Below are 144,179 nucleotides of genomic sequence, written 5' to 3'. Positions count from 1 at the left end.
CTGTAAATACAAAATAATAGCTACAGTTTTTTTTATGTGCCAGAGTGAATGTTTGATATCTGGTGGGAGGTAAATTATACATTCATGCAAATGTTTTTGTTTTGACTCAACAATGCCTTGCTGAATGTTCAGACACTCCACAAACATGTTGACAGGCTTCATCAAATGTAGTCAAATTAGCACCTCATTTAGTGTTGGCAGTTTCAGCCAAGCTTGTAGGTGACATTTGTCTAAACAATAGAGGTTGTCATCATTTTTTTTTTTTCTCACCAAATTTCAATACATTTAACAAACACCTGCCTCCCTGATGACTTTTCGGAGTTCAATGACTGTTCCCAAAGTTTCTTAAAGCCTGTCCACCCAAGGAAATTTGATGATGTCGGTGGATTGTGTTTTTTCCGTGATCGTGACGACTCATAACTTCGAAAGCTTATTAAGGTTGATTAGCAGTTTGTTGAGCTCGTGCTTTTGTGTGCATTTCTGTCACGCATAAATCTTGACAAATGGCCTCTCGGCTCGCCGCAAAATGCATGATGTACTACACACACATTTCACAGCTCAGAGCTGGCTGATTAACTTGCTGTGTCTGACTTTGGTAAACTTGAATGTTTCCTTAGCGGCTCATGAGACAGAGTAGAAAAGCATGAGCTGGAGATATTAATCAATGAAATGAAGAACTACAGTGCAACAAGCAAGAAAAATTACATTATTTATGTCATGTCTGACAAAAACTGTTTGTATTCATTCCCCTGAATTGCCTCTATGTTTGCAGAATCAAATCACCAAAACCAATTGGTTATAAATACCGCACTATCCCTATTCCCAATTCATAACAAGCACAACAACAGTGCAAAAGTCAAGGCATGCAGCTGACATTTTCAGTTTGATATCACACCAGTAATTAATTGTCCAATGGGAGAGATTTGATTTGCAGACAAGTTTGGAAATTAAAACTAGATTTACTAGATACACAGAACACACACCAAAGTAATAAACATCAACTGATACAGGCACAAAATAATACATCATCTGATATTAATCCAGCAACTTATCTATCTGACTCTAAACTCTCGCTCAGAAGGCAGAAGGCATCAGCTCAAGTTGCCCTCCATAAGTAAACAACCCAAAGACTTTGGAATGGCAACGGCCTCGTTCGCCATATGCTTCTCAAAAGTTTCCCGTCAGTCGTACCTGGCCCCATAACTCCAAATGCCAACCATAACTCCATCTTGAAATCTACTTCTGCTAATTAAGAGCGGACGACAGTGCCGGAACGGTAAAGGTTCGCGGGACAAGGAGCAAACATAAAGGTGCAGGTTAAGTGACAGGCCAGATGGTCTGAGTTTGGAACCAAAGTCACTTTAGATAGTGGCACTCTTTTCACCTTCCTCAGCCTATACTGTGCTGCAGCTGCTGAATAGGCAAAGAAAGCAACATCTGATCAGGCAAATTCTGGGTTGTGCACTTTTTGAGGTCAGTTTTAGTTGGACTCGATGTGAAAATGATATTGTTGAGTGTTCTGCACATTTCTTCCTGTATGTTAAAGCTAAATTTAACAGTGTCAGAGCAGTGTGTCTTCACTAAGGTGGGCTACATTTGCCGTGGTGGAAGAAGTACTCAAGTTTTAAAGTACCACTGAGGCAAAGTAAAAAATACTCCAGCACAATTTAAGGTCCTTCATTAAAAATTCAACTTGAAGTGAAAAGTACAGAAGTATTATTAGTTGAAGTACTTGTTCTGCAGAAAAGGGGCCCCTGTGAGTATGATACATTATTATATTGTTAAACTGATGCATCAGTGTTAGCTACAATAGTTCTAACTACTTACAACTTAAGGGTGCCTCGGAGGGGTCTCATTATAAGTCTGGGGGTCATGAAAAGATTAATGTGGCTGGAAAGAAGAAAATACAAATGTTCTGCTCCTTAATTTTGTATTTATAGACTTTTAAATTGGATAATCTGACCTTTCGACATTTACTCTAGTAAGACCTTTTCAGATTTATATTAAATCAAGCCCATCCTCATCAGTAAAAACAGCTGTATATGTTGACTGAGCCTTGAGCTCATTATAAGACGTATTTCCGATTACTGTTAGGGGCAACCTCTTGTTGCCGTAATTATTATGATAGGAGCAAAGGAGGAAGTCGGGTGACGTTGTAGGATTACAAGTGACAACGTCAGCATATGGAGGAGGTGGGGTGGATGAGAGGGTCAAACACAGACAGACCATCACCCAGGAGACAGCCGTTTGTGTCCCAACATACTTAAGTCAGTTTTGTAAGATCACGTTAATATTAACCCAAACCATTATCTTTCCCTAAACCAAACGAGGTAGATTTGATACCTAAACTTAACCAAACTGCGAGCGCTAACCACAACTTGTTCTCACTACCAACTCGTCAACCACAGCAGCTTTGATCAGAGGCCTTAAGCTTCAAACTATGAGACTCTACTAACCCTCCTGGTTAGGTTTAGGCACCAAAAGGTTTTGTGTGAAAATAACATTCAGTCATGTCACTTACCTTACCTACTTTACGCAATTAATGTCAATAACTTATATACGCAACATAACTTAAAAACAAATCAGTGACAGTGACACTTGGTTACACAAAGGACATGAACCCCAGTCTCCTGGGACTACCTGACGACCCCCTATATCTGACTTTCCTTGCTTTTTATACAACCACACTACAGGTGTAACTGCAGTGGGAAGCTTAGAAGCGTAGGGCAACTAGCCACTCTGCAGTATTTGACGTGCTGGGAGTGAGAATCACATGACAATGAAGGTCCAGTATACCTAACTTGGTACACTCCAACAGTCATATACAGTATGGCAGGCTATGTCATTATGGGAACGGTCATCTATAGTGATTTGGGGGTCATTGGAGACATGTTGGTCTTATATTACAAGCCTTAATGTTTTGAAATGAAGCCATTTCCCAGCATATCTGTTCAATTTGTTAACATTTATCAAATCTCCCAAGTTTAAGACACAAACATTACGGTAATAACTGGAGCCTAAACCCCCTGCAGGTTTCATCAGCAGTGAAGCCACTGATTATGAATCAGGGTTGCTTAGAGCATAATAACACCATCCTGTCCTCCAGGAATATAGTCTCACCGATTTAATACCATTGTTTCTCCCTTCTGATGTGTTCTGACTGACGGCTGAGAAAGCTGTTATGAGGAGTAACTTTGACAAAAATAATGAAAGGCTTTGCGCTCAGCGTGATGGATTACCCGAACTTAACTTGATTAAGTTTCTGGAAGTTTAGTGTTTGTATAGTGTGTTTTCGTTACTGTTGAGAGACTTCATGGCTGGAAAAAGCAGCGCAGGGAAAATATACAGACACCCACAGGCGATAATGCAGAGTAGGACGGTCTAGACAAGTCGCGAAAACCCATAATCATGTCGGCAAGGTGCTTAAGATGCAGTAATTGGGAGGGCAGGGTCTTTAAAGCGAGCGGTCACAGTGAAAACTCACTGTGCATATCAGTATTGAACACTCTCACCCTCACCCAAACAAGCTAAGTACATTTTATTGGCGAAGAAGTTTTGCTTTAAAGATGAAACCATTCCACTGTGTTCCTGTGCATTGCAAGCACTATCTGCCTCCTGAGTGATGCATCCAACAAAATCCACACACACATACACACTGTCTTGCATATAGGCCACAGCACAGATGGATATTGATGACAGTGCAATACCAATTGGTGTAATTAATGCCCAGGTTATATTGGAAGGACATGGGCAGCGATGTGGGCCATTTATCACCAGTGGGCTTGCTTATTCTCGCCCCATTGAGCCATTGGAGTAGGCTGGCTGAGCAGAATCTTAATTGCAGGCTCAACCCTACACCCCCCACCCATGCCTGAAGACAGGGGGGACAAGACGGGAAAGTCAAATAGTCAGCCAACCCTCTCTCCGCCTCCTTTTCCCTCTCCATCGTCATCGCTTCACCTCTGCACAGCATGTGACGAGGGAGAGGAGGAGAAATGCATGTGTGACGGGGAGACAAGCACACATGCACACACACATATTGGCTGCTGGATAAGCGAGTGAAAACGGAGGGAGGATGGGAGGATGGGGGGAGTCCGTCACGCACGCGGCGGGACTCAGAGTAGATTACAGAACTCCTGAGGAAATATTTCTTAGCCCTCAAACTGTCAGTGGAAGAGGATTGACCACTGCAGAGCCCCCAGAACAAACATTTACACTTCTCCTGCAATACACAGCGTTGCGTAAAGAGACAGAAACGCAGAGCAGATCAAGCCTGCACCATGAAAAAAACCCCCAGAAATGCCAAATGGGAAATCGACAGGGAGCTCGCGCTCTGTATTTACCCCAATTGGTGTGACTGTCAGAGTCATTTTGTGGAAGATGTGCCATTTAAAATGTTTTTCAGCAGGAGATCCACACTGCTTTGAATGCACAGCATCTGCTGCCAACATCACCTGGCTGTTTCTCACAGCATTCTGCAAAAAAAAAAAAAAATTCCCACAGGGTTTTTCCATTAATGTATATAATTTCTCCTTCTTTTTTTAATGCTGGGGTTAAGGTGGAAGGGGCTCGTCAGAGAGGTGCCTAATTGAAAACATAAATGTCAGAGAGGAAGCAAGGCAGAGCGTGGTAGCATGGCAGAGGAGCAGGCGCCCTGGGAATACCAACGAGCGCTCATTATCATCACTGTGCTTTACTGTGTCGGGGCCCGGCGTAGGGGAGAGGAGACGAGGGGGGAAGGAGAGATAAGAGAAAGGAGACAAGGGAGGGAGCTAGACACGACCGCAGAGCAAATGTTGGCGATGTGCATTTGTGCAAACCACAGATAGAGTATGCTGCAACTTTGCATGTCTTTGGGTTCTGTTTTCCATTTGATGTTGTGACAACGCTGTGGTTATGCTCCGGTTGGGTTTAGGCACAAGAGGCCTACCCGTCTCTGTTAGGGTTAGGGCGATCTCGAAACGTGGCCTCTGTCTTGCCCAGCCGTCACACCACCACCATCAAACTCTGCTCACGTGCAATCTGAATGTGTTATGACACATATTGCAGAAATATTGATATACAGTATGTGTGACACATACAAACTTCAACATATCAGTGGTGTGCAGGAACCAAAAATGCCAACGTTTTACTCTGGCAACTGGGAAATGGAAAGATGGAAAACATAGTTGACAGGTGGGTGCAGAGAGATGCATAGAGACAGATGTTCACTCAGGATAAAATGTTGGCAGTTAATGCGTCTGAAAACCACTGATAGATTCACATTTGTACGTGTCACATGCTATGTACCATACTGACATCTCTGCAAAGCATGTCATGTCACAATGTTTACATTAGATTTCATGATCTGACTCTGACTGATCTGATCTCATGTCAGGAGTTGGAGGGGTTAAGGTTCCACTGGCAAGCCAGTGACCCTGGTTCAAGACTGTGTTTCAACATTTGTGAGGGTGAAACCCCTTGATATTTGTAAGGCGATCTCTGGACATTTTCCAGCCGCATTTGTGGCAACGAAAAACAGATATTTTTGACGGGAAGCTGGGACATCTCCAGTTGTGTTTGTGACGACCAAAACAGGCATTTTAGGCCAAAACATGATCTTTTCCGAACTCTAACCGAGTGGTTTTTGTGCTTAAACCTAACGAGAGCCTAAAATAGAAAGTAGAACCTATAGAAATGCAAAGCTGCAACATAAAGAAATATAAAGTTTCAACACATCCTTTGTTTGCAGAAACTTACATTGCCAACATTTAGCCTGGCGCTTGAGTTAGTTCACAAATGGTTGTGGAATGCTTCCAGGAAGTCCTTCCTCTGTGCATCAGCGTGTATCTCTGCAAACACAGAAGCACGAGGATTTTAGCCAAATGCATTTTAAGCCAGAGAGACAAACAAGAACAGACTTAGCGCGTTTCTCCACACCCCTAGGCCCTCCTCCTCTCCATTGTTTTCGCACATCATCGAATCTCTCTGTGTCATTTTATCATTAGTTCATATCTCCAGTGACTAACTGTCCGCTTGGCCGGTGCCGAGTTGAAAAATGCAAATACTTCGACTGCACTCCATTATGAGATGCATTGCAAACAAGACACGACCCCCCCCCCCTTCCCTTTCCAAACCACTTGTGTCAATACAGGGGAGGGGAGAGATGTAATGTAATATGATAGAGTGCCGACCTTTCTCAATGATCAGAGGTGTCAATGGGATGACAAATAAACTCTTAAGTCAGGCGAGAACGCTGACGGTGAGCAATACAGAAGCCCCGGAGTTCGCTGTCTTGCCTCAATCACTCTTACACATGCTGGAAGAAGTTCATTCCAAATGCATACTTGAACTGTGGGTATACGAATCCCGCATTTATTTGAATATGAAGCTTGAGCCAGCAGGCAATTAGCTCAGCTTAGCATAAAGACTGGAAGCAGGGGTAAACAGCTAGCTCGGTGCTGTCCAAAGATGTTTCATATGTACAAAAATATATATTCAGCAAGTTATGGAAGTGACTGGTCCGGCTCAGCAACATTATTTGATGAAACATGTTAATGCTTCCAGTCTTTATGCCAAGCTAAGCTGAGCTAAGCTAATTGCCTGCTGGCTCTAGCTTCATAAGTAAGGGGTCAACATGAGTGTGGTATCAATCTTCTCATCAAACTGTCAGTAAGAGAGTGAATGGGCACACTTTACAAAATGTTAAACTGTCCCTTCAAGCAAAGAATGTGCCATGAATGGCCAAACAATGGGCTTTTGCCTCATTTTACCTCAGGAAGAGCACAGGATAATTTGGTGTAAAATTAACCTTTCGAACATGTTTCTGAAATTGTTTCTCGTCACTCGTTTTCAGTTCTAGTTATGACTGATCATGAATTCACAAGTGAGTTCTATTCATTCTTTAAAAGAAACTACCCTTCTAAGACTTGACTGGAGTACATGGAAATTTTGATGTGAGTGGATTCATGTCATTATGTAAAACTGTCACCTCTTCCATGAAATTTTTCTTCAAGCTCATATTGGTAACATTTTTCAAATATAATACATCTACAGAGCGTGTGTAAATGTGCAGAATAAAAGTATCTCCTTAAAAAAACATTATTATGACTGTGAATTCAATTTTTTGAAAGTTTTGTCGGGTACAAATGGATTGTTTTTCATGTCTGCGTAAGCATTCTGACAGTTGGTTTCAGCTTCTAACAAGGTGTGTGAGCCAATAGTATGACGCCGTTGGTGTCTGTGTTTCATCTGCAATCAACAATCTTGATAGTTGCCAGTTTGTGGGGGAAAAAAACGTAAAAATGTTTGTACTGCCCTAATGTTAACTAGCTATTGTCAGTAACGTAAACATTAGCTAGAATCAGCAATGTAAATATTAGCTAGTGTTAGCAACGTAAACATTAGCTAGAATCAGCAATGTAAATATTAGCTAGTGTTAGTAACGTAAACATTAGCTAGTATTAGCAATGTAAATATTAGCTAGTGTTAGCAACAAAAATGTTAGCTAGCGTTAGCAACGTTAACGTTAGCTGGCATGAATTAGCTACCTCAACTTTTGCTAGTTTGCGTTAGCAGCGTGGGCGAGTGAAACAAACTGTGGGGGCGGATGATTCGAACAACAGCCGTGTTGTGACAATGCAACTGAAGTCTCTGAAATAAAGAATTCAGTTCATTTCCTGTCCATAAATATAAAAGCACTATTAATGCAGAGCTCTTTTATCATAACTAGAATGAATTTCACATATAAAAATAATAAAATCTGGATCAACTGCAGCATGTTGTTCTACCCAAAGCGCATACTGGTGCTCTGAATCAGTCATCTTCATGTTTTCCACACACAACCTGACTGACGGTGTGTAAAAGAAAAAGAAAAAAAGTTCTTACAGCGGAGCAGATGGGTGGATGAGACATCTGCGGTGTGCACTGTGTGTACAATACATCTCTCTCACGTTCTCTCACGTTCTCACTGCCTCACCCCCCCCCCGCGTCTGTCCCCTCAACCCTCGGGCTAAACACACTCCATTGTATTCCTCATGTTGACTCGCGAGAAAAACTGTCACCGGCGCTCCAGTCCCGTGCCATCATCTGGCTCCTCAGAGGGGAGTGGTGGCTATGTGCATGTCTGCGTGGTGTTTGCACGTGTGTCCGTGGGTGGGCTGCCATCCCCTCGTCTCTGTTGAACTGATTGGCATGGCAGCAGCGAGAGCAGACACTAATCTCATGTGCCAGGTTGGAGGCATCACACGGGCTGCTATCACTTCCACGGATAAACAAGTTACCCTCGCAGAAGTAAATGCTGCTGCAGTAAGTCAGTCGACTCAATAAATGACACTGAGGGACTGAGAGTTTTATGCAGGGGCCGTGCACAGAGGTGACAGCGGTCTGACAGACGATGAGGATGTCCAGGGGGTCACAAGTTCAGCAGCGAGTGAAGGAAAGAGTTTCGTCCTGAGCAAAAGCAGCACCGTATCACTGCGAATTACATCTATTTTGGACGTCTCTGCAGCATGGACATTATCCAACCGGTCTCCTAAAAAATGATGGCCATATACTACTAGAGGACTTTACCAAATATGTTTTGGAAGAAAAATAACTGCTGCCTGAAATATGTTCAGTGGCAATGTGTTTTCCGGTCCAGAAAGTATTACATCAGCAGAAATTTTAGAGAAGAGGCAGGAGTGGATGGTACAAAACATAAAACTTGGATCCTGAGTCCTGCAATTGGTTAGATTTAGACAACTAAAGTTGAGAAAGACTACGGTTTTGGTAAAATATTAGGAAAGGAAGCACATGTTTATGACCTGACCATGTGGGGAGGTGGAAGGGATGATAGCGGAGTTACAGGTGAGAGCACTACCAAGCCAGTGACCACTGTTCAAGATTGTGTTTCAACATCTGTAAGCGAGAAACCAAGGGATATTCTCAAGGAGACTTGGGAACAATTTCCAGCCGTGTCTGGCCCTGACCCATGTTCTGGCATGTGGGTTGGTCTTTGACTGTTTAACCACGATCGCAATCCATCCCTGATCTTGAGTACTATAAATCAGCCATTATAAATATTACAATGAAAACAATGTATCGTGTTAAAATGTTACAATCGCTCGTACTGACGAACGTACATAAAATAATCGGCCAAATCCGCAGCTCCTCTCAATCACAGTGAGCTCAGCTCATTGTGTAGCTCTCCCGCCCGCAACTTTACTGTTTTGGTTCACTCTGACCACTCTCATTGGTGTTGTTTTTGGCCGCAGCAGGCAGCTGTTTTAACTGTGAATAGCTCTAAAATCCCTCTGGACCTTCAATACTTTTAAAAAAGCAGAGTGTAAAGAATATACACGGAAGCAGATGAAATAAATAAACTAAGAGCAACAGGCACAGTTATACATTCATGTAAGTCATAAAGTGCATAGTGCTGCTATACTGTATTATGATGTGTGTATATGTGTGTGTGTGTATATATATATATATATATATATATATATATATATATATACACACACACATATACATAATATAATACATAATACATATACATACATACAGGAAATGCCTTCTCTGCTGCTTGTGTGTCGGAGTTAAAGTAACAGACAGCCTCAGGATATGAGCTGTTCCCTGAGGCGCGACTTCCGGCTGGTCACAAACTGCTCAGCACTAAACGCAAGACAGACACAATTAGAGACTATGTGGTGAACATACTGGAGTTTTAGCAGCTAAAATGCCAGACATTTTGCTTGGTTATCGGTGGAGACCAAAAACAGAGCTAAAAGAGAGTGAATATTGGACTCAAAGGATAATTTCAACCAAAAATTCAAATGTACTTCCCATGCACTCCCATGTACTTTTCCATGGGAAATCAGGTGAGGTTTCATTCAAAACATACAAAATGTACAAAATAAAGAAAACCATAAAATCCGCATACAGTTTGTCCAGCATAAAGCAAGTCTCTAAAAGCCCCCCAAATTGTCGAAGTGAGTGTTCTAAGTTTGCTCAACAAAAACACATCATGCAGGGATATAAAGGGAAAAAGTGAATAGATACGGCCTTTGCAGATACGTTTAGTATGAACATCTTGTCGTCTGTTGCAAATTAGTTTTAAATATCTTCTGAGGGTTGGCATAGGAGTTATTCTCCGGCTGAGCAACCCGACCACTTGCACATATTAATGGTACAAAGTATATACACATTAATATGCCTTCCTCAATACTTTTTTGAAAAGTTTTTGTTTGCTCTCTACTTGGCACGAATTATGAATAATGCATGGGGTAATTCTGAAGTGGTTGTGATACTCAGAAAAATGCACAGGCACTTCTGTTGTAATTATAGTGAAACAGTATTTTTTTGGGCCCAACTGTCGAGACGGGGCTGGATTAAACGGATGGATTACACCAGACAGACTGTATACGTCGGGAATTCGCCTTACCATTACAGTTTTATGATGTTTGGTAAACAAACAAAACGGCTTAACTGCGGCATGATTATCATTATGCTCATTATTTTTGGTATATATTTTAGCTTATCTAAATGTATTTACAGGAGAGGTACAGCCCGAACTTCTACATTTCCTTTCATTTGTGTCTTTACTTATTCCGATATAAATATTGACAAACAAAACTTTTTTCCCATCTTCTGATGAGGCGAAACCACTGAATACTTTCCCGCACACTGATGCTAATGTTGTGTATGTTTAAAGTGAATGAGTGAAGACATTAACATTAATATAATGTTTTAGATTAGAGATTTTTATTTATGTATATATTTGAAATATTTTGAATATGTGTTAAACATGAGAGTATATTGTGACTGGGCCCCCTAGTGGCGAGGAGGCCCTAAAAATGCCTGTGCCAGCCCAGACTGTGCTCACAAGGGTAGAATTTGCCCTACACCCAAGGGGGGTTGGAGGTTTGCATCCCATCCCATCACATTTAACATTTTCCTTTTATTTGAACTGCAGGGTTGCCACTCTTGTCTGGAGATCACTTTCATTTTCAGCACTTTCAAGCTGGTATGATCACTGCCATAAACTAATATGTTCCTGTATTCATTAATTTATGACCCCAATTCCTTTTTCTCGTGTGAATTAAATTATCCATTGATGCCTGAACACCAAAAACTGAATAGCTTTTGGAGTTTCGGCCATTTAAGTTGTAACGTTACGTTAATGTCGTGCAGCCTGCAGGTGCTAATGTGTGAGGTGACTTGGGGGATGTGTTTACAGCAGGCAGCCTGTTCAAAATACTCTTGTCCATAAACATAGATTACCATTTGGTACCATAAGGTTACCATCTAAATGTTAATATGATCCTTGACATAACTTTCAGCCCTTTCAGATGACCATGTCATCCATTTTGGGGGGCAGGATTCCCAGGACATTATGCTTCTACGTTCATTTTTCATGTGTTTTCCATGACTGGAAAGAAATTGGTCAACTGTTTTCCAGGTTTTCCAGGTTTGGCAGAACCCTGAATTGCCTTAAAACCTTCAACAATATATTTGAAACCAAGGGGAGGTCTTTATCGACAACACACTGCTGCTGCTGGTTTTCCCCTGCGCGAGGGGAAAACACAGCGTGCACTCGTATCGCCTGGTAATACGGCAGTCACACTCCACATCCTAGAAGGGGCCCGGTGATTTTCTGAGTTGCAAAAATCGACACATGAATTAAACATCTCCCCTCCGCTATTTTCAGTGCTACCACAGCACTTTGGTATTAACAGCCACCAGTTCTTAAAGTCAATGCAGTCTCAGTCAACCAAATCATGCATACGGCGCTCGCCCCATCCTCCCTCCGAATCATTTAGAAAAGCACTCTATAAGACACTTGTTTTTTATACATGAACGCCTTGCAGAGTTATATATTCTTTTTGTTTTTCAGCACTGCTGTGCTTCAAATTCAGTCACACTCACTCCAACTCCGGCGTACTTTTATACTCCTGGCAATCAGCCAGCAGAGGGGGGGTGAGGGGGTTAAAGGTCTTGCTCAAGGGCACGCTGGCAGCGGCTGTCGGAGGAGTTGTAGATCCCCTGGCTACATGGACAGGCATTCGGACGAGATGATGAAGCCTGATGGCATAAATCCTGGACATCCCAGCGGTGACACAGGTGGTTTTATCGCACATTTTATCACACATGCCTCAATAACACAGATAGAAACACTAAATCAAAACAGAAACTGTAGCCAGGAGAACGGGGTGATTAGTAAGGAGGATAGGAGCGTGGGTGCTGACATTAGGGTGACATTGTGCACACAAACATCTGTTTTGTTTTGTCAAGACGGGCTGCTCCCTGGGGTTCCCGCTCCTTAGCGTTATCAAATCCATGCGGATTTATCGCACGTGCGCGTACTCGTATGTGTGTGCTGCATTATCATACATGCAAGAATGAATCTGTATGCTCGTCGAGGACTCTTGTGTGTGTTTGCGCGCTTTTGTGCAATCGGCTAATTAACTGTAGCTAATGCACACCACACACACACACACACACAGGCACAATTTCTCCTTGAGGGACGTGTTTAAGCAAAGGGTCCAGAAACACACCACAGCCTCTCGTGGGACACACACTGTAGCTCCCAACCCCCTCCTTTTGCTCTCCCATCGGGTGCAGCACGAGAGGGAGAGGCAGGAAGTAAACAAGGTGGCCATGGGGACCACACGGTTCACACTCGGATTGCGTGTGTATGAGAAAGCGAGAGGGAGATGGAGACAGGATGCAGAGTCAGATCTAGGGGGAGGAAGATGCTTGTTATTCAAAATCGGACCTAAAATTAGCTACGACGTCATGAGGCCTCATTCAGACGGAATCAGGCGAAAACGGCAGTCCTCCTATTCATTTTGAATGAGGGTAATGTGGGAGGGCTGCAGCAGTGAGGACTGCAGGGGATGCCAAAATGAAAACGCAGTGGCCCCGTGGCAAAGAGTTGAAACAGGATCAACTTTTGGTTCCGTCATTGCTGTGGTGGCTTCTTCCTTCAATCCTGTCCTGCATGTTTTACATGTTTGTCCGCCCCGACGCACCTGATTCAAATGATCAGCTCGTCATCGAGCTCTGCTGAAGTCTGATGAGGACCCACTCATTTGAGTCGGGTGTGTTTTCTATCAGTGTAACGTTACTTTTGACATGGATGTCTAGGAAATCTAGAAGGATACATGTAGTCTAAAGTTAATCCAACAGTAGTGGATCCAGAATGTAATGACTGTAACTGGTTTGTAAGGATTCAACGAGCTCTTGCCTGATCACGCTAGCTAGCATATTAACACTAGTATTTCACACAGTAACTTGACTTTATCACTTGAAATGTGCCATCATCTATTCTGGCTAATGTCTTAACCAATGTCTTATATGTAAAACTGGTATCTGAATAACATCAACGTACCGACAAGATCACCATCCATATAAGCTTCATTCATAACTGGAGACCACTGACTAATGTCGTCAGTCCGGCAGGCAGAAGCAAACACTTAGTCGCTAGGCCTTGCCACTGCAGAAATGTCAAGTGCACAAGTGCTGGTACATTGCTTGGCACCTCTAACACCATCACCATGCCAGTGATTGCACCTGCACAGGAGGAGACTTGCTCTTCACACTTGTTGCAGATGGCGAAAGCCTCTTGTTGCTCCCAAGTCACGGGCAGGAAACGATGATACTTTGGCAGTTGCGTCCTCCCACACGGCTTCACAACAACACCTGGATGTGTCTGAATATAGCCTTGGAGTGAGCTTGAGTTCACAATGCAGAAAATTAGCATGTGCGGCGTCACATTTCCAATGCATAGAAGTCCTGCAACCCCAATGCATCAATCAAGAACAACCAGGCGAGCTGCGATCGTCACATACTAACGTCCTTTGATGTCGCACATGCAAATACTGATATTCTTCTTGTGCTTTCCTTCCCAAGCGCAGCTCCTAACCTAAATACCAACAAAAAAAAGCCACCCTCTTCATAGAGCCATCACATTTATGCTAATAAGTAAATAAAACATGCATGCGTACATGCTTGACTGATTGCATGTCCCCCCTCCCCCCCCACTCAACTTTGCAGTGTCTTAGCACAATCAGATATGTGGGATAATTATGCAAAGGCATGCATGCGAAATGTGCATACAAGGAACCTCGTGTACCATAAAACATCAAAGACAAAGTGCCGTCCTTGTCAGAGTAATGCATGCATAAACAGATATTTTATATACATCACAAAGGGGATGCACTAAGCAAAGTAAGCAGCGAGCAAGAGGCGACTCTCTCTGGAGAATTAGCCGACGGATCTCGGTTTCTTCTCTCGACCCCCATTCGGCGAATTGTACTGGCCCACACGGATAGCCGAATACATTGATCTTGGCAGGGGCTGAAATTAGCTAATTAATTAGTGCATGGGGGGGGCAGGCAGACAGAGCGCTTGATGCAAAAGTCATCCACAAAACAAAGTCCCCCCCTGAAGTCGCTCCCCTGCTCGTGGAGGCTCCAGGTTGAGGCTGTACCTTATGTAAATACACCTCTGATGAATTATTTATGGGAAAGTGTCATGGGCAGTGTTACTTTGGTATGCTAATAAGGTATGTAAATAGACAGCAGAGTGTTGGACCGGTGGCTGGTTTAAGAGATCACCGTGGGATCAATAGTCGAAAGGTTTTGAATGCATTTGTGCATGTACACATGTTCGTGTCAGAGAGTGTATGTGTGAGCACGGAGGCAGCGGTGTGGAAGCAGAAAAAAAAAGTCAGAACTGTTGATGGAAAGGCACACAGACAGAAATGAAATAATGTTTTGACTAAACGTGTTATTAAGAATAATTTGGTTCCCAGCTGAGGCCATTATGAATCATTTCTCCTCAAATGCAGGTATTTCTTAAGAGAAAAGCGTCCTTTCATTGTTAAACTAGTCGCCGTTTTATTTCTGGTTCTTGGAGATGAATGATGTGCCGAGGCTGAGGCGGCTTTTCACACCCACACAGGTGGGTTTTTTTTCCACTTGTTGCCTAATTAGTTCTCCTCTCAGGACAGAGTGGGCGTGTACAAACTGGGCTTGATTGACATCTCTGAGACGCGCCTGTTGGCACCTGTTCGGCTGGAAATAGCTCACCCTGTTATCGGTCATATTAGTCCACAGATTATTGGACTAATCGGACAAATTTGGAAACACCTGGTCTTAAAGTCATCCTGAAAGAAGAACTGTACATCATTTACCTCTAATGTACAGAAACGGACATGATGTTGGGGTTCTCTTCTGAAATGTCTGCCTCCATTCCAATACAATCGACTTGAATGGAATGGTACCCAGCCAGAAGCGAACTGGGGAAGGCCACAGGCCAATGCAACTACATTACAGAGTAGAAATACTCCCTATAAAAACTGCTGACTGTGTGTGTTTCATGAATAACAAGGGCACTGTTTCTGGAAGGGGATGTTGCTGTGAACTGTCATAAAACAAATCCCGTTCACCTCAAAATGGGTGGTGGCAGACACCTAAAGGACAGGAATCTCAAAACCTGGGGCACTTTCTTTTTTTTCAAATCTGGCGCTTCTAAAAAAAAATTAGTTGAGTACGCCCAAATGTCCATTTGTCTTGGAATTGTATCCGCATTTCTATTTTTGAGGCGCTTTTAAGGACTGAACAGCTCAATCTGTCAACGAAACTCATGTAATATAATTGGAAACTCCAAACGCCTACCGAACAGGCCTCATGGTGATGCCGTGTCACATGCTGTATGGGCTTTCGGGACTTTCGGTACCAGCAATCTCTCCATACATCTCATTCTCACAATCCTTATGCCTACTTGGTGATTTTCTTTTGCTCCAACAGTAATGAGTAGTGCAGCAGAGTGGCAGAGCTCGCGGGGCACAGTGGGATGGAAATGGCTTGGTGTCTATCAAAGTGTCAGAATGGAATATAGCTGTGCTGCACTCTGGCCTTGAGCCACAGGGTGAGTCAGGGACTCAACACACACACACACACACACCCATGACACACACCTACACTGTAAGGTCAGTACAATCACTGCTGAGTCAAACCCTTCTATTCATGATCGAGTGTTTTTACAAAGAGTTACTGGGAGATACAGACAGAAAAGACATCAGGCCCAACATGAGAAAGGGTTAATTATTGGGCTTGAGGGGCTCTTAAGACACACAAGAGTGCACTTGCCGTGTGCACGTGTGTGTTCTGGCCCTCACACACAGCTGCTCCGTGCATTATACATCCATCCACATGGGAAATAATGAGATCACTAAGATCGTTCTCTCAGAAAAAAGGAATCCGTTGCATTTTCATGGCTGGTGCCCCGCGCATGTTAACAGCATGAGGCGAGGAGCTAAACCAACTCTCCCTACACACGCTTCCCTCCCTCCCTCCCTCTTTTTTCTTTCCTCCTCTCTCTCTCTCTCTCTTGCTCCGTCTCTCCCTCTGGCTTTGCTTAATGCAAAAATTAGAGCATGTGTAGAAAATGCATGAGAAGCCCACAGACGGGGGAATTGGGGAGAGAAAACTAAACAAAAAGGAAAAAGAGCAGATGTGAATGCCGTCTCACCGGCTTGACAGCAGGGTCAGTCTGGGGGATGAGGTAAATGCACAGCAGTCAAATTCAGCTAATGTCTCCGTGGGCCAAAAAGGAGCTACTGTACACAATGGTAGTGTGTGAATCCTAAACATGAATGCAGCGCCTTGGATGTGGAAAAGGGCAAAGATGAGATATGACTCCCGCTGCCAGAGTGTAAGCAGCGAAACATTACCACCCTGCCTACTTTTGCATGATATCACACCCATGATTCATATGTCAAAGATGATCCTCCTCCTCACCAGGTCTGCCATAAATGAGAAATCCTATGCGGTGGCCTTTTCCCAGACTAACGAGCGGGACCAGTTTTTGATCGATTTTGAAAGTGTGAGAATTGTAAGTGTGTTTTATGAATGCCGTTTGACTGAAGGTCTTTTTCATGTTCTGGTGAGGAGCAAGGGTGGTCCTTCACATGACTGAGCAGAATAACACAAAACTGATCGTATCGAGATGGAAAGACTTCAAGAGAGAAGGTACATTAAAGGGGCACTATGTAGTTTTGGAGAAGGAATTCAAACTGAAATTTTAATATTCACAATATTAATGAGGTAATAATACAAACTCAGAACCATGTATTTTCTCCATAACTGAATAAACAAGCTGTTCTCAGAGGAAAATAAAAACACAGTTTGAAGCTAGAAAGGTGGCATGGTCCGCCACATATAAACAAAGTAAAACAGTATGAAACTGTGTTGTCCTTTAAGGTCAGTTTGTTTATTCAGTTTATTCAGTTTATTCAGTCTTTCTCTTATGATTAAGGAGGAGTATATATTTTTTTGCCACAAAACATTTAACCAGGTTTCCATTGCTTCTTTCGAGAAATCTCATCATACACAAGGCCAAAAAAATGATGTGGGACCCCTCCGGACTGGACTTTGCTCTGCCTAATTAAAAACATTGGCACTGACTAAAGCGTTTTCTAGAATGAATTCAATCTGAATGTAATTATGTCAGCTGAGTGGTGTATGTGTTTGTGTGTGTGTGTGTGTTTGTTTGTTTGTTTGTTTGTGTGTATGTACAATGTGATTCCTGCTGTTTTGTAAAGGTTGTGACAAATGACATAAGTGGTTGAACTGCCAGAACATCAATTAAAAAAGGGAAAAAAAATAGAAAAAAAGAAAAAAAGAAATAAGCTGAATTGCAGCAGAACAGAACAGGCAATGGAGACATTATGCTCTCTTAAAGGTTCATAATTTTGCTCACACATCAGTGTCCTCAGCACTGTATTCCCCCTCTTTCTGAAACGCTCTGTTTTAGCTCCTGTGTCTTTAAGACGCCTCCTTCCTGAATCCAGTCTCGTCTGATTGGTCAGCGCAGACACGCCTGAGCCAGCACCGCTCACCATGTCTCCACCATGTCTGCTCCGTTATGTTTTGCTGTGTGATGTCACAAAGTCACGTAATTAAAGGCTGGACTACTGATGATGCGTTTCAGGAGCAGTGTTGTCTGTGGGAAAGATGAGTTTCCGGAGGCTTTTAGCTTTCAAGACCTTTTAAATGCACAAGAACCTATATAAAACACTGAAGGCAAGGAAGAAAACAAAAAAGCATAGTAGGTCTCCTTGAAAATGATCTTTCAACTTTTTTTTTAATAAGGAAAAGCATTCAGCATGCTTGTTAGGGCTCAAGGATATGCACATAGTGTATATTTTAGTGAGTAAAACACTGAACGTGAACCCTTTGTTAGAAGAACACTCTGCAGGATACCTTTGATGTTTTGTTATTACAATCGTATTTAATGTATTAAAGGTTAAGGAGCGTATATATTACCATGGACTTGCTTTAAATCAGATTACGTGGCACACAGGAAATTGATTGGTTTGAATGAGAGAAGGTCTACATCTGCAGCAACCTACTGTTACTACACATACGACCAAAATGAAGATGTGAAAACATTAAATATACAAAATGAAATGAACAAGTATATTCTTTTCAGGTTTCACTCTCAAGTTCAGACTTAAAAAGATACATCTTCCTTTTTCGGCACGCCTGGTTGTCATATTGACTGTATTCATTATCACATAAATGCTCGAGGTTTTCCAATAAAGAGCCTTAAACTATGAATGTAATCCAATAAATTCCTTGTCAAAGGTGAAGGTACGCTCCTTTTTGTCAGACTTTGCTCCTTTGTGTCACACTTAACTAGAAAATGAGTGCAAATTCACAGTTTATTTCTTTGGGTGTAAATTTGGGGAATCTCGGCTTTTTCTTTTCCACAACCTTCGAGAAAAGAAAAAAAGCAAAAATTTGAAGTGGGAGTGCGATAAAAAAATGCATGAGTCATTTGTCGAGGCTTACTTTTTAGAACATAAAGTGTGGATGTGGGGTGTTAGGGGGCGGGGTGTGTCAGATAGTCAATCAAGTAGTCACCTTTTTCTCAATCTCTTTCCCCCCACAGTCTGCTGCCATCTATTTGTCATCTCTCTGCCTCCTCCAGCTCTGTCTCCCCCTTTTCTTCTCACCCGCTCACTTTCTCTTATGTAAGTAGTTCTCATTAATCATGGCCCCGGCTTCGACTACTAAGGCTTGTATGGATTTTTGTCAAATTGCTTCTGCCACATAAATCTAGCACATATAAATTTGTGTGCATTCAACTCACAACTGATGTGTGATTAATGGGTGTCAGTACATTTGCCTGTTCCAGTGCAGATTTTGGCCTCACGACAAGTAGCTGAGCCTTCTTACCTCGTGCCCGCGTTGGGAGATCACGTGAACGGCTGAAGGTCATTGTGGGAAATCTATCATGTGACAGCAGGGGTCACGGAGAGTCTTGCGGGTAATAACTAGTGACCCGCACACACTGGAAAGATATCACTCACATCTCCTCTCTGCCAGTCTTGCTCCTGTCTGCTCTGTGTCCTAGTTTGCAGGTGAGAACTGTTTGTCATGTTCAAAACCGGAGGGACACGAGCGAAAACATTGAAGGATGGAGCTTGAAAACTGCTGAGACAGCCCATCCTCACCAGAAAAACAGCCATGGAGCTTGTCAGTGCAAGGAGCTTATCATATGACCCAAATTTGGGTTTATTGTCCGGTTTTGACCTCTAGTGGCTGCAGTAATTCTGACAGGAGCAAAGGAGGGAGTTTTATGACGTAGTGTAAAGAGTCAAACACACCCAGACTTTCACCCAGGAGAACCAACGTGAAACCAGAAGTCAACACTAAACTAATGAAGCACATAAAGTAACTTCAATGTGCTTTTTTAACCCAAACCATGATGTTTTCCTAAACTTAACCAAGTAGATTTGGTGCCTAAACCTATCCAAACTGCAACTGTTTCCAAATGTTAAAGGTCCTATCTGTAAGAAAAGTTGAAGTTTGAGTCTCATTTCAAATGTCAAATACTTAGCTTTGGGATTGTCGGAAGGGCCGGCCACCATCTTTAACCAAGTGATGACAAAGGTCTGGTAATGTCTGTCGTTGGTACTCTCCAACAGCCATACTGTGGGCTATGTTGTTTTGGGAAATGTCAGGAAATTGTCATTTTATAGGGTATTATTCCACTGTGCAGAAGCGAAAAATTGCAACGCCGTCCAAAAATGAGTCATAACCTGTATCTGACTTCCTGACATGCTTTTTTTGTGCCATAGAAATGTCTAATTTCAGAAAAAATTACTTTTTAATAGCCACAAAATGGACCTAAAAACCATGCCAACACTGAGGGTTGTGTCAAGAGAGAGCTAGCTAGATAGCCCCAGAGTAGCCTTAGCTAATGCTAAGACTGAGTTTAGTTACTGGTTTTCCCCTAGCTTTAATCTTTAACTGAAAAATATTCATTTTGATGAACTGACACTTGTTCAGTGATTTATTCAATTTACCTAAATAAAGCAACAACTTAATAATTTTATTATGGAGCTTTTAGCTGCTATCTTTTTAATCTAGTAAATTGTCAATTAATGTATTACATATATTGATTTTAAAAATATTAGTAGTAGCTAGGCTACTCAGACAGATAGCGATGACCTTACTTACCCAAAACAGAAACAGTTGATTCTCATGAGTTATTGCCTTTAAATATGAGCAGAACTGAACTTAATTTTTTAATAAAAACATATTTGGTATATGATGATGTTCTGTGAGCATTCAATTGTATTGCAATGGGTATAGATGATTGTGGTACAGGCTAATGGAGCAATGAGGGTATCTAAAAAGACATAAAATGAAAAGCATTATAGCTTTTGTATCTGTTTCACAGTTTCAGAGTTGTCCAGTCTGAAAACTTTAATCCTCTTTTTCTCAACTTTACTGCTTCGTAAGCAATAAAAATAAGTCTCTCCCATAATTGAAATTAAAACAATACAGAGCAACTGCACCAAATTCCCTCAAATGGGAATATTTCATCAGAAAACATTGACTTTAGCCGATTAAGTGTGATCACAGGGTGAGGCAGCGACTGCAGTCCCTGTGAATGTCCATCTCCGCTGTGAGAGCAATGAAATTAACTGTAATGACATCATCCTCCGGGGGGGTGTTGGCCGGCAAAATAAAAGCTGATAGAATTTATGTGATCACAATTAAATCTAAGTTATTGCAGGAGTTTCCTTATGAACTTGTTGAGTTGTTCCATCCACAACACATAAAAAAAACTTAGCACTCAGTCCCTCGGCGCGTTCGTAAAAATAAATATGAAATAGAAATCAATTCAACAAAGCCCTAACTGCTATTCCTCGGATGCCATTTCCCGCGGTTGCGCTAGAAAAATAAAATTCAAAGACAATAAAAAAGTCATAAATTGTGGATATCAAATAGCTTCCTCCGAGGTTTATGGTCGAATTCCCCTCGCTGATGTGATTTTGAGTCGTTATTTTGCACCAGTGAGCATAAACGGGAATGGAATTTATATTGAAATGGCACACCTCATATTCGATGTGGGAGAAGTGATCAATGATTTCATTAATTGGCCTTACATATTTGAGCTTGGGGAATAGTACCTTTAATATGCTCCCTATCTCTCTTGCCCCATAGCACACCGGGACTGTTAGCCTTCCTCTTCCTCCTGTGCTCGCAGTTTTATCAGCCTGTCTGTCCCACACTATCTTCCCTCCATAGGCTGGTTGAACACGACACCTCTGCAGAACGGACCTTTGATTCAGGTGAATGCCCGATTATTATCGAGGCCTCACCTGAACCTCCTTCAGGGCTCGTACTCCCACGGTGAAACCTGTGTGGGAGGTCAGTGCTCGGCCGGAACTTTGTGCATGCAGGGACCTGTTTGCAACTTAGCATGGAGATGGTTGATAGCAGAGCGATGTCAGCTATGATTGCAGGCGATAGCTGCCAGAGGGCGTTTGTTGCTGCCAATGAAAAAGTATCAGGTGCTTGTGAACCTGCTGTGCAGCACTTTGTTGTGATACAATCAGGAAAAACACTTGCGCCTACACAACATGACCATGTTAACCGACCTCACAATTAGCACCAACAAATGCATATTTCTAAGAATAAGCTGTGCATAACCTATATTATTGATCCCTTCCATCCAGTCATATCAGTGCACCTACTCATTTTTCGAGTAGTGGCTCCTCTGGTTCTTTTTTACGGTATTCGTAGTATTCCTTCCCTGTTTTATTCATTACAAAAATTGGTATGCCTCGCCTAAACATTAATTACATTCAAATTCATCCTAATTTGTCTTAATTTCCCCCTCTCTCAACAGAAAAATTAGCACTACCCGCTGATTATTCCATGCCAGGCTATTCAGAATGCTTCAGAGAGGACAAGAAAATGAGTGAGGCCATTTGCATATCAACACGATTCAAACCTAGTATTTCTTAGAAGTGGCATCTTTTGAAAACAAACATGCAGGGAGAAAAAAAAAACGTCACAATTTTGAATTTCCTATTGAAATTGTGGGTAAACAAAAACTTGCCAGCCTCGTGGAAAAACAATGTGTTCTCCCTCCAGCTGATAATGATATGTAACAGCACTGCTGTGTGCCGTGCTCTTACCGTAGCCCCTCCAACATTCGCCCGTGTGGGTTGAGAGGCGTAATTTCTCCAAATTATTGAACTTTGGAGATGTAATTTTATAGTGCATTGTAGTTTTCTATTAAGACTCCATTAGCGGTTTGAGGGTGTTAGAGAGGCTGCGGCGCGCTGTTAATCAGAGCGCAGGGAAAGGAGTGGAATGGATCTCTAATCACCTACACTGTAATCACCTCATACATCACCCAGGCGTACTGGCAAGATAGGACACACACACGCACTCAAAAACATGTGAACATTCACATATGTTTGCAAATGCACATAAACACTTACAATATGTGTACATATTGTATGTACACTCACAGCTGCCATGGATACGCTTAATTCCATTCATGGCATAACATTTATTTTCCTCTTCTCTGAAGGGTATAATCACCATCATTTAAGTTTCACACGTACTTTACATCGTTCAATCCCCCGAACATGTTAGAATCAAACCTTTTTACATTGACTTGCAACTTAAAGCTGCACTAATCAATATTTTTTTACATTACCATTCGATTAAATGACCATGTGTTGTGTGAAAGTGCTGATTGTAGTGACAAACCCACACTTTTTTTTTTTACTTCTTCTCCGCTCTACAGAGCTTTTTAGTTTAGGCAATATTCATACGGCGGCCATTTTCCTCTGACAGGCGCGTTCAGGGTGGGAGGCTCAAATGGTTAGGACAAAGTTATGCTGGTCATATAAACAAAGGGAATTGACAAAATACCATTTCACCGCAAGAAGATGGACATGATGGTGTCAGATTATTACATAACACATTTAGCTAACGTTAGCATTCAACCACTTCCTAGTTAACATTTATATTTGATTAAATGTTGTGTGTTTCCAGTTTGAGTTAATGTTTCCAAGATGTGTTTAATATTTTAGAATTAATTTCTTTACGTATTGTGAAGCGTGTATCAAATTGTTACATAAGCTAGTAAATGGTTGAATGCTAACGGTAGCTGTTGTGTAACAGAAGCTACTGTAACAGTTATCAAATATGTTGTTGGACCTTGAAATATGACTCTTTGTCCCTGTGGCTTTTCACTCTTCATTGTATTTTCAGTCGCTGATCGATCAGTAAATGGTGAAATGATAACTATTCATCGGATTTCCTACATTTATAGGACGTGGAACCTGGAATACAGCAGTCCCATATGTCAGATGAAAATGGCTGCCTTGTGAATATGGTCAATTGTTTTTATTCTCCTGCCCACAAAGTCCTCTCCAATCATACAAACCACAGCAGGCAGGGAGCACAAAACCTATGATAATACCCACTGTATGCCAGCTGCCTCGCAAAAAACAGCAATGTTTGCGGCTAGCTTGTGAACATAGCCAACATTTAGAAGCTAAAATGTCCGACATTTTTTACAGGAGTTGGTTGAGACCAACACATTTCTGAAAAGGGAGCAAATACTGGACTTACATTCATCAGTAGGGCAGAAACATGACAGTATTGATTAGTAATGATGTTCCATGTCTGCTACGTGTACTGCACATAGGGAGCTAACATGTTAGCCAAATCAATCTCATAAAACCCATGATTTGTCTGATTATTTACTTATTTCTTGCCCCCCTAATGGCCAAAAAACAATTCATGTAACTTTAAGTCACAGTTATTTGGAGAATGTATTTATTTATCTGTTGTCTGTTTGTTTTACAGGAATAGCATAGATAGCTATAAGCTAATCTACATCTGTGGCCCCTGGGCAGGAGAGAGAGATTACATATCTGTTAAAACATAATGCAAGTGTTGTTAGTATTGAAGATTTCATGTAAAATGATACCACATCATGAGACAGTTTGGTTGAAACCCTGACATTACTGCTGCATGCAAGTGTCTGGTGTTTATATACTGTATGTGCAACGATATGAACAGCATTGTTGAGTTAAGAAAGATGAGACGTGAATTACCTTTAATGACTTTAATAAAGAAAATAATTAGTAATTTACATTACTGTTTCAAAAGGGGCGTTATCGTAGGATGGCGTTGCTCTTTTAGCAATTAAAAGGTTTTTAATTAATATATTGATTCAAAAAAACAACACACGCAAGTAAACAATGAAAACCAAAGACAACATTTGTTTTACCATGTTATATTTTAATTTCTGCAGAGACAAAAATGACAAGCAATTTATTTACACAAACCTGTACAAAAGCAAATTAAATTATGTAAAATATCTCATAAATAGAAGTGGACTTGCGTTCAATACACTTTGCCATGTTCAGCTAAGCTGCGTGCATAGTGACTCATATTAAACGATGATAAATTTGTTCCTCAATTTCTATATCAACATCCAAGTCGCAGGACAAATAGTAATGGTTAATATTACAAATCTCATTACACACTGTGAAGGCTATATGAATAGAGGAGAGCGTTGACCGGACACACACCTCAGGTAGCAGGGTACAAACGTTTTAACTGGCAGGTGTTGCGTGTTCCGACGTAATTCTGCCTGCCGTAGTCCAGACACCTCAGTGAATATCAGATAAAAAACAGTAAGTGAGTGTATCAGAAATGTGCGCTGTAGTCAGTGTATTGGCATTGTTCCTTTCATTACGTCTGAGGTTCACACTACAGCGTCTCTGTTTTTATTTCATCTGATCTCGAAATTCAAAGCATCACCTCGCAATATCATAGCAAACAATCACACCGCGCGTATCTGCCGTGCAGGGTTTCATCACCCCCTGATATGCATATACTGTAAATCTGTGTGTGAGTGTTGTGTTGCTCTGCACATCCTGAGGTGTGTGTTCTGTCGGCTGCTCTCCCTTGCAGCTTTTTTTCACCCCCTCCCCTTGCTTCCACTCCTCCTAGTAAACCGTCACATTAGCATTTTTATCTCCAGGCTCCCTCAACTCTCAGCAGTCAAATGTCTCCAAGCAAGTTTTTTTTTTTTTTTTTTTCTTTTTTATCCCCACGCTTTACCTTTCTCTGCTTCTATATTCAGTCCTAGGGCTTGTTTCATGCACAAAGTAGGTTACTTGACCTCTGATGTCATACATGTACATGAGTGGAACACGACAAAAAAATCCATTATATCATTATTATTACTACCAACAAGCAACTTTTGAATGTACCTGTACTCATTCGGTAATGCACTATGCTAGGAATGGATATTTCAACAAGATAATTGAACCCAGTGAACAATAGCCACTTGCGAGTCGAACAAGGCTCACTGACATTTGACCGGCCGTCCTCCGAGAAGCCTTTGACATCATGGGATTTCATCTAAGATATGCAAATGTAGCTCAGTCCGCTCTTAAATGCCACCCCATCTACTTTTTGTAAGCAACGTAATTGTTTATGCACCATTCCAAACCAACATTTAATCATACCAATTGGTATAAAAAGGCACAATTGCATATTTGCATTCACTCTAGTATTTTTTTTTTAATGGTTTTTTTTGTTGTTTTTTTGTCTTTTTTCAGAAGCACTCTAAATATACAAAGTGGCACCAGATAAAGAAAAAAAAAAAAAAGTAAAACACGTAGTACATTGTCATGATCATTTTCCACGCTTTCGACTGGTATCGTGTAAGAAATCAACGCACGGGATTTACAAAGTAAAATACAAGATGGAGATAAAAAAGTTGAAAATGTCATGGATACAAAGTCGATGTCAACGAAACATGAGGGATTCGGGTTCGTGTGACGATAGAAGAGACATTTGATGAAAAGTATGAAAACTTAACTAAAAACACGTTCCTTACTGATGTACTAAGTTGTACTACATGTTTCTTCAGGTATAACAAAAGCAAGCAACAAGGTGGATTTCCATGTTTACAGGGAAAACATTTTTTTTGTACATTTTGTTTTACAGTTTTTTTTCTTCTTCCTTCTCAGTAAGTGAAGTAAGTTCCCATTAAACGTGCAGTAAAAAGTAAATATTCATGTATACAGTTGATAAGTATAGGAGCACTTTCTTTCGAACAACGAGTAGTACTTACAGACTATTAGATCGCCGGAAATGCAGAAAAAAAGCAGCTCCGGTCCAAACCAAAGGGGTTCTGCTAACATACAAAAAAGTTCCATTGCATCTGATATTCTTTTGCTTTATTACAGTCATGAGATTTTGCGCCTCTGTAGCTGCGAAAAAAGAAACATCACTGTAGACAGGGAGGCACAACATCTCAACATTGTCATGTGTCTGTGTGTGAGTGGCCGTTAAGCGTCAGCACTGAGAATGGAATGGATGTTTGTTTGTTTTTTTAGCTGAGACATCACATTCTTATCGCTCAGTCTCAATCCTTCATGTAATGCGTACTTAAAGCAATGTTCTCCCAGAAAGCTATTTTTGTGTGTGATGGAGGGGGGGTGGGGGGGGTGGGGGTTGGGATGCTTCATCCTGTTTGCGAAGCTTTGGTTTCACTTTGACACCGTAATCCAAAAATCGCTCCCTGCTATCTGCGACGTCGCTTTCTGATTGTTCTCCATTGAGCTGATTCTTACATTCGTGCTCAAAGATGCCCGTCGCCATGTACTTATATGGAAAGCGACATCTGCTAATGCTAAGAGGACACACTCTCGCTCTCTCTCTCTCGCTCGGAAAGCCACGCGTGGGGTTGATGTCACCTTGAAGGCTTGAGAAGAAGTGAAAAAGAAGTTGATGCTTGTTGGTCACGTGTACATTATGATATTTATTGCTCAGTCTATCACACAAAATCAAAGAAATAACAGTAAAAAGCTGTCCTTTGCAGCTGTTTCAGGAGCAGCTTGGCCATGTTTGCGCCCTCCTATGCCTATTATCGGTGTACATCTACAGTATACACTAAATATAGCCAAAAAACACACATTATATACTGCATATCTGGCCTATACACTCATACAATTTCAATTGCACCTCCATAATTTGACTCGACATGCCACACACTGTGCTTGCCCAGGCCTCAGTTACATGGATCTGTTTTTCCGCTCCTGCATATGTGTGATTGAAAAAGAAAACAGGGCACGTATTACAAAGAGATCCGAATATGCACGACCTTGTACACACATGCTTTTCCAGCCGACGCGTTGATATGTCATGGCTCTACTGTAATTTTGCATTTCGTAAAAAGGGGTGGGGGGTGGGGGGGTTTGGTCTCAACCTCGGCAATCAAAGACAAAGAACGAAGAGACTGAGGAAGGGTCGCAAGACGAAGAGGGGAATGAGAGCGGTTAGCGTTGTTGCTGTGGTCCGATGCTTATGTACAATGAGTGACACCTGTGAAGAGCGTACACACACTGGTTGGGTTTGATCAGTCATCATGTGTTCATCGCCAGTGTTGTTGTAGTCTGAAGCAAGGTGGCGTTGCAGCAAAATTCCATCGACTCCTATTTCTGTCCACGACTCAAAGAAGTGTCTCTGGGCTGAGTATTTAAAGCTTAGTCTTTCCCGTCCGTTATAGGATTTCAATACGATCAAGTTTTGGTCTGCTATTGAGCAACTTTAATTAGAAACAGTCAAGGTGAAGGAATCCACGGACAGCTCGATAAGCTAGAGACCATTATGTCTGTATATGAGACATCTTGGCCCGAGTGTTGCACTCTTCTGAAACTTAAAAAAAGGCATAACCAGACACACTTTGAAGTCAAAAAAGTCCACATGTACAAGTTTCTAGAAAAAAAAGCAGAAAAAGAAAGGGTCTCTTTTTGTACAGTCTCATCTTCAGGGAATGGGGCCTCCATGGGGGGAACAGTGGGGGGGTTAATGCATGCATGTACTGTATATGTAAAATGAGTTGATTATTGTACAGATTGACTGTCAGGCAGCAGATCGTGTCCCAAGAGCCCGACTCGCCAGTAGAACAGCCTCATCCCAAGTCCCATCACTGCCCTCAACAGTTTTTCCTCCTCCTCCTTTTCTTCCAGGTCATGGCCGGAGTTAGCACTTTAAAAAATGGTACTATGTTTATATATCCACTTAGAGTTTTCATTAAGGAGCTGTCGTAAAAGTCTTTGGAGAAAGTTTAGTCCTACCTTGCGCAGAACAAGGGCGGCTAAAAAGCTTCTAGAGCTCTAACGGTGGCGGGTAAGCAGCTATGCTTAGTTTTGAATGCGTCAAACCCTCCCAGCTCACAGGTACACCTCCCGTCGCGTCAGAGTGCCACAGGACGTGGGCTTGTACTCCCCGGTAGGTGCCAGAGGGATCTCCTCAGTGGGGTGGCCCAGCGTCTCCTCCCCACTTCCTGGCGAGCCATAGGAAGGCGAGCCGAAGGCCTCGTAGGAGGAGGAGGAGGAGGCCATCTTCTTGTTGAGAAGGTTGCGGTTGCGGTCGCCCATCATGTGAGCGGAAGTGGGGTCTCCGTTGGCCATGGCGGCCATGGCGAGGGTCTCTTGGCTGCCGGGCTGCTCTGCGCTGCTGCTGCCGCTTCCGCTGCCGCTCATGAAAGTGGAAAGCTTTGGTTGTTGTGGGGTGGTGGTTGACTTGGATGGCCGTCGCTCAGGCGACGTGCGCACAGGCATCCAGCAGGAGTCCGAGTGGCCGTACTCGTCACATTCCCGGGTGCACTTGCCAGTCATGGCTACGTCAGGCAAAGGCCGGGCGTCTAGAGGAAGAAGAGGGAGAGAAAAAGTAAGTAATGCTGTTTGTTTCACTAAAGTGGGATATTTAATGAGAAACTACCTTTTTTTTTGGCTAACTTGCACTAAGTGTTTGGTGCGGTATGTTGGTTGGCTTTTTATGAATTTTCTTAAATTAGATGCGTGAATCTGCATTTTCTCCCTAATGAGGTCATCAGCGCATCTGAATGTTAATGGAGAAGGTGGAAAAACAATCAGAACTGGTCACGGTGGTCACCAGGAGCCTGCTGCTGACAGCTGATGTGAGTTGTGAATTTTATCACTCTATTGAACACAAGTCAGCTTGTAGGGATAAAATTTGCATGTTTTTCATGCAGAACCCCCATACCACATGACAGAAACAGCAACAGAAAACAACAATGAAACGATAAAAAAAAAAGAGTCCACTGGCTACGACAACAGCCTCAAACTAAAAAACAGTGGCGTGAATCAGAGTTGAAATAATGTCATGCTTCAAAACGTGTTTGTGCTGAGAGGGGAAGGGGAGGGAGGGGAGGGGAGGGGAAGCAGAGATGGAGAGAGGAGGGAGGAGGTCAGTTCGTGTTTTTCAGCTCGCCTTGGTCTAGAAATTAAAGATGCAAAATTAGGCCTGCTCTGTGTGTCTGTAGTGTGTGTGGGTGAGGATGTTTGTGCGCCAAACAACACCCTATTTTCTTATCTGGTGATTGACAGACGGCAATCACATTCTGATCTAAGTAGCTTAATAGCTTTGTGTGGCTAAAGCGCCCTGATATCCTCTTAAATCCACTAAATAGGGGTCTTAACCAATTACCTAGCTAGAAGCTGGCCTCAGATTAACTACGTCTACTTTATTATTGTGGAAAGCAAATTATGTGCTTACGATGCTACACCAGGACAACAGGTTTGACAGAAACCCCACTGCCAGTGACTACTGTCAGACAGTGCAAGAGTGTATTCCAGTATGCAATGTGTGAGAGATAATTATCCACAAATGCAGCAAACCAAAGCTGAGTAGCTGGCTCGATATGAGACGAAAACTGTGAGGCGGGAAAAGGAAGGAGGAAGGAGTCTACTCCAAGAAGCCCTGACCGAATGCTCAGACATTACGCAGTGCCAGAGTTAATAAGAGTGCCAATGTTATAGAGATGCTATGTTAGATGTAATTTATTCATGACCTGATGCGAAGTATGGAGAAAACCAAAAATCAAGCAGAAGCGAGGGTGAGTGCAAACCAAGCCAAGCATGCCTTTGCCCATAGTATATAAAAGAAAAAGCAAGAGTTTGGACCATGGCTTACTTTTAATGCTCTTTTTCTCCTGTAAAAGAAACAAAATAGAACAGAAATCACTCTTTATGTTTTGCACTTGTGCAATAGTATATATTGAATGTATGAGAAACCCTTGAGCAGCATTGAAACTGGAACTAAAAAACAGTGTTATGCAGAGCAGACACATGACTGACGACACAATGCAGCCGAGACAAGGACAGCAAAGAAAGAGGAGGAAAACAGACAATGAGAGTCCTCTGCAGTCCTACTGATCAACACATGAATTCACTACGGATGCCTTTCAGCCAAACGTTACTCCAAGAGTGCCATTCCTGCGCTGCCGGAAATCTTATTTCTACTAAATACCTATTAGAAATCCATTTTTGTGTCACAAATTACCTTTGTCAAGCATCAACTGATGATTGCCAGTCAATATACTGTATAGCCAATGCCTCGGGGGAGCAACTGCCACTTGATGGAAAAATCAAATAACTTTTTGTCATTAGTGAGCCCCGACAGCTGAGCAGTTGTGTTTAATGAAATGTAAATAGCAAAATAAATGAGGAGAAATGCAAGAAAATAAAGCAAAACAGAGAGATGCAATGGCAATCAAAAACAGTTAAAGGAGACTTATTATGCGTTTTTCCTTCAGTGTTTTATAGGTTGGAAGTTAAAAAGTCTGCACCAACAGAAGCTCTTTTCTCCTACAGAAAACAACGCCTCATCAGTGGTCCCCGCCTTTAATTCTGTGACTTTATGACATCACACTTCGCATAATTTATGCCTAAAGAATGGGTTTAGCAGAGCTGCTCTGTTGTTGCTAGGGTGCTAGTGCTGGCTCAGGCGTGCGTGAGCTGACCTATCAGAGCAGAGTGTTCAGGAGGAGGGCCTTAAAGAGACAGGAGCTAAAACAGAGCGTTTCAGACAGAATGAGAAAACAAATGTGTTTTTTGAGCATTAAAACACGTAAACCTATTCTATTAGTAACCCAAAACAAGATTGTGCATCGGAAAATGAGCATAATATGTCTCCTTTAACATTCCAGCTGATAACAGCGACTGTGGATCATGAAAGAAAGAAAGAAAGAAGAGATGTCTTTTTCTCCCTAGCTCTCCTTCTCTGCTTGACAAACACAGCCGTCAAAGAGACAAGCGGACACCAGGTACCGATCGTCTTGCTCATTTACACCAACGATTGAGCCATCAGGCTACCCACAATGCACGGCGGTTCTCACGAGACCCCAGCGCCCTGCCCCTGTATGCTCATCAAGCCGCCTCAGCTGCCTCCTCGAAAGCAGCCAAACCCTCGGCATCATCATCCCGGCCACCCCGCGCGGTGAGCTGCTGAGGTAGTTAGCCGGCGCTCTTGTGTGATGCGCGCGCTGAAAGGAGGCTGATTATTTCCTAGCCACGGTCCATTGACTCTGCAGGCCTGCTAAAAATGAAGACGTTTCCCACTGAGCTAATGAATTGGGCTGCTATATCAAAGCAAAAATGCTCTTTTTTTTGCTTTCCTCCTTCAAAAACGTGTCACCCCCCCACCACTTAAACTTTTAAACCCCGTAAATCCATCTGTCCTGTAGCTCTGGACAAATAAGTACACTAGAGGTGGCACTTCAGCCTCAACTAGTACTTGAACCTGTTGGCTTAAGAATTGCTGTAGGGTAGGCTAAAGTAATTTTAAAACCCTCTCAACAAAGACTTTTATTTATTCATTTTAGCAAGAATCTTCTCTCGCTGGCGAATTTGTTTAAAACTTTACTATGAATCTGAAAAATGTAAGTCAGCAGAATGAAAGCAAATGCATTAAAAACATGGCTGAGAAATAATCAATTGTAATTGTTTCGAATGTTTCTGCAGAGAAGACACGCAACATCGCTCCCGAACATATCCATAGGCCCTTTCAAGACCCAATTCAGAAAATCAGGACGTAGAAAATATCTTCAAAGAAAAGCCCTCGGAGCACACGCAGCACTGTAGCAGGCTTTTGTTATATATTCACAAACATCCCGCAAGCCCACACTATCAACCACAGAATAACACAATACAAGTGGGTCACTCTGCTGTGTTAAAAAGCCTCCCTGCAACGCTGAGAGCTGCACGAGGAGGCCCCCTCCATCCCAGGTTGAGTCCCGAGGGTTGAGGCCTTGTTGTTGCCAGAAAACAGCGGCTCGGCCAGGGTCCTACAGGCAAGGCTATCTCCATCGCTGCGAGAGAGGAGAGCTTTTTAGCCAAGCAGAGCAGTGAGCGGGGTGGGAGGGGGTGCTCATAATACCCCACAAGCCATTAGCCCTCTTTTACATTTACTCAAAGGAGGCTTCTGGAGGGGAGAGGTGGATGAGGGGAGTGATTGGCAGATGAGTTAGAGGGGCACGACAGAAGAGAGAGGATGTAATTCCAAGCGCGCCGCCGAAGTGATGATTACCCAGCGGTGCTCGGAGATATTTGCGCCTCACACTGTGTCTATAGTGGAGACTTTCTTCATTTGTGCGAGGCTGAAAGTGGGCCAGTGGCTGCACTGGTTGAGCAGCGGCTTTTCTTAGCTGGCTTTAGTCAGCCACCCTATCAGCTGACTAGCTTACACTGTGGGATATTTCAAAAGAAACTCCACTGCCGGGGTACAGTAGCGATTCGATGCGGCGTCTTTAGCACTAAGATGTTGCAGTGGTAGGAAGGAGAGAGAAAAAGGCGGAGGGGTTAGACTGTCATCGCTTCTGGGCATATGCACACTAATGTCTGTTGCGTGGGCATTTCTGGGCAATTACAGTTCAGCATGTTTGTTTGTGTCGTAGTACAGTACACTGTGTTTTCACAGTGGCATGTCAGCAAAGTCACTTGCCAGTCCAGATCCGTCGACGTCACAGGCGCTTTCACTTTTGAGCCGCGCCATCCCCCGCACCATCCTCTCCATATACCGCTATGAAACACTTCTGCACAGACTGAAGCTCCCTGACCTTCTGCCCTCTTTTTTCCGGCCGGCAGACTCAACCCAAACAGCTGAGGCGCTGGGAGGAAGGGATGGAGGGAGGGAAAGAAGTGAGAGGGAGGAGGACAAAACAGAGGTGACGTGCCCGCGTGCATTTTTGTGCGTCCACGCTGTGTCTTTGACAGACATTACAGTCGCCCCGGACAGCAGATAGGGGTCAGAGCGGCGGGGGAGGGATGGATGGAGAGAGAATGAAGGAGAGAGTCAAGGAGGGAGAGAGTGTGTGCTGAGTATAGCAGGGTCAGGGCCTGGGAGAAGGGAAACAGCAGATTGAGTGGAGAAGACAGCATGGCTGCCTCTGGGCCGTCACAGGCCAAACACACTGCCAAAGAGAGCAGTGGAGAGGAGAGGAGAGTCGGGGAGACAGGAGGAGAGAGGAGGAAGAATTGAGGACATTAGCAAAGACAGGAGGACAGAAGGGGAACGCAGGAGGAGGAAGAGTGATGATGAAGGGAACTTTGAAATCAGAGGATGTACTGTCCTGTAAATAAGTCCATGTGCTCCCAGGTGCTCTCACACATTAGCTTAACAAGCCAAAGAGCTTGATTTAGCCTCGAATCAACTCCCCAACAATGAAGCCCTGTGTGCAAGGCAACGCTTATCTCGCCACTAAACTTAATCTAATGTACTTCCATCACAGGGAAACTAAAAAAGAAACCTCCAAATGCCATTAACAACTCGTCCGCATGGTTCCAATTTCAGGCCAAAATGGGACATCTTCTCGATCGAGACGGGGTAAGAAGAAGGGGTTTTTTTCGGGAGGGGGGTTGGGAGGGAAAAGGCGCGAGGGGGCGTCTGTGTGAGAACGGCGAGTCTGGCTTTTGGAAATGGGCTCGTGATTGCCTCGCGCCCCTCATCAAAGGCCTCCCTGTACGGACAGATCTATCTGGCGCGGCAGCAGAGCAATCAGCGTGGAGATGACAGTGTACATTGCCGGGTGTCACACAGATTACTGCGTGCGGCCGAGGGAGGGAAAAATGAAATATTTATCCGGGAAAACCAGCTGTTGGGAGTGCTCGTGACAAAATGGGAGTAGCGAAAGAAAGGAGACGAGATGTGATACGAGGAGTCGGAGAAAAGGAGTGAAAGGGTGCTCGTGTTCCCTCCGCAGTCTTTCTCCCTTTCTGCTCATTCTCGCCTCTAATAGGGTCCCGCTTAATTAGGTGAAACTTGCCGACTAATTATGGTGTAAGAGCGAGTCTCCCCGTGTTTGGCTGTCTCGCTTTGCAGGGCCCCTGTGGCATCGCCTCGCAGCCGAGAGGTCCTGAGCATCAAAGACAAGACGGGCAAGACAGACACACACACAACTGGGGGTGGCTGTGGGGGAACGTGAGGAAGGAAACGGCAGAGAAAGACAGAAGAAGAAGAAAGAGGGGGCCTGAGAGGAGAAAATAAGGTGAGGGAGGAAGTGTAGGAGCGGCGAGCGAAAGAACAGGTTGCTGAATTATTAACGCCGCGACGGCGAGTTCAGACAGAACAATATCCACAGGAAAAAGTGATATTTGTCTTTCTCTTGCTGAGATGTTTGCCAGACAATTAAGGAGGGATGGGAGAGGGAAACACGCGGCGGTGGTGCATGGGAAAATGAGAACAAAAAGCGGCGTCCTGGGGAGCGATGACCTTTGAGGAGCGCAAGTCATGCCGTGCACCGCCAGTGACGGCATTAATTGATGGCATTAACGTCGGCGGTGGAGATTCTTTCAGCAGCGCAGTTAAGTTAAATCCGAACCTCAAATATGTAACCCCGAGATCTTGCAAGCGGGAGGCCAATTTGATCGAAGGAGCAGAAAATAACTCTTAATTACTGTTGTATGCACATGGAAGTGATGATTTTTCATCAGTCGCTTTTGCCCTCTTTCGACACTGACTCGTCTTCAGCTTCGCGCTTTAGCCGTCGCTGCTTACAGGCCCAGCTGGAATGCAGGAATGCTGTTCAAAGTGGCAGCAGGTGATCTATTCTCTGCCTTCTGAGCCCCTTGAAGTATTTACTGCCTGGCAAGGGCGACTGAGGGAATAATCTGGAGCCCCCCTGCCACGCCTCGAGAGGTGCAGGACGGGCGCGAAAAAAGAATAAAAAGGGGGAGTGAGTGAGTGAGAGAAAAGATACAGGGCCCTGATCGAGTTTTGTAATGAGCTGTCACCTCCTTTTGCCTCGCTTTTTCCACAAGCCCGACCTCTGTGTGGAACAAAGACTCGGCACACAAAAGTACACATGAAGGCCGCCCAGGAGACATTTTCTAGCCTACATACAGGTGGATCACTTCCTTTTCAGTCCTCCAGCTGCTCGCACGCTAACTAGCGTCACAAAAAACACTGCAGGTCGGCATTATGGGTATGATATGGCTGCTTTTTCGCTTCCAGCAGGGTCAATACTCTTTCTGGAATAATGAATGTACTGCGGCCTGCTCCTGAGGTAATTAATTGAGGGGAGATTAACTGGCATAATTTCATTCTGGTGACGATCTCTCAGCCAATTATCAAAATGCGGCGTGCACTCTCCCTCCCCTCCGCTCACCTCCTCTCTCCCCGGGTCTCAGCACTCAAGAAGCCCGTAAATAAAGCGTCCCCGCGTGTCATGCCCCCTCATCCATCTTGCATGTGCGCTCACATGCATGTGCGGCCTCTCGGCAGGCGGTGGCCGTGTTTACTGGGAGCATACTTTTCTCTGTCTAGAATGCAAACAGCACCAGACCGGCGTCCTCAGAGCGCTTCCGACCCCTGACCCCATCTATAAGTGGAACAACAGCAGGATGATGTGCAGCGAGGAAGAAGCCGAGTGACTCATCCACTCTGCTAATAAGAATGATGGTGCTGGCTTCCTGCCACGCACACACACACACACAAACACACACACACACACTGACGACTAAAAGCTTGAAACAAGTCAAAAAAATATCTCCTCAAATATGTTCTGAAATCTGAAAACAAAGGAGATTTTCTCATCAGGCTTTCATGTTATCCTTGAGGCATAACACTGCTAATCACCTTTGCTAGCTACACTTCACATCTCTGTACATGTAATTCATTCACGCCTGAAAAAACACCCAATTACAGTATAAAATAAAGCACCACAGCTCCTTTTTTTTTTTCTTTTTTTTATGCGTCTTGTTTTCTTCCTCGGCACGGCACTCTGAGCTTATACAAAATACTCTGGAAGAGCCGTAAGGATTAGCATTAGCCGCTCTTCCATGGTGCACACATGCAACACTGCTAGCAACCGATAAAACAATATGGCATTCTCGCACACATACAGACGCCGCGTGCTCGTGGGCAAACCGCACATTTTAACCATGCAGCTTGTGTGTGCGCAACATTCCAGGCCACAGACAAGAAGACAAGCAGCAGCAGCACAGTATTATTTGATAAGACAAACACATGATGAAGGGTGGTGGTGGTGGTGGTGAGTGTGTAGAAAATGGTAGGGCTTACTGAGCTACTGTGAGCAGTAGTGTGAGCAACGAGGGGTTAAATCAGTTTTTTTTAAAAAAGTGTTTTTTTATTGTTTATTATTCCTCTAAATTCTCCCTCTCCCGCACACCATCTCCCCTCCTCTCCCTCGCTCTCCCTCTCCCTTTAGAAAAAAAGAAGTGTCATTGCTTCTCCTCCACTGTTACTCTTATCGCACACTCCCAGGCACGCTCACACAATAGCCTGTTTTACACCATTAAATGGTTATTTGTCAAAATACAATTTCGATTAAATCCTCCCAAAAAATAAAAAAAAGAGCAGAAGAAAAAGGTCAGTGATTTGTGCTTTTTTTTTACTGATCGCACTAATAAGAGAAAACATCTTCATCACGGCGAGGCATACTGTAGAGGTAGAGTTTAAAATAAATGTGGCTCCAGTGGATTTTTTCATCTAATACACTTACAATAAACGGCGACTGCACAGAAGATGGTTCAAGTTCAGCACATGTTCTGCCCTAAGCAGCATATGAAATATGAAGCTTTAACAAGAAGTATTATACCACTTGGCAAAGAGTCTCATAACAGTAGCAGCACATTTGCATCAGAATTTCATTATGTCTTAAATTTAGTATGACCTACATTTTAAGAAATACTTTTGTATTCATGCATTTTCATTTCAACATAGAGGAAAAAGCACCAAACCGACTCTAGAGGCTACCAATGAAAGAAAATGATCCAACAATCTCTCAGCACCTCGTGTCTAAAGCAAAGGCTCCACTTGATGATGAGTAGTTAGCAGTGGCCGGCTAGCTGGTTAGCTAGTGAGTCAGCCAAACAACACCCACTACCTACCACGCTTGTCATCCTGAGTGTAGCAATTAGCCCTCAGCTGCTAGCACATTCTAGGCCAGAGTGAGCTAGGCATGGGTGAGTCACGACCTTAATGGAAAGCTAGTGGCGGGAACGGGGTGGGGGTAATTATGCTGACCTCAAGGGACAGGCTGCTCGCAGCTCTTTCAGCATGTGGGCTCATAAACAGGCAGGCCGAGCTCCACTCCAGGGCAGAAAGAAGACGGCAAATTATCCAGGGCCTGTGTTTTCCAGGGGGATTAGTTTGTCTGTGTTTGAGCAGGTTCACAGAACATGATGGGCTCTTGTGTTCTGCCTTCAAACTCTGAAGGGAATTGAGCTGATCAAGTCCTGTTGATTTAGGTGGACACGCGCATAGGCCTACTGTTTACTGTGCAATTTCTGTCCTTTCATTTCTTTTGCGGGAGTTGTGAACATTATGCCCATCATAATTTAAAATCCCCTGTAAAATATTGGACCAAAAATGTTATAATACTCTGGTTGGACTGTGGATTTAAGATGGCGCACTCTCACTCAGTACAAGAACCTAAACCAAAAAGCTGCTTTTAACTCTTTAAGCCAAGCTTCCACCCACTAGCTGGAACTTTTATTCCCAGGAACTAGTTTTCAAGGAACTAAAGGAGTTCCTTAAACCTGTTGTTGTCTGATGTTCCACTAGGATCTAAAGACCCACAGAGATAAAGCAAATTAGTCTCATATGGCAGCTTGGTCAGTTGCCTTAAGCTTCAAATAATGACACTTTACCTACCCCCATAGTGTCAGTTTCACACGTGAAGGGCTCCACAGCTTAGCAATAATGCGTAATATGCAGTATCCGGCTTCACTTTTAAAATAAAGCTTGCGGACAAGCTGTTCACATTTTATGACATATTATGACTATTGGATGGTTATTAAAGTTGTCAAATGTCACAGCTTGGTTAGGTTTAGGCACAAAAACTACTTGTTAAGGTTCAGGCACAAAACTACATGGTAAGGTTCAGGCACAAAACTACTTGTTAAGGTTCAGGCACAAAACTACTTGTTAAGGTTCAGGCACAAAACTACTTGTTAAGGTTCAGGCACAAAACTACTTGTTAAGGTTCAGGCACAAAACTACTTGTTAAAGTTCAGGCACAAAACTACTTGTTAAGGTTCAGGCACAAAAACTACTTGTGAAGGTTCAGGCACAAAACTACATGGTAAGCTTCAGGTACAAAACTACTTGGTAAGCTTCAGGTACAAAACTACTTGGTAAGCTTCAGGCACAAAACTACATGGTAAGCTTCAGGCACAAAACTACATGGTAAGCTTCAGGCACAAAACTACTTGGTAAGGTTCAGGCACAAAACTACATGGTAAGGTTCAGGCACAAAACTACTTGTTAAGGTTCAGGCACAAAACTACTCGGAAAGGTGTAGGCCCAAAAACTACTTGGTTAGGTTTAGGAAAAGATCATACTTTGTGTTAAAATAACTACACTGATGTAAGTTATGCAAGTGACTCTTGACCCTTGGTCTCAAACATGACGGAAACCCCAGACTTTTGTTTGGTCATGTTTCGTATCATGCCTTGACTATTTTTAACTCACAAGCTTCATTATTAAGATACTGGGATGTGACAACACTCCTCGACACAGCATCACAGTGTAAGGCCCAGGGTAACCAAACAAAAGATCAGACAGGTTTTAGAGACATTTCCCTCTCGAACAGACAGGACTCCTACTGGGAGGGTTAAAAACAAACTGCATCAAATGGCTCTGCACAGTGTAGCCCCTTGATGAAAGTACTGAAAGGAAGTGCCAGTCAGCAAATGGCTTCTCCAGCACCTCTTTAATGTATCCTTGAGTCTGACCAGGGTGTCTCTACTATGTAAAACCTCCTGCAGTGTTCGAGTGTTCAAACATCGAAGGCTTCTGTGACAGCTTGAAGACCTCATCCTACGTGAAAGACATCTGGCGAAGGAGTCTTAATTCAGCCCGATTTGAATACTAGTCATAGGTCCAAGAACATGTCCAGATATACTGCACAATGACAAAATGTCATCATGTGTTGGACCTGATCCTGCCAGGAGAAGCTCGAGTGCTCAGTCAGAATCGTCATCTTTGATTTCTTGAGTCCCTTAAACACTCTCCAGCCACTCTTGCTCGGGCAGAAGCTCAGAGCGATACAGCCTGATAACGCCAAGGTGTCCTGGATTATAGACTATCTCAGAGATAGGCCACAGTTTGTTCCCTCCCGGAGCACTATATTGGATTTGCTGCTGCAGAGAGGCACTGTTGCTGTCACCTTCCTTATTCACTCTCTATCTTTGACTCAACTATGGGTCATGCCACCTCCAGATTTTCTCTGATGATTCCTCCATTATGGTTTGCATCCATAAGAGAGAGGGGGAGGCGTATTGTATGAGTCTGGTAAGGAGATCTGCTGTTTGGTGCCAAGGAGGACCATCTGAAGCCGAACATTTGCAAAATGGAATGAGGCTTACGGAGAGGATTGCTGATGACTGACATGTAATGACATCTGTCATCCTAGAGTTTTCACTTTGAAATGTGCTACAAATAAATCAAATGACTCATTATTAAGACAAGGTAAGGTAAGGTAAGATGGGGGGAAATCGGGGGAAATTTGGGTGTTACAGCAGCATGAAGATAGAAATGGCGGCAGAAATGGTAGCACTTTATAATAACCATTATTAATAAATGATAAATTCATAGTTAATTAATCATTAGTTAGTAGTTATTTCACTGTTAACAAACAATTCAATGTTTTGTAAACCATTTATTAAGCAACTGTTTATTATAATAACTGTAAACTGGCGTTTATTATTCTTTTTAGATGTTAATAAATACTGTGTAGTCTCTATAATCTATCAACATGCAACTGACGTTTATAAAAATGAAATAACTATTAACTAATGTTTAATTCACTTTAAATAACCATTTATTAATGATGTTATAAAGTGTTACCTAATAGATAAACTTACAAAATAAGTAATTTTAAGTATATGAAATGAAAAGAATACAATAAACAAAAAGAACTAGCCTCAACAACAGTGCCTGAACTCAGACTTAAAGGGGCAATATGTATGAATTTATAGTTGAAAAGTTCAAAAATCAACTACAATTATCAACATAAATAGAAGTTGATATTATAATATCGCACAGCTAGCTAACAAGCTAACCGCAGCTACAGTTGTTTTGATAAGTAATTTGACAGGTGGCCAATTCTTACATATTGCACCTTTAAATTATGGGCAAAGCGGCACACATGAAGCACCCACGACTTGTGTTATACTTATAGAGTAGGATGGGATATATACAAGTATAATATATAGTGATATAGTATATAGTATGAGAATAGTATAGTACACTAGTACTGTATCATTATTATTAGTATTATTAGTTTATTTATCAATATGAGTACTACTATCAATAATTCAGCACCCAATGGGCTTCATTCATCTTCTTCATGTATTTTGGGGGTGAAAGCATTAATAAGTACAAACAATAATTAATGCACATATTTTTCCACGTTACCCTTATTTATATATTTAACTGCATGCATGTGTCAGCGCAAGGGCACACAAGCTGTGTGCACACTACCCTCGTCCTCTCCACATCCCTAAGAGGTTTTGCATGTTGGGTCAAATTATGCAGCGTGAAGAAGCAAAAAGCCCATCCGAACATTTCCACTATCTTTTACTCCGTGCCCCTGCTGCACCAGCTGAGGGAGTGTCGGCGACACTGACACACCACATCTTAAACATTCATCAGTGCACGATTCTGTTTCCAGCAACAAACGCCACAGGGAGACAACAAGGCTCTTTTCAGTCATCACTCAAAAGTCGCTTCCTATCCTTGAAGCTCCGAATCTAGATGCGAATGCAATTGGAGACTGGAGAGTGGGTTTCACATTAGCATTTGCATGTATCACATGGATGAACAAGAAAGGGAGATGATTGGAAGTGAAACAGGCCCTGGATTGGAGTTGCTAACCGTACCCCTCTTTCAACCCCACAACACACACCCTTCTTAACAGGCCAGTTTAGCAATATAGAAGTACATCACCATGGCTGGAGCCATACACAGTGTATTATTTAAAGCACCAGGGGCCCAATTTGTCACTCTGGCGGGCTCATCACAGGCGAACATCCTTTATGAAATGCACTTTTCACGCTGCCTGTCGGAGGGATCAAAGCAGCAGCAGCCTTGCCCGTTTCTCCCTCTTCAGTTTCTCTGCTCCGATTCCCACTGACAAAATGAGTCAATTTAAAGCAAATGGATCCCCTATCAAAATAACGAAAGCGAGTGGGGGAGACAGACAGGGAAAAAGAGATTCATATCGTGGGTGGATGAGGTTTGGACAGGTGGGCAGTAACTAGGGAATATGGACACTCAGCCTCTCTTGTATTGACTGAAAATGGTCGGATGTAGAACATAAATGCCATCACTGCGTTCGGGTTAGAGTCAGTTTTCAGCTAAAGTGTCACAGATTGTCAGACAAAGAGCGTAAAAACTCAGCTTGTGGTTGAAATAGCTTATATCCTCTTCTATTTCTATGAGAGTCAGATTACGTTTGTGCAGTATGTGGAGCTATTTCTGGTCTAATCTATACACTTCATATTTCACCATTGTTTTCATTTTGATAGAACTCGTTTGCTCCAAAAACAAGTTAATTAAAGGTGAATTTCAGTAAAAAAAAAAAAAAAAAAAAAGAGGACTCATTAGTAACATCTTGTGGAAGCTGTAGGAAACTACCACAACATTGGTCAATGCATAATGTGTTCTTCGGGAATTTAAACGATTATTTTTGTCTATTCACTAGATGTGGAGCCGTCCTAACTCGGATGAGATGGCATCAAAACATTTAAGCTAGAACGAGCTAAAGTTAGCATCAGCTGGCCTCACAGAAACGCATCAACAGCTAGCAAAAAGGGGATGTTTGCTAAATGTTAGCAAGTGTGATGTTGTTAGCGGTTGATGCAACACTAAAAGTCTAAGCTATAGCTAAAGCTAACAGGGTGATAGCTAGCTGGAGTCAAACTTAGGTGAATCCTGTGTCAGGCTCTGCGAAGTCAAAGCTAACAGTGTATTAGCTCATACAGTCTAAGCTAACGGGCTAATGCTGCATTCACGCTATGATTTAGAATGGGAAAAATGGGAAAACACCTCATTATTCAAACTTAGAAACAGCAGCACATTATTTAAAGATGGTTGCCCCGATTTCTAACTTTGTGGCAGCCTAGCTGTCACTTTTTGGACAGTTTTATAGGCAAGTTTACCAGTTAAGGTGGAGGCCTTATTGACCAGCTTTGCTAGCTGTTTCCGTATGTGGCTAACATGAGCTACATCATAGTCTTTTTAACAGCTTTTTCAAACTGCCCATTTGGAAAGGTTTAATTCTCAGCAGCAAAAAAGTTGTAAGGCAGCGCTAACCTGGCACTGATCGGCAATTCTCGAGAGCCCCTGCTGATATGTGGCACAAATATTACTCATTGCAACTTATTGAGAGCCTTGAAGGTGCTAAATTAATACTTGAATAGTTCAAAGAGTTCGAAACCACTGTGTTCGCCTCAGCTTTCTTTGCATTACTTCTGGCTCGTGTGATACTCAAATTAATTTGACATGAGATGACACCGAGTACATAACATGACTTCACCGTGCCTTTCCTCCTTTGCCTTTGAAGCACAGAAAACATGCTTCATTATTCATCCAGCTTGACAGGCCTATTTTTCCCCCCCTTGTACCCCCTCTACCACCACCGCCGCCGCCGCCCTCCCACCGCCCTTTTTAGCAAAGCTCTCGACCAATTGATTTTTCCTCTTTCCTCTCCTTTTTTTCTCCCCTCCCCGCCCTTGATTCTAATGCTTCTGGGTTGTGGGAAATATTTATTCACATTGATCGACGACGGGGCTGATGGGTCTTTCATGAGCGTCAGAACTCAAACTGTTTTTGTCCCACCGATGTCTCCAAATATCAATCACCAGTGGGAGAAGTGTGGACTGGACTGCAGATTAGGCCAACAAAGCCCCAAAGGCCAGACTCATTTTCCTACACGAGGAGAGAGAATAGGAAAATATACACCAGACACCGATAGCCTGACCCGTGATGGAGTGTTTGTGTATTCTGCGATGAGTCTTACGAGCTGTCGGTGCTCAGACGCAGTGTTTTAAGAGACAAATGGAACTTTTCTCCGGATGATTGAAATACCTGAAGCAGATCCAGACGCTGACTAAGTTCGACCTGGAGGTGCAAAGTCGTCCGGGGATGCTTTTGAATGACTACTCACTGAGGGCTAGAGGGAAGCGCCGCGATGATAATTCCTGCATCTGCGTGGTCTCCATTAAAAATGCAGCGCTGACAGGATATTTTCCGCATCAAATTTTCATAGCATCAAGCCGTCTCGACATCCTCGTCTGACACTCTTGCACGAGGAGATCCTTGAAGCCTATGCATCGTCTCTCTCTCTCTCTCTCGCTCCTTTTCTCTCTGAATGAATGCAGGATGGCTTTTCTGTATAAGGGATGCAGACGGGGGTATTGTGCCATGGTGCAGAGTGGTATTCCTCAAGGGCCTTCTACTACTCTATGTGTGCTATCCCTCAGATGAACACCTTCGACAGTGACTCACACGCGTGGGCGCACACATACACCAACATCTCTGTTTACTAGCTCTCCTGTCTGCACATACAGAAGCATGATTTGCGCCCTCGTGAATTATTACTTTCACCACAAAAAGATCAGGAAGCCGCCCCGGTATCTAGTGACAGGTTGTCATTTACGCCCGGAGAACAGCATGCGTGCTCTATGTAAAATAAAGGGCACGTACGCACATTTAAATAGTCCGCAGCCCACACATGCAGTACTGTACAGGCCACTGACATAATATACAGTACAGTTGGCTGCCAAACTAGTAAACACATTATGTCTAATCCTCATGAATATCACGACCCGATCTGAGTCAACTGCTCTTTTCATATTTTCATATTCATATTCTGCTGTCACATCCATGATAAAAGCACAAAATAAAAACTCCACGAAAGCCCCCCTCCCCCACCCCCCCACGTTCCCGCCAAACGCTGCGTGCAAGGTCATATGTAAATAGGCTTCCCTCGCGGCGAGGGAGACAGAGGCATCACCGTCCGTGTCAGCGTTGTGAACAAAAAAAAAAACTTGCTTTTGATAAATACGCCTGGTGCCGATTCCCCTCGGCCTGAGCAAACAGTCGCTGAGGAAACGGAGATGAACGCTCGACACGTCGGTCGCTTCACCCTCATTATATAACCCCTTACAGCACACACTCCGGTGTTCTCCTGGCGTACGGGGAGACCAGAAACAAGGCGGAAACACTTTTAAGAAGGAAGTTGTAAAAAAAAAATGATATTCAACTAATAGTGGTGGATTTATCACTTTCCATGATTGGGAAAAAAAAAAATCTTTTCGATGACTCCCAACTTAATCCTGGCAAAGCTGACAGAGTACTTGCTTTCTATCTAGTTCACTGGTTGAAAGATTAGAATTATCTCTGTCCTTCTGATGAAAAGTATTCACAGAGAAGAGGACGGTTGATACCACAGTGTAACGTATACAGAGAGCGAGCCAGTCATATGGGGGTCTGGATCGGTGGAGGGGCGTGCTGTGTTGATACCTGATGAAGAGGAGAGAGAGAGAGAGAGAAAAAGCAATAATATGTATTTACTTCCTTTGTTTCCTCTGGAGGGACGCATAGGAAGAGCTGGGGGTAGAGGTGTGTGTGTGTGGGGGGGTAGTGTGCAACCAAATTAAGAGAGAGAGAGAAACATAATCAGAGAGAGTGAGAGATGCAAGTGTGTGTGAGAGAGGGAGAGAGAGAGAGAGAGAGAGAGAGAGAGAGAGACTGGTAATATGCTTGGGAATTTAATAAGGCTCAGCGCTCCTCAATAATATCACCCGCTTCACAGAGTCCTCTGGGAAACATGAAATGTGCCGATAAAGGATGATGCCTCCCTCTGACAAACGGGGTGTGCTAAAAGTGCTGTAGAAAAAAGAAAAAAACAAAAAAAAAACAGCCACCATAGCTAGCGCACATGCTAATGCGCCCCGGGCTACACTTTAAAGAATTATTCACTTTCTTCTTCTTATGCAGCGATTCTCCAAACCTCCCCTCTTTAAGGTCACACACACGCGCCGCACACTTCACTCAAGAAGCTGCAGCCTGAATAATGTCAGCCTCGCTCGCAGAGCTGTTAGCGGGCACGGGGCGGTGCGTTCGAGGAGGGGTTTGTGTTTTTTTGGGTGGGAATGTGAGCATTTGAGCCAGTCCAGCCGTGTTGAGTACGCGGTATTCGTCATGGCGCCACAGCTTCGGATGATCAAGTTGATCGAGAAGTAGTTTGACAAGAAGAGGCAGTGATTACTCACACTGTACTGTGGGTGAATGAACTACATGACAAAAGTATGCGGACACCTAAATATCACATTTACATGTGATTATTGGACATCTTATTCCAAAGACATGGGCGTTAATATGCTACTACAACAGCCTCAGCTTTTTCTTTCCTATCCTTCAAATGTGACCTTTAAATGCACAGTATGTCATTTCTGCTGCAAGAGTGGGATCAGAAATATTTGGGATAAAGTGAGTACAGATCTCAACAAAACATGTAACTGAGGTCCAGTCGATTTTTGACATTTGACTGCAGAAATGTAACATAATGTGCCTTTAACTGGACCCAAAGAGCCAGTTAAAGGCACGTAAGGTGCAGTACGTAACAATTGGCCACCTTGAATTTATCCCGACAAACAGGGGCAGCGTATCACCTGGGCACCTGCTAACTGCTGCTAACTATATTCTTTTTATACATCCATGACTTTAGCTACCGTTAGCTCAATTAGCTGTGCAGCTAGCTAGGTGTTTATACTGCCAGTACAGGAGCTTTGGACCGCTGTTAGAAAGAGGTTTTCAGGCCTGGGGCTAGCTGGTTAGCATGCTAATCGTCTCTTTGACACATTACATAGAAGTCCTTGATGTAACGTAAAAACTGTAGTTTCTTCACATCTTGTTGATAGTTTTAGTTCATTTTTGAATGTTTTAATCTTGTTTTTTTTTTTTTACATATTGCATACATATTAAGTGCATTTAGCCAACTGTTGATTAGCCGCCGTTGGATTGCGTTGGACTTTTCCCGAGTTGCATTCAAGTGCAGCCCCGCTCACGTATGTCAAACCCAATGTGTTCATGTTGACACCGACGCGACCGAGAAAGGCTCCCCCCTGAACTGTCACGTCCTGTCTAACAAACAGAGAGAGACAGCCTCTCACTCTGTTGAGTCCTATGACATTTACATACCACACTGCCTGGTAGTGTAGGAATCACCCTTAGGCTGTACCAGGCCTTGAATTTAGGACAGGCGCTTTCTCAGTGGAAGCCCCCTCCTCTGCTCTCCTTCCCTCTTGTCACTACCTCACCAGGACCTGCTCACGCTTGACAAAAAGAACCCCAAACATGTACCTTGCTCCACTGCCGCCAAAACGGGCTGCTGGCTTTCAGACGGGGGACACAAAGCGTGAAAGGGAAAAAAACATGGCCCATTTCTCTCCCTCCATCCCTCCCTCCCTCCATTCCCTCCTCTCGGTCCTATCTGAGCAGACATTGATGTTCACATTCTTCCTTTCATTGCAACTCTGTCCATCAAGGCTCACCTGCTCCTTTGTCTTCACTAATCCGCCCTCTCACGCTCGCTCAATCTTTCTCCCATTTTTTTTCTCGCCTTCAGTACCTTGGAATATTTCCTCCTTGTTGTCCCCGTAGTCATTCCTCCCCTCTCCTCCACATCCCTCTCATTATCTGCCTCTGTCTCTGCTGATCGGCCAACGACTCCCTATTGGCAAATTCATGAGATTGATCATTTTTACACGGGTGGGTGGATTTACTAAAAGGGCCCCTCTCCTCTCTCCCCCACTCCCGACCAACACGGCGGCTCCTACGCGGCGCTCTATGTGGCACCCCATACCCCTGCCGGTAAGACTCTGAAGCCCTATCACTTAACATGCACTGGGCTCAGCTCCCAGGAGGAGAGAGGCAGAGAGAGAGAGGAGGCTGTGGGAGAAGCAGGGGAGAAGGAGAAGAAAGCGGAGTAACGTCTGAGCAGCATACTAATAAAGTGCAGCACTCGAGAAAAAAGGGGAGTAGAGACGGTGGCGGTGGCGTTCTGGTGCAACAAAATGACCACTTAATTTGATTCAATGCGGTAGCGTCGCCGCTCTCTCCGCCCGTCTCATGTTTTTTTGCTCGTGCAAACGTGTGCGTCAAATTATGTGAACGTGCGTACGCCTGCGTGTAAGGCGAGCCCGCAGGCGTGCAAAGATACAGAGTTATAGAATTCTCCACTTAAGATATTCATGTGCCTTAGGGGAGTTCGGGCACTCCGCTCTTTTTCTTCTTTTTTCTTTAATGCGTGCGTGCATGTACGAGCGTGTTCACGCTGATATATGCGTGAGTGTGTGTGTGGGTGTGTGTGTGTGTGTGTGGGTGTGCGAGTGTGGTCGGCCTCTGCGAGCAGAGAGAGCGAGGGTGAGGCTGCATTAGCATGATTAAAAGGACAGTAACAAATGACTGCTGTCTCATAGAAGCCATGTGACTATCACAACAGGATATAGGCCAAGTATATCGAGAAGCACACACACACACACACACACACTCCCTCGCGAGTTGCTTCTTAAAGACGGACAGAGTGGCGGGAAATGAGCGACGAGGGATGCTAAGAGGACGCCACGTTGCGTATGTGACAACTTTGAGAATTTACTCGATTGTATACGTCGTGCGTGGTGTTTTTAAGAGCCCGTGCGAGCGCGTGTGTGTGTCTGTGTGTGCGTGTGTGTGTGTGTTCAGATGCATCAAATATTAATGGGCGCATGGTCGCTGGTGAAGCCTCATTATCACAATTTCTTTTGGGGGAAGAATACAGAAGAGAGAGTTTCTTTCATTGCTACAACTGCTGAGGTGCAGGCAAAGGCGGGCGCTAAAAATAGCCTCAAGATTTCATGTGCCGTAAACCCAATTCTACGCTCTCGTACTGGGAAAGTTTTTTTTCATTTTTAAAATTTTTTTTAACACTGGTTTTGCTCATTATGAATCAACAACTACGTGGATTATTTCTCTTCATTACGGCTCTCGATAATTCAGCCAAGAATGAGTGGCCTGGCGCTAGCTCAGCTCTCAACCACCCTGAATGGACAAAATCATGAATTCCTTGCCTATCACCTGGCTAATGGCTACCCGTGTCTCTGCATTAAACCTCGGCTAGGCCGAGTGCACTCCTCTACAGTCCCACTCAGAATAAGGAAGCAGCTCTAACCTTCTTCATGTTAGCATAGTGGAAAGAACACGTTTCTATCTTTGCCCGTGGCAGCGTTCAGCCGGCATTCATTAATATTAGAGGGCGGAGGAAGAGGGAGCGTGCGAGAGGGAGTGAGAGAAAAAGATTGTGCGGTACATTAGCGGCCAGATTTATTGACATCTATGCGCCATGGATGTGGCAGGTGCTCTTAGGCTACTTGTGAACAGCGGAGCTCCCCTCGACTCCCTGCCTCTGGAGATACGTTTGGTTGGGACACACACACACACACACACACATAGGCGGCGCGTTCAGTCAAGGTTGCTGAGACGTTGCAGGAACTTTATGAATGTTCTCTGTCTTGTCAGGGCACAGTGTGCAGCCTCTCGCTGACAGCGGGCACAAAATGATGGACGGTCCGCGCATGCCGCTGCCAACGGCTGAAAATCACCTGCCGGACCTGCGGCCAGACCTTGAAAACAGACTTAGACCACGTCTGCGTCCTGCGAGTCACATTTTTAAATCTTTCAAACGACTGCAAACGTTCGTCCACGAGTAGCTGCTTTGGCACAGAGCTTTGAGCACAAGGCCACATCATTCCACCTCAGGGTGAGGGAAGCACGGAGGAGAATGAACCACCTGCACAACGAAACCTTAAAAACAACGTTAATGGAACAGTCCTCTTATCTCTGCTGATGACTGCGGCTCATTTTATCAGCCATGAATCAACGCTGCAACGAATCTCTCTTTACTCATGTTGACATTTATTTTCTATTGTCTTGACAACACAGTAGGCAGTGTGACAAATCATCACTAAATCGGCCATAATTCCTCCAATACGTCACGCTGCAGCTTTTCATCATTAAAAAAGCCTTTCTTTGGCACTCATTGCACACTGCTTCTGCCTGTAACTCTTTACCTCGCTACATATAATACTTGATTAAAGTCTAAAGGTCCATACTCATACTAGAAGGCTGTCAAATGTATTAGATCTTGCTCCCTGTAGGGCGCTTTATAAAAAATGTTGGTACTGAATTGTCATAATTGGGGTCAGAGGTCACCTACTGAGTCGTGTTCAGGAGTAGGCTGAGACACTTCACACTGAGGGCTTCAAGTGTTTTTCATTTGAAAAATGAAAATGGCTAACTGTTCAGTGTTTGTTTTCCAAGCTTTAAAATAATGTGTTTATAATGAGCATGATGGGAACGCTTTAGTTTTAGGTTTTGTCTTAGCTAGGCTACAGCATGTGGCTGTTAGCTCAGTCGCTAGCAAAATATCCCAGTTGGGGATGCTTGTCACATTCTCTTCGGGGGTTGTTATCATCTCCTAGTGCAGGAGATGTATTAGCTTGTTGCATTTCAATATTAAAATAGCATAAAGGGAGAGCTACAGTTTACGATTTGTCTTAGCTAGGCTACAACATGTGGTTGTAGCTGTTTATGTTCTTCCGATGACATTATGCATTTTCTATGTGTTGAGTTGTTGCATTATAATGAAATTAAATCATTTTTCAGATTTAAATAACATAAGGGACAACTAACCTCCTCCTGTGTGACTGCCAACCCCATGATGTGGATGGTTGTCACAAGTGCATAAGACATATTTGACAGTCCATATCTCTTGAACAGTATAAGGTTAAGAAGAGAAAGGTCACTCTATTCCTACCTGACACTCTCGGCTTCAATGACACATTAAAAGGGAATCTTTTAAGGACAGCAGGCAAAGCAAAACGTGTGACTTACAACCCAATTCTCCTTCTATCTTTTCCCTATAACCCAGCTACACAAGACACAACTCTGTTGAGCCATATGCAGCTCATTTATTTTTTGCTTTATGAGACAATCTTGAGTTTAATATGGTTTCACTAGATGCATCTGCTACATCGGTCCTGTTCAAATTACAACAGAAAGACATGAATAAATACGATTGTTACCAGCAGTTGAATGTTATATATATATGCACATGCCCTATAATGGTCTTGAGTTTCTTATATTGGAGAGCCGCAAGATTCATTTCTTGGCTCTACCCCAAGCCACAATCATAACCTTTTCACCCCAGCTCATATGTCTCTCCCAGGCCCGAGGCACAACAGCGAGCTCCATCACTCACTGGATGGGAACTGATGTATGGAACCACGCATCGGTTCAATACCATTTAATTGTATTACGCCTAAAGTATGAGATTAGTCTTCAAATCTGTCCAGAAGAAACAGGGATGCTATGTGAGCGCCGGCGGTAGCGTATTAAATTGATGTGAATCCGACACAGTCCGACGAGGGGAAAAAAGCCGACTCTGGTCTCAGGAGATAATGACTGCTTGGTTTGTTTCTGTGGGTCAGCTTGGTCATTTCAGAGGCTTGAGAGGTGTAGTCATTGATGTGTCGAAACTATTTACTCCCCCCTCCCCCCCATCGCTAAATATTCCACGCAAGTTGATTCTCCCCCCTCTACCTTGCTTAAAGCTCTGAGACAAGTTGTCTGGTGTGACTCTTGTGAAATAAATTAGAGAAGGGAAGGGGAGAATAAATCACATTTTCATTGGATTTCGTAGCGAGGGAGCCTCGGCGAGAATCAAAGGAATGAGCTTAGGCTATGAAACGCCATCTATTCCTGGATTGTGTTCGTCCTATATTTTTGGGAGTTACAGTGCTGCAGCATAGCATAAATAATATGCTGCTATAGTGTGCCTTTAAAATGGTTTTGTGGCGTATGAAAGGCCTCGCTGTCCAAAGAAAAGAAAGGAGGACGAGCATTTTCTTCCCACCGAGTACACTCAAGGATGCGAGCTACTGTACATACAGTACAAGCTCATTTATCTGTCTCTTTATTTCCTTCTGTGCAGCACATAGAGCATATTGTGTCATCCTGAAAATTGCCTGAAACAAAGCCTTTTCTGTTTGTGTGTTTGCATGTGTGGGAGTGCAATGACATGCGAACGCGCCAAACCAATCCTCAACACTATGCACAGATTTTGTAATTCAAACAGCGGCGCATTCTGGGCGCTAAATCTCCGCCAATCGATTGGAGCTGTGGATATCATAGCGAGGCAGGGAAACCCACCAAATATTTAATACACAACAAACATATCAGCCGCTAACAGCTGAGTATGGATTAGGCCATCTTCCTGAAAGTGAGCGCATATTTACTGACACAAACAAAGCTAGGGAGCATATTACCGAGACACACATTGCTCAGTGCCAGCATATGAATGTTAAATTAGACTATATGGAGGTTCGGAATGGCTGCGGCTGTGACATTTGCTGCAAAAGGGAAAAAATAAACAATAATGTTGCATAGAAAGCTGCTCAGTTAAAGATCATCTGATTCAGAGGTTATTCTTTTGGTCAACACTGAGACGTGAAGTTTATTCAACGGCAAAATTGTATGCACTTATATTTAGATAGTGACTGTTAATGCATTTTTTGATTTGTTGAATACATTGGAGTTTTAATCCCAACAGACATTACAGCTTTGCCATCTGTGCACAGAACCCTTCCCAACAGATGGCATTTCTTTCCATTTCATATTTGTTTATGATTTCCACCCCTTCACCCCTCATACTTTTTCTCTCCGCTGTTTCAAGGCTTTTTTCGAAAAGACAAGCACCCGCCACCGCTAAACGGGAAAAACAAATGGGCTCTGAGCTCATGGATGTAGATGGGTATTGTTTTTTATTGATTTCCAGTGGCTGAGGAGCTGGTGACAGGGAGTCTCCACTCATCAGGGCAGGTTATCGATTAGCTGAGGAGGAGCAGCAGGGGTGCGTGAAGGGGTCAAGCGCGCAAGCGAAAAAGAGTTGGAATGGGGCCCGTTGCAAAGGCAAGACACAGCCGTGAACCCTGACACCGGTAATTAACGTGTGGAATGCAGTCAATTTCTCTTCGGGTGGAGAAGGGCTGTTCAAAGTCAACATTTTGCTTGCATAAGGGAACGGTCTCATGTCCGTGAGCACTTAAAGAATCAAGGTATCCTGCAGAAGGCGTCAGTCGAGTGCAACATGCTGAACTGCAGTGCAAAATCCGGCCCGTTGTCACACTCAATGCGTCAAATACGGCAGCCTGGTCAGTGGCTGCTTACCTAAATTACATAACACAAGTTAAATAAATGACGTGACTGAGACTTTATTTTAACACAAAGCAGGATGTTTTTCTAAACCTAACCAAGTAGTTTTTGAACGCGCCTAACAACAGGGAACAGCAAAAAGTAGCATGGAGGCCAGTGACAATTTTATGGTGGTTACTTTTTTATATCATCTACTCCAAACTCTGAACCCTTTCCCAAAGAAGGCAAAGGCCAGATGTTAGCGGGTTTGTGTCCAGTGTGAAAAGGGTTTTACTGTTGCAGAAGTATAGCTTGCTATGTAAGTATTGTACTACCCTGCTAACTCATTAACAGTACTAAGGATAGCATTAGCTTTAAAAGCCTCCCTAAATAATAATAAATGCCCATACCCTTTAAATAACCATCCCTATGTTGCAGGAGTCTGTTGTTAGAGGACAACAGTACACTCAGAGGTAGGTGAGACAGATGACATTTTGAACCCCCGCAAGGACTGAATCATTACAAGCACCTCCCCACTGGAAGTGTGGTGGGATCAGCAATATTTCACACTGACAGAAGGACCCAACAGCAGGCGTCCACACACACAAGCCCGACTCCTCTCCTCCCTTTTATTTATATATTTCTCTGTCTCTTTCTTTACCCCCCATAAATTTGGGAGTTGCCAGATTGGATCAAAAGCGCATCGACTTCAAATGTACTCTTTTACTCTATCACAAACTTCTCCACTTGAAGAGGTATGCTCACAGAAGGCGAGGGGGAAAAAAAGCCGGAGTGTGTGATTAGAAATCTCAAACTCGACAGACTTTCCCGACATTCTTCTTTATGTTTCTAATCAGCATCTGAATGCAAATGTGTCTCTGGCTCGAGCTGGAGTGATAGGACCAGAATCACTATGTGTCTGCTTAACAGCAAAGTGTTTAAAATGCCCGCTGAGTGCCCCTCTATCTTCTTCCCTCCCTGCTCCTCTTTCTTCCCCCTGACTTTGTTGCTGATGTATATGCAGAAGACACAACATTAGGACTCTGGTTCTGCTGATTGAACCCATTTGCTGCAGACTCTTGCCTCTATCCTGGTACCCATTAGATAATACCTTATCGTGCAACAGTTCACTTGTACCTCTCTAACATCTTACAAAGAAGATGAGCTCATTTGATCTGAATGCTCCTGCTCTTAATGCATTTCATTCCTTGTGCTATTTATTTCCATTTGGGCCGAAGCCTTTCTCCCCCTTTAGGACCCATGAATAGTGCATCAGTCTTCGCTGTGAGCGCTTCAACGAAAAACACAAAGAGCCTTGGAAGTCTAAGTTTGACTCCGGGGCAAGTCTCTTTCCTTGCCCCTCCTCTCCCATCCTTCTACCCATGTACCCCTTACACTCTTTTTTGTGCACCACTGAAATGAAACAAGTTGGAAATAACAGCTTCATCTTTGGCAGCGCATCTGAACATCGTAATTCTCCAAACAATCGAGGCGTATTAGCTTTGGAAGCTACTGACATGGAATGATGTTTGCTGACAGAGACAGCACTAAATCACTTAGGAGGAGGCCTTCTTTTGTCTCCTGTCTTGCCACCTCTGCCTGGGTGGCCTACATCGCCCTTGGGAATTACTCATTACCAATTGTCTTTCAAGGGCTGCATTTCCATTTGCTCATTAGATATCTCTGTGTGTTACAAAGCTGAAGTTCATCCAATGTTTTACAGATTAATTTGAGGATTTGATTCTCTACGAGCTGCTCGTTGCATAAAACCTGGCAGGAGCTGCTCCCTCAGGACCGAGTTGCCAGAAAAATAAGTAAATAAATTCTTGCTTTGATTTCTGTTGGTGTTAAAACATAATTCTCAAATTTGCCAACACTCTCAAACATTCCTCCAAGTGACTAGGCATTAAACCTAAACTCGCCGCGAAACTCTCCAAAAAATGATCCCACTATCAGCAACCATGAGCAGTGGCTTGTACCATTTGCTGGGATCAATTAGGCTGATTGGCTTAGGCTCGGTCTTGGCCGGCCCAGGGGGTTGGCAGTTGCAGACAAGTTGTCCAATTAAGTGAGCACAAGTACTTGCCAATAATGGCTGAATAATGGGCCTTAAGGGGAGTGTGATTCATCTCCAATGTTAGGCACCAGGGAGGCAGCCATTGAGTGTGTAAAAACCATAGATTTCTCTTTTCAGATTACAATCGATATCACCCCTGTGGCTTTGACAACAGCCTCAATGAAGTATTAGACTGTAAAGATTTTGGCATCCTGGGTCGAGGCCAATAGTTATTTTGGGACCAATTCTACCAATGTACAGTGCGCAAATATCAACATCTGCTCTTCTGAAGAGGTGGATACAATTAAGAGTCTGGTTAGTGTTTGCAAGTCATTTTCCTTGACTTGTGCAGAGATGCTTGAGATTTAATGCACTGCGGCATCAAGTGCTACATCTGACAGGTATGCTTAGCTTTAAATGCAGTGTGCAGGTATTCCTTTTGGTCTAACTTGCAGGTGTAGAACAAGCATTTTCACTTGTCACTCACATGAGATAAATGAGACGCGATTGTTCCCATTACATCAAGCTGGATCGGTAAACGTTAGACCAACAGCCGCGTGTATTCCAAACTTTAAAAAGATTAAGTCACTTTCTTTAAGGAGGTCGGAAGCAGCCGCCGTTTTAGCATTTTCTCTATTGCTCCCTCCTTCCCTCGTCTAGAGTCTAGAATAATAGTCAATAAGTAGTTGAAAGGCTTTCATTTCCTCTGACATCACATCCAGCGCCAATCTCCCTCCCCTCCCTTTCACTCTCCGCATCTCCTTTGTCGTCGTGTCTAATACTGGCAGGTTTCTTAATGTCACATGTAAGCAGCTGTAATTTAATGCGTCGGGTGTGGCGTCTGACAGTCGCGTGTTTAATCTCTCGCTGTCGAATGCTTGTTAGTGCCACCACCTGATCATAGGCCCGGAGTGGGAGATGCCACGGCGCTCACAAAAGGACCATTTGAAACGAGAGCGAAAGACAAGAGACGAGCCGGAGAATGGCTGCCATCTTTGATGCGTCCTTTTATCCCTCTTGTTTCCGTTCCCTGTGTTTATCATATACATTATGTGCTTATTCAAGATGTAACTGTGTCGTAATGAGGAGACAGGGGAGAGGAAGGAGAGACGGATAGAATTGGCACTTTGCTGAAGTAATATCACACCTCCACAGTGTTACTTGCGCATTCATTTCAAATGCTCCTCCATTACACACCCCTCACTCTGCTCTGTTGATCTCAAACACTGTTCATATGAGTCGCAACCACCACTGCACTTGGTTACCTCCCTGACTTATTTTTCACTCCGACATGGCGGTCTCTCTGTGTGCATTGGCTGAAGACGGGAACATGTAACAAACCTCCATGTTTGCCCTTCTAACATTTCCCTTTCTTTCTTCGTCTCCTCTCCCAGGCGGCTGTCTCTGGCCAACCGTGCACATCGGGGTCAGCAGCAAAACGGACGACATTAGCAAGGGAATGCAGTCTTTCGCATGTGTGCGAGCACACACCGTTCCCCCATGCACACGTTCCCTGGCTGATAGCAGAGCTGTCAATCATGATGGCCTGGGAAATGTGTGCTTCAGTACAGCAACAACCTGGAAATAATACAAATCCTCTGTGCAGCTGTGAGCACCCCTTCTTCCCTCTATCTCCTCTTCCCTCCCTCCAACGCTATCCATCCACTCCACCTTCGCCTCTACCAGACACTTCGTCCTCTCTTCTTGTTCATCCTCCTTTTGGAACACCACGTAATCCCTCTTTCACAAGAGGGTACTTGTTTCTTTATGTACCCACTATATTGGTTGCCAGCAGATAATTGTTTAGAAGACACATTGCCGTTTTAGTTAAGATTTAAAACTCAGACACGAGGGGGGGAAGAGAGGCGAGCCAGTGACATGCGCAGCCTGAATCTCATTAGATATATTTGAGCATCAGGGCTGCATGAGATTTTCGCTGACCACAATGCCATCCAGTTACCAGCAGGGCATTATGGGAGAAAAAGCAATTTGCTGCGGCAAGGCTCAATGGCCTCATGAATCAAGCCAATATGGACACAGCGAGAGCAGTTAAGAGACCAGTGCACGCCGCCTGGAGATTTCACTTAATGCTGTTCTACGACAAAAAAAAAGAAGGGGTCACACCTCGTAGTACCTCAACCTACAGGTTAATATCCTTTTGTGTTGCCTCATTGTCATCTGACACGTGTTACAAAACAGGTGTTGGTAGTTTGCTATGAAACTCAAATGAAGTGCCTGCACAGGTCAAGGAGGTTTGTAAATAGCAGGATGGCCTGTAAATTATTACAGTTCTTATCCTTTTAATGGGAGACGCTACAGGTGAAAGCGATTTTGGGATATTTAGCTTCCACGACATGTCTTCTGTCCAAATAATGCATTAAATATTTATTTTAGCTCAGATTTCTAATCTGGATGCAAATGAGCACATATTAATTAGATACCCTAATTTGCATATTGAAACATAACATTTTAGACAATGGGTAATGCAAAAAATACTGGTCTTGAAGTAATATGCTACTTAAGTTTCATATTGATATCTATTTGTTAATTCTTTTGTCTGACATATTTTTAAAGGTGCAATATGTAGGAATTGGCCACCTGCCGATTTCAAAATCAGAACAAATAGGGGGCAGCATGTGACCAGACTAACTGCTAATTGTTGCTAACTATAGTTGCCGTTAGTTGTTAGTTAGTTAGCCAAGTGAGTGCAAGTAGAGATGTAAGCTTGGAGCACCCGGGGAGTGTGGTAGCTTTCAGGCTAGCTGGTTAGCATGCTAACTTCGGTAAATATCCCTTCAAAATAATACAAAGACGTCATAACATCAAATTGGTTATTTCTTCACATTCTGTGGATTATTTTAGTTCATTTTTGAAAGCTTTCAACTCAAATTCTTTCAACATATTGCACCTTTAAAGGTTGTTTTCTCAAAATGAGTTTCTTTTCTCCACGTCAGTAGCACTTCCATACACCAAACTTTCCAATTTTATTCCTCTATATTCTGAAGGTTTTTTTTTACAGAAGGGTTTTTTCATACATCTTCTAAATCAGGATTTTTGTAACATTTTATGCCTAAAAACATGGCAAAAATTGATTTTATGGCTGTAGACATCTCTTTTGTGATTTATGAGGTGGTACAAAGACACATCCAAGAAAACCTTTTACTCTAATATTTCAACAAAATGAAGCTTCATTCAATGTTCAGATATCTGTTCTGCAAATGTATATAATAACCCTAAACCCAATCCTAATTAGATAATTCCTAATTTGCACATTTAAACTAAAAATAATTGTCTTAATGTAAATAATATACTATGGAAGTTTCTTATTGACATCTGTCACTTATAGTTTTTACCCTATTCACGATTTTCTGCAAAGGCAGTTTTCTCAAAGTGAATATCTTCTCATAGTCTGAGCCAGAAATCTTATTTCAATCACACTTACATACATCAAACTTTCCGCCTAAGTTTTTTTCAGAGGGGTTTGTTCATCCGTCATTCATAGCCGGATTTATATAACGTTTTTTTTATTCCAGAAAACATGGTGAAAATGGATTTTCTGACAGTATTTTTCTGATTTATGGAGTGATACAAAGAGATATATACTACTCTAAGATGGCAACAAAATGCAATATCCCGTAACCCTAACCCTAATGAGATAATGACTAATTTGCACATTTAAACATACCATTTGGGAAAACAAACTGTCTTGATGAAAGTAATTAACTGGTGAAGTTTCATGGTGATATCTGTGATTAAAAAAATTGATCCCATTCCCCTGTAGTATTTCCCCTAACAGAGAAAATGTGATGCACAAAGTTTGCCCAGGCTTTTTCTGCTTCCAGACAACAACCTGTCGGCTCTGGGCTGTCAACAAGGGCTGAGTTAAAACACCTGTCATACCCCACTGCCAACCCTCTTCCTGGTAGGTAGCTGCGCCGCTCAAGCTGCTAATGATAATGACGGCAATCAAAACATTGGCACTAATGCTGTTAATAGCGATGATAGCACTAATGAGGACACTACCTGGGAGGCTGTTTGCCTAAGCTGTTTTCCTGGCTTGCCCTCTGGGACCAGAGAAAGAGGGCCTGATATCCTGTCGCATTGGTCCCCCGGTGGTCTCCTGGATGTCCTGATAGGCACCCGTCGGCACCGGCTAACTGCTAATACACACCGCTAATTACAAACAGGGGAAATGAGGTAACAGTGAGGGAGCCTCGTGGGGCTTGGAGATGCACCCTGACTCTTCTTCACAGCCCCTTGCCCCCTTCCTCCCTGGAGGGTAACGCGGTTCGCAACAAGTTTCTAAACAGCTATTTTTTTCAGCCTTCTGGCTGTTGTGAGGTTTTGCTGAAAACACACAAGGGTGAGCGAGTAGGAAGAAAATGGGCAAGTTGTTACTCTCTCTAGCACTCAGCCTCTCTACGCGGCAATTAAAACCTGAAATATTAGTCTGCAGAATGGCTGCATTAATGATCGATGTGGTGGAGGAGAGGCGAAAGAAAGGAAAAAAGAGACAGAAAAGAGCTCTTAAGCTTTGTCTATGTTGATAAAAGCTATTTATATACTGTATTTTCTGTCTCCGAACAAAAGTGTGAGGGAGGAAAGGGGGTGGGGGATTACAATGTTGTGGGACCACCTTTGTAATGCTAAATCCCATTCCTAATCTGCCAGTATTGATTGGCCATCACAAGCATCCATTTACCAAACAGAGGATTGTGGGGGAATTAGGGATTGTGGGGGACGAGGCAACACAAGGTGCTCCCAAATGGCCGACACTGGATAAAACCAAAGCCTAGCCTCACTGAGCCTGCGCGGGAAGAAAAATAGAAAAATCGAGGATAATGCTCTCCCTCTCATCTACTGTTTCCACTCGCCACAAGCACAAGGGAGAGCATAATCGCCAGAGCAAGACAGAGCGGAAAAAGGAAAAAAGAGGGAGAAAGGGTAGAAATGAGCCCTCCTGCCTCCATTTTGGCTCTGATATCTGGCAGTTGCCCTTTAAGAGTGAGAGTCTGCTGGGTCCAATTGGAGACGGGAGCCCAGTCCCCTGTTCGGTCATTAAAAGCGGTTTCTAGAATGGCATCCATCTGCTGCTCCCTCATTACTGCTGTGAGTGATGGTGGTAATGTTCCTAAATACGGTACTGGCGAATTGTCATTGTGACCCTTGACTCAGGAAGTGGACACAAGCCGGCTAATGATGCCAGCGTGTGGACAGAAGTGAGCTCTGGGTTTCCAACTTGGACTCCGTGCAGGTGGCGGTCGCATCATTAAGCTTAAATGACTCGTCCTTCCGGGTGACGCCGCTCGCCTCGCCTCGCCTTGCCTTGTCTCGCCGCTGTGCTCGGGGGTCGATTGCACCTGCATTAACAAGAAGGGGGTTGCGAGCGTTCAGCCGAGGATTGCTCATCACTCGCCTGGCCTCAATCATGTCGTCTGCTTCTCCCCCCCCCCCCCCCCCCCCCCCCCCCCCCAGACCTGATTCCTTTCTTCACTGCCTTTGACAGATGGAAAACTCCAATGTGTGAAATGAGTAATAAAGCGTTGCTAAAGAGCTAAGCTGTGACTCAGCAAACAGCACATTCACTGAGGATAAAAGCCCTTTTTGCACGGCAGCCATTTTGATTTCACATCCACGTCGTCAAGTTAAGGCTGCCGTTTATTTTCCTCCTCAACTAGACACAGAAAATCTCTCCACAGCTCAGAATCTTGCTCGCTTAAACTCGCCCCTCCCGCCTCTGCTCTCCATCCATAGCTGCAGTGCTCACTCCATTAATTACCTGCTTACAGAGGCTCTGCATTAGGGCCTGCCAAGACGCCACCAGAAATAGCGCGCGAGTAAAAAGTGAGAGTGAGAGTAGCCCGTGTTTCTCCGGGGCTCGTGAAGAACGGCTTACCACGCCACACTCACGCGTTCACAAACCGCTCCTCGGTGTTTGCTCCGCACACTGCTAACAAACAACTTCATATGCGGCGAATCTGAATATGCAAATAGATACAGTAAAATGGAAAACAACACGCGGGCTTGTATGTGTGCACATACAAATATCACTCATCACTCCAAGGTGTGAGCTACTGTTGAGTCTATTTACCTGGAGGAGAGATGAACTATACGGCACACTAAGGACTAATGAGTTCATTCTCTCTGCAGCCAAATCCCTCAGGCATCCCACACACAAATACACACACACACACGCTACCATCCTTCCTCCCCTGTCGCTACCCCTTCTACCCCTTTCGTCATTTTTTTTGCAGTTCCTCCTCGCGCGTCTCACTTCTCCTCCCTCTCTCCTTGTTCCTGTTTTCTTCTCTCCTCCCCACTTCCCCCTTTTCTCTCCCTCCCCGAGGCGTATCCCAGGGAGCCTGAGTGATCCGGCAGCTGTTTGTTTGGAGAGCGGTTGATAGGGCACACGGGTACCTTGGGGCGCAAAGGCGGGAGACGGAAAGAGGCAATATGAGGTGACAGGGAAGGAGGAAATAATGGTTGCGATGCTTGAAGGGTGGAAGTTGTGGATGTCCCCGAACGAATTGGTGTGCGTTTACACGTGGTGATGACTTTTTATTCAAAGTTTGGGTGATGCGACTGCTGCTAGATCTTTAAATTTGTCACATTCTACCTTAGAGCCGTACAAGAAAAGTTTCAAAAGACAGTCAAGGTGACCCTCCGTATTCCTCGACAAGAAAAACACAGTTTTTATCAATGCGCTGGCAGACAGAATGCAGGAAGTGATTTAAATGCTGTAGCAAGCAAGTAATGCAGTTTGAATCTTCTATCAAGATATATCTAATCTCATATTTTGATATTGATATAAACTGTCATGTAGGGCATTTTCAGGGAAAATCAATTCGGAAACTGTTTACTGGAAAAAATAAGGGAATGGTATTGTCTGTTTTTCGGCTAATCCAGCCATTGAAATCCCTGACAAATCGAGGTAATTCATCACATTGATGCAAATCTATAAAAATCCAATATTGCTATAAAACATTCTGCACATTGATTTGCACCACTGCCCACAACGGCCTAATAAAACCAAGAAGTCTAATGGTTGACAAATTCACATCATATCAGTGTGTATATCATCATAATGCCAAATTTTGATGTAGTGGGTATCATGAGGTCATTTGGAAGTACGGTTTGTAAGTTTAAGGTGACTAGATTTCATGTTTTATGACCCATCAAGGCATGGTCATAAGACTTCTGGGGTTTGTCCTGTTGAGTCAGGAACCAGGGACGTTTTGTAGTGGATCCTTTAGGTTCTGAGGGTTGGTTGTCGGGGCCTCCACGGATCGGACTTGCTCGATGGATGATCGATCGGATTGTGATCTGGGGAATTTGCAGGCCAGGTCGACAATTTGAACGTTTTGTCATGTCCATTGGAGATTAACCTCGCCATAAGAGGGTTCACTCGGTCCGCAATGGCGTTTGGATGAGTGGTGTCTGTCCAGATGCATCATCATAGATGCCAGGACTCAAGGTTCCCCAGCAGAACATTGCATTGTAACGTGATGATTAATGTTATTCACATCAACTGTCAGTGGTTTCAATGCTGTGGCGGATCGGTGTTTACACACAAACTGTACCAAACTGGCAAGCGCCAGCTGAAAGGCTCCATTTAAAAGCACTTATTTATACCCAAAGTAGCACAAAAACACCAGAACATTGATTGACAAACAGCAAAACTCTCTTGGACACTGTCATTTGTCACAGTTGCTGAGGAAACCCGTGCACATACACACGGGCGCACACTTGTTCCACGTGACAGGTGCACAATAAAAGGGACAATCTAATCCCATAAAAGGTGTCTTTGTGCTATATGAAGCTTCTGCGCCGCAGCCTACTTCACTTTGCTGGTAATTATCACCGTCTGCCTGGAAGACAGAGACAGTAATGCTTCATTACAAAGTGCAGGAGAGACTGGAGGACTGTGAGGGGAAGAGAACAGACCAGGAGGAATGTAGGGGATGAAGGGGCATCATTACTGGCCCATTTTTCTGGAAACACAGAGATGGGCAGGAGAAGAGTTTGAGGAAGAGGAATTGGATAGATCTATGAGAAGGAGACCCATCAGAAACTGATCCAGTTGGATCTCGGGGGACTGCTGCCTGTCAGCGAAGGACCAATTGGCAACTGCGAAAATGAACCAAAGCCGGTGTAAATGTAGTCGACTCTCCAATTCAATTTCATTATTCCAACTTTAATTACTTGACCAATTTGGGGCTATAGCACGCCGTGATTAAAATGGACACTATTTAATAACCCCGGCCCCCTCAAAAAAAGGAACGCACCTTGAAGATGGAATAATTAAAGCAGCGGCGAGATAAGATTCATATCGTCCCTCTCGAACTCCGCGCAAATTGGATGTGCTCTAACGAGAGAGCCGGGCGAGGAGAGAGAGCAACGATGGGAGGTGGGGGTTGGCGAAGGAGAGAGCGGCGGAAGGACTTGATGGACAAGTAGCATGGCTGGAGGAGGATAGGTAAAGGAGAGACATATGGCAAAAAGGTGGTTTGTAGAAAACGGAGAACAGGTGCTGATTTCATCTTGATTTGACCAACCTGAGGCATCAAACCTGTGATGTTGAACACCGAAGGGTAAATGGGCTGGAGAATGTGGGTGGGTTAGCAGGGTTGACTTTGCATGTGTCCAACAGCGCCCCCGGGGGAAGGGCTATTTAAAGAAGGGGACGGACAGCAGAGTCTCCCTCTCTACTCTCACCAAGAAATGAGGAGAGAGAAGTGGGGCAGGACATTTACAGCGTCCTCCACGCACAAATTCAGACTGAATGTGCACGAGCAGCATCTGCGGCTCTCGTTTGGTTTCACCGGACATGTTTTTAGCTTAATCATACCCAGTGGGCTTGTGAGCCACAACACTAACAAATGTGGGAGTTTTGCTCTTCCTGTCCTTGCATTTTTCGGAAAGAGCTTTCAACCAGAGTTCAGACAGCATTTACTTTGCTTTCCTGATATCAAAGCAGCATGTGTGTGTGTGTGTGTGTGTGTGTGTGTGTGTGTGTGTGTGTGTGTGTGTGTGTGTGTGTGTGCATGAGGGAGAAAGGTTGCTCCGCGTGCACATTTGTGTGTGCTTGTGTGCCACTGTAACAGCCACTAACCTGTGCGCCCTCGTGGCCTCACCTAGTGAGAGTGCCATGGCTCGTTAAGCTGGCAAGGATGATAGGGCCTGACATCTATTTACCGTAGCCACGCAAACACACACAGGCACACACAAATGGCCCACTTTGGCCAACAGCATCCCCTCCGGCCATTTTACGACTCTCACTCTTTGACTCTTTTCCTTCCATTACACCGCCTCCCCCCCCGCTCCCGACCCCGCTCATGTCTCCTTTTCATCCCTTGGTGCCTCCATCCTGGTCTGAAACGATTAGTGTCATACCTGGCTGTGAGGTTAAAACATGGGGGAAGTGTACTTTTCAATGTGCTACAGTAGCTTCCATATAAATACACTGTGATCTCACCTCGCGAGTGAGATATGGGGTGTCCAAAAATATGAAGTGATTTACAAAATGTGTTAAAGGAACATGCGCTGCAATGCTAACATCTTGTTGCACGAGCCCGAGACAGACTTCACAACACCTCATCACTAGTTGATCTGTGAGGCTCATCTTCGCAGATCTGTCTTTGTGTCAAGGGCTTGCATTCAATAATTTACTCTAGCAAACATATTTTACACTTGCAATGGCCGCTTTAAGCACAGTTGGAAACGGACTCGCTCTTCTATAGAATGCCCAACCCTCACTAATTTCAAGTCCTTGAAAGCTGCAACTTACTTTTGTAAGCACGGGCTTCAGTGATTTCAGGTTTTAACAATACCTGCACATGTATAACTTTTTGGTGAACAGACTCATTTTAGAAAAAGAAACCAAATAATCTTCCATCGGACACAAATTACAGCCCAGTCGGCACAAGGAAATGAAATGTTCCAGCAACAAAGCCTGATATTTTTGATGAGACGTTCAGGCAGTTTCCTAACCCCAACCAAGCGTTCTGTGCCTGAACCTAACCAGACACACCCTGACCACGCTAACAAGAAGCTCTCCTGTGCACGATGATTGCCTGTTTTTCACCCTAACCCTAAGCTGGATCAAATCGTGATCTTTTCCTAGCCCTAACCAAGTGATTTTTGTACCTAAACCTAACCAGACACATCCTGCACACACTGACAAAGGCTCTCCTGTGCACCTAAGCACAATGGCAGCCTGTTTTTCACCCTAACCCTAAAAAATTATCTTTCCAAGCCAGGCGTTTTTTGCATCTAAACCTTACCAGACAGCACAGCAAAAGAAACATAAAGTTGCAACATAAAGAAATGTAAAGTTTCAACATATCCCTGATTTGCAGAAACATACGTTGCCAACAGTTATTCTGGTGACTGGGTTGCCTGTTCTGCACATTTAAAGCTGAAGCTGTGTTTGTATTCGGTATCCAAAAATTAAAAAAAAACAGACCCGCATCTTAACTAAAGGCCTTTCTAATTTCACACATGCAAATTAGCCTGCTTAAGCTGCTTTTAAAAGGGCCTTCAGAAAGTGATCTAAATGAATGAAGGAGGGAGAGAGACTAATGTAAAGAGATGGCGAGAGAGAGCGAGGGAAATCACAGCATGCTACCCCGGGCTCAAGCTGATCAGCACTGTCTGGGTCAGCACATTTGAAGTTAAAATCAGTCTTAAATGGGTCTTCAGACACCCTCAAATGAAGCCGACAGACAGCGCTGACCTTTACAAACTACTGTCTGCAATGAAGGGAGAAGGGAGAGGGGGGGTTGGGGAGTGATAGAGGAAAGCGGCATGGCTCAAATTCTCTCTAATTGAAACTTTTCAATTCCTTTTCGGAGTTGAGCTAAACTCCAGGGAGGGAAAATGAAAAGGAAGAGCAGGTTCTGTTTTGACTCGCTCGTCTCCAGCAGACCCCCGCACCGCACTTCACCAATTTTTTTGCAATGTGTTTATGTTCAAATCTAGGTTGCTGCAAGTGCGGGAGTGGGAGAGGGTGTTATTTGGAGCTCACGTTTTTTTTTTTTTCTTTCTTTCTTCCCTGCACTGCGCAATTAAATTTAATGACACAAGCGCTTGTCTAAATCGTTTGAAGTGACTTGGCTTGGCGCTGGCGAAATAGAGCGGGAGAGGGCCAAGGTCGAAGGCCCGAGATGTCATATTTCTCCTCGTGTTGCATAATTTAATGACCCCGAGCGTTGGCTTGTTAATTCATTCGTCCACAGAGTCTGTAATTCAACTGAGACACGGAGCAGGAGGAGAGGGGAGCGACGGAAGATGGTAGCGGAAAGAAAGTTTCATTGTTGCTTATTGATCTGCGCTCGACTGCAAGTGTCCATCAGTGCTCGTTTGTGCAAATCCAGACGCTTTTAATTGGGTAGCAAAGGGATGTTTTTGCCTGATTTGACCGAAAGTATGGATTGCGATTTGCAAGAAACTATACTTGCAAAGTCAGGGCTGCTTTGTCTTGACTCTAGCTTTAAATAATCTAAAGGACCCAGAAGAACTATTCAGAAATTGTGCCTTTAAAGGGACACTGTGGTTTTGGAGAAGAATTTCAAACTCAGAATTTTAATATTTACAATATTAATGAGGTTATAATACAAACTCTGAAATATTTATTATTTGCATAACTGAATAAAGAAGCTGTTCTCCAAGGAAAGGTGGCAAGGTCCGCCGCATATTAACAAAGATGAAATTGTGTTGTCCTTTAAGGTCAGTTTGTTTATTCAGTTTATTCAGTCATGAAAACAAAGAAAGTTTGTTTATTTAGTTTGTTTAGGCATTAAAAGCTAAATTACTAAACTAAAATTGCACCTTTAAAGAAGCCATCAGCACTTCAGTAACGTTGTGATGTCCCAACTATACAGTCCCCGCCCCCTGCATGACTGTGGCTGCTAAAAAACGGCAGAGCTGGTGCTGGAATACAATAAGTGGTGCCTGCTCAGGCCTGTGAGAGATGACCAATCAGAGCTGACTGGGCTCTACATGAGGGGGGCCTTAAAGAAACGTGTGAGCGTCCAGACAGAGGGTGAATAGAGGTGCTGTAGGAATGAAACTTTACTAAAGAAAGAAGTGTTTTCTGTGAGAGAGTAAGTTCTGGCTGGTCCCCATAAATCTCACCCATAGCGCATGAGTTATTTGTTTATGCGTGACATGTCTTGGCTGGGAAATGTGTGTCAAGCGAGCAGGTGGGGCGGTCATCAATGAAGACAATTAAACACCTCGGAGGCACCCAGCCAAATCTTCCCTCTGTCCCTTGTTGCTCCGTACCCTTCCTCCCTCCCTCGCTCTTCCTCTCCCTGCGTCTGACAGATGATAATTCAGTGGGAGTAAGGGGTCACGGCCTGACAGAGAAGGGCATCATCAGCTGTGATAACCATCGCCGGACACAGACAGTCAACAACAAGTTGGCAGCTGAAAACAACAACAGACGTGGGGAGAACTTTTCAAAGGCACACTCGCACACAGGCTGGGCTTTTCGCTACAACCTCTCACACTACGGCGCTCTTCGGATGCGCGTGCATTAATGCTGAATCAGCGGTTTTCGGCGACGCCTGCCGCGGGTACACTTTGTGCTGCAGCGGAGGCACACTGCTTACTCATCCTAACTTGACTCCCCTGTGTACACCGAGACCCGGAGACACACAAACAGGCAGCGAGACACAAGACGTATCGCCGCTCAGCTCCTGTCGAGGTCAAAGGGGCTCTCAGTTTCCCTCGCATCATATCAAATGCTCCCTAATTACAAGGAGTTGATGGGTATTATTGTACCCTCTCTAATTGCTGGAATATTCTAGAAGGACAAAAAAAAAATACTTCAGTCACTTGCACGTCCTCAAAGGAGGGATTATAGTCCCAAACTAGAGTGGGAGAAAAAAAAAAGTCAGTGTCACAAATAGGGATCGACTGTCAGCCCAGCTAATTATCCCCGTTGAAAAGAGCAAGCTTCATTTCCCGGACTTGCGTCGAGGGGAATCATTTGTGGCGACCTCATCCCCGACTTTATGAAAAGAAACATTACATTCATAATATTACCAGCCCCCTCCCTTTCTTTTCCAGCTCCCTTCATTTTGACGGCTAATTCCGGTGTTTTCATTTCAGAGGCATGAGCTTAATTCTAATGCATATTAGCGCATTACAAGGGGGGTATCCGCGGCGGCGGCGTCGGCAGCCCACACGCATCACACTGACACTGGGGATAAAACATGTAAGCTCTCGGTCACAACCACAGTCGAATGCGCGAACAGTCTGCTGAGTGATAGCTCCTACACAGTTTCACACATATTAGCGCTCCTTTAATGCACTGACACTGTTAGCCTCGTGCCTTTAACTGCTCTGTAAGAGGTGCAGCTTGGCTAATGCTGCACTGTACCTCAATCTAAGTTCAGAGTGAATGCGAGGCAGCGAGGTCAAAGCCGGGGCACTCACATGATCGATGCTAACGTGATTAGTGACACGCTAGCGTTCTGCCAGAGGCTACGCTGGCGCACGTGCAGGTGCTAGCGTTGCTTTCCCATCACTAGGTGCATGTGAACCTGCGAGCAGGCATGTGTGCAGGCTAACATGGAGCTGCCCATGGACCATAATCCATTTATGACTGTAAACATGAAGGAGGGGGAAGACATTTACTGTCAGACAGCACTTGCCACAGCCGGTATATCATCTTCCTGTCAGCAAAGCACACACTGCTGGCCTCCATTAAATCACTACAGCTGCAGAAGTGATATTAGTAACATTACCTGCAGGCTTCTGCCTTCTAATCAACTGTAATGCCCTTATAAAGAAGCCCATCATTTTCATGTTTTGCATGCTTTCACTGACAATACCTGCGTTTTGTAAACGTTTCAACAGACGTTTCACCTGGATTTTTTTGTCCTGATGCAGAAAAAGCTGTGCTTCCTGCAGCAAGAGGACCCTGATCATAGCAGTCATAGAGTTGGGTTAGAAAAATATACAAGTTCCTGCTCTAAGGCAGTGAGTTACAGAAAGACAACCATCATTTTTCATTAAACTATCCTGATTTCATGAAATAATCAAAAGTAGAGAAATATCTATTACTAAGAAAATGAAAATAATGACTATTTCACGATATTAGTAGCTACAGAGAGAAGTGTAGACTGATGCAAAGATGTGAAATAGCCATCCAGACATGTAGTCACCAGCATTACATGTAATCAGTATTACATGATCAAATGTCAAAGTTATTTATTCCTCTAAGGATGCCAGTTTAGCTGATAATGAAATAATTTATGTTTTAGATTGATGATCGTGGAAATTGTATTTTTTTTTAATTTACATTGAAAATACAAGACAACTACTTTGTGTAACTGCTCCTGCTGTGTTGCAAGAACAAAGTCCTCCATGTGGCCTTTGACTAAAAAAAAACCCGCCGGAAACAAAAACTTGCACGAAGGAGTTAGCATCCCACACATCCCACATATTTAAGAATTCACTCTGTACACATGTGGTTTGTGCCAGTGCTGTTTTTGTGAGGGTCACTTGTTTCGACTCGCTGTATTGTTTTGCGAGAATACATTGTTTTCAAGACAATGCATTATTTTAAATGTCTGAAGCATCCAGATTGGATTACATGACTTATAACAGAAAGAGCTATGTCACTTCTATTTAGTTACTTCAGTTAATCAAAGTAATCTGACCCGAGCCTTCTGGTCACGACTGTTTGTGTCATGTCCAAAGCCCTGACAGTTCAGCGTTAATCCGCCATCCTTATGCTGGGTGAATAAGGCCACGGTTTGTCTGCCAAGGTTGCAGACATGTTTAAGAGAGGTTGACATTTACACACTGAGGTTCCTCAGCCTTTGGACTCACAGCAGTCACTCGGCGGCTTTGTGTCCTGCTGCTCATGTCAAGGCACTGCAAAAAAAAAAAAAGTATTGCTTGTAGGCTAATAAGTAAAAAAAAGATTTGTCAGTGGACCAAGTAAAAATGTGTGAAAATGGCCCTGTATCTCCCTGAAGTGTTACTCTCTCTGTGATTTTGTCTTATATGACGTGTTATATAAGAGTTTTTGCCGTGCATATATGTGACGGTAAAGCCAATGTGGTATCCAGTATCTGTGCTGAGATGTGATACAGAGAGAAAACGACTGAGACAAAGAATCTGTTTCCTCCCTCACTTTGTGATGTGTGCACACAGACAGACACACACTCCCTCTCCCATTATGCAAACACCTCTTCTCACACTCTACCTCGCTCCCAGACCATAACTTCTATTATTAGAGAAGGGCTCTCCAGCCACCGCTACTCCTTTTGATTTTCATTGGCGCCGGCTTCTGCGAGGCAGGTGCGGCGGCCTTGCCTGCAGAACCCACACCAGCAACCGCCTGCCTGCCTCTCACAGGGAAACACAATTAAACTGGCTCGCGAAAACATTTAGACGCGAACAAGCATGTCTGTTTGTTCCGGCAGGGAGAAAAAAAAATACATCATTAATGACTTTTTCCGTGGCGGGGTTTTTTGTCTATTCAGCCAGACGGAGGCAACTTTAGGTCAAGCAGGCGCGCAGCACGAATACCTGCCCCCCGACAGCCAAGGTTGTCTGCAGTGTCTCGATCGATATTTTCTCCCGGTACTAGCTGCTGGAACACGGGCTGCATCGGCTGCTGAGCAACATGGTGAAACACCCCGGCCCTCTGCGTTCTACATATGTTTCCAGAAATGAAAAGAGGTGCATGGAAGTGAGAAAAAAATCCAAACCATCGGTTGCAGTTTGTTCTTTACTGTCGGATTTACCCGCCGGAGCAATGTGATGTCGGATGGGATTTCATCACCAGTAAGCGCTTGATAAACAGAATAATAATGAGTGTTGGCTCTCCAGTTAGCGATTGCAGCAGAGGGACTTAACCAAGACAGGCGTCTGTGAGAAAATAACACCATTGTGCTGTTCGGTAAATGCATATGGTCGCCTTATATATAAAGGCACGCACACACACATCTCGACTGAAAGCACTTGAAATAATACCCGGAAAACTTTCCCACATTGCTCAACATCTCATGGCAACGCTCCTCGCAGACATCGCCAGAGTTATTAGTCTATTATTAGCTGCAGCAGCGGCTGCCTGCCCTCCATCCCTCCCTCCCTCCCTGCCGACGCAGCGCTGTCATCATAGATGACTGGCTTCTAATTGGATGCAGAGGAGGCCGCATGCATGTTTCACACGCTGCGAACGGCCATCGAGTGGCGAGAATCAGATTTTCAATTAAATAAGCTCCAAAATGCCAGAAATAACAGTTCTCGGGGAAGGCGGCAAGCTGATTACTCTGTGAATCATATTGAGGCTTTTGCATAAACAGATGATTGCAATGAGACGTCTGAGGAAAAGTCGGGGGGGTGGGGGGTGGTAGTGGTGGTGGTGGTGGTGGGGGTGGATTTGTGGAACAAGGAAGGACCTTCTCGTCTCCGTCTCTCTGCGCCTCAAACAGTTGGCACCTACTTTTTGTTTCTCATTTCTGGGTATAAAGAGGGAAAAAAAACCTAGTATGCAAACACACACAGATATAGTGTATACACACACACACTCAGTGGGAAGCTGCAGAAAAGTGAAGCAGCTGTGAAAACACTGCTTCTCAGTATCAGAGGAGACTTGAGAGGAAATATGGTGCAATTTTTTACAGCTCTCTGCCTGTCAGGGTGAGTAAAGAGAACCCTGTCCAGTGGACCTCTACAGTCTACACACACATAAACACACACACGCACAGCTCCAAAATCACAACCCTGGTGTCTGAGCGGGTTGTGAACATTTGCCTTTTTTTTGCCTGATTCGCAGCACCTCGTCGGAGGCTATTCGTGCGTTCCCGCCGCCTTTTCTTTGTTCATGTTGTTGTGAAAACGTGGCCTCATTTTCACGACGACGCAAACAAGTGATTACACGCAAGCACGAGTGCGAAACTCTGTATTGTTTGGCCTATTTTGACCGATTTCCCACTTCCTGTTTTCACACGGATCTGGTCCGTCGAATCTGATGTTAAAAACACAGTATTTTCTGCTCCCCGCTCTCGGAATTAGTTTCCCAAACACAATTTAGCGAGAGAATGCAATTGATTTCTCTAGTATGTTATCTGCAGCGGCCACAGAATGAGGCTTCATTTAGACTGTGCGTGTGTGTGTGTGTGTGTGCACGAGAATGTGTCAGACTGGCATTTTCATTAGGGGAAGTGCTCTCTGGATCTTAACTGTGCATTCTTTTGTTTCTCATTATTATTATTATTTTTTTCTTGCTCTGCCCCCTATTCACATCATCAGCACTTCAGATTAAACTGACACAATCTCCTGCTCGAGTGGATGCACACACACACACACACACACACACGGGCGTGCACACAATTAATCAGAAGAAAAGGGAAAGAGTCTGCACGGGTTGCGTAACACCTTGAACAGAACACAGCCGCCTCGCTCCCATCATCACCTTTGTCGGGGGGGGATAAACTCTCCGGCTCGTAGGCTTTCCATCAAAAAGCCCTGAAAACCGCAAAAAAAAAAGGAGCTCGCTCTCTTTATTCCTCCAAAAAAAACAGTTTATACACTGTAGCACCCCCCTTCCCCACTCCCCTTTGCTCCTCCTCTGACGCTTTAGAAACAAATTGCTTTGTCCTCGCGCAGAGTTCAGCCAAAGAACATGAGTGTTGACAGCTATGGTCTTTTTAAGACGGGAGAGGAGGGGGGAGGATTACCGCATGTATGTATTGAGGTGGATTAAGACTTTTCAAAGGTCCTGACCGGAGCGTTTTTTTTTTTATTTTTTGGGGGGGGAATTGGTCAGCGGGTCTTAAGCCCAGATAATGCGTTTAAGACCAATATGAAATCACCAAAAGCAGGGGGTAGTAATAATAATAATAACACGGAGGACGGCGGGAGAAAAGAGCAAACAATCAAGACACGTCGGGAAAATGCAATTTTCACCCGCAAAAAACCATCTGTTCTCGCTGCTTATAATCTGCGGTTGCTTTTGATTAAGATTAAACCTCACCCAAGCCCCGTGAGCTATTAAAGGAGTGCAGCCTCTTTCTTTCTTTTTTTTTTTTTTTTTAATAAAGATGAGTGATTTGGAGGGTGATTTGGGTTGCTCTGGAACAAGGTGAGGTGTGTGTGTGTGTTGATGTGTGTGTGTTTATGCATATACTTGTGTGCGTCCTTGCTCCGTCTGCAATCGCTCAGGGATTAAGATGATTTATGCCGCCCTGGCGTGACTTCAGATTCACAACATGCGGGGTGATGGGACCATCATTCATCTCTCTCCCTCTCTCTTCCTCTCTCTTTCTTTCCCTCTGTCAGTAGAAATCAACCTCCTCGACTCGATTCCCCTGGAGCTAAACTGTCTAAAAGTTTCGATTCTGATTAAAATTCTTGCCGTGTTTAGCTAAACAGCACTCAGCATGAACAAAAAGGTTTCTCGGTGCCTTGAAAGAGCGCTTCAGTGATTTAGCATTTCCCTTCTAAAACGATGTGGAAACCAAAGAAATACAGAAAATTTCAAAATAAAAAAAAAAAATTGATCCAACAGAGGCATAATCTTTTTTATCCTGCGCTTTCCTATCTAATGCCTACATTAACCACAATGCAACTCAACCACCGACAGAAGTAGTGGCTAACGCTACAAGCAGCTACCCTCAAGCAGAGATGAGGAGCGGCCTACGGAGGTCTGTTAAAGTCACTTCCCCACACCCCCGCACTGTGTGTGTGTGTGTGTGTGTCTGTGTGTGTGGCAATCCCGATACGAGACAGCTACCCAAAGAGCAGTTTGAGAACGAGTTCATCATAACAGCTATAACTGGATAATGACTGTAACTTGTTTCCCTGCTCAGTGTGTGAACCCAATCTGTCACTTCCAGAAGATTTTCAAATCCAAGTGTGTGGGAGGCAGGCTAAACAGCACTCCTCTGCATCTGTGCACACACGGCGAGGAATACAGTAGCCATGTGCGACCAAAAAAAAAACTAGGAACTAGTGCTAATTTGAAAACCGTCCAAACAGCATGCTTTTTTCCACCCCCCTTGCTTTCACTTGCAGCACAGAGGGATTCCCTCTTGCCTGCATGTGTGCAACCTCTTGATTTGCCTCTTCCCAGCAGCATCCCCGCAAACAATCGCACAAACTCGCACTCGCAGGGGGTTGCGGGCGATACAGTGCTCGCCGGGGCTGCCGAAAGCTGATCTCGGGGCATTCACAAAAAGAGACAGAAGAGATTTTTTACACGCGTTTGAACATATGTATTTATGCGTGTGGTTGCGAGCGCGCGCCCGCACGCTCGTGTGTTTTCGGGCGCCGCGAGTGGACTCGCAGGCACATCATCTGGATTAGGACGCTCTGTTTTGTCAGCCCATCGGTGGCGGGGGCGCGTGCAGGGGCGTCTTTTGTCATCATGTCAGTCTCTGCCCCTGCTTGCTTTTCTCTCTCCCGCTTCACGCCTGATGAAAGTCGAAGGGTTGCTTGACGCTCAGACAAAAAAAAAAAGTCAGATAAAGTTGAACAAAAGAAATCAAAGAATGGGAACAAGACGGGAGGCACAGGCTTTGCCTTCCGCTCTCTGTTGACCATTACTCATTAGTTTCTCTCCACTTAAATCTAATCCAGGATGCCCTGTGGAGGCACTTCTGTGACTAGTTCCACAACCTGAGCTAAAGTGATTGCCTGAGGGCTAGTTTGGGCTACAGACAAGATAAATGCTATTGTTTTAGCCTTCAAGGTAGCCATTAGTCTGCGGGCGGGTCCACAAACAAAAGGACAGGAAACAGACAAGGCACAGAAACAGGTGTGCCCTTATTGGACTTGTTCAAAGGGTTAATCTTTTCTGTGAACCCCCAGGGAAAGAGCAGCAACTCACCTGGCTTTCCCTTCATCAAATCCCAGCAACATTTACCTCCATTGTTTGGTTTCAGTGTCACGTTACTTTGCTCCGATTGTGTCCACTGATGTGTTTTGGCTCTCGGGTTCTTCTGTATTGTGGTTTAAAATGGAGGCTTTTGACTGCCACTTTGGCTTTCCCCATCCCTCACAGGAAGTCGCGCTTAAGGCCGCAAGTCATGTGCATAGCAGAGCCGGAGGCTTTGTTAGGTGATTGCCGCTGTTTCACAGCCATGAAAAGACGGCCGCCACGTCGAGCGGCACACAAAAGAGAGAGGAATTCATTTTTTAGTCCTTGTTTTTGCGACCTTGAGGTGAGAATCCACACCTGGGAGAGGGGCGGGATCTGTGTGTGTTTGGATGCACGCTTCCTCGCCTCCAAGACCAGGTGCACCGAAAAATGATAAACAACAGGGAGGAAGGAGGAGGGGGAGCGCCGCGCGATGATGGAAGAAGACTCGGGTGAAATTTGTCAAGTCATGGGCTCGAGTTGACGCGGCACTTCAATTACTGGGTGCCAATGCATATTCATCCCAGCGTGAGGGGGAGGAAATGGCGCATGGTGCCCCCGAAATAATTCCCCGAGCTGTCAGCGGGTTGTTTTATTCCATGACGGACCCCCTGCCAATGCATTTCCTGCTCTTGGAAAGGGTGATGGAGAGGAAGAAAAAAAAAAGAATGAGAGGAGATAAAGCATTTATTAAAAAAGAGAGAGCAGCTGACAAAAGGCTATTTTCTTGTTAGAAAAAAGTGTCTGAGGCATCCAAGTTTTTACCCTAACTCCAATGCACCCTGACTTTAACCCTAGCCATGATGCACCCAAGTGATAACCCCAACCCTAACTCTTCACGCTGCTTTCTGCAGGTGCTGCCTGTATAGGAACAAACTGTTCACATCGTGAGCTGCCAGAGCACAATAGCCAAAAACGCTAAGGCTCTTACAGTAAATGGGTCAACAATGCATAAGCAAGCAGCTTCACACTCACAAGGGGGAAGCAGGGAGAGTGCAAATATTAGCACACACACACGCAATTCCCCCCTTAACACACACACACCAATTTCACGGCTGCGCGGATGGTGCGGGCGAGCGTTTGTCTTAAGTAGGGTGAGCTCTCGGCCTTCATAAAACATGCATGGCGCTAATGCTGACCGTTATGCGAGTTTCTTGCCTCGCCCACGCCAAGGGAACGGGTTCAATGGACTAAGTGGACGAGCCTTTGTAAAAAAAAAAACGTCTCTCGTAAAACACATTAAGTCACTCACGACGCTCTGGGACGGCTCGGACAAAACCCTGCCTCTGTTCTCTGCAGGCTTCTGAGAGAACCGCAGAAGGGAAATAATTAAATGAAAAAAAAAAAACATATATAGCCTATCTACGTTCAGTAATGCATATATGACCCTTAGTAATTGTGTCCATGAGCGCGGCTATGGAAGAGAAAGAAAGGAGGAAATAATGAAGTTCCTCAGCTGGAGGAACTTTATAGAGGATATTGTCCCTGCAGGTGAACTGAGTGTGCACATGTGCGCTGTGAAGGGAGGTGATTATGTGTGTCAGAGCCTCCTGTATGCGTCTTCCTGTTTGGATGCCGCACGTTATGAAACCCTCCAGCGTCCCGCCGGTGTCAAAGGTCGCAGCGTGCGCCACGCGGAGACCTCTAACACACGGCTCCGCCACGGGGGGAAGAGTCTCCTTCTATTAACCGTGTTAGCTTTTCATTTCAATCCTTCCCTTCATCTCCTCCCTCCCCACCGCTTCCTCCATGTGAGACACATTAACTGTCCTCAAAGGGAGACGGCGAGGGAGAGAGCGAGAGAGAGCGGGGAGGATAACCCCCTTCTTCCATTGTTACAGGCTTTCATCTATTTTTATAAGGCGATGGAGCGGAGGGGTGAGGGAGAGAGAGTGAGAGGGGGAGGAAGGAGGGAAGTAAAAATAAGTTCTGGTGGGCCGCGGTATAGTGTTGCTGCACCGCTGAGAGTATGATGCATCTCCGGCTGGATTCACACACATGTGCACACACACACACACAGGTATGCTGAACATGGATGCCTGAACACACACACACACAGTTTCTTCAGCATTTAGTATCGATCCACACCTCTTTCGGTAAAGCACTCTGTAGAGACAACCTTTTACTTTATCTCCCGTATTTCACATTTATAAGCAGTCGTACTTATTAATACCTTAATAAAGGATAAGTTCACCCAAAAATGAAGATTCAGTCATTTTCTAAACTGATTAGATTTCCTAGATTATACTGTACGAGCAGTATGGAGTCATTTTATGTTTTTTTTTTTTTATTTATTTATATAATTTTTTTTTATGTTAAGTAGAATGTAGTGAGACTGTTTTGCTATGAAGCTCCAGAAATGTCTGGTGAACTACAAAACTACATCGGACTTTCCCCTGGCATGGGGGTGAGTTGATAGTGGCTAAATCCTCATTTTGGGTGAACTGATCCTTTAAGACGTCCTCATTTCAAATGTTTCAAATCATGTATTACGCGCAAAATCAATTCTGAATTTGAGATTAGGGTCACCGTCGACACTGACAGCTGTCTCCTCCTCCTCCTAGCGTTGTTAATACAGGGTTCACAAGGGAATCCCTCTGTGCTGCAAGTTTTTATACTATAGTATCATTTGTTTTCTATTAATTAGTATTTTTTGAGTCGTGTCTCAAACTATGCTGTTGGGTCCTCAACTAGGAGGGGAGTGGGCTAAGATATTTAAAGGTGCATTATGTAGTTTTGGGGAAGAAATTTTACATCCGATTGTAAAATGTACAGATTTTTTTTATGCTTAAACAAACTTAATAAACAAACTTTGTTTTCCTGACTGAATAAACTGAACAAACAAACTGATCTTACTGTTTTACTTTGTTTATATGTGGCGGACCCTGCCACCTTTCTAGCCTTCTACCCTTCAAACAGTGTTCTGGGGACGTTGTTTTCCTCTGAGAACAGCTTGTTTGTCCAGTTATGGAAAAAAATAAATATTTGAGTTTGTATTATCGCCTCATTAACATTGTAAATATTACAATTCTGAGTTTGAATTTCTTCTCCAAAACTACATAGTGCCCCTTTAATATACAAACTTTACTGTTTACATAAACACTTCATGATATGAATATGAATTTAATGCCTGCAACAAGTAGTAGTAGTATCTGACTGATATGAGGATAGTGGCTTTCACATTATAGTGTAGGAATGTCTCACAGTGCATCTTAAGCTATAACCCTCACATAACCCACGCACCACACTGGGACCATCTCCTGACACTGAAACACACGCACACACACTGATTATCATTAGCTTTCCACATGATGCCTCCAGCAGGCAAGCATTTGTTTGCCTGTGTTTTGACAGTTTTACAGCATTTAGCTACGTCTGTGACTCATCAAACCACCCCGATTAAAGACGAACACGATGTCAAATTCCTAAATAATGCGACCTAATTGGTATCAATTAGCGGTAGCAGCCTCTGCTGCTGGCACAGTGTGGAGTTTGCTGACAAAATCCCTTCCCAGAAGGAATGCCAGTTTACAGCCATGCCTGCTGGAGATGCGGCACAGCAAGCTGTTCTGTAAATAGGCTCACGTGGGTGAACCCAGACAGAAAGTTTGTCGATTCTTTGGTTCTGTTTTTTGTTTTTTTTTACGAGCTTAAATCATTGTTGGGGACAAAGATGTGGGCGGTAGGAAAGCGCAGTGTGACATCTCTGAGTTGCCAAAGGTCAAGCTGCTGGCGGGCCAGACGCCGACGTACATAAGGTGGAAGATAAACAGAGAGAGTGCTAAAACATGCACGCGTCAACACAGACTGAAAAAATGTACACAATTTGCAATTCCTACCTGAAAGGTCAGAAAGAGTGTCGCTGCTTTTATTCAAACTGAAGCGCTCGCAGAAACACAAGCATATCTCTTACCAATTTTGGCAATACCCCATCACTGGAATGAACACATTTATGTATATTGGCTGCAAGTGCATTACATCTGGTTCCAGTTGGTTCAGTTCAGTTTGGAAAAACATGTTCACCTTTTGTGCCTTCTCGGAAAGTCCTGTAATCACATCAGCGCAATGTGTTTTATAATCGCCGCAGCATTCCTCGCGCGCAAAATTTTTTTTTTTCCCCCGACGTGCGGGAAGAATGTGTTGAGCAGGACAAAAAGAGAGTTCCAGTAGAGTTATTATGCATGGATTTGTGTGTTTGAGATACGAGGAAGAGGAGGAGGAGGAGGAGGAGGGTAGTGAGAGACGGTGTTTGCACATAAAGTATAATATGTTTTCCGAACACATGAATGAATGCATGAGCGGCCCCGGCATGGTGTCGGCCCTGCAGAATGTGTGAACACCTGAGCGTGTTTTTCTCAATCCTTGTTTGTTTGCGCTGTTTCAACAAATTCCCGGAGGTGAGAAAAATAAAAAAAAAAGAATGCGTCCATTCTTTGGCTTTCTCAGTGTTCCCTCTCAGATATGCTCCTGGTGTGAAGTCCTCACACTGAAACATATGCACATACATATCCATACATACACACACACACACAAGCTCGTCCCTTGCAGTGGTCTCCTTTTGGGAAAATATACAAATAAATCAACAAGCACTTGCAGCCGGAGAGAGAGATTATTGGCATCCCTTGCCGCTAGCCGCTCCCATGCTCCAGACCTCACACTGGGAGAGACATGGCACCCACTGTGTCCCAGTGCTGCACACCTGATGTTCCGGCACACACCGGCAAATGTGTTCCCGTCGCTCCGCCGCAACCTGTTCGCCTCGTCCTCTTAACAATCATGCGCGGAATCTTAACCGATGACGAAAGTTAGGAAGAGGAGGAAGATCCGAGGAAGCAGACGGAGGAGGGGAAACAAGCAGAAGACAGAGTGCCTGGGAGGGAGCTGGGGGGACGGAGGAGAGGAGGGGAGGTGGAGGGCGGGAGGCTTTGGCTCAGTGCCTTGGAGGTGTTTAATTGTCTTCATTGAAGACCGCCCCACCAGTCTTCCCCCCTACACCTGACACGCATACCCCAGCCAAGGAGTGATGATATCCTGAGAGAGGTGGGAAAAAAAGAAGAAGAAGAAGAAGGAGAACAAGCTAGGTGCATTCCAAATTAACAGCTGTCGGAGGAAGTGATTTTATTCCTAACATAACAAATGCCTGTGCCATTTGGAGGGGAGCCAAATTGCCAGTCGCCGCTTCGTTGCACCTAAAAAGGCACAAAATGCACATGGCGGCGTGCATGACTGTAAGCCCTCATTGAAAGTACAGTCATGTCTCTGCAGCGCCATGAAAAACCATTCTGCTCTCCTTCTCCTTCTCCCACGAGTGGGAGGCTGGCTGGCTTGCACTTTGTCAACGGTGCAGAAGCGCGACAGACGTCAACGATCGAAGTGAAAATTGACATGACGCAAGAATTATGCTTTCATTGCGAGAACTTGGCAATTAGCCCCTTTAAAAAAAAGCATAGCCTGCCTTATTTGCGTATGACAATGGCTCGTATTCTGTACGTACACAGACTTGAGTGCAACAATAAAGTGAACGTACTTTTTCTCTATTCTCCAAACCAAACGCCATCGTGGCTGTGTGATGCTTCTGTTTATCAGGGTTTGTAAGCCAGCTGAATGGCTTTTTTTCTAATCTCTGTCAGGAGTGGGCGTCAGTCGGCCTCGAGCCACACAAAACACAGCAGCAACAATTCCATTATCCACAGTCGGACTTCCACAATACATGTGCGCGTGTGTCACACATCACTTATTGCTTATTGTTGGCTGTCTCTGACTCTGTTACTGCACAACCCTGATGCACATGTGTCCGTGACATAGGCTATGTACCACATTGACATTCCTCACATTCACATTACATGTTTGTGACCTGACTTTCACACCAGGAGGTGCAGGGGTTGGTGGAGTTTCAGGCGGGAAGGTTGGCAAGCCAGTGACCACAGTTCAGGACTGTGTTTCAACATTCAAAACGTGGCACCACTTAATATTTCAGAGATTTTCAAGCCGTGTTTGTGATGACAAAACTAGGTGTTTTTAAGGAGACCTTGTGTCGTCTCCAGTCATGTTTAAACCTGTCTCCGCCGCCTGGCCCTGACTTCTAGTGGCCACCCCAAGATTTTCATTGCCCCTGGTTGCAACATAGAGAAATTGTTATAAACTCAAAAAGCAACATTTACTCAGTAACTTATGTCTTAACAAACCTCCTCTTTAACTTGTCCTCCTTCCTCTTTCTACTTGATTTTCTTAAGTTGATTCATGCAAAATAAAAATAAAAACGTTGTCCTTGAAATTTCTGCCTCCAGCCAAATACAGTAGAGGTGGATAAAAATCGGATTTTGTGATGCAAAATATTTTTAAAATAGTCTTTCCCTAGTTGGGTGATTTTAATGTGATCGCTGCACAAGTTGGCTTACGAGCAATTCAGTCTGTTTTTTCTTTAGAGACCTGAATAGGGTCTCGTTCATATTAGTCGTTCATGAGAAAAGAAACAATGTTTGTGCAGAAATTTGACTTTTTCTCTGCTGTTAGTCATCTTACAACCTCTTAGATTTGTCTTGAGAGAGCTCTGCGGTGGTGAAATCCACAGAACAAACTATTTTCTCAGGGTAGGAGAATAAACCGTCCACAGTGAGGACTGTGGATTATCCAGAGCAACCTGGACATCCTTCCCAGAATGAGATGCTGCTGCTGAATTTTTAAAAATGCATCTTTTTCAGTGCTCCTCCATCGTATTGCTGCAGGAATCTCAAAGGCGCCCGCCTCCAAACTCGGCCAAAACAGACCGACAGAACTCCGTGTGCATGGCTAGACGCGAATAGATTTGTTTTTTAAGGTGGATTGATCCTTTTAAAGGCAGCGGCCGACGCTTTCTCTGCAGATTCATGTTAGGAGCATGTTTTTCTCTGTCAGTGTGGTGCGTAACGCGACTCGAGGCTGCACTGGGTGGGCTTTACAGTCCATGTGTGCCCATGTGGAGAGACAGAGAGGGAGACAGGACTGTGGATGTGACACTGGGGTATGATTTGAATACCTGCCTGCTTCGGCTGAGCAGTGATCAATCATCTCTCTGTCAAGCGCCACTCCCTGCTGGCAACTTCTCCATGCATGTAACCCCCATCCCTCACTCTTTTCCTTCTGTTTCTCATTCCCTCTCGCTCCCTCTCCTGTTTTTTTTTTTTTTTTTGCTTTACTATTAATTCTCTCTCTATCTCCTGGTCGCTCTCCAACCTCCCCTCCTTCGATCCATTTCTGGGCCTCCTGCGCAGTGTGTTACTCATTTACTCTGCCTCGCCATGCTTCCCTGTCTTTACCTTCCCCTCCGTGCTTTCTCTCACATCGACTCACCGGGCCCTCTTGTTCTTTCTGTCTCCCTCGCTGTCGCCTCGCCTGAGGACATCACGGAAAAGAAATCAGGGGGCGTGGGGTAAAAAAGGGACTGATGGAAATGAACGAGAGACACGAGGAACACACACTCTGCAAAAGCCTTCTGCGAAATGTGCGGGCATCCAAACGTTTTACACACTTTTAAGATGTAACTGATAATTATTTCCCTTTTATCGATTTTTTTTACTCGTGCACACACGAACTGTGACCTTGGGGAGGGCGAAAAGCGTGTGTAACATGCTGATTGATAGCGTGAGTGCCTGCCGCTGGGTGATTTTTCACTACACCGCTCCCCACCGGGTGGTTCTAAGCACACACACACACACACACACACACACACACACACACACAGACATATTCCCATCCCTCCACCAAGTTGAGGGAAATCAGACCTAAGACCAGTGCCGCTGCTGCTCCGCTCTTGAAATATGAATGGTTTTAATTAAACAAACTCGCTTTGCCATCTGGCTCTACAATTGGGCTTGCCTAATGAACAGAGTTACACACAAACAAACACACACACACACACAGAGACACACACATGCACATTATTAACCAGGCTAAGCAGCACTCCAACAGGCAAAGCTTCGTAAATAGGGAGAAACAACAACAATGAAGTGATCTAGTGAGGTGCTTCACAGAGCTGGAAAATGATGCAGTGCCTCGTTGTGCTGAATGAGTGTGTGTGTGTGTGTGAGAGCGTATTTGTTTTTATGTGACTGAGCACATGTGCACTTGCTTAACATGTGCATCTCTCTGTGTAAAACTGGCCATTTCAGTCTGTCTCAGGTTTTATTTTTTCGCACTTTGAGCTTGTGTGTGTGTGTATGTGTTTGCTCAGACAGCGTCTGTACTCGCCGACTACCTGACTGATAACTGCTGTGATGTGCCACTTTCCTGTCCTCTCTATTGGGCCGGCTAGCCAACACTAAATGATGATGTTTGTAATCCGACGGTGGTACCCCAAGATTTCTCAGCAGGAGAGACAGGAGAGAGATAGAGTCTTGTGTGTGTGCGTGTGTTTGTGTGTGTGTGTGTTTGAGCTGGGGGGTGGTTGTCTGGCAGCCAAAGCACAGAAACGTGGGAGGCATGCTAACGTTAGCAGCCGGTGGGACGTGCTATTACTCTCTTAGAGGCTACAATAAATTTGCACTATTCATCTGTCTTAGCAGCCAGCATAAACAAAATCGGGCATCAGCCTCTGTGAGATGCACTCAGTGATGTAGTGGTGGATAAAAAGTTGAGTAAACTGATGTATCGCCTCCGGTCCACTGGTGATCATCATAAGGCACAAATAATACCCCTGCAATACAGAAAAAATAGTCCTTTTTCGAGAAGCTTTTCCTCCCTAAAAAGCCTAAACTCTATATGGATTCTTGTTGCTGAACACGCACAGGTTACATTAGCTTTGTAAGCATTAGCCACTCGCACCACAGCCCATAGAATGGCACTCAGTAGAGCGCATACCTCCGCCGAGGCCCAACAGAGACTATCCTCGACAAAAACCTATTTAAATCTTGTAGATCAAGATTTTTCTAATCATCCCTATCAAATTGTACTCACTCAGAGATGCCAACCACCTAAGTATTGTTTTCATCAGGACGCATGCATTATTCCCAGACAAATGCATTATCTCGGATCCACACCAAAACTTAATGGGGTCCATTCTGGGCCGAGACTGATCCTCCATCCAAGTTTCGTGGAAATACGTTCTGTAGTTTTTGTGTTATCGTGACGACAAACCAACATCGAACACGGGTGAAAACATAACCGCCATGGCGGAGGTAATTAAACATTAGTTAGTAGTTAATTCACTGTTAACAAACAATAAAATGCATTAAAAACATTGATTAAGCAATTGTTGATTGTACAGTGGCAACTGATGTTTACAAACCTTTGTAAATTGTTTATAAACATTATGTAGTTAATCTATAAACATTATTTGGAGCAAGTAATGTTTGTAAACCTTTACAAAAGCTTAATAAATGGTTTATAAAGTGTGTAACAGTGAAATAACATTTAACTAAGATATACTGTAATATACTAACTATAAATCTACCATTTATAAATAATTGTTATTAAGTGTTACCGATTTTTTGTATCATCTGAGTAAAATGTGTGAATATATGCACTTAAGATGACGGAAAATCCTCATTGGTCAGATGACTGATGTTTATTCATTCAGGTTTATAAAACAAACAAAAAAAAACTTTTATCTGAAGCTCAATTATGAGGATTAAATCAACAATATGTGGTTACCCACTTCCTGGTTAAGCCCCGCCTATCCCTAGAATGGATACGATGCGGTAAATTAAGTTGCTTGAACAGATCCAGATACAGCTAATAGTGCACTCACTCATCCCTAGTGTTAACTCAGGGTTGTATGCAAGGAAGGGAAGATATTGAAAGATTGAAGGTTGAAGTCACACATTATCATTCTCTCGATAAAAAATCCACTATATAATGATTCACGCTATGGATGTAAAAGGATAGATCATCTGCAGCGTGACCTACAGCAACAAGCATGGCACACCACACAGACGCACTCGTGCACTGAACAATATTACATCTCCACTGCCGGGAGCTGTTGAGATCGGCGCGGAGGTTTCACATGAAAAACACTTTGCACACCTCAGACACCTCAGTCATGATGAAAGGCCAATGTGGAAGCGTGTTATTTGGAGGTGTACTTGAACTAACATGGTAAGAATTGAAAAATTCCTCCCCTCCTGGCGATGTGGAGATCAATAATGGAGCGCAAAGTCTTTGACCCGCTGATAACAGCGTACATCTGGAAGGGCTCTTTGACATCCATAACGGCCTAATCGGGTGTTTGACTCCAAACACTCAGCATTTATGAATATCTGATGAGCACCGGGGTAAGCTTATGAATAAGTGAGGGGCCCAGCTGTGCATCAAAAAGATCAAGACTTCATGGAACGTACCAAAATGCCAAAGCAGAGCAATACATGGATCTATGTGTTGCTAAAATTGATGCATTTCTCGTTCTAATAAAGACTCCAAATTGAATTCTTTGTGCTCCGTTCAACCGAACAAATTCCCACACATCTGTGGATGCAGCGGTATTCTCCTGACATGCAGCTTTTGACTGTCTTGTACTCTGCTGAAGCAAAGTCTATCAAGATTGAGACTACAGAGGTGGCTTGTCTGCCGGTTTGTGCAGTGTGGAAAGGGTCAAGAATGTGTTCGTATTCCCGCGGTGACCCCAGCACTCCCTGTTTTGAGTTGGTTCTGGAGGAATCTTGGATGGAGAGGTTGTTTTCCCTTTTTTTGTTTTCTCTCCGACACTCCCCGCGGAAAGGAGTCAACCAATAGAAAATAATAAAGTTCGAAACCTGACCTTGATGAAGGAGATGAGGGAAAGAAAACAAGGTCCCTCGGCACATCTGTGCGAGGGAGGAAAGAAAGAAAGGACGGATGAAGAATGAAAAACAGACTGCATGTGCGTTGTCTGGGTAAGCCTGCATATGTGTGTGGGGCATGCATTCATGTGTGTGAGACAGACGGGCAGCTGTGGCGGAGGATGATTGTTCCTGTGAACATCGATCGCCGGCGAGCCAGAGTCAGAGCCCGAGAAAAAGGCACTGAATCAAAAAGGGACATTAGCTTTTGTCCACGTTTCGCTGTGGAATCGTCAGAATCAAAAGTTTCCAAACTGACACTAAGTCGTTTCCATTCGCACCTCGACATCATCAACACACGCTCACTTCCCCCGTCCCTGTTTCATTCTAGCATGGTCAAAAAAACCACTCTCGCCATCGCAACACGCGCAGCAATTACCTGTCGCTAATGACGCCCATGCCAGCACTGAGCACCACAGTAAGCCATCTGCTTACTTTTGTTCTCCCTCTTTGCTCATAGCTCCCTAATTCTATAAAAGAGCTTCATATATATTGAGTGTGTGTGTGTGTGTGTGTGTGTGTGTGTGTGTGTGTGTGTGTGTGTGTGTGTGTGTGTGTGTGAGCTCTGGCTACAACACGAGGGGGGAAACGCTAATGACCACAGTTAGCATCCCTCAAGAGGCCGGAGCAGTTTGCCAATATTTGCCCTAACCTCAGATGATTGCATTTACTTTACACTTAGGTATTTAGCTGATGCCCTCATCCAGAGTGACCTAGCATAAAGTGAGCAAGCAGCACTTGCAGAGCACTCTCAAGGACACTCAAACAGGAGACACTGCTGCGATTGAATGACAGGATCTGGACCAATTACAGTCTGGCAGACCACAAGGCCGCAGCGCTGCCTGCTCAAAACCCCCGATCGTATCTCGTCTGCAAGGACTCGGAATCGCATAAATGTGCCGCGAAGATGCAAGATTCAGAGGGCTGATTTGATATTGAAAACAAAACAGACGAATATTCACAGGCAATCACGTCCAATCTCACTTGTGCAGCTGGCTCTCGGTCCACGCGCACGCACAAACACACATCAGCCGGGCTGATCTCACTAAAGATAGCGAGCAGCAGCAGAGCATGTTGTTTCTCTTGGATGGAGACTGATTCATGAATTGACCTTGACTCTGTTCCTCCAACAAATCTCCTCCAAAGCTCCGGTTTACTTTGCAACAGCACTCTCCTAACCCGCGGAAAGGGAGAATTAACAACATGTGTGCGCTGGGCAGAAACCAAAATCGATGCGGGGGGGAGGGGATTGTGTTTTCCATATTTCTAGATGTAACATATTTTAAATTTGGTGCCTAATAGTCCATCTCAGGATTAATGTGTTGAGCTGTGTTTGTTCTCAAGCTGGATTTTATTGATAGGCTGATCACACTTTTCTGATCTAGCTGGGTTGCCTGCTATCGGCTGTCCCTGTCCAATTAATTTAAAAAGAAACCAAATTGAAATGGGCCTTTTAATTGGCTCTAATTTGGCCAGTAAATGAGCTCCTGTTGATCTGAAAAACAGGGGAGATTTTTACATATCCGTGAGGTAGCCCCATCAGCTCACATTAAAAGCGTTTCAAATCCCTTTTAATCTCCATTAAGGCCAAAATTTGAGAAGGCTCACTGCGGACACCTGTGCATTTAACCCTCGAGGTGAATCTCGCTGCCCGGGCCTCGCCTCGTGGATACAGCGGAACACTAGACTGGCTGCATTGATCTGAAATAAGTTAAGACATCATCTACATAACATCTCCATCCATAAAAAGAAAGGATGTGTATCTTTAAGCCATTTGAATATCCTTATCCTAAGCTGCAGCGGGGAAGCCTCTGCACTTAGGCTTAGCACTCTCAAGACAGCTAGTCCTTGTTAAGCATTGCCTCAGACTCCTAGACTATGAATGGGACCATTACCCCCATCTCTCTCTGCTGCACAGCCAGACACACACACACACACACTCACACATATTTTGGCCTTGGTAGGAAGACTAGCTCTTGCTAGCTGCGAGAAGGGGAAGATACAGTGCTGCACCCAGGGACTGCCTTTGCATTAGGCTCCATTGCACTTCCACTGCTCCCACTCACTTTCTCTAGGCTGCAGTCTTTTCTCATTACAACCTACACAACATCAGCGCTGTCTCCCAATTGTGGAGAATTGAACTCCTTCATCGGGGGCCTCGAGCCAAACACACGCTGCAAAAATCAGCAGAGTCACCTCACCGTTTTTTAACTTCCAAACAATTCAACTTGGGTATTAACCCCCCACGGTTACTCCTCCTTTACTTTATCTCAGAGAGATGTAGAGATTTTGTTACAGAAAAATCTATATTCCGACAAGTCGAAACCTAGATGACAAAAGAAACTCGACAGGAATTGTAAAGAAGTCCATCAGAGCTGGAAACTAAAAGGAGAAAGACGATCGGAAAGGTGTTGATCTAAAAGAATATATCTGTTACATATATTCCCTAGTGTAGCCCCTTTGATCGAATAAGCCTGAGACAGAACTATAGCTTTAACAATAAATCCATCGCCTCGTCTTCACATGGTGTACATTTATTGGAGGGCTTTATCTTTAATAAAAGTTGCGACAGCTACTGCATCACCACATCACACCTGATACACTACAGGTCTGACTAACCATCGCCAAGAACCGAAAGCACCTGAAGAATAAACAAATATTGAAAAGGACAGAACCTGACATGTTTTTGTATGTTTGTAAGACTGTCTACCATCGGGCCTGCTACGTGAATGCTCTAGGCAAGTATGTGAGTGTTGTAATGTTTTTCTTGTATCTTAACGTTTTCTTAATCTCCTTTCAGTGTTTGCCCCTACCATTTTCCATGTGCTCTGCCTCACCGACACTGCCATCCGGCGTTGTCCTCTCGTAGCTGTCCTCGGGCAGGGGGAGGGCGCCCAGCCGGGGGCCCGACGAACTCTTGCTGCTGGGCGTCTCCGACTCGTCCAGGCCGCTGTCGTAGCAGCTCTGCAGCGATCCCTGCTGGTGAGGGTCCTGGGGCTGGCTCACCACCGAGAAGGTCACTCGGCGAAACGGCTACAAGAGAAACCAAACGGCCGGGGGTCACTATAAAAGGGACTGTTTTACTTTTTTCTTTTTTTCTCATTGTTTCAGGGTAGCGAGGGAGTTGGATCCTCTGGGATTTCGGGTCAGGATGGTAGAGAGACAGGTCAGGAAAAAAGGGGGCAAGGGTGAGGAACTATGGAGGAGCTGTAGCTCGTTTTTAAGGACACAACTATCAGGGCTAACAAATCTCCAAGCTAGCTGTGATTTCACTCTCCTGGCCCCCAAAATAAGACACACAACCTACTCGACTCTGTGACAAAAGCCAATAAAGACCTTTTATTACCACAAACAAGGTCCTGCCTTTATCTTGCCCTGAAAACTTTCAATAGGAAGACCTTGTAATAGGGATATGGAGGAGGCTGTATAAAGGGAGTCTTTCACAGGCTCGCTTGAAGCTCAGGGGACCAGGCAGACGTGGCAGCTGGCTAAACCTGTGTGTGAAACACAACTAAGGAGGGAAGAATGCACCAGCCTCATTCTCTTGTTTATTTGCCCATTAAAAGAGGACAAGGGGAACAAGCGTTCGGCTCTGCGGGAGGTCTGATTTGACGCACGTTGAGCGAGAGCGCAGAGGCGAGGGCGTACAAAACCAGCACGCCTCCCCGACTGCGTGTGAACACGTGCGCGACGATGTGGGCTCGATATGTGTAGCCTGCTCGAAACACATTATTGAGCAGTGTCCTGAGTTAAGCAGTAACGGAGCATGTCATTAAAGCCGAGGCCTCTTTCTCACTGTCTCAGTCCGTTTCCCTTACTCCCCCTGCATCTCTCAATCCCTGTCTGAGCGTTGTACAAAGGTAATGGCGGAGAAGGGGGGGATGAAAGAGGGAGAATGAGCATGAGGCGAGGAATGAAAGATCAGGCTTGGTCATTACCAGAATAAATGGCATAACAAATGGCTAATGCCATTCATTAATTAGATACAAACACAGTCAGAGCTCGCCGCCGTTGCTGCGCATCTTCTCCTGCAGCCCCTCGCTGGACCTCATCACTTGCTCATGTTCTCCTCTCGTCTCCCTCCCTCTGTCCTCCTTGTTTCCTTGTTCCATCATGAGAATATTAAACAGGACAGGGGCCCATTACTCAAACATTTTCTCTTTCTCCCTCCCTCTCCTTCCATTTGCTCCCCCAATCGTCTCACCTGATGAAGTAAAATCTGTTACCAGCCCGCGTGATCGATTACTGCGTCCTCCATTTTTACGTCTGTTCATAAACCATCCAACCAGGCCCTAATAAAGGTCCCTATCTATATCTGCTTTACGTATATCAATACACGTGTGCTCTAGTAACATTAACATCCTGGCTATTCTTTCCTTATGGGCGGCCCTGTTTCCCACACTGTCATTTGATCCGAGACGCAGATGCCAAAACAGCATGTCAAGCTCTTAGCGTGTCGACGTATATTTAGTATGCATGAAAGTGTGTCTACATCTTGAGAAAAAGAGTGACCAATGAAGCGTAAACACACACACACACACACACACACATATATATAAAGGGAAGATTCTCAGCATGTGTTGACAGGTCACCTTATAAAGGTGAGCGTCTTTGTTATTTCAGCTCTCCGAGACTCTCACTGTAAGCACCTCTGAGTCTCTGCCAGGCACATACTGCGGAGGATTTTCTTTTTGATAATGAAATTTCCCACAAGCCACTTGGAAAAATGGGCTCCTTTCTGCTGTGTGTGGAAATAAAAAATTTGCATTTATTTATATATTTCCGCCCGGTTCTCTCTTCTCTGGCTGGCTGGCTAACACAGCAATCTTGGCAATAAATCATGTTTCCATGTAATTACAATCAACACTCAACAAATGAATTGGTATAAATATTCATGCAAATTTCACTTGGATAGTCAAACATTTGTTGCATAATTAAACCAGGGCCCAGAAGGAGAACGGCTCTCTATAAGTGTAATAACACTTGAAGAGATGTTAGGATATTAAACCATGTTTTTTTTTTGTTGTCGTTGTTTTGTTTGTTTGTTTTAACTATACTTCTCGGAGACACTTGTTTGGTGTGAGGTGCGTGTTTACAAGTCCCACAGCTTGCGTGCGGTGGGAAAGAGAGTACTCTGTCTGGATCAGATTTAGTGGAGTGCCATACTCCTTGGGAAACACGGTTTTCTAATGATACAAATTAAACGACTGTTGCCTAATGAATTGCTGGCGAGTAAGCGTTGCAAAGGAAAAGAAACACTCCAGCAGGCGCGCACTGAAGGGAAAATTGAGTTTGGGAGAGAGAAGAGAAGCTGACGGGAAGGAGGGGGAAAAAAGGTAAATGAACAAATAGATTTTATTCACCTGAATTTCCCCTTATTTTCACTGGAGGGAGAGCGAGATAGAAGAGAAGGGGGGAGAAAAAAAAGCTAATTTGTTTGCAGACCAGAAATGGAGTTCATGCAGAGATCGCCGGAGGCTTTGGATTAGAATCTGCAGCAGCCACCGTCTGCACAGCGACCTTCGCTCCCTTCATTCTGTGTCTTTTAAATAAATGAATAAAATAAAAAGCGATTCTTTCTCAGTCATTTTTTTCCCCTTATATTTGCATGCGTATGCCTAGGTGTGTGTCTCGGTTGTAGAAGGGGAAGAAAATAGTCCGATGAAATCACATATGGCTTTATGGCTTCGTTCTCATTTCGGGTGTTTGTCACATGGCCAAACCACAGGGAAAAATTAACAAAATTATCTGCCATGCACACACGATCAGGGTTGACGGCTGGAGTTTCGCTGCCCCGAGGACACTTTAACGCATGAGCGATGGCGAGGGAGTTTTTACATCGTGGGAAATAAAAGCAGGCTGTGGGTGTTACAGTGAAAGTGTTCCCCTCGCTGTCTCCCCATGCTGTCATATGGCACACAGTCGACCCTTTCTCACCAGATACTGGCCACTTTCAGAGCTGGGGCGTTTTGTTAGGCCTGACTGCGTACATGCCCTTTTACTCTACCTCCTACCCTGACCTCCTGCCCTTGTGGTCCACTCAGCCGCCAATCAATCTAGCAGGAGCACACGCACATACACAAACAGGCTGAAATGTCACGACCCTGCAGTCCCATTTAATTTTAAAAGACAGCCACTGTATTTCTACAAATACCAGTTTAGTTCATTGACTGTCTATTATGTGCTGGATGATTTTAAAGCTTTGGATTCGGAAATCATAAAAAATAGAACAAAATTAACACTTTTGCTAACCCCATGCTGTGTCCTGCCAAAGCACGACCAAGCTTTAAATATATGGCTTTCATTACCAGTTAGCACTATTTCCTTTATCTTTACCAGATGCTGGGACCCCGTTTTTAGGGTCCCGACAGCGGAGGGCCTCTTAGGGGTGTGCCTGTGATTGAAAGCCAGCTGTGACAGCCACGGGTGACTGAGCAAATCCGTCATCCCGAAAAATGAACAACGCAAACAAGCCACAGGTTTATTGGGAGCTCTGGCCCAAGCCTGGCCTGGCCTATTTCCTGGACGCTAAAGGGAAAACACATGGGGCTGCCCGACTCAAGCTGGAGCCGGAGCCAATAAAAACAGGCCCGTGCCACTCGTGTCAACAGCGTGTGACCTCTCGGATTTGATTTTCATTTCCTCCTCTCGCCAAACTAAACGTGGAGCCGCTGTCGGCGGCACTTTGTTTGAGCCGTACCTCTTCTTTTATCTCCCCGGCAAACCTTGAACGGGTAACACATTGTTTCGAAGTAGAGCGCTCTGCCTTTGTATGAAACCTCAGAGTTTGTCAGATCAGTTGAAAACACAGTCGAGGCAGATCACTCAAGGCTATACAGAAGCTTCGTTGTCAAGTATTTCCTTTAACATCCTCATTATCATATCTCTGTCTAACCTCACTCATTATGTGATGCAGTATATCTACAAAACACACAGTGGAGACTGTGTTTATTCTGCTTGCTAACCCTAACCTTATTTTCTGTGGATGTCTGCATTTATAATGAACCCCGCCCTCACCAGAGCCTCTGGACAGTGTAGAGGATAATGGAACGATGGAGGTAGGTCTGGTTGGAAAACACAGTGTGTGTAATTTCAGCTGTAAATACCTCTGGCGGATGGCAGTGACCCACTACCGTGAACCACAGGAAGTAATTGTGGCTGGGCTGGACTGGGGGCAAGGGGAGCAAACATAAACTGCAGGGCCAGTGTCTTATTGCAGTCAACCGAGAGAGATGGAGGGATACAGAGAGGAGAGTATGAGTAAGTGAGATGGAAAGAAAGATAAAGAGGCCAGTCGAACATGGGTGTGGGGGGGGAGGGGTCTACGAAGAAGGAGGGGAGTGATACACGAGTATGGTCATGATTGCCAAAAGTGCCAGTCGGTAATTAAGAAGCCATGTTTCATTTTTAATGGGCAACCAGACAGTGACCTGCGATACGCCACCTGAGACGCCCAGAAAGTGCCAAATAGCCACGGTACACCAAACAACATACTTGTCGGGGATCTTAAATTGGCTCAAATCCAATGGAGGCTGCTTGATTTGCAGAGCTCCAATGCAGGTGGAGCAGCTTGGTGTAATTCCAGTACTTTGAATTAAAAAGATCATGAGATACACTGATGCCGATGCGATAAATGAGACAAATGCCCTCAAGGTGAATGTCTTGCTTGGGAATCAATCGGAATCCGATCTAGGTGGGTTCAGGTTCTGTTTGGGTGCTGCTCAGTTGCACTTAATTATGCTAAAAGCTAAGCTAAGCACAGAAAGCCCTGGCCTCGCTGGTCAGAAACAAGGGGCCGAGTGAGGATGGTTCCTCAGGTGCGTTTAGCCCCCCCCCCCCGTGAGTGACCTGGGGAATTTCAAAAAGAGTTTTGTTTAGGGCTGAGTAAGTTGTGGGAATTCTGTCGGAGCAGTTGGCTGCAGCTTTGTTAGTGCAACCCTCCCGCCGAGTCTCAGGTATCACGTTCTAGCCTGACTGATAGCTTTGGCCCTGTCAAGCTCCAGTGCTCCTCTTCACTTCCTCGCCTTCCCCCGTCTTCTTCAAACTTCTACTCCTCCGCACACATTCCTCCCCAGGTCACTCAGGATGTAGAGGAGAAACCGGGGGTAACGCTTCCAAAGAACACCCGAGACTCCCGGAGAAAAGAAAGAAAAACAGATCCGAGATAAAAGAGACTCTCGCGGCTTCGGCGTCTGATTTTTTCCGACGTTATCTTCTGAGTCAACAAAGATGCAAAGAGAGTTTTTTTCTCTCTCCCTTTTTGTTCTATTCTGCTGAGTTTGAAAAAGAGTTGTTGTTTTTTTACATCCTTTAAGTCAGCCGGGCTCGCAAGGGCATCCAGCTGTCAGCTCCACGCCTCAACAGTGCACACAATGATGCATTTGAAAATAATGTGATGGGTTACATTGACAGATCTGAATGCCAGTCATTCATTAGAAATGACGCCAGAGAGCTGTGAGGTCCTCCAGTCCACATGGGTACAAAGCTTGATGATAACATTTTAAACACCTTCAAAAACACCTTTATTACAGGAGGTGCAGACGTTACGGGCAACACATCACACAGTCTCGTTAAGAGTTGATGATGCTATTAGCGCTCTCTTGTCGATCCTTGAAATCATGAGAGTATTTTTCTACCCTTCCATTTTACCATGTGGTGGTTTTATGATCTGACAGCGCACCGATCAATTGAATGTCCTTCAGTGCTTGTCCACTGGCCTTCCCTTAAGTATTTACTGACCCTTTACTGCAGTCTTTGGCAGAATATGTGCTCTAGTAAGAAAAGGCTATTTAATAAATCCCAGAAGACAGCAGGAAACCCAAAACATGAAGTCCCAGACGCTTCCAGAAATTGTATGGTTGGGGTTGTGCCATAAAAAGTTGTTGCTAGGCACAAAAACTCCTCGGAAGGAACTCTAGGGGGATGAATTCTTCGTCTCAGAGCTCGAGCCTTGGGAACCACTTCGGATTGCGAAAAAGGAAGTTGGAGAGGGCATGAAAAAGGAGGGTAGGGAACAAAGGAGTGGAAAGGAAGGGAAGTAGTTCATAAGGAAACAAGAAAGTGGGTGATCCTTCAATCCCAAGCTCCATTTTCTTCCTTCATCCACATCTCCTTAAGTCTTTTCTTTCCCCAGTGCGTTTGGAATGCCTTTGGAGGAGTGCCACAGCTAACGCTTTCCTATTAGCATGCACCACATGCATGCAGCCGGAGAGACAGACCCGCAGGAAAAAAAAAAAAATGAAAAAAAAAAAAAAAAAAAGATCACACATGGTTACTTTCTTAAAGTCTGGGCTAAACTTTTAATTGCTCTTCAAGTGGCGGATTAGGCCACTGGTGTAACAGAGATACTATTCTGGGGGGATGCGTTTGAACATCTTCAGAAGCTTAGCCCAACCCATGACCTGTTCTGAATGGCAAAGGAGAAGTGTTGGGTTTTTTTTTTTGTTTTGTTTTTTCCAGTTGATGGGTGGGGGGGCAGAGATGGGTTGAGGGGGCGTTGGTGTTGAGTGGCAGTGGATTAGCTTCAAGCTGACAAATAACACCCTTTGTGGGGATTCTGCTACTTCTCCGCTGGGCCGCAGGAACATGGCAAGCCTGGTGTCATGCAGCTGATAGTGCGCGGCTAAAATAGGACTTGAGAAGGAGAAATGAAAGTGTCGTAGCTCATAAAGGGAGGCTTGTCGTCCACCGAAAACTAATGTATTCCTGTGTATGCTGTGGTGCATTTTTGCGGATTTCCAGAGCAACATCCGCCGCCGTCGGACGCGAGTTGTGTTACATCCTCTCATTATGAATGGATGCGGCCTTCTCCTGTGTCGCCATGTTAAAGCCGTTCCGCTGACACAAGCGCTGGCAGACATTGGGAATGAGTGTCAACCAAACCTTGACCCTGGTGTTGCTTACATAGTGTCCGCTTGCAAAATCTTGAGATCGCATTTCCTACTTTTTCAGCCCTTGTTTTGTACACTGACATCAGAATAGCATGCCATTCACCGCGCGCGTGCACGTATCAAGTGAAATCGCTCCCTGTGCACTCAGGCGTACAAGTGCCTCTTGTCTATCTGTGAGTGTAAGTCTATGTGTGTGTGTGTGTGTGTCATGTCTTTGGCATTGTCATGTCATTTCACATGTCACCCAGCCATCAGCTTAGGTTCCCAGATCTGGCACTGGAGAGGGTGGCGGCGGTGGGGGCTAGGTGTCGTGTGTGGGGATCCATCACAGCACTGGCAGCGCTGCATCTGACCAACGGCCTACTACTGTCAGCCTGTGACGAGCCTGGGGCTGCTGCTAACGTTAGCTTGTTGTGACACAGGTTTGGGTGTCAGCAGAAAGCCATGACACGGCATCAACGAGGCCCGGAGTTGGCGCAGAGCGGCCAAATGCCAGGGTTGAGCATCGGATATGAGACGCGGCAGCGCACTTATTTTGCAACCTGTCCCAGGGAAGCAGGATTTACAAGCCTTCACACGCTGTATGTAAAGAAATAAATGTCACCACGGAGAGGTAAAAAAGCAGAGATAGGATCTACAGGGACAGACGGATCGTGAAGGGGAGGATAAAGAACGAAAAAAGGGGAGATAAGGGAAGGAGAAAGAGAATGAGGCAGGCTGATAAATGATTCTTTATTTACCATCCTGAGTCACTGATGACAGATAACCTGCATTTAGGGGATCAGGGCTGCCATCCAAACAGGCAAAAGAGAGAGGAGGGAGATGGATCGGGGGAGGGTTAGAGAGCATATCCAGCTTATCCGCTAATGAGGCGTTCTATTTGAGTATGATCATGCAGGCATGTATCATTCAAGTAGGGTAAGTAGTGTGTGTCTCCTGTCGGTGCTGCCAGAGTGTGTGTGTCCTCTTGTCCTCTTTAGAAACACCCACACTCCTCATTTCATCAGGAAAGTGCCACCAGGTGGCGTGTCTTTGCCTAGACGCAATGAACTGTATGTCCTGATCATATCACTCACACACACACACACACACATACATACACGCATTTCCCTTACAGGTCCCATCCGCCACCTGTTCCTGACAACACAAGCATAGGACAATTACGATCCAGACAATTATGAGAACAATTATTACAAATGAGTAATTAAACCCTAACGTCAGGATAAATAAACTGACGGTGAGAAGGGAGAGGATGAAGGAGGACGGGAAAAAAAAAGCCCAAGGCAAGCGAGGGAAGGAATGAATAAAGAGCAGCGGGATAGGAAAGGAATTGAAAGAGATGTGTGTAGTCGCTAACGTGCGACACTCTGCTGGTGCAACATGAGGATTATGAGGAATGGAATGGCTTCACACACGCACGTTTAACAGACCCCGAAAACTTGGCAGGGAAGATATGTCTCCCCCCGCGTCTCTTTCCCCGTCGCGCTCCCCCGTCCCGCCATCCTCGTTCATCATCTCAACTTAGCCCCCTCTTATCTCCCAACTCTCTCCCCCTCTCTCCCCTATCTCCGTCTCTGTCACTCCCGCCCGCCCGCTCCCTCCCCACCTCGCTATCTTGGTCGAGATCACGCAAGGTCAAACCTCCCCGACATTTGATGGATGAAAATGGAATTAAGATGAAAGCACACTTTCAGATAATGAAGATGTGCGGCGGGAGATTAGGAAGCTGGGGAGGCTGCCGAGGTGCCGACCAAATTAATATTGAAATTTATGTGTGTTTGGCTCGGGCCCAGACAATCCCCATGTGTTATTTTCACCAGGGGGGCCAAAGTGGAAAACATAACAAAAATTTTAATAGTGTTTGAGGAGGGAAAATGGAAAGGCGGTGCCTTTTTTGTTTTCCAGCCGACAGTGCTCATTTTGTCTGACGTTGGAATGCAAAGTGAAGCGGCGCACAATGCAGCCGAGGAGCGACTGTGCTGCGAACACTCGACACGCACACCTGTGGGGCTGCCTGTGTGGCGTTCAAGGACTGAACGGCCTGGATTCACGGCTGACGTTTTAAGCGTGGCTAAAGCGCGCGTGAACGCGTGTTTGCGTGTGCCTGTTCTGATATTTGCGTCGTCTTTGAAAGGCACATTTAGAAAAAGTGACACACGTAGGCAGATACATCTTACAAGCCAATCTTCCCCATCTCAGCAGCTCTAAAGGGCTGCCTGGATCAGTGTACGTGTGTTTGAGGAGCGTGTTACAGAAGATAGGCGAAAGGGATAAGGCCCCGCGCCTCAGAAGGCATCAAAGACAGACGGTCTATCAAGGCCCCGTATCGCTGTCTGATGACGGCGATATGCACACTAATCCGCATGTAAAATAGTCCTCTCCTCCAAGGCACTTCTTGGAGTGCACTTAGCTAACTATCTCTCCCCTTCTTGCTTTCTGTTTGACACTATTCCCAGTGAAGGAAGAAAAAAAAAAGAGGAGGAAAAAAAGGAGGGGAAGATCCAACATGTGCTCTTAAGGTCTCATTTTCGGCTCCAGCCCTATTAGATCTCATTACTCAGTTGTTGACTGGGCAGCCATTTTGGGGGCAGCTAATGGGAAATTTGATAATGGCGTCAGGTTGTTTTGGTCCCCGCTGTCACGGCTCTCCGGCTCGCAGTGGCACTTTGTTAAGGGGGCACAGGAGTGTCGGGGAAAAAACACAATTAACAGTGCAGCTTGTTTGTTCCCTCTGGTACTTCCGCCCGGTGAGTCAAAATAATGCAGAAAAACATCATCGGAGGAGGAGGAGGAGTACAAAAGATATCCAAGCGTAGTTCAGTTTGGCCCTGTTTCTGTCCTCTCTAAGCTGCAAGCTGTTCCCCCTTATTGAATAAGAAGGAGGGGGGGGGGACTGGTCAGGTTACATAGGAGGGTGCCAACAATGAAGCTCTTTGTTAAGACATTAAGTAAACAAGGCCAATGCAGAAAATATTGTCTTCTTTTCCCGCCTTAATCAAAGGTTACAGAGAGGTCAAAGAGGCATGATTACTGGACACCTGTGCCTGATCTCTGCTGAGCTGTGTACCCGTTGCCCCCCGCACCATCATTCCCCACCTACAAGTCAGTGTGTATTTATGTGTGTGTGTGTGTGTGTGTGTGTGTGTGTGTGTGTGTGTGTGTGTGTGTGTGTGTGTGTGTTTCACCTATCACCTTACCGGCAGCTGGTATCCTAGGAATAAAAGAATCGTCAGTGAAATGGCCAGCGGAGGCAGAGGATGAAGGGAGATAGTGGGTGGCGGCGGTGCGCAGGGCGAGCAGATGGAACGGATCCTGTGTCTCGTTCAAATGCCGCCCCCCCCCACACACACACCTCACCTCACCCCCTCCTCCCTCACGGCACAGGTGAAAGCACCTTACTGTATGCAAACCCCCCTCCCCCCACACCCTCCCCCCTTCATCCTCTCTGTACTTTTAATCAAGAAGTGAGAGGACAGGGAGCTTTGAGGGAACAATGGCTGCTATTGATGTAACCTAAGCTAGCGGAGAAAGGTACTGGACATATCAGACACACACGCGCACACACACACACACACGGAAACAGTCCGTGCATTGACAGCACCCGTTCTGCTCACTGACTCCATGAAGGAGCTGGTGAGTGTGTGTGTGTGTGTGTGGTGGGGGGGGTCATTGACTCCGAGATGGTTATTGATTTAAAGTGACGCCCGCGTGACAGCTAATAGTGACGCTCGGTAGGGAACGGCGCGGTGCATCACGTGCGGCGTCATGAAGGATCCATGATGCCGGATCAATGAGGAGGCATGAAGCCAGGGGGTTAGCGATATGTGTGTTTGTGATTGCTATGAATAGGCTTTTCCTGCGTCCTTGTGGATTTTTTTTCAGGGAGCGCAGATGAGGGATGCGCTCCTCTAGTCTCCCACCTCTCCCTTCATTCCTCCTTTCTCTATCTTCCTCCCTCTGTCAGCCAGCCACAACAGAACCGCTTGAAAAAACAACCCGAGACATCAAAAAACTCAAGGCCAGAATCGAGGCTGTCACATAAAAAGACAAAACATCCATTTAATTTGAGCTCGTATTACATTGCCATTTTTCTCCCGCTTTGATCTAAGAACAATGGCCAGGATTTGCCTCAGACTGGGCCGCTTCCAAACCCTGCCGCTCTGCAACACATAGTTTCCACCGAACTGGTTTTCTCCCCATTCACCGCCTCATAACAAAGCCGACTGCTAGCAGGAAAGCACAGCACCCCACCGCACTAATGATGGCCCTCATCAGGCTGGCTAATTTAACCCCCTGTGTAAATTGAGAGGTAGAGGTCATGGTGAGGAGGGAGCGGGTGGATTGGGATGGAATTCATCTGAAGCAAGCAGCTCTCGCTTAAAACAATAATCAGATCTGAAAAAGAAGAAGAAGAAGAAAAAAAACAGCCGCCTGGCCCACATTTCTATGCTAACAAGGAAATTGGGTGTGTTTTATTTATCTGCAGTGCAGACCGCATTATTATGAATTTGGGGCATTGGGAGAGTAGTTATTTAGAAGGCTACAGTTTCAGTCATCCCCCATGTATTTACTCTCTACCCTCCCTTTGCTGTGCCTCTGGTCCTCTTCTTCGGCCAGAATCAAAAGCAGGTCAGGCGTAGACGACAACTCAATAAGCTTAGTATAATACACCAAAAAGTGAGCGGGGGACAGTTGTTAGCATGCAACACAACACCGCAACGAGGCGAAATGTGTCATCGAGTATTCATTCAGGTGCTTTGTGCCTTTTGTAGTAACTCAGCTGATGCCAGCTCCCAAGGGAGCAGGTTTGAGGAGGTGTGAGGTGGCCGTCCCCTTTTTTTTTTTCCCCATGGCGCGTCTGCCTAGTCTTTCCGCTACTTCGGCGGTATCATAATGCTGCTTAAACATCCGAAGACAGCTGTAGCAGCCTCCATCCGAGCTTAAGTACATGGTCCTATATCACAACGCTGATGGTGTTTTCAAGCTGTTCTCGAGGAGCCATTGTTATTTTCTTTCCACGGCAACCAACGCACGGGAGGTATCAGCCCATCCAGATGTGATCATCACCATTACTGAGTTTGTTTTTTCAGCACCGACAACTTTTCATTTCTCATCCATCTGTCAAGAATATTACCCGGCGAGTCATCCATCACACTCAGTCCTCTCCCTAATTCTCACGTCTCGCGCTCCGCTTATCGCAATACTTTCGGAGGCGAGGCGTAATACTAACAAGGCGCATGGAAAAGACGAATGGCGCGTTGGGTCGTAAATCTGCAGATAAGGTGAGCGGTGTGTTTCACATTAGTCCATGTTAGACCTTGGGAGAACTTTCTGGTGTCTTCACGCTCACACACACATGAGTAAAGGTCCCTGTCACTCTTCGCTCCCTCTCCACTAATGAGTTCCATTTCTTCCCCGCATTCCTTTACACGACCCTATCAACCTCAGCCGTGTCGAGTTGCGGTGCCACCATCTCGCGGTCTCTCTCTCTCTTTCTGCCTGCCTCTCTATACGGCGCTCTCCGGTGCAGCCGATCTCCGTCGAGCCCTACAATCTAGTTAATATTTCATCAAGTGGGGAATTTCACATCTGTAGGTCACATTCTGGGCCTTGGCAATTAGAAACTCAAACAGCGACCTGGCTTGCTTCTCTAATTCTCCTTCTTCTTCGTCGTCTCACCCTTCCCGCGCGCCTTTTTTCTTTTTTCAAAGGGAATTAACAAGTTGAAATTAATTTGAGGCCCTCGCCGAAGTCCTGGCGGCGCAATCAGCGAGTGACCGCGAGCGAGGCGGAGGGGCCTAGAGGGAAGGACGAGGGGGGAGGGCCTGTTGATGAGAGCGATAGAGTCAGACGGAGAGGCAGAGATAGTGGAGAGACCACCCGAGTCCACATGAATAAAATAAGAATCAGGGTTTTAAAGTGTTGCGCTGCTAAATCAGAGGCGACCGCACAGATTCTCTTTTCGGGGTCTCGGACGAATCCCTCGTTTAAGAAAGCGGATGACATGTTCCCACCATGGCTGCTGGAGACACAATGAACCGGAAACGGTGGCTAATTAAAGGCGCGTTCATACCAGTTTGATTTAGACAATTAAATATTTCATTGTGCAGAGACGAGTGCGTGTTTGTTCCTCTAAATAATGAAATTTGCAAGTTTGTGTGCCTCTTTTCTTTTTGTGTTTGTGCTGCAATTACATGCACCGAGGGACATCTGCGTGGGCGCATTAAGTGTGTGTTGCGCGGGTCGAGAGTGCACACTGGATTCCGTGGGTTTACCCTAGATACAGTATCCGAACTGGATTAACAATGCCTCATTCACTGCAAGATCTTTGATTAACCCCCCGCCTATACCTCGCCGCATTAGGAGGCTTAACAATAGGATGGCCGGTCTTAGCATGTTCACATCTAATGATAACCTCCAGAAGAAGATGGTTCCAGCGGCGAGGAAACCTGAAGGGGATCCTCAACCGCTCTGCGTCATCTAAATGTAGGACGCGAAAGGAGACGTGATCAATGAGCCATTCGGTTTCCACTAGGATGTCAACACAGCCGCTCTGGAATGGATTTAAAAGGATCACTGGGCCTTTATCTGCTTAAGATACTGAGTCGAGTTTACATAAACACAGACATGTCTCATCATGCTGTTACAGACCACAAAACAATGTTGTTATTATGGCCCGTCTAATGCTTTTGACAGGCGCAGACGTGGGTCAGGAGTCCCTCTGAGTTCCAGTAATTATTAACAATGACCACTCAGAGCCCTGACCTGCAACGCACTCTAATACGTGACCTCGTGACCTTCCTGTTTGCCAGCCCTGCCGAGAGCTAATACGTATTGATTGCGAGTGTGTGGAGGAGATGTGGATAGAATTAATGCTAAAATCTGACCAAAAATAAATAAAAAAATCACTCTGGCAACTACAGGTCCCTGCTGGGCTAATTTAAGCAGGCAAACAAGAGAGGCAGCCCAGCAATCTGGCAAAATAAAAACCAATGCTCCCCGCTGCAGCCAGCCAACCAAGGCCATCGCACAGAGAAATGGCGAAAATCCACCGAATCTTTCCTCGGAGTTACAGTCGCAGCACAAAGCTCAGAATGCGAGCCAGCGAGCGCGGCAGTAAAAAGAAGAGCGAGCGGAGCGCGCACCTTTTTCCGAGGTGAAACTTTGAACGCGAGCGATTCCAGACACGCCTATCCCACACGCAGCCCAGATCTGTCCATCAGCCATGTGTTTAGCCAACCTGAAGAAAAAAAAACAAAAAAAAAAAACTGCCCCAATCAACACAGAAGCCGAGGCTTGTCAGTCACACATTAGCAGCCAAGTCACCACAAGGCAGAGGAGGAGATGAGGCTGAATGCTTATTAGTGGCTGTGAAATCTTAGCCCCAAAGCTTCTCTTGCATTCACAGGCTTCAGTCAGAAAGCACCATTGCTTTTTCTTTAAGAGGATTTTTTTTTTTTTTTTTTGCTTTTTTTTTGGCAGCGTTTCTGTTTTTGCACAAATTTATACAGGAGTGAAGGAAGGCAGGGAAGTGAAGGGAAGGACGAGGCAGACGAAGCACCATTATGTCCAAAAACCTGATGTTGTAAGCACGCGGATGTCTCCCACTAACTCAGACTGTTACTGTAAGCATAAGAAAAGAAGTTGTTTGATATAGTGTGTTCCCAGAGATTAGGAGGCTTCTCTTTATCCCACGCAAATTTACTCTGCAGAGGAGCTGCCGATTGGCTGTGTAGACTTTGGCCATCGACTGAGAACATTTGCTGTACATTTATATTCACAATTAAAGTCAGTGAATGGAAACTGTACAAGTTCAACTCCCACAAGGTGGTTAAGCCGTGGTAATACTGAGCCTTCTTTTTCTTTTTTTAATACTGAGGCCTGTTCCCCAGCTATTTGATCCTTCGTTATCCTAACCACAAAAAAAAAAAATTTGCACAGACAGCTCAGAAACAAGCCATCTCTCACACATGCATCTTCAGAAAGATCCCACATGCACATGCACACGCACGGCCGGAACATTCATACATTAATGAAAGCGTACATCCGCGCGCAAAAACACACACCCACGGACACACACGGAAAAGAAACAACTCACATCTGCGGGCTCGCATCCGACGGACGTGCCGTTTAAATGGATGTGACATTAAAACAGGCACAGTTCAGAATCGCGCTCCCTCTCTCTCTCTCTCCACATCAATGTTGAAATAACGATGTCTTAACATATTTGTCAAGCAGATGCAGCCACTTTACACATTTGCGAGGAAGATATGCAATATGCAAAAGCTTTATGTGTTTCTGTTTGTCGGTGACGATGATGCACAGCGTGCTGTCAGTCAAGAGCTTGACCGAATTTCAAAACACACTCCCACTCGCGGGTCCGCTCAATAGTTGGCATGAGTCACCGGTAGAAGGAATTACAGCGATAATAGAAGAAGAAAAAAACAGTAAACTGGAATGGCACTCGGTAGAGCACATACCTCCGCCGAGGCCCAACAGTCCCCTTTAAAGGTGCAATATGTAAGAATTGGCCACCTGTTGAATTTATACTCCAAACATCACCAATGTAACTGCTACCTGGAGCTGCCATTAGCTTGTTAGTTTTCAGGCTCAGAGCTAGCTGTTTAGCATGCTAACTTCAACACAGTACATGAATAACAACACTGCTATTTCTTCACATTCTGTTGATAATTTTAGTTCTTTTTTTTAATGTTTTAAACAAAAGTTCCTACATATCGCCCCTTTAATTCAATCAAGCCCAATCCAATATATATATATATATATATAAAAACATATTTAAACCTGCCAGATCCAGATTTTCATTTTTATTTGTTTCAATTTGTGCTCACTCATAGATACCAGCCCCCTAAATATGCCAGATTTATTTCCATCAAGATGGTGAAAAACCGCCTTATCTTGCAGTTTTAACAAAAGCGAGAAAAAGTTCCTGGATCCGTCCCTTTATCCGGATCCACGCCAAAAGTTAGTGGGGTCTATTCTGGGCTGAGACACATCCTCTATCCAAGTTTTGTGGAAATCCGTTCACTTGTTTTTGTGTTATCCTGCTCACAAACCAACCATGTGCACCCACAGATCAGGTTTTTGCAGCAAACTGTGCACCACAATTAAGATGACTGTCTAATGGGAAAACAAAACAAAACAAAACAAAACATATTTTTAGTTTTGCTTCGCAGTCCAAGCATATGCGCTTTGGATTGCAATCCACAAGAAGAAGACAGGCGTGTACCCCCGCTAGCATGTTCTCCCACATTATCCCGCCTCTCGGTGTGTATCAACCCGAGGATTGACCATCAATCGCGCACCGTCCCTGTTCAATCTGCTCGTTGTTTGATCTCAGCAAGGCAGAGCCAAAGAATAAACAACTCTATCACAGAAGGATTTTGCATACAAGAGAAAAGCAAAGAGATACAAAGCAAACAAATAAATGTGCCAGCCCGTATGAAGAATTTCTGGGCTGCGTAATTAGGCAACATTCATAATACATGACCGGAGGGAGAGAGGGAGGAAGCGAGGGGAGGAGAGAGGGAAGAAAGGTAGAGGAGAGGCAGCTGAGTGTGGAAAGCAGGGGTTGGTAATGCCTGATCCGCTGTCATTGATCAGTGTGCGCAAGTGTGTATATTTCTGGTCCCTTCCATCATGTGGCTATTCGCACGTCCCTGCACCTCTGTGCGGGTCTCGGTGTGTGTTTGTTTGTGTGCACGGTGTGATGGAGGCAGAGGGCCTGTGGCAGGTAGAAAATGGCCCGGGCCTTTTCATTTGACACCGCTGCGCCTTCAAACAAACTACCTAGGGCCCCTGCGCACACCCATAATCCATTCAAGGTAGCAAGCAATTTTCATTATTGACTGGTGAGAAACACAGGCAGAGAGGGAGAGAGACAGAGAGGGGGGGGGGAGTAAGCGAGACGAGATGGAAAACAAAAAGAGAATAGCATGGCTGAGCGGGGAGAGATTGAAAGTAGTAAAGAAAGGGAGAAGTGGAAGAGATAGCAGGGTATTGGCGAGGACGAGAAAAAAAAGAGGTTGAGTAAAGGAGAGAAAATAGATTACAAATAAAGAAAGGGGGGAGATGGGAGGAGAGACAGATGTGATTGAGAGTGATGCGTTTGGAGAGTGGCGGGGAGGCGAAGGGGGATGCAATCATGGGAGGTGCTAATGTATGGGCGCAGATATAGGAAGTTCATGTTTATATCATCTCGTGTATGAACGCGCACGATCTTGCGGTGATCAACAGTAAAAGGCGAGAGTGGGTGGAGCTCGCTATGCTAATCCAGACCTTGCAAAGAGGGCCAGGGTTGGGGGGGGGGGCGACAGACGTGGTCGTGACCGTGAGCTGATGGATGGCAGAAGCAAATCGTCCACACGCCCTCCTCTACTTCGTCTCTGTCGCATTCGTGCTTCTCCTCCAAAAGCGAAAGCTCGTAATACAGATTTAAACCGCAGGTGAAACTCGACCACCGCTTGTCATTTCTCTGCAGTTTTTACAGTATCAGGCTTTAAAGATCTGTCAAGAATATTGACAGGGCCTTTTGGGATAGACTCATTGAAATGCAGCTCGGCAAACCGCCGAAGGAGAAGCACAGGGTAGCTAGAGAGAAAGGAAGGGCGATGGGGCGGGTATGGAGAGTTGTTAATGCTTATGAGAAATCCCTCAGATTTGTACGGTTTAACACCCCCCACCACCTCGAACCAACAATGCCTTTTAAAGTCAGGCTACCTATCCAGAAACGCTTGAAAGTATGTTTTATGATAAGGACTTGAGCTGTACATTATTCACTGCAGGCCTAGTGAGGCCAAGGCCGCAGTCAACAGGGAGCATCCTCTGCTTTTATCCATAGAGGGAAGTTGTGACAAAAAAAAAGAGAAGAGAGGGAGTCTAGAAAATGAGAGAAATGATTGATATTCCGTCCTCGTCTTGTTCCAGTCAAGTGACAAAATTCCTCTCGCTGTGTTTTTCTATCTCTCTCCATCTCTCTAACAACCTGAGCCAGCAGCCAGGAAATGAGCTGGGTTTGTTTTGTTGGAAGTTTTTTTTTATTTTATATATATTCTAAATAAAAAATGACACTTGATTTGTCAGCCTCTCTCCGGTGTTTGCGCACCTCCGACTGAGGGATCATAGCGGGGTGGAGGGGGTGGGGGGGACACACGAGCACCATACCTCGCCTAGAAGGTGAACACCGCTCCCTACGGCGCGGGGACGGGGGGGGCGCTGCACGTGCCTACGCTGGCAGCCGCTCTTGCCCCGCCGTGGCATCCATCAAGCCCCAACAAATAAGCAATAACCGCGCCGATCGTGGCCAAATTTCTCCCCTGTTTCGCATTCATCGCTGCACTTCCTGCCTTCAAATCCCTTATGCTAACATCCCGGTTCCCTTTCCCCCTTATCTCCTCCTCCTCATCCTTTCAGCCTCCCGCCTTTCTCCACAGTCACTTCATCTCTCTCTCTCTGTCACACACACACACACACACACACACGTTACACTTACAGGGGAGTGTGTGTAAGATTATGAGTCTCTCTCTTTTCTTTCTTTTTTTTTTTTTTCTCTTTACGACAGGGGCCAGGGCCTGAAGTTGCCTCTGTCAGCACAATAAGGCCCTATAATGGATGGTAATCATTCAGCGAGCGTGGCAGCTACGGCTAGCCTGAAAAAAAAAGAAAAAAGAAAAAGAAATAAAGTGAGTGAGTGAGTGAGAAAGAGAGGGGGAGAGAGAGAGAGAGAGAAGCCTGGCTCCGCCACTGCTAATCTCAGCTAATGGCTTCTGCAGAGCCAGGAGAGAGCAATACGCACTAATAATGCAGCGGGGGAAGAAACGGAGGGATTGGGCGTGCGGGGTGGAGAGGTTGGTGGTGGTGAGGGTTTGAGGGAGAAGGGGGGGGGTCAACTGAGTGTTCAGAAAGTGTGGGGGGGGGCGGGTTGAGGAAGAGAGTGAGTGAGACGGAGGTGGGGGGGGAGTTGGATAAAGGAGGAGGGGGAAAGGAAAGCAAAGTCAGCTTAAGCACAGGGTTTAATAGCATCATTATTATGGGGAGGAACCCACTGTGGGATTTAGAGCCAAACTCACACATACACACACACTCACTAATACGCACAAGTCAATTTAAAGACTTGTTCACCCCGATGCTATAAATCACAGAGCCATTCATCGGTTATGGCTCGTAATGTTCAGGTATTTTCCCACTAACATGAACATTTTTAGACAAAATGTTCTTTCTTCTCAAATATGTAGTTCAGTTTTTTGGGGGGTAAAATACCTCTGTTGGCTTTGATGTCGAGAGATAATGACAAGATTGATGCCGCCCTTGTATCGGCCCGGTAGATACAAGGCTATACATACCTGTCAAGTATCCCGTTTTGGCCGGGAAAGTCCCGTATTTTACCCTTCTTTCCCGCCGTCCTCCCGTATTAGTATTTTCCCGTAAATATCCCGTATTTTAACCTGCGTTACAAAAAAATAATAATACCGGGCCCGGGCGGAGTAAAAAAAAAAAAAAAAACATCCCCTGCCCTGAGCTCTGTCACTAGCCTCGCGATAACTGCAGTAGCCTAGGTGTAGGTGGCAGTTGTCGCGAGGTTAGCGTCAGATGATGGTGACAACGCGAGAAAAAAAGAGAAGGAAGATGGACGATGGACGGGACAGAGCGGGCGCGCCTCCTCCAGGTCCTCCTGCCAAAAAACCAAAGCCGCTGTGTAATTACCGTGACCGGTGGGACAGTGACTTCACTTTTTTGAAGAGGAGCAGGGTGGGGGACAGTCATGCGTTCTGCAGGATTTGCAACTCTGACTTCAGCATCTCGCACGGGGGGAGGAATGATGTAGGACAGCACGAAAAATCTGCAAAGCACAAGCGCGGGCTGGAGGCACAAAAAAGTGCCCAGTCCATGTCAGCGTTCGTGACGAAAAATACCAACGAGGCAGACCAGGTCACACGTGCGGAGGTCAAAATGGCAATGCTGTGCGCCAAAAATAACATTCCTTTCTCCTTCCACGATGACTTCAACAAGTGTGTAGCCGACATGTTCCCGGACTCTGCTATTGCACGGAAATATTCAACGGGAAAAACTAAGGCTACTCAACTCATCAAAGGTAAGTTAGCTAGCCATACAGCTGTACACTGAGGGAAAAACTCTAGCATTGAATGACATAAGTATGACTATTGTGTAACGTTAGGCCTGGCTATTTGATAATGTGCCCATGGCATGCTTGTTGAACAATGTTCTGGGCTACTAGCTAATTACTGGACACTCGACAGGTGCCATAGCAGCAGAACTACAGGACGAGTTGGCCAAAACATGCCGATCTCAGCCCTTTTCACTGATGTGCGACGAATCTAATAACAGAACACTCTGGCCCAGTTCACAAATACACTCCTTCAAAAACGGTATTAAGGAATGCTAAATCTGCAACAAACTTGTACAACAAGTCTCTAAAAGAGTAAGAAAAGTGAAAACTGAAAAGATAAACTGTGAAAGAAAAGCAATATGAAATGAAAAGAATGTATGGAATGAAAATAAAATGTAAAGACAAGCAATGTTGAACAGAAAATGTGCAAATAAGAAATTGAATAAATGCTTTTCATATATACCCTTTTGTGTTTTCATTTTGGCTATAATGAATGTTCACAGCATGTCAATGTCAACAAAGGTAGGCCTAAGTGGTTGACAAGTGGTGATTTTAGCTTTCTTGTACATCTGTCTTAAAATGTAAGGGATACTGGAATTTGGTTGGGGTGGTGAGACTGCTCGTGGCGGGCGCCGGAAAATTTCCCTTATTTTCAAATCCGAAACTTGACAGGTATGAGGCTATATAGCCAGCAGCTGGTTAGCTTAGCCTACCATAAAGAGAGGGGGGAAGGAGGTAGCCTAGCTGAACAGCTAGCCTGGCTCTGGACAAAAACAGCAAAAACCATGTCCTTGGACCTCTAAAGCTAACTCATTAACATTTTGAATCTGATTAGTTAGCTTCACTATGTTTTTATAAATTATTTTCTTAAAAGATAAAACATGTTAATTAGTCAGTTTTAGGTTCTGGTAGCTGGATTTTATTTCAAACGGACAGAGCTAGGCTAGCTGTCTCGCCCTATTTCCAGGCATTTTGGTCAAGCTAGGCTAATCGGCTGCTCGCTTTAGCCCAATAAGCTAAACAATCAACAAGAACACGCTAATTAGTTAGCTTAAGAATCTCGTCGATGGATTTTGTTACTTTCAGACAGAGCTATATTATAGTTATTTTCACACTCTTTATAGTCTTTTGGCTGTGCTAAGCTAATATGGTGAAGCTATGCTAATATTCAACATCGGAGCAGTATTGATTTTCTCATCTAATGCTGGCCAAGACAACAGATAAGCGTATTTTACAAAAATGTAGAAGTATTGCTTTGAATAAACAGCAATATTATTGAAATTGTTTCCTGTATAAGGGGATTGGCTGAAAACTGCTCATGGATTTGTGGAATCCGAGCTATTAGCTTAGCAACGGCCCTTGCCCTGTGCTCATTAGTCATGAAGATGGAATTATTTGTATTGTTCAGAAGATTTTAGGATTCTCCGTGGATTGGATGTAGCTCAATAAATGCTTTCCACCTGTGCAGGTTGTGACCTTTTGTACCAATCAAACGTTACATCTGACATTTTTTTATTTCTCAAAAAAAAAAACAGAAAGCCCAAAGCCAAAAATCCTGCGGCAGGAAAATAAGTGAAGAGAGAAATAGATTTATCTGGGGAAAGAAAATCAAATCTTTAAATGCAGGACTGTAAACAATCATGATTTGACAATGCAGTACATTGGCTGGTGTTGCAATGAGCACCATGCTTTGAGGGATTGGACATTTGTCTAAAGGGATTAGCTCAGGGGATAAGCAGAATGTTTCCCATATCTCTTTAGCCTAACTGAGCAGAGAGACAGCAAAATAGTACTTGTTTGTGCCTGGCTCATTTTACATTTCCAAATATATATTTATCCCTTCATCCGGTTTTCATCATCCGCAAGGTTATGCAAGCATGAGCAGAGACGGGGCTACGAGGTCGGATGTATGAAAGGCTGATACCAAATTACTGCCGTCCAGAGCTCATGCACATGCACCAGGACTGAGGCCGGGGATTGGAGGAGAGACCAGCGGGCGTTTTTCTCTCATTACGACGCCAAAAGACACAGATGGCCGTGGCCAGAGCAGGGGATCAAATCCGCTGGAAAGCACCCAATGGGTGAGCCATGAGCCTTCTCATGGTCACGGGCAGCATTAATTGGGAGAAAGAAGCTTGAGAAAAGTAGCAGGAGCAAAGTGTAGGGAGTTCAGTATCTGTTGCAAACGATGACAAAACTTTAAGTAGAATTAAGTGGTAATACTTTTGAGAAACATCCGTCTGTGTTGTCAATGTCGTCTCAAATCTCAGACCAGCAGCGGGTCGCACTTAGTAATGATGGCAACATTTATCCATATGAACTTGGTCAGACATCTGAAGTAATTCTCGCAGAGGGATTCACAATAGATGATGCGGTGAGGATTTTATGCAATTTTCTTTGCTAGACTGGCCTCAGAAAAAAGAAAAAAAAGAAAAGAAAAAGCCGCTTCCTTTCAGCAGAAATGGGTCAGATTTTAGCATCCAGCCGAGGGACAAAAACAGACGTCTTCTGTACTGTGTCAACATAAAGCCACATGAAGGACAGAGAAGAATGAGGAGGGGGTTGAACAAAAGTGAGAGAGAGAAGAAGGAAGTAGGTGAAAAGGAGGAGATAGGGGAGATGGAAAGTAGATGAAGGGGGGATATGGAGGAAGAGGAGCGCAAAGGAGCTTACGGAGCTTATAGGCTGATGTGCGTCTTGTGTGTGTGTGTGTGTGTGTGTGTAGTCAGAGTGGTCCATCAGTAGGTCCACCACAGTAAAATATCTCTCTTACGAAGATTTTGCATGGGAATGGAGATTTTTAACACAAGACTGGCTATTTTCACATGTGTAGATAAAATGTCACACATTCACATATAAATGGAAATGTCCACGTGTCGATTACAGATACGGTTATACGCATTTATCTTTAATTCACATGTGGATTAGAATTTCCACATGGACGACAACAGCTGTGAAACTGATCGCCGTGAAATTTTGGGCATCCGTGATCCAAAGAGAATAAACGCTGGTGATTTTTCCTTCAGTGCCACCATCTCGATGACTTGATTGGATAGGTTGCCATGAAGTTTGCTATTTTGCATTCAAATTCTAATGTCGCTGGTCACCCCCGGATCGAGTGCACTGTGGTTTATGGACACAAACCTGCAAAACGAATGAATGAATAATTAGCGACTGTTAGCGCTGATTGGATAGGTTGCCATGAAATTAGCTATTCTGCGTTCCGATTCCACCCATCAGGACAAAAATTCCTGTTAAATGAAGAAATAATTAGCCATTAGCATGCTAATACACTTAATATATATGGTAAGACTGACAAACATCCACATGCTAACTCTTGTTTTCGTGTCGGAGTGCTTATCAACTGCATCCAGTGTGTCTTCAGTACTTCTTTGCAGAAAGCATGAGGGGGGAGCATTCCAGCATATTTGCCCAAGAGGCATCTCCCTCCCCCCTTCTTTCTTTCTTTCTTTCTTTCTTTCTTTCTTTCTTTCTTTCTTTCTTTCTCTGCATCTCTTCACCTCCACCTCTGTCCTCTCCGTCACCCTCCTTCTTCTTCACTTCATCCTTACTTTCTACCTCTCTCTCCCTCCCTCCCTCCCTCCCTCCTCCCCGTCTGCCTCTCTTCCTTTTTTTCCTCCCACTCGGCTTCCGCGACTCTGTGAAGACTGATGTATGCCTGTTTAAGAGACGGGGAAAGGCACATTCATCAACAAACAGTTGCCTCGTCACATCGCTTGAAGTGCGTGCGACTGCGCGCGTAAACAAGGCTAATACCATCAGACGCATTAGACATCTGCGTCTGAGCGTGCGCGTTGCGAGTGTGCGCCGGTGTGTCTGGGTATAAACACACCTCCTTGAACCTGCTTCCACCTGCCGTGACTGACTGGAGGCAGTGTGTTGAACGCTCCCTGCTTCTTTCTTGTTGTTGACATTCAAACAGTGTAGTAGGTTTTGTTGCTAGTGAAGTGCCAGAGGTGGAATCCATCTGGCATTATAAAGAAATGTGTTGACAAAAGAGTGCATTTCTGAAATACGAGTACAGTTGAGAGCGTGCGAACGTTCATGTGTGTGTGTGTGTGGAGGACTAAAACCTGCAAAAGAGCAATGAATCATGTTTACACCCTTGGCGCGAGACCTTTCATCCATCATCGCGGTGTGTTTGTGTCTGCGCAGGTTGCTGCACCCCTAATTTGACCAGAGAATGAGCGAATGTTATCATTTTCCTGCCCTTGACCTGTTCCCGCACCAGTAGACAGAAACACCAGATTGAGAAAAGATTGAATGAGGGGACCGTAGAGAAAACTAAATAAACAGGAGAGAGCGAAAAAAGATAGAGGGGAGGCAAGAAAAGATGCTGCTGCAGGCATCAAAAGTGCAAGACAGCTACAGGGGAAGAATATTATAAATAGTTTTGAAGCTGCTTTATTGTCTTTTGTGGCTTTTTTCTAGCCACGATTGGAAAATCTCATTTTCAATAACACAGCGTGTTGCAAATATAAGATCTTCTTTAAACCCGGGATGTCGCCATACTCATTACAAAGTGTCATCAAGAAAGAGTTATCCTCAGCGGATGGATTAGCTTCAGTCTTCCTCATGCAGACTTTGACCTTTAGGTTGTAAATTGCAGATGGTTATCGGGGAGATGAGCAGCAATGGAATGACAACCGGGGGGGATTTGATCCCTCGGCTAAAACTTTGGGTCTGTCAGAGAAGTTTGAACCCTGTAAAAGTTTGTTAAAATATGTCCATGTCGAGAGGATTTTTTTTTTTTATCTCTTTCCCCGTCAGTTTTTGACATTATCAGGTTTTCTAATAGGATTCCGGCTGATACACACAGATGTGCGCGCGCGCGAGCACGCACTTCACACGGCGTTTGATCTGGCTCGCGCTGAGGTGACATCCCGCTGCCAGTAACGAGGCCCGCTCTCGAGGAAGGAGAACCTGAGGTCAAAGAGGCAACTACAATTCCACAGGCTTTCATTTAGTGCTCAGCTCAACCACCCCACCTGTCTTTGAGCCGAGATTAAAGACCTTCAAAAACAGACAGAGAGAAAGAAAAAAGAGGGGTGAAAAGAGAAAGACGGGGTGTGGGGAGAAAAAAAAGTTCAATGACAACAAAAAAAAAAACCCTCAGCTGTCAAAACTCAATGTCATTGTATCTCAAAAGGGAATTGGTAATTGGCCGGGAGAGTAGGCGAGAGGAGGGGGGGGGGCCGGAGACGAGAACGGACGGGGCGAAGGTTCTTCAGCTGCGTAGCGCTGTTGAGGTATGCTGCACGCGTCCTCTCTAGCCCCAGGCAGGGAGAGGCCAGCTCGGCTTGCAGAGAAGCTGCGACTCAACAGCATAGTTCTAAAACAGTATTGATGTCAAAAGGGGAATAAAGCTCAACGGCACTTCCTATTGTTGTTGGGCGTATGAAAGACAAAGTGGTGGCCCCCCCACTGCGGCGAGGGAGAAAGATGTTGGTATGAGTCATAAAAAACCACCACTAGCTGCTCAACGGTTAGCCAAATCACTTGCTGGGAACAGGGGAGGGTGTCTTATGAAAAGAGGCAGAAATATCCCAACATAATTCCGTGGCCAGGAGAAAAAGGCACTCACTCTTCGCAAACACAATGCTTTTTCTATTTGCAAGGGCACCTGTTTGGGGGGGAAATCCATCCAAACCTCAGCACGAGGTTCTTGCGCATGACAAAAAAAAAACAGCCAACAAAAGGCGCTTGACCGCTCTGGAATTCTTAAAACACCTCACGAGTGCTTAGTCGCCCCCTCGGAGGAGCAATAATAGGCTGATGGCCTCTATTTATCCCCATTCATTCAGCCTGTCCTTTAATTTCCCTGCTATGTGTAGTGCGTGGTGTGGAAATGCATTGAGTTAAGGGTTCGAGGGAGGTCAAGTTGAGCAGATCAAAGGGCAGACTGAGGGTAAGCGTCACTTCAAAGCGGGCGACCCAGTTGTATGGAAGCGAGTCTGACAACGGCTGAGCAACGAGGACACTTAACCAGGCTCGCGGCGTTCCCTCGGCTGCCTATTGATAACTGAACGTTACGCTAAACTCAAGAACTGCATTCCACTTCTTTCTGAAAACCGCTTTATGCGGCGACACTAGCTGAAAGAGCGTCTCACTTCGCTCAAGGACGCACATTCCCGACCGAGAAGAATCCAGGAGCGTTCGTCTTCAGCGACCGTCAACACCGCTTTGGCATTCCAGTCCAAACAAAGCAACCCCCCGTATCAGTGACAAGGCCCCTGATTAACTATTAAAACCTAAGTGTAAAAGCAGTGTTGACATACCCGTTGTCGTCTTGCCAAGGCCTTAGCTCTCACTCAGCCGCCACAAAGCAGCTTGTCACATAAAACACTTCATGATTAATATTTTAGCATCAAACGCAGACAGGTTGAAAGCCACATTTCCGCAGGGTCTCCGTGCTCAGAGCGCCAGATTGTTTGGGTTAAGCCAGTCACTCGTCCGACCTCCCACCTAATACTTCATCGGTAGATTTACTTTCTTTGGCCATTTGGATATATTACTAAATCCTGCGAGGTTTATCCAGATGGTCACAATCCAGTATGTGACAGTCCAAAAATGCAATAAAAGGCAAAGCGAGGATTCACTCTCCGATATCTTTGCAGCACTCTGCCTTTAATATTTCAAGGTTGTGAGCATAATACTTGCATGCTCTGGGACAGAGAAATTCACTTCAAAGGAAGGGTGTGTTTAACCTAGAAAATATAGCAATTCAGTAAAATGGATGGTTTCGAAGTGTGTGTATCTGATTCTGTGCGCGCAGCCTAAGGTTTGGCTATGAACCCGAATTCAACTCCTAACAGTACGAGGAGGCGAGATGGGCACGAACGGCTGTCAGGAATCTGCGAGGGTCGGCCCTTTCCTATATAGGGTACGGCGGCATCTTTGCATATGTGAAAGCGCACGTGCACGTGAGTGTGTGTCGATATAAAGAACAGCGACACATAAGCTCTGCTGCTGCTTTTCAGCGAAGATGTCGAAATGATGCGGTCTGTGTGTGTTCCCTTTCTCTCAGGCCCTGCATCCACTGCCTCATCTTTTGTGCCTTTGACACGCTTGTACGTTCTGGGTTCTTTTTCTCCACGGTGCTGTGTCATGATCAATTTACCGCTCGGCACATGACGGCCCCTAGCGCCTCAGAGGATTTGAAGGACTTTGTGTGCAATCCCAGCCTGCCTCGCTTTCTCTCCCACATACAAAACGGGCATTTGTATTTTTATCCCGCTTTGGCCGCTGAGCGAGATTGTGTCCCAGCTTTTGCCTCTCTGATTCCAGGTTATTGTTTGGGAGAGAAATCACACCAAATCTCGCCCAGCAGACACCAACTGGCAGCTCCTATTTCGAGGCTCTTTTTTTTTTTTTTGTTTCCAACCGTGTGAGGTCGGGGTCAATCGGGTAATCTCACCGAACAGTGTGTGCAGAGAGGGGAAGAGAAAGCACGGAAAGCGTTTTGAAAAACATCAGGCCCAATCAGCGCTCATTTGTTCAGGGACCCCGAGAAACTGAGCTCATTGCCTCGCATAGTGACAGAGTGGGAAGGAGCCATTGGCAAGTGTTGTTCAGTGCAGCTACAGTTTGTTTGTGCACCTGCCTGCTTTTTAATGCTCCGCTATCAGCGCCGAACGCAAATAAGGCTTGGCACGCCCCGAGACATAAAGCCACAACCTCTCCTCTGTTCCATATTTCAATTTTCCCCTCGTTCAAGCAGCCAAAAAAGTGGCTCTCGAGCCGTACATAACAAATTCAGGATCGTGCTCGGTTTCAATATTTAGCTTTTTACCCCGTGAAATAGAGTAAAATGCTAAATAACCGGGCTAATAATCCACCGAAGCAAAAACACGCCGTGGAGGACATTTGCAATTCAACAACTGTCATCTGCGGTAATGCACACTATGCCAATCCAGCCAAAATATTGTATTATCATTCTGCTTTCACATGCGGGTTGGTACCGCTGCCACTGGCAAGGCTATGGCTGCCTGTGTGTGTAGGTGGGCCCACATTATTAAGCTGGCCGGGACTGAATGTACAAACGCAACCTGTACCGTGCATTGCGCCGCTCCTCCATTTCATCTCTCCCTCCATCTACTCCTTCCCTCTTCCTTTCTTCCCTCTCAGATCCTGCAGCCACCTGGCGAGTGTCCCACAACAGGGACTTTTTACTGCAGACCTTTTCTTTACTCCTCCTTCTAATTGAATTATGCACTCTAGTATAAAATCCCCCCCTCATTAAAAGGGCCTTCTATGGATTAGAATGCTGAGGCAAACACATTTTCCGCATGCGGAGGTAACTTAATGTATTCGGTTACCTCCAGTAATGAAGTGAAAATGAGAGTGTGTTTGCGAGAGACTGGTGGCACACTCTGACCTCCTGGTGCATCAGCCGGGTTACAGGACATGCAAACGGCAGCTCTGCGTGCGTTTGTGTACGCATCTTCGGAAAATGTGAAAACGCAGCATGCATAGCCGGTCATCCTTTGGCCCTTCACACACACACACACACACCTCTGAGCAGAATCCATATTACTGTTTAAAGGAATAATAAAACGATCGATAAATGCTGCTATGTTTGTCAGTGCCCTCGCTGTCCACGAGGCAAACAATCCACGCGTCCCAAGGTGATGTATGGCAGCCTCGCTGGACGTCAATACTCCAGCTTTTATATGACTACTGTACAGAGTTAACACTAGTAGTAGTACAGTTACAGCACAGTAAGTTCTGGTGGTTCTGTGCAGCAAAACTGCTCTATTAATATTTAAGGGCGGTGAGATGTAGCAGTAACTTCTAAGTACAACATATTTTAGTTCTCTAATTGGATCAGATAGGCCCCAGAAAACACGCCCGGGCTGAAATCAATGCACAATTCTGTTTATTTATTTTGTGTATTAACTCGCTCGAAGTGTCTTTCCAGTCAGTCACTTTTAGCATTAGGAAGACTTTCACTGTACACTGAAATGCACTTTAGGTAACCTCGAGACGTTGCCTACTGCGCCACATAGAAAGCGGCTTAAAGAATCATAGCTTCCTGTCAGGGGAGGGCAGATCAATCCCCAAAGTATAGATACTAACTGAGGTGAGGTGTGACCCATTCACCTCATGAATCAAACTAAACTCTGTGGTATCGCCCACCCCTCCTACCTGCATTTAGATCGGTGGCCCCAATACCGGCCGACCTGGGACCAGCTACAGAGCAGAGGCAGCTGCTCCCCCCACTGAGACCCACCTCATGAGCGACCCAAAGGTTCTATCCTGCTCTCTCAGCCCGGGTTTAGCAGCAGCAGCACATCCTGACTGGGCCCACACAGCAAACAGCTCCCTCTCCCCAACAAGCTTAATATAATTCATTTACCAAACCTGCAGACACGGAGCAAAAAGCCATGAAAAGGGAGTCAAGCATGTGGACTCGCAACGAGACCTTTCTCTCCCCTTCCCTTTTGAAAAAAAGCGCAGAGCGACTGTAAACCCAGTGGTACACAGTCAAATTAACCAACCTCATCCGAGTATGGATATGAGATTTCTTCGGCTAATATTGATATGCAGAATTTTCTCATTATCCCCGGCGAATGAAACCGCTACAAACAACACCCGGGCAAGCGTGTCTCATGCGAGGCATGGAGAGAGAGGGAGAGAGAGCAACAAAAGCAAGAAAGAAAAGTTAATGTTTAATTTGTGAAAACAACGCCCTGACTAATGAATTTCCAAAGTTTGTTTCCCCGCTCACAGCTCCTTGTTTGGCTTTGTTTTAATAGAGCATGCAGATTTAGAAAAATGAGGGGCAGGAGTGGAAAGAGAAGGAGAGAGACGGAGAGAGAGAGAGCAGGAAAAAAAGAGGTTGTTTGTGCAGAAAACACCTTATTTGGACTTTTTCTGAGGTGATCCGACCGCGCTCTGCCAAAATGAGATGTTGGAGCACGGTGTAAGACAAGAAACAGCTAACATGAGGAGCGCCTCGCCTGAGGCATTTTAATGATCCGGGGGTCCAGAAACGTGAGCAACAGACGGGCGCTCCTCTTAAGTCCCAGACATGAACTGAATCATAGCTGTATACAGAAGCCAACATCTCCTCCCAGAGACGCATAAATCTGCTGGGGGAAAAAAAACAAAACAGGGAGGTAGCCGAGCGTCACGGTGGCCTCAGAGATGTGGGGATACGACGGCGAAAAGACGAGCGCGGAGGGGTTCAGCGTGAGTTCAACGCCAACAAACACTGTTCGGATGAACCCCAGCAGTGAATGCAAGGCCACTAAATGTAGCAAGCAAGAAAGCCTTTTCATTGAAAGCTCAAACATGTCTTGAAATCCCCCAAAAAAGTCTGTTTTCATGATTTTGTTGGATTGTTTCCTGCCGCTATTGGAAGCTTAATCTCTTTATTTCACGCTCTTCACCCAAAATATGCGGCGCCACAATTTATAGGTGACTCACACCTCTCCTATGACTGTTTTTATTTGAAAAGCAACCTTTACAAATTCTGAGGAGACAAAAAAAAACCCCAACACCTGCGATATGAGCAGCCCAAAATATGCGGCGCCACAATTTATAGGTGACTCACACCTCTCCTATGACTGTTTTTATTTGAAAAGCAACCTTTACAAATTCTGAGGAGACAAAAAAAAACCCCAACACCTGCGATATGAGCAGCCCGCTTTTTCCTTCTCTTCGTGCTCTCGACTCTTTGCTGATTCTACTTACTCGAAACACTGTGAAGTGGAATAACTTCGCAGAGTGCCGTGACTTTGCTGCACTTTGGTATGTCTGCTGCGTGCCAAAAATAAAGGAGAAACTGCTCCCTTTCAACGGCAAACGCGCACAGATTGCAAGTGAGCGGTTGAAAGAGATTAGGATCTGGATAACTAACCACGTTGCATGCCTCTAAGACCACATGACAGGAGCCGAAGCCACCGTCGGATTCCAGTGTGACAGCACATCATGAGCACGGGAACAGGACAGGCACGCCCTCTATAACAACAGGAACAGTAGCAACCGTGACTGCTGCCTTTCAGGCTTTTCACCTCCTGGAAAAACACTTCTTTAGCTTGACGTCACGACTCTTTCCAACCTGTGCGCCCTTTCACTGGAGAATCCACTGGGCCATTATGTTATTAATCCAAATTGCACCGATAGAAGTTGCTATTATAACCTGCCTGGAGCCTCAAAGGAATCAGAGACAAAGATCTGAGTCACCCCTCTTCCTTTTCCGGTTGAGCTAGCCAAAGTCGTGCGTTCTGGGAGTGGAGGTTTGTAGAGCGCCACGCTCCGATCTGACAGGCCCTCGTCGGAAACCTTGTGTCGGCACGAGAGCACCTGTCGTACCCGATCCAAAACGGCACGCTAATACGTCAAAATCACTGCAAAATCCAGCAACGCCCGTAAATTTGACACGTCATCGCTTCAAAGCCCAAAGGCATAATACCCAAGTTTGTAAAAGTGAGATTCATTTCCAGCCACACATGCACATGAGTCCCTGGAGGCTGAGAGGGATGTATTTGTTCCAACTTATCACAATAAATGTAATTACACTGGGTATTTAATGATTTTTTTTCATGTGGTTTTTTTTTTTTCCTCCTTTTGTACTTTTTCAACAAGAGCCTTGTCAGTCTATAATTAGCGATCACTGAGAGGAATCAAAAAAGCAAGAAAGACTTGTTTGTGTTGAGCTCCTTGCTTCCCTTTTCTCCCCCGAGGGGAAGATGCCTCACACACAATTTGATTCAGAGCCGAGCGCCGGATCCAAACTCGCTCGACTTCAGACAATGTTAACTCCCGGAGACTGACGCCCCGTATATTTACAACCTGCGAGATTCGGCTATTAATAAGAGCAGACGTGTCCGCGTAAAGGATGAGACACTGAATCCTGCGGGTGTTGTTGATGTCTTCGTGCTTCTTTCTATTTTCTTTTTTGTGTTCCCCCACCTTGAGCAGAGGAAAGACTCGGGCGGCTTCCACAAGTGTTCAAAGGCCTTTGTGTCGGTGCTTTGATACACATCACTCTCTACAGAGGTGACGGCAGCAGAGGGCCGGACTCTTGAACACGCATAGAGAAATAAGCTTCAAGGCAAACAGCTATGGTTTTTCATTTGACTGTGAATATTTGAATTATTTATTCATTATTTTTTATTTAAAGTTTAACGAAGCGACAGGGGCCAAAAATAAAAACCCGGAACATTTTCGCACCTTTCCTAGTAAAGTTTTACCGTCCCATGTTCGATAGAGGCCCCCCGCTGCTCTCGCTCTTTCTCCCTGTGTGTCTTCGCCGTCTCTGGCCCATCTTGCCCACTTTCTGTCTTCCAAGACTTAAACCAAACATGTTAACAGCCCCGGCATGCTGGGGATCTCTCTGGCCTCATTTATTGTTTATTAAACCCAGATCTTCTCAGAAACGTCAAGAAAACACCGCTACAGAGAAAGGTCAGGAATGTTTTACCGCAAACAAAATAAGTCCTCAGAGAGATACACGAAGGGAGTTTTGATTTTTTTTTCACCGAGAGGAGACCTCAACGGCCGTTAACATCCTCTGGACACAAACAGAGAGGGTTGCAGAACTCGTGCTTTGTGAGCCTGACACACGTGGTGGACTGATGGGCGAATGCGAGAAAAAGTACTTGAGGTTAACTTAAGGTTACATCGATCTCCGACTCTGACTGAGCGCTGAGGAATACATTTACAAGGGAAAAAAAATGCATATTTGAAGCTCTTCTCTGTCCTCATCAGACCCTGCTGCCAAAGCTTTCTCCGTCATGAGCTACTGGAACGGCCGTCTAGACGGGGGGTGGAGGGGTTGGGGGGGCGCCGCACCACCAGGTGCTCTTTATAAACACTCCCATTAGAGATTGGAGCTGACGCTTGTTTGAATAACTTTCAAATGAGAAGGCCTGGTGTTTGTCCGCCATTGATCCCCCCTCCTATCCCTGTCCATTACACCTCAATGGGAGGAGCGGCCGTTGTCAGTAACCACCATTACAGGAAATCTATACCAAATAACCTCCTTATTATAAATGCTCATTTTAAAACTTCAATAACAGAGGAGCAGCAGTGTGGGCAGCTATCATTATTCCTTCAGGGGTATGTGAGGATAAGTGATTTTATAGAGGTTGTTTGACTCGCTTGTTTATATCATTTCCATCCTCCATCTTTTAAAAAACACCCCTGGAGTCAGAAATCTTAGGATGCAAACAATATCTCCGCGCTGTAATATGCATGCTACATAGACTATATGCATAGCATGTAGCTCTGTAACTTTTTAAAATTCCAGCCTCATTGATATGCCAGAGCAAAGAAACCAACACATCTCCCAGTAGCTGCAGGGGGTCCGGGGTTGCAGCTAACACAGCGCAAAACAACATCACCAAGAGAGAAGGAGCTTTAAATTGAAATGTGCATTATAGATGTATAGATAGCCGGGCTTATAGTGACAGCAAGCCCCGAAGCCGTTCTGGGCTGCGATGAAACAATGACCCAGGAGCTGCCAAATTTAGAGACGAGCTGGGTCTCCCAGGAAGCTTCTCCATTTGGGCTGGAATGGCAAGTGTGACCCTCATCTCTCTGCTCCTCACCTCCTACTAATTGAATCAGGCTGCTGCCCAGGATAATTCTGTATGTGTGTGTGTGTGTGTGTGTGTGTGTGTGGTTTGTCTGTTAAACCAGGTTTAAAATCGTTAAAATGTGTCTTTCTGACCCTTGCCGCAGATAACCATCCAATATGTTTCACACGTGAAAGGATTGGGAATATCGTGCACACACACTCGCGGCCCAGCAGGCCTCATGCCTGCTCCAACCAAACCCCAGAGGGCAAATATATAACTCTACTAAAAAGTCATGAGATATCTATTAAAATCCCTCATGGACATTGCCTGGGAAAGTTATGCATTATGAATTTGTCTACTCCACACGTCCCAAACCCACTTCTGATACGAGGCTTTTTACGATATTCAGATGCATGGATTTAATTAAGAAACAGTGGAATAAACATTAAAAATGTATGATTGGAAATTGCCTCAAGTTCTAGATTCATTTTTTTTCCCTCTCTTTTTCAACTGCCTTCTGTTGAATATACCAAAACAAGGTTAGAGCACTGTTCCTAAGCCTTCCCAGGCATTAATTAAAGAGTTTTTGGGTGTGAAAGGCCAATACGTGGGAGCTTGGGTTTGAGCCTGGGGTCAGGGTTTGGCTAGGGCTAGGGGTCAGAGTTGGGATTATGGTCAGGGGCTGGTGGAGACTTGGCACATCACACTCAAAGGAACACACTCTGGTTGGGTTTCCTGTCTCATCCCTAATGCCGGCTCATCATCTCCAAAACCAGCACTCTCATCAGTGTGCAAGAAGAGGTAAACAGGGTTTAATTAGAAAGGATAGAGCAATCTGGGACAGATGTTGTGAAGGAGAGATCACACTGTGACTGTTTTTGGTTTGTGTCGCAATGAGAGAGAGAGGGAGAGAAAAAAAAAAACTGTGTCTCGCTATTCCAGAAATACAAAAACAACTAATTGTTTCAAACAACTTCACACACACACACACGAGCGTGGAGTTGCAAGTGTGTTCTTGTTGTGGATCTTGACACACGACTGCACCCATTCAAACAGAATGGACAGAAGACAAAAGCAAAGGATTCCAGCGGTTGTTGAGTTGTTTTTAGAACTGCGTGTATTACTGTCAGTCTTTATCTCGACAGTTAAGAGTTTATGTCCTCAGCCCCGCAGGGTGGATCCCTGACCGTTTCCCCTCAGGGGGAGGGAAAGGCCGGGACAGGTATCTGGAGAATGTCTTCTTGACTTCCCTGCTAAGTGGCAGCTGCACTACTTAAAAACCTGCTGATGGGATCGCAGGCCTCCACCTCGGCTTAAGTCGCCGCTAAACCACACGAAACCTCTCCTCTGACGGGCAGTGGCTGAACAAGGATCAACAGCTAACAATGTGGCAGTCAATGCGCCGTTTTGGGAAAGTAACAAAAGCAAACACACCTAAGGCGGGTTTTGTGGATCCTAAGCCTTAAATAACCACGTCCGCTAAGCTGGAAGAACAGAGGAGGGGGAGGATAGGAGTGTGAGAATGAGAGAGATGGAGGAGCTGGTGAGAGAATGGAGTGTTAAAACAGAGATGATTAGAAGCGGAGAGGGAGAGGAAGCGAGCTTTGAGGGGCAGATGATGAGGATGACAGCGAGCGGTGGGAGGGAGCGAGAGAGGGAAAGAAAGAAGAGGAAAAAAATCAGGCATTCTTGACAGAAGCAACATGGCAGGATCACGCGGCTATTTTTCATTCACACTCCTCTGCATTCGCACATGATTCCAAAGGTACCCAAGCCCCAAGGAAGCCTTCCAGCAAACACTGTTTGCCAATTTTTCAAACCTGTCACTCCCTTTCCTTGTATCAGCTCGTGCCGCACAAAGGGGCCTCCTCCTAGCGCTGTCGCTACTGCTGTTGTCATTGTGCCCGATGCGAGGTAAACACGTGAGGCGGTGTCGTCCTTACCCCCCGCCCCTCACACCCACGCCCACAATGCATCACTCTCGGATCACACTGTAAGGCGACAAACATTACAGTAGGAGGGACAGTGTGTGTGTGTGTGTGTGTGTGTGTGTGTGTGTTTTTCTTCCCTCTTGCGCCCGCTTTTTGACAGCACACGATATCCGCGCAGCATATTTCAGTGGGTGTTGAAAAATCACATGAATGCCTGAAAATATGACTTGTGTAAATAGGCGGACGATGGCTTGAGTAATACGCAAGGAGAGGATGCGGGGATGGTTCACGCCGCCTTGTCAGTCCGACAGTGGTAGTTGGAAGTGGTTGCTCAATCCACATTGTTTTTTACCTCTGTCTTCCTCTGTCTCAATCTTTTTACACCTCCGTGGCTGAGCCTCAGACACTCTCGTCTCGCCCTCCGGTGAGAAAACACAACGCACCACCGCAGGCAGGCAGGTGAAATTTAGTCCGATTGTTAGGGCTGCCGGCGCCTGAGGAACACATGCAGAAGACACACATGCCAACATGCACAGGCGCCTCTTTTTCCTCCCTCGCGGAGGTTCACAGCACTCGCTGCCCACAGTGTTCATTATGAGCTTTGACACAAAGTCTACAGAGACGCTGTGGCTGGTAATCAAACAGGAGCCGCAGTGTGTTCCTGAAGGCAGACCAAGATGGGGGAGCATTGTATTTAAAGAACGTCCTCCAGGCTGCTACTGATGCCTGGCAATGCCTTAAGAAGTTTAATATTTCCTGTTTGATTAAGTTGATGCGTTTGTCGAAATATCCCCGAGCTAATCCAGGAGACGCAAGGGTTAAAAAAGGTGAGCGTTTATCGTTACAGTGAACGCCTGAACAGAACAAACATGCTGAAACGCCGCAGGCAGCCTCTGGGGCAACTTACAATCAGACGCGATACTGTCGTCACACAGACGGAGCCCCACTTCATTAGGCCACATGCGTGCCAAGAGTCATTACAGAGAAGAGACACACACACTGTCACACAAACACTTCATACTGTCATTCAAGCTTCTGCTTTTAATCTGCTTGCCAGTCTCTGAATATGACATTACATTCACTGCCTTCCAAAATTACGCACACTTGGTCATTTCATTTCCCCATGCATAGGAATTCTTACAGTATTTATTCAGCATTCCTCCTGTTTGATCCTTGACACCGGCTCCTTTAATCTGTCTGAATGAATTCATTGCTATTCAGCCGTCACGCTCCTCAGATACGGGATGAAATATAGAGGACTTGTTTCATCCGTCTTTAAGATTCATGGCTATTTGATACTCTGGAATGTCTTAAAACACTAGATTCCTGCGTGGTGCGCCGCATCAATAAAAGGCTCGACCTTGCAAGGCACGTCTTCCCTCAAAAGGGGTTCGATGGGTGACTCAGATCTTATTAAATGCTTTTGTTTAGCCACATCAAGCTCATTTCTTCTCTCCCGGCTCGAGAAATATGGCTGCCCGTATTGTATTTTAAATCTCTCAAGCCCAGGAATAGATGCAGGGAAGAGTTAACTGAAGCACCGCAGCCTCGAGTGAAAGAGCAAAGTATTGTGGAGGCACTGATGTTCCCTCACTGTCTAATTTGATCTCATGAATCAAGAACTCAAAGTGGGAAGGGCAGTAAATTACGGGTCCCGAAGGAGCAGTGACACAGGGAAGAGATGAGCCCATTGTAGTGAAGCAACTCCTGCCAATTTAGTGCTCGGGGACCTTCATCTTTGAAACGCTCCCTGCTTGCCCAGGTGGCTTTATCAAAAGAGTTTAGTGGAACATGACGTTCCCACGCCTCACCCAACTCCGGGCCAACGCTGTTAGGATACCACGACTTTTTTTTTTGTTGTTGTTGGTAGCACGTTGCCCCTCAGCGCCGCCGTTGGCAGCGATGAGTCTGAATTACCGGGTACAAGCAAGATGAGAGAGCAGTGAAAACCTTTTAAAAAAAACTCCAGGCATATGGCCATGGGAAAGGTTGCCGTGGGCAGGGGCGAGCGCGGCGGCGGCGGAGGTATATTGCCATAGTAACAATGGATAGCCCCCCAAGGATTCCTGAGCAAACACAGGCATACGGTTTAAACAGTGCGATGAGGACCCTCGCCAGTGTGCCTCCTTGTTCAAACTAAGTCACGCTGGCACAGATAACGCTTGCGTTTTAAACATAAATTACAAGGTCTCCGAATGTCGTGTCATGTCCCCGATTCACTGGGAGAAGAGGCTGCCTCGGCGAAGAAAAGCTCATTCAAACAGAATCAAAGGGGGTAGACAAACACATGCACGCACCCTGACGTAAATCTTTCAAATGTTGAAGAAGAAGAAGGGGAAGGGAGGCGAGGGCGGTGTGCATGTTAAGCACATTTGCGCTGACATCAAACGATCGCCCCGCAATTGGCTCCATCGGTGGGGGGGGGGGAACAGTAATCTGCGCTGCTCAAACATTCGCCGCAGCAGCCGCAGAATTCTGATGGTGATTAAACAGACAGTAACAGTGTTCTCCTCCAAGTCCGGCTGGGGATCTCCACAACACACTCGTAAATGTCACCCATGTAGGCACTTAGCTGCTTGTCAAAGTCGCTATGAGCTCCCCTCACGTCACCAGTTCATAAGAGCTCTTCACTGTGTGATAGGCTCCCTTTATGCACTTATGCTCCCAGCAGTGTGCCTCCTTCCACTGAAGTCTGTTATTAATATATCATTATGGACAGATTAAACATGATGAAGCTGACGTTAAGTGAAGCTTATGAAGTGAAGCCGGGTTTGGAAATAAAAGTTGAGCTAAAATATGAGAAACCTGGCCGTGTTTAAGCGGCTTTGTTTACCATTATTCTAATCATTTTACCGCCCCCAGACATGTCAATTTGATTGATACCGTTGCCTTTCCCGCAATCCCAGACCTCATCAGCCTCGAAAAAAGAACAACAAATGTAACAGCATTGCCTATTTTCCCCGCCTCTGTGGGCTAGCTCCCCCTCAAGGCACTTCTCGCCACTGAATCCACTCTGTAATTTACAATTGGCTATTGTGTCCCAAGTGTTGCTTTGGACCAACTCAGAGTAAATGAACCGTGTCAAAGACCAGTCTCTCACTCGTGATTACATCCCCCCCCCTGCTTCTCTACCCTTCATAATTGCAGCAAACTGAGCAAACAGCCGCAGCTGGGAACACGCCGTTGTTCACGCACCTGAGTTCACGCACCTGAGTTCACCCACTCATTCACCGACCCAAACGGGTGTTCTTTCTTTGCCAGTGGCCAGTTTGATTGAATATTTGTAGCGCTTACTGAGAACATTGTTGCTGGGGAGGAGAGAGGGAAAGAAGCGAGCAGGAGGACTCCATCTCCTCGGATACAGCGAAAGAAAAGGAGTAAAAGGTGAAGCCAAAGCGAGATAATAAACAGGCTATAGGGCATGGTGCCGCAAATCAATACCTGAAACCATATTAAATGTCTGGAGCTCCTCAATCCACAGAAGAATTTGTCTGACTAAAGCCAGCATCACAGTCATCTGGACTTTATTCTGCAGTTTGTAACAGGGCAGGCCTGTGGGAATGTACAGTATATGAGGACCAGTGTCACACTGCATTCAGTTAATTCAGGCTGAATGATGTAGAGCTCAGCTATAGAACAAAATCTCATCTTAACAAGATTCTTTGAGGGATTAAAATCTGCCACTGATGTATCATCAAGGAAGATACGATCACTACCCAGACGCATCTCTCCGATATCAATAGGGGTGCAACTAATGACTATTTTCTCAATTAACTGAGTAGTTGTTTGGTCTATAAGATGTCAAAAAAATGCCCAGAGTGATGTCTTCAAATTGCTTAATTCGTCCAACCAGCAGTCCAAAACCCAAAGACTTCATTTACTTTCACAAATGACAAAAAAAGACATTAAATCCTGACATTTAAGAAGCCTGCATCAGCATATGTTTGATAGTTTTGCTTCACAGATGACTGAAACAATTAATCGATTATCAAAATAGCAGCAATTCATTGTGTTTTGATCAAATAATGACTAAAATGACTAATTGTTGCAGAGTGAATAATTTACCAGAGCCGAAGGTTTGTGTCGATTAACAGTCTAAGATATTCAGTTTACTATCATAAGCACGAAATATTTATATTTAAGGAGCTCTAACCAGAAAATCTTTGGCATTTCTGCTTCATCTATAACCAAAATAGTTGGCAAAACATTTTACCAACTGTTGCAGCTCAGATTGATTTATCTTGCGAAACGTAGTGAAAATGCCCATTATAATTCCCCAGAGAGAGCCTAAAACCCAAACATATTCAGTTTACTATCATATATAACAACGAAAACAAAATATTTACATTTAAGCAGCTGGAACCAGCAAATCTCTGGCATTTCTGCTTGATAAATGACTGAAACCATTACTTTCTCATCAATGAACTAACTGAAAAATTGAGGGATCATTAAGATTCTTGCAGCTTTGAAAAATATGTGGATGTGTCTCAACTTATAGGCCACTTCTTTTCATGATATCTCTATTCTCTATACGACAGCGAGTCATTAACTAAGTCGTAGATGTAAGATGCACAAAAATAGTGAAAACTCGATATATCAGTGTTATGAAGAAAGTCGACATGCGGCTGGTGCACATCTGTCATCATCTGCCTCATCTGTAACCTTATCCTCATTTCAATTTCATCCTACATCACTGTATGCAGCCTGATGAAAGAGCGAGCCAAAGTGCGCACCAAGAAAAGAGGCAAATTGAAAAATTAGCATTTTCAAAAAAAGCTCTGGCTGGACTTCATATTTCAGCTGATTTGATGGCTGCTACCTGGCGAGGCTGCTCGTAAACTCCAGCTGCCCCATGACCTTCATTCTCCAGCAGGCAGGCAGGCTCCTCCAGCCCCTGACAAGAGTTATCGGGCCTGGCTAATAGGCTGCTCTCTGCCAGGTAAGGCCTCATCGATACGGGGCCTTCTTTGCTAATGAATCTGCTTCTTTTGCACACATTCAGAGCTGCATGTAGGGTTGAAACACACATTATTAGTCACGGCGGTGTCCAATAAATAGCTCCGCTGGGGCAGAGGAGCTCCCAGCGCCTTGCTCGAGGGCACTCCCCAGTTACCGAGAGCCATCATCCGCCCAGACTGCTTGAGCTTGCTGTGGGTTTTTTTAACAGTTGAAGATGAAGCACCGCTCCAGCCTTCGGGCTCCATCTGCCTCTGTGCGCATGTGTGTAGAGAGTGTATGTAATAACCAGACACACATACAAATATAATGAACTGCATTCCTTGGGTAAACACAGCAGCAGCACGGGCACACAAACACACACACACACACACTCGCGGAGGATATTGAAACCCTCTCAGGCATGTCGCCGCGCGTGTGCCTGGCGTGCGGGATGATGGAGAGGCTGAACTGTGGAGGCCCCGTTTGCTCTCGTCTCCAGCCCTCACAGGATAACACACACACACACACACACCTACTGTACACCCACGCCCTTACACGTACACATCCACCGCAATGTGTGTACCCACTGAGTACACATGCACAAACTTTCACACAGGTCCCCCCAGGCTTTGATGGATGGTCGGTGAGTGCTCTACCTCCTGTTTCATACACATATAATCTCATTTGGGGGGCCACATGGTGGGAGCCGCACCAAAGCAGGGCTAATAGAAGCAGTCAAGCTGTCCTATCCCTCCCCTTCCCAAGTCAAGTTGTATCCATTATATTCCTCTGCTTAGCAAATATGCATGAACGCAGCCTGTTAATAAAAAAGCAATCGGACAAAGAAAAAGCAAAGCTTTCGGCTGCATTATTTATCCCGGACAATTCTTAATGTGTCTTCCGCAGTCAGGAGATCTCAGCGCAGGTTAATATTTTAGGAGTCTCTTAATACAAAAGAAGGGAGGTCAAAGGCGGGGAGGAAGTATATGGAGAGAGAGAGAACGATCCAAAAAAATCAACGGGAATCTGACCCCAGGGTAGAGGTCGTACCTCTTAAATATGCTTCAATTACCCTCTTGAACTTGATAACACACAAACACACACACACCGAGCAATCGTCTTGCATATTTCCTCCGTCAGTCTGGGAGAGAACGTGTCACTTAAAGTGCCTTTCTCCCCACCTGTCATCTCCGCTTAATAAACAAGTTCTCGTCGCACTAAGGAGCTTTACAGTCGGCTGCAGGCGCAAAAGGTGGCACTTAGAGGTAAATTATGGATCAACACGTCTGCCTTTCATGGCTCTTATTCTCATTTTCGCGAAGGCCACGTGTGAAAATGTAGCTGACGCTGGACGGGGGTTTAAATCGTCGCCCCGTGACGGGAGGGGGGCTGGGAGGGGGCACGGACCCTGCCGGCAGTTCCCTTGACACCTTGGACCCGTGTGAGCAACGCTGACAGGGAGCGATTCATCTGATTCATCGCAATGTTGCGTTCGGCTGCGAGGGAGAGAGGGAGGCATGGGAACCTACACTCAACAGAAACTTTGCTCAGGAGAGAGTACGGCAGGGGGAAAACAGGAAGCACAAAGCGCCCTCTGCCACCTGTTCGAACGATTATCAACAGAACAAACGGCCCGTGACCTTTCCCGCACAACAACAACAAAAAAAGGACATCATTACGCGGCTAACTCTGGCAGACATTTTTTTTTTAGCAATTTTGATGAGGTACAGTGTCAGAGTAAACAAAACACCATTGTTTTGCCTATTAGTCTCACAAACAGCAAGGCTTACGTCTGATCCGTGTTGTGATCCAGCTCGTCGACAGAGAACTATTCCCCAGGGTTGTACAGCAGCAGAGCTAAGTGATGTTCTCATTTAGTTGGTTCGAGCTCCTACAAGAGGACAGCTACAGAGGGAAAACAACAAGGCTAGCATAGCATATCATAGACCTTGGGAGCCTTGTAAAAGTCAATTTACTGTACAAACTCCTCCTAACAATTGCCGTGTAAAAACAAGTCTGCAATGCTGTAAGTGTGCGGTGATTGATAGTGCCACAGGAAAGGCAAATCTGCAGAAATTAATCGGCTTTATCCTGGCGAGCCCCGTCTAATGCGATCGCTGCCGAGTATGAAATGAAATTCCATTTTCGATGACATCAAATTGAAAGAAGCGGCGAGAAGAAGGTGGCATCTCCGACACTGCCACTTACAATCAGCAGCGTGGAGAGCAATCAAGGTTGCATGTGGCTTAAATTTCTTGTCTGTTTCGTCCCTCGCTCCTCCCCGTTTCACCCTCTTTCCTCTGTGTTTTGGCGGCCTGTGCTGATACATATGATCGTGAGTATTTCATGTGAGGACGAGTGAGCTCACCAGCACGTTTAGAGAAGAGAGGAGGAGATAGAGAGAAGACAGAGATAGAGAAAAGGAGTAATAGTATTCATGCTTTCCCCCTATAGGTAAAGAAAGTGAAAAATGCCTCAGTATTAACATATTATAGCAGCAACCAGCTTTAGCAATCTCTCCCTGACTTTCTCTCTCAGTCCGCACCGCTCCTGCCTGCGTATCAGGTAAGTCTAATCCTTAGATTAGTAATTGCCTTAGAGCGAATGCATTCAAATCACCAAACCAAATTATAGCAGAAAATGCTGCCCGCTGCAATTTCATGAGTATTACTGTGCACTCTTACTCCTTCCATTTTCCTTTTCGGAGCATAAACAACAAAAAGCCCGAGCAGCCCATAGATTGAATTAAGCCGTAATAGATCCAAAACAATTTTTGATAAAATTAGCCACAGTCTGCAGTGCATAGCACCGCACAAAGGACACTAATAATGCGGCAATAAACAAACCAGCTCATTGCACATAATCTCATTTCGTACTAAACACGAGATTTCCACATTGGGGTTTTTTTCTTCACCTTTTTCCTCACCTCTAACGCCCCGTACTGAATTACCGTGAGGTTGCTATAAATCCTGTTTTTATATTTTGATCTTCTGATTATCATCTGATTGCTTACATGACTCTGCAGGAAAGTTCTGCCCTGGATACAGATTTAATGATAGTGAAGTAAAGTTTGATTGTTTTCTGTAACAGCTACTTTCTCTACCTTTTCTAAACCCCTAACGCGAAAACCCTGGCCCTGACCCCTCAACCCCGAACCTAACCCGAAAACCTAAACCTGAACCCTAACCTTTTTTTAACCCCTTAACCCTAACCGTAACCCAAGAAAAGATAACCCTGACCCCTTAACCCCAACCTAACCCTTACCCAAAACCCCTTACCCTAACCCTGATCCAAAACCCTAAGCCCCTAACCCTGACCCGTAGCTGCTTTCTCTGCCTTTCCCAAAACCCTAACCCTACGCTGGCCTCTATCAGCTACCACAGAGGGTGGAGGGATGGCCAAACATGGTAAAGCTCCTTGTGCAACCTCTTATCAGGTAATTACCTTATTGAGCTCAATGAGGGACTTACTGCCACGGCGAGATAAAATCACGCGAGAAGCCATCGGGGGAGTTTGGTGCCTGCAAAACACTAATGGTGATGACTGCCAGAGGAAACAACACAAAAGGTTCAGACAATAGTAGCACGATGGGTCAAATCTATGTTCAGCCCCTGCCATGCAGGGTCACTGGGGTTTTGTGAGTTTTAAATAGGTCACTTGTGGCTTCTCATAGGTGTTTAGGCAGCTACATTTCGTAGGTTAAAACAAATTAGGCCCGAGGCAAAGTACTACATTTCCATATTGGTTTCCTGTTCTGCCTGGAGCCTGAAGGGCGATCACAGCCTACGTTTTGGCTACAAACACCATTCAGGTGACCCCCATTTGCATGGTGATATTGTTTGTCCTGGGTGAGGATTCGCCCTATGCAAATCGGACGCTCCACACCTGTATCCAGCTCGTCCCAGAGAGGCTGGCACGAGGAGGCAGAGGGGGAACAGCTGGCTGGAGCGCAGGAGGTGAACACCGGGGTTCTGGGTTAAGGGCAGCGTCCAGTTATGCTTGCTGCATCAGCCCTGAGGCAGGATAACCTGGTATAAGTGTGCGGACCGGGGCTTTTTCCTGCCCTGAGGGGCTACACTGGGAGAGCATAGAATACAAGCTGCTGTGGCTCAGCGCTGATTAAAAGTGATCCACCTGGGCACAAGCGTGCGCTTTGAAGTGCAATGATAAAACAAAAGCTGATGGCTTGTGCTAATTCGATGGCTAAGTGATTTCATTCCTCACTACATTACGGTTGGACAGCATTATTTTCTGGCACTGGAGAGGACAGAAGCTACTGCCAAAAGTAATAAAGTTAAGTGTTCTGTTAAGTGCACGCACTGCTCATCAGCCTTCAGACGTAAGGATTGGACGCAGGTATGTAAGGAGCTGATAGAAGAAGCATAACGTGAGAAGCAAAATAAGAGGAAATGTGAATAAGCTGCAGTCAAAAGAGTTTCAGGAGATGAAATGTCAGGTCTGTTGCAACTCCTGTTCGAGCCCTCGACAGCTGCCGGGTGACACGCTGGCTTCTCCCTCACACTTAGCTTGACTTAATGACTGTTTAAATGTCTGATGGGCTAAAAAGAAAGGCTCGCCTCGCCGATAAACTCCCTCAGTTGCCTGGTTACCTGCCCGAGCAGGTTGCCTGTGCAGTTATTGTAAGACTAGATAGGTGATGACAGAGAAAGACGGAACCCGATACCTCAGAGATTACTGTCAATGGTCAGCTCTATTCTCTCCCTCCTTCCCTCCCCGTCTCTCCCTCTCCCAAAGTCCCTTGTGAAACAGTAGGGGCCATTCTCTGTGCCGCTAACAGGGCCGTCTTTCTTGTGCCTGTCTCTATCTCCTCCCACAGAAGGACAAAAAAGAGAGGGAGTGGCAAGAGAGATGGGTTTGTGGTTGAGGGTGTGTATGTTCATGTTGTGTGTGGGAAAAACTCATAATTAAAGACACCCCCTATCATCTCATGTCATAAATCATCATCTGGGGCTAAATTTGTTACATATTTAAATACAAATAAATCTCAGGGATGTAAAATATGTTCCCAGACGAATATAAAATATAATAAAAACATAGTGTCAATGGCGTTCTGTGATGTAACTACCACTAATCCAGATCATGCATAAATTTTTCCCTTAACTGAGGCGCACAAGTGTCCTTGAGTGTTTTATTATGTCTTTATCTGTAGTGGCACTTACGTGAAAATCGAATATTTTTAGAAGCAGCATCCCTTAAAATCAGGAGCATGACCGCTTCACTACTTAATCTAATATAGAGGCGGCTGTTTAATGCCATAATTGGAGCACATGAACACACACACCTTCTCTTCAATTAGCTCTCTTGTGCAGCCATTAAATTACACCCTATTCACCCCAACAGAATTTATCAACAGTATTTACTGAGCCCCTGGGATATAAAAGGCGATTTTAATACCTGCTAGCTATTGTATATTAAGCACCAAACAGGGCTCACCACACAATAAACATGGATGATATTGCCCAGTAGACCCCTGAACACTTTCTTTACTATTCTATTACAACTGAGCATCACAAGAAAATACTCATTGCCAATGCATTACTGCTCCGCCTCAGACGCTGTATTGTAACAAACGCAGACTTCATAAAAGTTCCCGCGGCATTAATGCAGAGAGTAAATAAATAATTATATAAGTGGAGCGTAGTGACACACAATACATGCTGCTGCCGCAGCAGCAAATAGAGTGCCCTTTTAATTATGCAGGAGACATCCGAAAGCAACAGCACTCCTCACACTCTGGGAAGCAGCTCAGTGAATACACCATATTAGAAGCTGTTAGAGACAGAGTAGGGGAAGAGAAGGGATAGAAGTAAAAGGGGAGTGAAATGATTTGAGAGGAGAAGCGGCAAGAGGGAGGGGTGAGGGATGTAGAGAGATGAGAGTGGAGATTTAAAAAGAAACCACTGCAAGAAAAAAGGCAAGGCAAGGGAGCACCATTGTAAGGGGTATGATGTGGCGGGGGCTGAGAGAGAATAAGGAATAAAGAGGGAGAAGAGGCAGCACGGGTGGGTGCAAGGGTACACTACATTGGGCCAAAGGAGAGTTTGAGGGGGGAAAGGCGACAGTGGGTATGGAATATAAAGGAAAAGAAAGAGGAAAACAAAAACAATCCAGCTGTGTTCTGAGAGAAAACAGCACTTCTGAATTCTAAAAGAGTAGTGCTGACACCAAGTAAAAGAAAGATCAATAATTCATTAGACTGCCATAGAAAACACATAAAACAGTAGCATTCTTTTTTCTTAAAAAACGCAAATCAGCCGACTTCATTATGTATTAGCTGTGTGTCTTGCCGTTGATGCACATAAGAGTGCCAAAAACTATAAAGCCTGAACTGATAAAAGCACATATTTCCTGGAATTTGAATATCACATCATGCCACCTCCACTGTCTTCCAGCACTGCAAATGGAAGAAAGGAGTTACTGAGAGCGGGAGAACAAAAAAAAAAAAAGGAAGAAAAGCAAAAAACAGAAGGGAGGTGAGAGTAGCTGAGGGGTGGATGAGAAGTGGAGGAGGGGGAAAAAGCAGGTAGAAAATGGCAGACATTTATATATGAGGAGAAAGATAAGGGAGCAAAAGAAACACAGGCACAATATGGGAGGTGGTATATAAATGTCCAATTTCATTGCTAGGTCAATGAAGCGATGCAGACCCATAAGTCCAGAAGAATGTTAATATGACCTCCTGGCCAGATGTTCCTACTTAAAACCAGACTGTAAAACTGACTCACAAACCTAACAAAGCCATGTTTGTGCTGCATTCACCCTACATCTACCTTTCTCTCTTATCCTCTTTTGTTTTTTTTCCTCCCTTTCACTAGAAGACAAGGGGGCCTTGTCACAGCCAGAGGGCAGGGCAGGGCTCGACATGGCTAAGGGGAATTTGACCGGCCCCTGCCTCGCTCCCCTCTGGGATAAAATAACTGCAAACCAAACCCTTATGTGAGCTGTCTACAACACTCCGACACATATTTGCCGAGGTTAGTAGTCGTGACACCCCTTACGGAAAAGGCAGACTCAACACACGGCGTGATGAAAGTCAAAAAGTGGGCCCCGTTTGGTCGAGTGGTAACAAAATCCCCTCATAAGCTAATCTAAATCTTTCTCTCCCCTTTCAATATTACATGTGAATGGCACTCCAAACCAAAAACAGATCAATACCGCTAACTTGACACACATTAGCACCATAAAGGCAACAAGACTACTGAGACTAGCCCTGTCAGAAAGCATTATGGTGGAGAGAACACTAAGAGGAAGAAACAGAGGACATTTAAGAGTGGTGGAAGGGGGAAAAAAAGAACATGGAGATGTGTCTTCTTACCTGTTTGTTGTACTTGTTGATAGTTTGACTGCTGTATTCAGAGCAGTGGTCAGATCCAAGGGAAATGTTATCTCCGGTGCCAACAAAGGTGTTGGCAGGGGGCAGGTCCTGAACTGCCTGGTGCTTTTTACCAGCTGTTGGCGACTGCGGGTGAAGCTGGACAGTAGGGAGTGGTGAACTGGACTTGTAGTGCCGGGCCAGATCCGGGCTCCCCGGCCCTCCGTTGACTGAACGGTAGCGGCCCATGCCAGGACTGTCCGACAGCTTCTCATTGACGCCATCGTAGCGCTGCCCGTTGGGTTTGGAGGCCTCTACAGTGACGATACTGCTATAGAGTGGCTGTTTGGACTTCTGTTTCTTCTTATCCTTCTTGGGCTTCTTGGACTTATCATGCTGCTGTGGTGTGAAGAAGTCTTCGTGGTCCTTCTTGCCGGCCTCGTAGCCATTCTTATTCTTGGGGCGGCAGTAGCGGGCCATGACAACAACTAGGATGATAAGGATGACGGTCATGATGCCCGAAACGACCCCAATTACAATGCTTAGCCGCTGTTTGCTTAGATCATAGTTGGGGTCACCGGCAATGTTGGTGTTGAGAGACGTGCTCAGGCTCTTAGCCACCTGGGCCTCCACAACTGTGGAGTTAGAAAGTGTCTCGTTAACATACACATGGACCAGTGTGGTGGTGCTCTGTGAAGGCTGGCCACTGTCGTTCACCTGGACCACCAGTCTGTGGAGGCCATAGTGCTTCTGCTCCAACTTCCCCACCAGTGAAATGACCCCTGTGCCCCCATCAATCTCAAACAGCTTGAAGGGGTTTCCCCCAATGATGCTGTAGTTCAGGTCAGCGTTGATGCCAGTGTCGGTATCAGTGGCGATGACAGTTCTGACAACTGTTCTGACAACACTGGAGGGAGGAAGAAGGGTGTAGGAGCTGTTTATTGGGAAAGTGACTGTTGGTGCGTTGTCATTTTCATCCATGACGAAGAGTGAAACTGTGGCAGTGGCGGATCTGGGAGGGTCACCCCCATCCACAGCTTTGACACGGAACGTGTATGTAGTTTTCTGCTCTCGGTCGAAGGAGAGGGTGGAGAAAATAGTCCCTGTGTCATTCTCAATTGAAAAGATCTCCTCCTCTTCCTCAATAAAAAGACTCATCTCTGCATTTTGGCCTTTGTCTGCGTCAATGACTGTAACCATGCCAACTGGGCTGTTTGGCTCAAGGTTCTCCTTGACATAGAAGGTAAACACATCCTGCATGAACTTTGGCTCGTTGTCATTCTTATCGGCCACAAGGACGACCACTGTTGCAGAGCCCTGAAGAGTGTTTATGCCCTTATCTTTGGCTATCACTTTGAATTCATAGCGCTCTGTTTGCTCTCTATCCAGAATGGTGTTTACTCTGATGTCTCCACTGTCTGCATCGATAGAGAAAATCCCATTTACCGATGAGTCTAGGGAATAGGCTATTTCAGCATTCTTCCCACTATCTGCGTCAATGGCTGCCACTGTTGTCACCCTCTCGCCAGGGGCATTGTTTTCAGGGAACGACACCTCTACAACATTCTGGCTGAAGACAGGAGGGTTGTCGTTAGTGTCGCCCACTTTGACGATAAGAGAGTTATTGCTTGCCAGACTGGGGCTTCCAGAGTCCACAGCCACTATGACCACATTGTATTCCTGTGTGGCCTCATAGTCCAGCGGTGCAGACGTGTGGAGGAAATATTTCTTTTTATTCTGCTCACCCTCCATCTCACTGGCTGGTTTCAGCTGAAAGGGCACATCGCCTACCACTGTGCACGTCACGATGCCATTTTCCCCCTGGTCGCGGTCTGACACCTGAACCAAGGCGATGGGTGTGTCCACCACCACATCCTCAGCCACGTTCGCTATCCCATCTTTTAAGAAAATGCGTCCAATTTTCCTGATCTCGATAGCAGGAACGTTGTCATTCTCATCCTTGATGTTCAACACCACAGTGGCCTTGTCCATTTTCGGCGGCTGGCCTCGGTCACGGGCCATTACTGTGAACCTCAGTTGGCTCACTTCTTCACGGTCAATGCGGTGCAACACACTCAGCCACCCTGTGCTCTCATCCAACCTCAGCAGCCTCCTTACTGACTCTGTGGCTGCCCCGAACACATACTCTATTTGACCATTAACCCCCACGTCTGCATCCGTCGCTTTGAGCTGCAGTATGGGGGAACCAGGGGAGCTGTTTTCCGGTAGGTCAGCTTCATACACGCTCTTCTCAAACCGGGGGTTGTTGTCATTCACATCAGTGATCATCACCCTAAGAATGGCCTGGGAGGAGCGAGGGGGATCTCCTCCATCCCTAACACGCAGTGTGAGCTCATAGGAGTCTCTCTGTTCCCTATCAAGGGCCCCTTTAATGATGAGTTGAGGCTGCTTCTCTCCATCAGTGGTGTCAGCAACTTGCAGTTCAAAGACGCTGCTCCTGCTCGCGCCTTCGTCAAATCTCCTCTTCCCAGAGTATGAATCCCCAGAAGAGCCCAAGCGCCTTGAGTTCTCCCCATTGTCCTGGATAAGCTCGTATCGCTCTATTCCATTTCTGCCAAAATCTCTGTCTGTGGCTGTGGGCAGCAGATAAAGGGTTCCAATGGGTCTGTTTTCCTCCACAGACAGTGTCAGGACAGGGGAAGGGAAAGACGGGGTGTTATCATTTATGTCTAGTATGATGACTTTTCCCTCAAAGAGGTCGACCCAGCTCTGAGCTGGTCCTATCACTGACACTTCAAAATCTATAAAACACTCGTTTTCATCAAATATCATTTGGCACTGCTGTAATTTTTCACGGTCTATGCGCCTCTCGTTGGTGGTGAGCTCACCTGTTATGTTGTCTATTTTGAAAAAATCTGAGCCTGATTCTAGCGTGAATGTCACCTCGCCGGACCCGGCTACGATGCCCAGGTCGCCGGCTACGTTCCCTACTCTTACATCGGCGGGTCCCTCCTCAGCCAAACGGTACCGGAGCACTTGCTTGGCAGCGGGCTGATGCACAAGCTGCAGGATGAGCATGCAATAGTACAAATAGTCCACTGCACCAGTAGTCCTCATTGTTCCCACCTGAAAAAAAATGTCCACTTAGACTTGAAATATGTCCCAAAAAATAAAAAGGATTTAATCACTGCGGGAGAGTCCGAATGTGGAGAGGAAATGTCGTTTTCATTAAGAGCAAAGCCCTCTGTTGCGGGATGCGTGAGACTTCATCCTCCGGACGACTTCCTACATCGCTCCTGCTGCAGTGAAAAAGCAGCAAGTGCACAGGCTTTCGTCTCTTCTCTGCTTTTCCCCTCCTGTGGCACTGGATGTTAGTTGCTCTTTCCTTGATTTAGCAAAAAGACAAAACAAAAACCACACACACCAGAGGGGCTCCGTGCGCTCCGGGCGGTGCCACAAATCTTCGAATTACATGCGCGTAAAAAGCCAAATAAAATGTCCGGGCATCACACCGCCAGAAAGTCAATTCACTCCATATCCCGCGGTTTTACTCACAGAATCTCCTTTCTTGGGTGAGGCTGCAATATCCCTCTGTCCGACGATGGTATGTCCACATATGTCAGAGGATCATTTAAATGCCCGCGCAGTTTCCAAACTCATCACACGGGCGAGTGTTGACTGCGCGGAGCTCCAGTCAGCTCCCCCACCCCCGATCTCGAGGATGTGAATACGAAGCAGATTACCTGTCCGGTTGCCTACTCTGCTCTCTTCCTCCAAGTCACTTGCAGCCTGCACAAGACTGTGTGTAGTTCTCTCTCTCTCTCCCTTTCTCTCTCCCCCTTTTTCTGGCGAGCCAACTCCAGTGCCAGTGTGCACAACCTGCCGAAAGGTTGCGTCTTGTTGGAAAAAAAATAAAGAAAAAGAAAAATCAAGCAGGGAAGGAATGAAAAAAAAGACGTATATCCGACGCTGTTTTTCTTTAAGGTTGGTTGAGTTCCTCAGTGTGTCCAGCACATTCAGCCTTGTTCCCTCACCTGCAGACGCGCCGCATGTGTTGGCAGCCCCTATCTGCAGCACTGTGAGAGGGATTCACAAATGATATTGCAGTCTCTCCCTCTCTCGCTCTCTCTCTCCTCCTCCTCCTCCTCCTCTTTCTCTCTCTCTCTCCCTCTCCACCACCACCACCACCACCCCCCTTATGGTTTCTTCTCCCCAAGCAGCGCACGTAAACAGGGTCGGACTTGGTCTTGATCGCCGGGTCCAGACGCCGGCAGACAATATTTGACAAAAAAAAAGAGGGGACAGAGGAGGGCGATGCTTTAATATTGTAGAGGGGTTTATTTATTTATTATTTATTTATTTTTATCGGTGTTTTCTCGAGACGTGTGTCGGCACTTTGTCAGCACAGTTCGGATGCTTCACATGTAATGTTCCTGTGAGCGATGAGGCGAGATATCCGATATATATATATATACATATACAAAAAACACACCACTCATTAATCATCCTTTACGTTATAATATGATTCATACAGGAACGTTGTTACATTTTGTCCCCTGTGGTGCGCGGACGTTTGCGCAAAAGACGCCAAGAAAAACGCAAATCCAAAGCTTAACTTTTTACGCACTCTCGGGGGACACAAGTTGTCCGTTTTGACGTGATGTGAAACAGTAGTGCTGTGGTTTCCCTGTGGTTACTAATATGAATGCGTGTGGTCGCCGGTGGCTGTGCTCTCCGGCGCAGCGGGGCTCGGTGTCTTTTCGCCTCTCCTATGTGTGTGTGTGTGTGTGTGTGTGTGTGTGTGTGCCGCTCAGTCCACTCAGCATCCAGGAATCTGAGACCGTGGGTATGAAATCATTTGCGTAAAGAGGAATAAAGACAGATATCCCTCCCGCACGGCCCCCCTCAGACGGGTTTCTCACTCGGCCACTGCGCAAACACAACTCCCCAGTGCGGGATTAGTGTGTGCTCTACCGCAGATGACATCCACTTGTATGAGGATGTGTAGATTCATGTGCTGGCGGCCAGAATCGTGCTCAAATACCCCCCCACAAATCCGCACTTTGCACGGTGGTTAAAAGTGCACGTTTTCGGTGCAGCACGTACGCGCATTTGCACTGCTGTATTAAGTATGAAAAAAAAAAGAAAGTCTGGATTTTGTGAGGGTGCCCTCCTCTTTTTAATATAGGGACAGTGCGCCGCTGTGTCGGAAATTATACAGTGAAAGAGTGTAATGAGTGAGTGAAGGAGTGAGGGGCAGAGCTGGATAGGAGGGAGGGAGGGAGGAGGTAGGGAGGGAGGGAGGGGGAGAGGGAAAGAGGCAGCCAGTCTCAGCAGCTGCTTCTCTCTCAGACGGCTGTCTGAATTCCAGCAGTGGCTTTATCCTTGCTTACTAGCGCCCTCTATCGTCGAATTAAAATCAAGCCCTCCTCATGAAGGCCGGAGGAGGAGCACAGCAGAAGAAGAGGGTGAATCCATGCATGTTGTGCACGAGAGATGGGCAGTGGACGTGACAGTTTCGTCCTTCAGTTGATTATAGGTAGAATATGTTCTTTTGAATATGACTCAGATGTTTAGTTCATTTAAGGACTGACAGTGCAGGTTAATGAAACACACGGTCATACTGTACATGGCCATACCAAAAAGGCTATTTTTCATCTGTAGTCCCATGGCCAACGTGTTAAAGAGGCATCATAAAATACAACAAAGCAACAAGCAAGAAGAACAAAACAACACAGGTCGTTTAAAGGGGCACTGTGTTATTGTGGGGAAGACATTTTAATCAGAAGAGAAAGATCTTCCTAAATAAACAAACTCTCCTCATTTTCACTACTAAATAAACTAACTGACCTTTGTTTATATGTGGCGGACCCTGCCACCTTTCTAGCTTCAAACAGTGTTCCTGGGACCTTATTTTCCTCCGAGAACAGCTTGTTTATTCAGTTATGGAAAAAAGAAATATTCTTGAGTTTGTATTATCACCTCATTAATATTGTAAATATTATAATTATATATATATTATATATATGAATCAGAGGGTGTGTGTGAATGTAACGGGGTGGACAAACATACAAGTAAAATCGGACTGTTCCAGCAATAGGAACACAGGCTCAGACTTCCCCTAATTCACTTGAGACCAGAGTGATATGAGTGCGAGACTCGTGAAGTGTTATCGTGTGCACACATGCCTGGTTGCAGCGAGTATATCTCTCTGTATTTTTAAATTGTATGTTGGTAATCCCCTTTTTTTTTGACTGAATGTATCTGTAATCTGATTACATATTTTTTTCTGTAACTTTACCAGAATACAGTTACCTATTATGTATTTCCTGTTACTCCCCAGCCTGTGAGTATAGCAAAGTGGTCATGCAGTATGATAGGTACAAATTATTTTGTTGGTATGTATTGTATTACTTGTGTTTTGTTGCTACTCTGTGATAGGTTACCGACGTAATTTAAGGAATTAATGTGATCTGCTATGAGATTTTGTCACGTGATCTTGATGTCACGGCTGGTAAGGGGGTACCAGGGGTGTTGGACTCAAATGCAGAAGAAAGGCAAGGCAGCAGGATAGCTTAAGTGATATTTTAATGACAGATCAGATGACAGGCAGGAAAATAAACAGACTGGCTGGCAACGAGTGTCTGTGAGGCTGGGGTGTGTACTACTGGGTAAACAGGTGATCAGGAGCAGCTGTGAGACCAGGTGAGTGGAGTTGGCTTGATTTGGTGGGAGAGGCTGGTGGACGGGGCAGACAGAAGTGAGCAGATGACTAGAAATGCAGAACTTTGACACTTGATGAGTTTTATTTTAGAAACACCTGAATCCTTTACAGTTTAATGCCCTGATGAAGACTCTGCGAGTTGAAACGCAATCCATAAGTCATGGAAGGGATTTTATTTCTGTGAGTGTCTGCCTTCAAACATCACGGACTTTCATTACAGGTAAGCTTTTATTTTTAGTTAAAATATGTTTATCCTTAGAAATAACAAGCTCAAGTTTTATCTAAAATCTGTCGAGCTGAAACGATTGGTGGATAAATCGTTCAGTTGCCAACTGTTTAACTAATTGCCAACTATTTCAATTGTCATATTAATTGTGTTTAAGTCATTTTTCATGAAAAAATATCCCAAACTTTGTGATTTTTGGACATTTTTGGGAACATTTTCAGGTTTTCTTCACTCCCCTATGTCAGTAAACTGCATATATTTGGATTGTGGGCGAAATGAGACATTTGAGGACATCGTCTTGGGCTTTGCAAATAAGTGATCACTATTTTTTTCACCATTTTATGGACCGAACAACTAATTAATTAATGGAAAAAAGATCAACAAATGAATCTATAATGAAAATAATTCACACATTTACTGTAGGCACGAAACATTCAAAACATTAAAAGGATTTTTAACAAACATGAATAAAAAGTGACATGTAAGTTAGATTATAACAACCATAATATATTTTAAGGTAAGTTTGGTGAATTCTTATAAAAATATCACTAACATTGGGTCAAAACAGCCTCTTGTCTGAAGTGGAGAGGAAAAGTAAACCCATTAATATGTTGCTACTTTAATGACTCAATTATGGCTGATGGATTTTCAGTGAGTAAAATATAAAATACTACTATTTCACTACTACTCTCGCTAGAAAAATCTCTGTTTAATCAGCCCTAAAGGCAATTAAATAAACAACACATCCAAAGATTCACATTCAGCCTTGTATGCAGCAGCCACTTTGAATCCACTGCATCAAACAATAATAACTCTGCGTCCCGAGGCCTTTGGAGTACACAGATACAATGCAGGATTGAGCTTGTGGGCGATT

At 45.0% G+C, this 144,179-nt stretch overlaps 1 protein-coding gene across 2 annotated transcripts; it reads right to left on the bottom strand.

Moving 5' to 3' along the window:
- Nucleotides 1-28,549: 28,549 nt before the first annotated feature.
- On the bottom strand, nucleotides 28,550-139,433 carry pcdh7b (protocadherin 7b). 2 transcript variants are annotated; one of them, XM_073475615.1, is made up of 3 exons: nucleotides 136,398-139,433; nucleotides 88,422-88,641; nucleotides 28,550-29,022 (listed from the first exon to the last, which is right to left on the bottom strand). In XM_073475615.1, the coding sequence occupies exons 1-3, from the start codon at nucleotides 139,431-139,433 to the stop codon at nucleotides 28,550-28,552; spliced, it is 3,729 nt and encodes a 1,242-aa protein (XP_073331716.1). The 2 variants fall into 2 exon arrangements, with proteins under 2 accessions (XP_073331716.1, XP_073331717.1); XM_073475616.1 differs by having other exon boundaries at nucleotides 88,446-88,641.
- Between the last annotated feature and the right edge of the window lie 4,746 nt (nucleotides 139,434-144,179).

Source organism: Pagrus major, chromosome 10 (genome assembly GCF_040436345.1).
Source record: "Pagrus major chromosome 10, Pma_NU_1.0".
In the NCBI taxonomy this organism is placed as follows: domain Eukaryota; kingdom Metazoa; phylum Chordata; class Actinopteri; order Spariformes; family Sparidae; genus Pagrus; species Pagrus major.
The sequence above is the reverse complement of the archived record's forward strand: the minus strand, read 5'-3'. Positions and strand labels throughout refer to the sequence as shown.

Coding starts and splice junctions, on each gene's coding strand:
- pcdh7b (XM_073475615.1), bottom strand. CDS start 139,433: ATGCTCATCCTGCAGCTTGTGCATCAGCCCGCTGCCAAGCAAGTGCTC. Junction 88,642..136,397: donor TCAACAAGTACAACAAACAG/GTAAGAAGACAC, acceptor TTTCTCTTGTAG/CCGTTTCGCCGAGTGACCTT. Junction 29,023..88,421: donor GGCAGAGCACATGGAAAATG/GTAGGGGCAAAC, acceptor TTCTTCCTCTAG/ACGCCCGGCCTTTGCCTGAC.